We start from the raw sequence: 144,179 nt of genomic DNA, 5'->3' as shown, positions 1-144,179 counted from the left end.
CAATGTGCTTTGTTTCCAGCTGTCCATACTGCGGAGGCTTGCAGGAAAATTCTACAAAGGCCAACAGTTGGTCGAAGATTGCAGGATACATTATCTGCATACTTTCTGAGCCCACACATATAGCCTATACCAGAAGAAAATACAAAAGCTTAATATATATCTTGAGCTTCTGCATTCAAAAATCTGCACCAGTACAAGGAGCTCCTAAAGAAAATTTCCCATAGAAGACTATGCAAGAGTCATGCTGTATAAGAGGCAGTGTATAGTTCTAACAGTTTAAGGAAAGTAAGTTTTGTTGTTCTATTAAAGTAAATTAAGTGGCAAAGTACCTGGGCATATATAGTTTAGTAAATACAGCTATCTCATTTCGTCCCAGAAAATATATCTTTTCTTTACAAAGTCTGCTTTGACATAACAGCAAAACATAAGTCTTGTATAAGTCTTGTCTGTGGATCTCAGCCACATCTTTAAGTTCTACCTCAAGTAATATTTAAATCTTGGAAGTAATTCATACAAGGTTTTCATAAGTAGTTAAAATTGTGTCTTACAGAAAGGAACATAAATAAAATGAGAATGGTATGATTTTGGTATAGCTGAAACTCATAGTCTTGCTTTAAAATGGAAAACATTTCATGAAGGGTGTACTTAGAAGATGTCAGTGAAATATCATGCTGTCATAGGCTAATGATTTCCTGTTGCTATATAAATCCCAAGGCAATGTTAGGGCATTTATTTTCAAATTCAGATACAATGATTCTATGAAGTTACTCCAATTATTTTCTGTCATTTTAAACGTATTGCTTCTCCTCCCAAAGTCCCTCCTCTCAAAGCTTCAAGAAACAGTCTATTTATTGCTCCAGAAAAAGATCTTCTGCTTGTACTGTCATTCTTCTCTGGGGTGGAATCAACCTCTCCTTCCACTAACCACAGATCATCCATGATGAGTTGTGGCTGAACTCCAGGTGCCAACAGCTCCAAAGGTGTATGAGTGCAACCTCCATGCTGGGGCTGTGTCATGAGCTGTGGCAGTCAATGGGCTAGTAAATATCCTGGGTCTCAAACCATGAGGGGCCAACAGGGGCTGCAGGCAATGTCACCACTAGATCACCCTAAGACCTAGCTGCACCTTCAGGCAACCTACAATCTGCAGCAGAGCACTCTGAATCATCAATGGCCTTTCCCTTCTCAGCTTCCTGCAATTCAAAATGCATGTCTAATGCTCAAAAAGCTTAATCAACATCATGAACATAGTGCAGCGCTCCTAAAAAGCCATACTTCTTTTCTGGTGCTCAAGTTCAAGACTGTACTGAACTCTGAAAAGATGCTCTGATGCTAGATACTCACCTGTGTGGCAGAAGACTGACATGTTAATTGCTGATTTAAAAGTATTCAACACCCCATAAAACAATTGCAGCTGATCTGCTGCTGATCTAAAGTCCTTGCACTAAATTGTAACTGGTTAATGCAAGATTACATAACTATTAGGAGAAAGTACAAAAAATATTTTATATACCAACACAGAGATTAGAAAGGGAAAGAGAGCATCCACTAGTCCCTGGATAACTTTTGTATAGATGCAACTTACATCACCGACAGAAGACTATCCTAACATCTACAAGGGCAAAACTTCAAAATACATTTGCCATTCATTACACAGTCAGATTTTTTTTATTATTGTTATTAATTTCAGGATCAGTGGGAATTAAATTTCAGATGCTACTTTTTCTGCACTGGTGAACAAAAGCAATAACTACTTCCTATCTGAAGTTTGTGCACGAGTAGCTTCTTATTCTTAGTATTTTATAAAACACTTGTAAAATTTTTATTTTACACACAGAAGCATTTTCTATCCAGTCTACCAGGGTATTTTCAACTCTAAAAATTATCCATATAATATTAAAAAAAAAAGGATTAGCATCACTTAGTTTTGAAAATGAATCTAAATAGATTTGCCTTTCAAAGAGGTTTACGTTTCTGACTGACACCAGGTACCTTTTATCTAAGTGTATGAAAAACTCAAAAACAGTCTAAGAAAGCATGTGACAAAGGATGTTGAAAGTATCTTTAAGAGCTGCTTATAAACAAAGTTGTATTTACTGTATTAAGTGCACTTATTTACATACTTAAGTAAACAGACACATACAAATCAAAAAGTAATGGTCAGACAACAACAAAACACAAACAAACCCTGAAATAAAATACTCTGCAGATCATTGTTTGTTGTAAAAATGACGCAGTACTTTAGTTCCAAAAATTCATGCTTTAAAGCATTCTGGTACTAACCTTCACATTTTTTAATAGTTCCGATTGGTCTAACAACTCCCAGTGCAACTACTGTTATGGACTACTGGGGTTTTTTATAGCTCTCTGTAGCTAAGTTTCTACCATCTCTGTCGCTGTATGTAAATACAGCCTTGAGTTTACCACACTCATAGCTCAAGAGGTTTGCATCCATACTGCCTGCAGAGGCAGAAGTCAAATGTATCTGATCCCCAAGTACTTATCTGTGTTCCTCTGTCTGATGAGCCATCCGTATCACTGCAGAGTTGACCCAAAGTGAATGTAGGTAGGGAGTAAGAATATTCAGAGAATTTGGCCTTGAGAAGAGATTTTAGCTGAGCTACAATGATGAAGTAGGCACTTATACTACAGCAGTGAAAGACTAGAAAGCAAGTTCTATGAGGAATAAAAAGAAAATGGAGAACAAAACGAAGGGTGTAAAATGGGCTCAATAGATGGACACCTGAAAGGAGAACCACGGGTCCCTTCCAGTCCTATGTTGTTGAGTTGCAATGTCCTTTGCTAGTGCAATCACATCATAAAATCCCTTTATCAAACCAGTCAGGGGCTCAGTCTTAAAAATGTCAGGTTTTTTTCATGCAATTCCAACTGCAAAGTTGTTCCAGAATTTCTTAAAAAAAAAGAACGGACCCAAATCTTCCTGTATCAGAAAAGAACAGAACTTAATCTGATCCCACATACAAACACGTAAGAAACATTTCGTTTAAAAGAAGGCGGGAAATATTTACATACTCTTCTTTAACTGTTCCACTGGCTTCTGTGTGTACTTCTGAGAATACTAATTCATTTCAGAGGAAGAAGACACTGTGGCCTCCAGCAAAACCATCTGACAGATGGCCTTTGCTCTGCATCAGCACTAGCTGGCTGCCTTGTGATGTGAATTGTTCTGTGTTATATAGCAGAGACGAGTGGTCACGTGACTTCACAGAGCTTACTAATGTACAAATGTACTTTAACAAATTTTTTTAGTGACTTCAGTGCTGTTCTGTTAATAATATTATTATAGCTGGGGTGGGAGGTACATATAAATTGAGGTACCTAAGACTTCCTATGTAAATCTCTATTTGCAAAGGCTTGTAAATGCCCTGCTAACCATCGCAATTGGGAGAGGGGAAGGGAAGGATGTCTCCATTTCTCACGGGGAGTTACTGCTTTTGTTACTGTTTAAGAAAACTTCAGCTAAAACAGTTTAACATCTTGACAAGAACAAGAGTATAAAAATATGTGCAGTTTTTCCTCATGTTAAAAACTCTGGTAACCCCTGCTTTGAAAAGCGCCAATGCCTGAAGCCTTTGGGAGCTAAGAACATCTGGATAAGGAGACTGGCAAAGAAACAGAAAAATCTGATTAATATATGGAGTGATTAAGTGGAGAAAACAGGACTTGAGCAGGGCTGAGCTGCTGGAAAGGGTACAAAAGGGTAAAGTGTGACTGGAAAAGGATGAAAATGTTGTGGATAAGATTGGTGTTAAAACTTCATGTTATTTATATCCCCACGTACAAAACTGAGATTTAATAACAAATTCTAATCTTATACCTCTGTTCTAAAAATACATTCATGGATATTTGTTAAACCCATAAACTAAAAGAACGGCTGCAAGATAATGATTTTGCCTTGCTTGTGGGGTTTAAATAGGTATGAGATAAGTCAACCCACACCAGAGCAAAAAAGAAAACAAGATACCGAATTGCTGCTCATTTAATAGGGATCATGCATTCCATGAGTTAAATGAGGCAGGATCCTGTCTGGCGGGGGGAGAGGTAAGACTACATAGTTCAGCAAAGCAGTCGTAACATGAAAGCCCAAAGGGAATGAAGTCAAGTCACATATATAGATTTAATTCTGGCATTTCTAGAGTAGTTATTTGGGGGGTCTTAGGGTTTGGGTTTTTTAAAAAGTCATACTTAATACAAATACATGCTCTCATTCATTATCAGCTTTGCTTCTTTTCATAGACTCATAGAATTGTTTAGGTTGGAAGGGACCTTAAAGATCATCTAGTTCCAACCCCCCTGCCATGGGCAGGGACACCCTCCACTAGACCACATTGCCCAAAGCCCCATCCAACCTGGCCTTGAACACTTCCAGGGAGGGGGCATCCACAACCTCTCTGGGCAACCTGTTCCAGTGCCTCACCACCCTCACAGGGAAGAATTTCTTTCTTATATCTAATCTAAATCTACCCTTTTTTAGTTTAAAGCCATTATCCCTCATCCTATCACTACCTGTTCTTGTTAACAGTCCCTCTCCAGCTTCCTCGTAGGCCCCCTTTAGGTACTAGAAGGCTGCTACAAGGTGTCCCCGGAGCCTTCTCTTCTCCAGGCTGAACAACCCCAACTCTCTCAGCCTGTCCTCATAGGAGAGGTGCTCCAGCCCTCTGATCAGCTTTGTGACCCTCCTCTGGACTCACTCCAACAGATCTGTGTCCTTTTTATGTTGAGGACCCCCCAGAGCTGAACACGGTACTCCAGGTGGGGTCTCATAAGAGCAGAGCAGACGAGGAGAATCACCTCCCTCAATCTGTTGGCCACGCTTCTTTTGATGCAGCCCAGGACACGGTTGGCTTTCTGGACTGCAAGCGCACACTGCTCACTCATGTTGAGCTTCTCATCAAAAAACACCCCCAAGTCCTTCTCCTCAGGGCTGCTCTCACGCCATTCTCTGCCCAGCCTGTAGATGTGCTTAGGATTGCGCTGACCCATGTGCAGGATCTTGTACTTGGCCTTGTTGAACTTCATGAGGTTTGCAAAGGCCCACCTCTCAAGCCTGTCAGGATCCCTCTGGATGGCGTCCCTTCCCTCCAGAGTGTCAACCACTGTTTTGTAAATGAACAATTTTGCAAGGAGGTTTTTTACAACTCCAGAAAGAAGTTTTTCCTCTTTTTTTTTTTTTTAACTATCCAGTAAAAGGGCACCCAGATTTGTTGTTTACAGATTCACCTGCATGATGGGTGCTCTCTGAGGATGTGTTCTATAGTAAGAATTTCTCAAACACAGATGCAGCATTGTCCTTACATAATTGATTAACAAGAGGTAAGAATGTGGTCTGCACTCAAAGTTCTCATGATCACCATTCTTCTAGACTTCGTTTACATCATTACCTGGGCAACATAAGGAATACTGTTTGTGGGACTATTCCCCCAACTCCATGTACAGACCTCCATAACAGTGCAATAGTTTAATATTAGACAGACAAGTAAATAGCTACAAACAGAGCACCATACAAAGTATTTCTGCAATCAGGCAAAAAAAAAATTACACCATTCCTTTCAATGCAGAGCACCTGGGTTGCACCAGGAATGGAGATCTGATTGTTCTAAGACAGCACACTGTGCAATTACAAATAATTAAAAAATTAATGTTTAAGTCACCACACTATAGTTCTGAGAAGAAGAATTGAGACACAGCATAGCTTACCTTTCACCATGCATTTGAAGTCACATTCTTACCTTCTGTAAAACATCTAGAGCTGTAAGAACTGCTTCCTGTAAACTTGTCAAAACTGCTTCAGTGTAAGATGGAAGGATGAAAGGGGAAGCATCAGAACTGATTGGAACTGAAACAGCACCATGCAAAATGACACCCAGCTTGTGGAGATCATCCATGCTGAAACCAGTTTTGATGTGTTGGTAAAGAGCTGGGAATATTTGAATTAAAGCTGTAAGAAAAGGCTGGCTGGGAATGAAAGTCAATTTATCACAAGTAATTGGAGGCCTTGTACTTTCTGAACCAATCCTATACCAGCTGTTCCAGGCTGCCCACCAAAGATTCAAATCTTCAATCTCATCTGCTATTACAGGTGGTTCAGATCCACTGTATCTTCCTATTCTTTCTCCTATGGAGTCAGTTCTCATGAACGATCTGCCAAGACTGGTGGCAGTTGTTGTCCCTACCACCACAGGTACAGAAACATTGATAGCAGGTGGTGTGTCAGGCTTCTCCGAGTCTCGCACAGGAGAAACAATCTGTAAGATCTCCTGGAAGCTTTTCAGAGCAGCCAAGGAAACTTCATTATTTTTGCTGAGTGCTGCTGATTGGATGTGATCAAGAAGAACATCCCAGGCTTGGGAAAAGTCTCCTATTAAAAAAAAAAAAAAAGAGAGAGAAAAAAAAATAAACTTTGAACTGGCTTACTATTCCCCTTCCCACCCACCCTGTCTTTAAAAGGTTGTCCGTATACTTGTTACTCTAATGCAGAGAAATTTCATGAGGTTAGGTGATAGCTTGAATGACTTTCAGAATCTATCAGTTTAACCATAACAAGAAGGAATGTGACACAGAAACACGCAAATATGAAGAATGAAACAATATATCAATGTTTATGTCCAATTTGCTAGCCAAAAAAAAAAAAAAAAATCACATACCACATCCCATACCAGAAAAAGACATTTTCTTTATTCAGGATAATGAAACACATTTGTTCTTACACATACCAGACGCCTGTTGATTTCAAAAAGTGTTAAGCACACACAAGGAATTAAGGGTCAAATCTATAGTCATGCAATGCATTAATAAATAACTGATTTTAAAGTGTTCTGCTAATCGTACTGTGGAGAAAGATTTCATTTTTGGAGTTTGAGTTTTTCATTAAATTTAGCTTTAACATTCAACTGTCTATGTTACTAATTCCTGGGTTTGAATAATTAAAATAGCTCTGTAATGTTTTAAATTTTTATTCAGTTTTAACTCAAGTTTAACATAGTCTAAAATCTACTACATTTCTGCAAATGACCAATACTCTTGATAGCTATTAATATGTCAGTATCCATATCACAAATAAGCAAAATGCAATAAAACAGAACTTATTTCTAGTTATATATATTAATTACATACTATGGAATGGTGAAGGTATATTAATGTAATGGGGAATTTTCTTTGCAAACTATAAATTCCTTCTATCACATTTTTATTTTTGAAAGTAATGTATTTAAGTGGTTCTAGTTACCTAAACTAGGAAATGAAAAGCTGTTTTGAAATTATATCAGAATATCTCTGGTTTAGAAACCTAAACTGAAACAAAACAGGCATGAATGCTGAATGATATTATCTAGTTCAATACACTTACATTGTTCATTGTATGTAGTAGTATTTTACAATAGCTTGGCAAATGACCTAAAGTTTTTTTTCTATAACGAGTAAGTAAAAAAGAAATAGGGAAAAATCAGAGCCTGAGAAAAAGGAAGAGAAAGAAATAAAGATACAAAGGAGTTATAAAAGAACAATAAAAAAACCTTCAAAGTGGGAAAGGTAAGATTTTAGGGAAGAAGAAAAGGGGAACTCACTTCAGTTAGCTACATTAGGGACAACAGTAACATAACTCAAACTGAAATCTCTGTACAAGGCAAACAGTGGAGGAGTATCGTGAGGGGAGAAAGAGACTCAACTGAAAGAGTGGGTAATCTCAACATCTTTCACGTCATAACAAGTCCAATCTTTTCATTTAAAATTTCCCCTTCTTTTCTAAGTTATATACTTCACTGACTTTACAAGTGAGTGCTCTTTACATTGTAAGAGCACTGTTAAACTTGACACACTGATGCCACGGCAGAGTTCTAGGCAAGTGTTGCATAACCTTAGAAAGACAAGAGGAAAAATACGTTCTGACAACCAAAAGAACAGAAAAAAATATTATTGTTGTCAGGCTACTATCTATTAAAGCTATCTGGCACCCAGAATTGTGACTAGTGAGATTTACTCTCAAGTACCGTGATACAGAAGACGAACTTGGTAATTACAATTTTTGGCTCTAAGAGCATGAATTAAAAAGTCCATAATTTTCATCACATTTGGTATGAGACACAACAGAATGCAGTTTTAAGCCAAGGTTAAGATTGTTGCCCAGTACTTCAACTGAAAAAAATATACAAAAGCACAAAGCTTATTACTCTATCCTTCAATAACTTTAAACTATAAATTTTACCTAAAGGCTGCAGTAAGTATCTCCTGGTGTTAAATATTCTTGCAACTCCAGCCAGTGTTAATACCCATGTCTCAGCCCACTGTTTCTCAGCTGTATCCCTTGAATGATGGATGAGAATGTTGCCTCCTCCTGATTCAATCTTCTCTTTGTCAGCCGTGGTAGAAGATTCTCGAACCCTATCCAACAGGTGAAATAAAACCTGTAATAGTCAGAAAAGGAGGAAGAAAGTAACTTTTCAAATAACGTAGTTGCATTCATGGCAAAACAACAAAAAATAATAATTTTTCCATTATCCTTTCTGTCATTGTGTCACCCTGAGAATTCCCTTACTCTAAACAGTCTGTGCAGCAGCTTCACTTGAGAAGGGTGAAGAAACAGCACGATCAAAAACACTGAGAAGTGTTAGCACTAGCAGAATGCTAAACCCGATGGACCTCAGATATCTCACAGGTACAACAGGCAACAGACTCAACTACAGCCTAACTTTTTCCATAAGGTACAACCAACATGACTGTCATCTAGAACAGGACATTTGATGGATCCTCTCAAATGACAGTGCCAAAACAGAGTGCAAAGTAAAGCTCAATCTAGTATCAGGTCAATCCAATCACATGACCCTCAAACATCACCAGATTTTCACACAAAGGAGTCGTTCATCTTCACAGGAAGGGAGCAGACTTTATATACAACTCCTGAGTAAGAAAGAAATGATCGAGATACAAAAGTTACATTTCATAAGAGGCTTTAAAGGGCTTTAAAGGTTTTTATCAGACTTCTGCCATCCTATCTTATAAGTCTTAATAAACTAGTTAACTGATATTAAAGTAGCATGTCAACGGTTATCAAAATGTGAATGCAATTTAAAAAACCTTCAGTGGAAGCTTATACATCCTACCTTCCATATTACTGTGTGCCATGTTGAATGTTGCAATAAAGTTCCATGAGCACCAATAGTAGAAAACAATGTCTGCCCAGCACTCTTTCTAACTGCAGGTCGGGGATCCACGCACAGTTCTCCAAGTTTGGCATACAGACATAACCAAAGACAGTCAAATGGTGGTGCAGGATGAAAAGGTCTATTCAGCATCACTCCCTTTTCTTCTGCCTGTTTCTGCAACACTGCTTCTTCTTTGTTTAGCTCCTTTTCAATTATTTCACCTCTTTGGAAAAAATAGTCCGAAATATTCCACTACAAAATAAATCAGACATATGCTGTTGTACAATAAAAATATTACAATGCTCTTAATGATCATGAAATAAATTATTTCTCATTTTCACATTTAAAAGCATTTTGCAAAGTACGTGAAGATATTAATTTCCCTACACTAATGAAAGATGATCAGTACAGAAACACCGCAAGGTGCAGAAAGCATTTTTCTTAGCCTCAGCTTTTAGGCCTCAATTATACATGAAGTACTAGAAAGGGAAACAATGTATTACAAATAAGATACTGATGAACATGGTTACAATGTAACACTATTTCTTTACCTAACTCTGGAGTCATGCAGATTAAAGATAAATTGTGCTCTCTCAATTTACATATGATTCCAAGTAACAGCATGGGAGTTCAGTACAAACTCAAAAAATAGGTTTTGGCTTTCATTTGTAGACTTAACTACAGATTAATTTTCATTTATTTAAAAAAAAAAAAAAAAGAAGAAAAAAAGAAAAGAAAATGAAAGCCAGAAGCAGCATCACTGTAGGTTAATATAAAACTCACCAACAAACCAATTGAAGTTAAGCTAATATTTAGCTCTTGATTGTGAAGTCCGAAGCTTCCTGCAACTTCAACAACTATCTGTAGACAAGTACATGGCATTGTTGGAAGAAAGTCTGTCACAACCAACTGAAGACACTGGAATGCAGTCCGTATTAAGGACTCTCTTAAAAAAAAACAAAACAAAAAACAAGACACATGCACAGACTCATTTCAAATTTCTTCAAGAGCACAGGAATATAATAATATAATAGCTCAGGAGACAGAAGTATTTTTAAAAAATCCATTAAATGGTTTTAAGATTAATTTGCAGCATTTTAAATGTTTCAACTAGAGGGTTTTTTGAGATATTAAGTTGAAGCTTCAAATTCTGATGAAATATTTTAGTCCATGTTTACTAGTTAGTGAAGTTGAAGTTTAGACTCTCCAGTGGTCCTCAGCTAGTTTTATACAGTGAAGTCCACTTCTCTGCTCTAGAGTTCTAGGACTTGTTAGTTCAAATGTGTCAGCTAAAACATTCTAGAAGAGCCAGAACAGTCAAAACAAAGCTTAAGTTTAAGCATTACAATCTTCCAAAGGGTAAGCTGTTCTCAACAATTTCTCGTATCAGCAGTTATAAATTACTTAAAGTATGCCAAACAGGTGGGCAAAACGTATTTTTCTTTATTAGGGAAGATGCATGCTAACATAATGGTAGTCTTACCTGCTTCAATCCTATATTATGTTAGACAAAATCTTTTCAAAATATCTGCCATTAAATAGATCTTTAATAAATGCTTTGCCTTCAGAATTAAATTCTGAATACAAACATAAAATAAAAATGTATTAAGGAAAAGGTTTGTGAGACAGAGCTCTCAGAAGCAGCAAGGTCATCTATAAATAAAACCTTGTTTAGTGAGAAACAAAACAAAGGAATCAAAAGGAGTGGTGAAGTGTAGATAATACAAAATAGGGAAGCTGTATTTAACTACAGGTTTGCTTTTTTAAATGTTTAATGTACAAAAGGAAAAATTCTGAAAGGTTTGCAATACAGAAACTTAGTGTCCTTCAGAATATATAACCCAGGAAAAAATTCAGAATACAGCTATGTCAGTTACATATTTCAGAATCCTAAATAAAATAATAATTTTTTCAATTAATTCAAAATGAAAATCATAGGTGGGCCACTTCCACCACATCGTAACAGCCAACATGATATGGAAGCCAGAGGAATGCACAATAAATTTCATGTGGACAATAATGATGTAACTAATAATTCTCTAATACGAGGCACACTGCAGAGAAACATCCATCCTACTGTATCAGATCAAAGGATTTATCCTTGCTATACTCACAGAGGAAATGCTCACACGCTACTTTCTCCCCTATTCGTTACACAGGTCTATCAAGTGAAACACACCCCAAACTGCTGCAGTTCCCTCTCTACTACAAAGTTCCAGAGATTATGTGACCTTCAACGACTCTAAGAGAAGGGAAGGAGGCAGGAAATTATAGTTAGACTACACATTTTCAAGAGCTGAGTTAATGGGAAGGTACCCTCTCTTTCTAATCTTCACATGAGAGGCTGCTAGAACAAATTCACTTCTCAATTAATGTCCCACACTACTATGTGTTTGGAGAAGGGTTTCAAACTACTTCATGCAAGTGACAACAGCAATACAGCTCTTCAAAATGTAAAATTGTCCTTAATGTTACAGATGGCCACTAAAATGTAAATACAGACACAAGAAATTTAAGCTTAGCTCGAAAACTTACGGTCATATAGGACTTTATCTGTTCTTAAAATGAACAAGGGTACCGCATTGAAAAATTCTTCAAAGACAGACTTTCTTTTGGTTACAGGCTAGTGCCGTACAATCAAGAAATGACCGAAGTATCACTGGCTCTCAAAATAGCATCTTCTGTATTTATAGCAGCCTGGCAAGAAGCTCTCCTGGAAGGTAAATGGATTTCTGTCCTGGAATCCAGGACGTTCACTGACCAGAGGGAAGACACTTGCAAAGAAAGTCTCATGGTCAGTAAGTTTATATTTAAAATATGATAATAGTGCTCGCATCTTCTGCTCACAACTATAAGTGAGGCAAGAAATTCAGTTGTTTCACAAGGAAAAGGAGGCTTGCTTAATTTCTTTTCCTACTGTAGTTGATAGAATGTGGGCAAACAGTACTATGTAGTTGAAGAAAAGTAGACTATTCTATTATATATTCTGAAAGAAGGTTGCAGTGAGGTGGGTGTTGGTCTCTTCTCCCAAGTAACTAGCAATAGGACAAGAGGAAATGGCCTCAAGCTGCATCAGGGGATGTTTAGATTGGATATTAGGAAAAATTTCTTCCCTGAAAGAGCGGTCCAGCACTGGAACAGGCTGCCCAGAGAGGTGGTGGAGTCACCATCCCTGGAGGTGTTCAAAAAAACCACGCAGACATGGCACTTCAGGACATGGTTTAGTAGGCATGGTGGTGTTGGGTTGACAGTTGGACTTGATGATCTCAGAGGTCTTTTCCAACCTCAAAGATTCTATGATATGCTATGTAGGAGGAGATTAAGATATAATACAAGATCTTAGTAACATCTTGAGATCTCTGCCAGTGATGTTTGGGTTTGAGACGTAAAGACATCCAAAGACTGTCTTGAGAAGGAATCTGTGTTGTTTCTCATCCATCAACAACCACAGTGAAAATCAAAAAGCATGTAGGAACCACAGAACATACTGCACCATGTGTGGAAACAGCAGGTAACAAAGGAAGCATGGTTACCAAAAAGAGGATGCTCACAACCAAGAATGCCAACATCCTTGGGGACTTTGGTGAGTACTACTGCCAGACCAAGCAATACTAGTACAAAAGGCAAAATCCTTCAAGCATTTGAAGGGGCTTTAGGAGGTGTTCATATGGCCAGAAGACAGAAGCTAAGGCGGAGTGAAAGGAAAGATCAGAAGAATTCACCTTGGCGTGTATCAGAGTTATTTGATGACCTATCCTAGTGCTAGTCTTGACTACCACCAAAGAAAGAGTAACACGCTCTAAGCATGTGGGTATAGTTCTTGGTGCTTTCAGTTCCAGGGCCAGATATTCATTTCACTGCTCATTGCAGAAAAACTCCTTGTAACTTCACCTCTCACTTTCCCTTGTGGGCAAGAAGATCAGTCCAGTAATACTGCCCCTCTGTTGGCAACAGTCATGTGTGTTAGTCAATAACGGATTCACCCACAGCAAGTAAATAATCTTCCATCCTTGTGCTATCAGCAGCCATTTAGGGAGGAAGGCTTCAACAAAAACAGAGAGCGTTCAGAAGATGACACACACTAGAAACTACCCGAAGATTTAAGGAGAAAAAGAAACAGAGGAACTGTGAGCAACAGCTACATCATACAGAATTATCTGCAAGCACCAGAGATGTGTCCAGCAGATGGTTAAGATCAAATGAATTGGCACAAGGAGTACTCCTCAGGGTATACTGCATGCTGACCACAGGAGAGGGTAGAGGTCAATAATCTGGTCTTCCGAAAGATTAATTCAGTAAAATGAAAATGTGCTACAGGAAAAATTAAAAACTGTATATTTGTTGAATAAAATTGTTCATAAGCTAAAAATGAAAGTTATGGCTATTATCAAAGTGGTTATTAAAGTAAGAAAATAAAAGCAGAATTCTTTCTACTGTTCTTATTTTACATGATTTTAAAATTTTATTTCCACCACTTACCCCTGATCACTTCGAATTGCCCCCATGACTCCAAGCACCAATGGCCAACCAGGTCCTAAGCTGTCACCCTGACTTTGCAAAATCTGTAGCACACACTCCAACTGCTTGATCCTGATATCAGGATGACTAATGTTTGACAGTTCCTTTAGTGGATTCAGTAAAAGCAACTGCAATCTCTAGAAGTAAACAATAAAGCATATTAAGGATGCTAAATTTAATTGATTGTTATATATTATTATACATAATAAGTGAAAACATACAGTACCAATTGGATATTCATTAAATGAATTCAGTAACTCATGCATTAAATGCTCACATTCAGTGTCACAGTGGCCTTTCTAAAAACTGTTTATAAAAGATCTCAGCAGGAAATCTGATTTTTTTTCTTTTTTCCCCCCACCTGTTCTCCAGGTCCCTCAGGAAGTAGCTAGAGAATGCTGTCACAGTTGCATAAAAACCATCACGCAACTTTACACTCACCCAGCAGGGCTAGACTCAGCTTCCTACGAAAGAGACCTTGGAAAAAACTATCCATTGAATCTCAATAAAAATATTAGAATCTTTTATTAATTATGGATTTAATAGCTGTGATTTAGAAGGTTAGACAATTTCTTCTTTAGCTGACACCACATCACATATGTATTTCTAAACATTCTGGGATTACTGTACACTCATGAGGGTGATCCATAATTTGTTCTAACAGACATGATATGCCAGCATCACCACTTCTGCATGTGAAAAAGAAAGGAGGGTAGTTCATTAGAATGCACAAGGTGATTCTCAGTAGTTACATCTGAATGTTACAGCTGTAGGCTTTATAAACTCAATAGTAAAGTTGCTTATGAATGCCTCCTATTCATTGAACTGTAGAAGACTTCCTCTAGGGAAGATTTTGATTTCATGTTCATTTTCAGTTCCAAAAAAGGAGGAAAGCAGCTGCTCTTAAACTTACTTTACCTGATTTTGAGATAATGGAGGATCATGGCTGAATGTCAGTCCTGCTTTAATGAGAGAAGTTAAAGCTTCTGCTCCCCATTCTCTCATTCTGGAGTTTGGATGCTGACAGACCTGCAAATACAGCAATGTTTTGTTTAAAGTCACTTTTATTTAATCCAGATTTGAGTATATGTAATACAAAAAAATATATGGCTATTTTAATTATATTAGAATTTACATACAATATTATAATATTTTTTCAACAATACAATAAATCTCTGGATGATAAAATTAGGTTTAATAGTAAATAACTTTTTATCTTTTGGACAGACATACCTTCTGAAGAAGGAAGCGACAGGAAGCAGTGAAAGACACAGAAGGAAACATAATGAAAACCACAGCACTTCAAGCCAATACATTTCCCAAAATGAATACACTAACTGCTAATTCAGATAATGACCGATCAAAAAACACCAAACAACTCTTCAATGAATGCCTGAAACTCTCAGGTTTCATTTAGCCTTAAGCTACTATAAAATCCAAAGTTTCATCTTTCATGCACAGCTTTACATAACCAAGGGAGGAAGCATGACAGTAGCCAACACAGAAAGTGTCTGCTCTTCTGTATTCTCAAATACAAAAAAATAACTACATAGTGAATATAAAATAAGCCTTACACTCCATTATTTCAAAAACTTGACAAAACAGCGAACACTATTTCAAGCTTAAGTTTCAAATGCTTATCTTCATTTCTCTTCGTCTCCTAACTACCTAAACCTAATAATTTTGCTAATTTGGTTTTTTTAGAACAGAAAAATTAAAAACATTGTGCAACTCCATTGCATAGATATCTAGTATGAACTGTACTCCCATATCCAATATATTACCCTCAAACAAATAAAGTAAGTCTACAGTTTCATCAACCTCTACGTAATTATTTCCACCCACACTTCCAGCCCTAGCTCAGATGGTGTGAGAATCCAGAATCAAAGTCCAAGGCAGGATCATAAGTAATGCTGAAGGTTTGGGTTGGTGGACCATTCCCTTATCAGCCACTAGCCAAATCTACAAGGAGTACGATGCAGAAGAGCTAGCTTAACATTAAAAAATGCAGACAAGAAATAGATGCTCTCCTGAATTATTTATATTTTTGTTAACTCATTTTAAAAAAAAAGAGATCTTGAACTACTTTATGATGCTCTGAATCTGTTCCAGAGACAGGGAACGAATTCTTCCCTCAGGTTGTGTTTAATTGAATTTGCAGTTGGTGTTTTCTCCTTCCTTATTGTACCTTGACAACTTAGGTTTAAAAGGAAATAAGGCAGCACTTTAAAAGAAATCAAAATAGACTGTGTATTTCCTACAAAACAGTGACAAATACCCACAATGGGTAACAGACTGAAACAGACTCCTTACTAGAGGAAAACACAGAGTCTCAAGATGTGGATGGTGAACCTTACTCTACTGGAGGGGAAAAAAGAGACAATAAAGATATTTATGCTGTAAGTCTTTAAACCCCTAGGCATCCAAATTTCTTCTCCTAGATAAAAGATTATGTGGAGATGATCTCCATAAATAAGGTTAGAGCTGGCCAATCCTTAATACTATTTGAAATAATGCGCTGGTTCTAAGGAAGTGTCTGATATTTTCTGGAAAATGAGGAAGAAAAGCTTCCTCCTTTACCCACTTTAAAACTGAACCCTGTTCTTGCGTTTCACTCTTCTACAGATCTGTGTAGAGAATTAAAACTTTACAATTACAGTCCGTCACCTGTTTTTAGTTTCAAATTCAAAAGTTAAGACATTTTTCCTTGATGGAGCACATTTTTCATGTTGAAGTTAAAATACTTATGAAATTGAAGTAAGATGATGACACCTATTTTTATATTTGTACAGTATTCCCGTAAAGAGACCATTCAAAATGTTAGCTTAAACATTCTTAAAACCAACAAACCCTTTGTTAGTAAATCTAATGGCTTCAATCTATCTGGTAAGGATACAAAAACATAGCTTAAAATCTTCCTAGATATTTGCACTATGTGAATCCAAAGCGAAACCTGTTTGTATTACATTAATTATAACAAATACATGAAGTGTAACAACTTGATCACTTTAAACATTGCTGTATTTAAAATGTATAGAGACTGACAGCACGATAAAGACAAAGTCAATAAGAAATATTAAAATATTGGAATTTAAATATTTAAATTCAAATTATGATGTATTAAAGTTGCAAAACCAAAATGCATAAACAAGAACATGTAAATACAACTTAGATTATTTTTAAATTACACTTTAAAAGTGCATTTTCACAAGATCTTTATTAATACAAACTAAGTTCTAGTACAACTGATAAAAGCAATTAGTTACCTCCAGAAGATGACCCGTTAGAGGTCTCCAAAGAATCTCAATCCTGTGCATGTTGACTAGTCCTGTTTCCAGTAATTTTGCAACAGCAAAAAGCGATGGTTCCTTAATAAAATGGAATTTGAACACGTGACTTTGAGGTAACTCAGATAACGTCAGAGCCTTTTGCTACATTATGATTTATAAATTAAGGTGCAACTAATCTCATCAAAGTACTGTGTTTCGTAGGCTGTGAACGCTGTCACAAGTGCTTAGGTAGCACGGCTGGGAAGTTACCACAGCATCTGCAGTACTTCATGAGAAGCCACAAGGGGGTAGCAACAGCATACCATGAAGAATGCTTCTTTCATAATTTGTCATACAGTTTTCTCTAAGTTTGACAATAACCAGAACACTGATATTCCTTTCAAAACTCTCATTTTTATTTAGTCCTCCCTCTAATACGTTTTATAACGTATTTTACTAGCAAAATAGCTCTTTTCCCATCACAGCTTCTGAAGTTAAAATTATACATGAACAAGCAATACAAAATATTTAAGAATCCCCTTATGCTTTATCTTCCATCAGCTTCATAAATGCCCTGCACGAACACGATACACTTCCCATTCATCAAATGCGTACGCAAATATTTGTGATAAGCCTCTTTTCATTTTCTTCTTTTATTTTTTAAACCAACATATAGTCAAAATGACTGTTGCGCTGGAATTCTCTGTTCCCATTTCTGCTGATTTTTTATTCTCATTTTCAACTGATTTTAAACACAAATTTTGCTTACTTTAATTCATTCTCTGTTGCTGTAATTGTCAAATATTATAAAGCATATTTTCTATCATCATTAGCTCTAGTATAATAGATCAAGGAAAAACTTTCAGAAACTCTCCTCTGGAGACAACGATTAGGAGAATACATCTTCAATCTTATTCAATCACAGGGTCTTTAACCTTTCTGGGCTAAAGATTGTTTACTGAGGCTGACAGGAACGCTGTCACTCATTTTCTCAAGTAAATATGAATTATCAGGGGTTTTTTTAATATCTAGATCGTCAGGCATTTTCTGAAGTATATTATAAAAGAAAACGGAAATGAGAGTGAGGACCTCACAGAACATACTGCGCTGTTCAGAAATCTAACCTCTGAAATTACAAAGGCTTTTCCAAGTTTTATCCACCCACAATCCGATTAATAGAAACACATGACATTCCTTAGTTAACAATAAACACAAGAATGAGAATGTTCAGAGAATTCAGTAACCATACGAACCATTATAAATAAGACCTTCTCTGGTTCATTATTTTTTACTCTAGAGTATCAAATGTATTACTGTCTTAATATTAGAAATAGGTACCTTAAAGGATAAATGTACAAGTCTTCTGCCTGTTTCACAAAAACATCTAAAAAGAAAATAACCTTTTTATACCTTATTGTTTCCATAGGCCATATCCATGGCTTCCAGAGACAAGGAGCAAAGGGCATTTATTAAGTGATGTAAAGACACATCGTCAAGGTACCTGAAAAATAATAGCTATCAAAACACTGCCAAGTTTGATATACACACATTATTTTAATTATAAGATAAGGTTTCTTACTGTGAGCTTTCAAAAAGCCTTGAAAGTATGTTGGATATAACTGGCAGATCAGTCATAACTGCTGTAGTCAGAACCTTGAAAAAGAGACAGAAATGTGTCTTTATGGATTGCAATAGAAAATACTGCATAATCATTAACTGTAAAATGAAAAATCATGCTCACTGTGCTGGGCCCTTCTACAGCTCTTCCAGGTTTTAATGCACCTCCAACACCAGGCTTCAGTCCTAGAATCCACACAAGATGCTGAAATACAAAAGGATCATTTTCAGCAGAAAAACCTTTTCAGGCAGAGAGGAAACTAACATTGCACTCGAGTTAGCCAGCAGCCTTCCAGCCAAAGAGAATTCAAAACAAATGCTACAGTACTTAGTCAAGGCAATTCAAAGTTCACATAAAGACTCAAAACCAAATTATGGCAAAAAAAATAAGGCATAAATATTTCCTATTATACCTGAAGAGTAGCCAGGACGAGTTGCCACGATGTACCAAGAACGGCTCCATGGCAGTGAGCTAAGTTGAGCAATGTCCTCATACACTGGATATTTTTTGAAGTCAGCTAAAGAAAAACAAAACCAAAAAAACCCCAACCAAATGACCACACATTTTTTATTATTCTACAATAATAGTGTTTCTAGGAAACTTGCAATTTTTTACTAAATAGCTTAATATATTTAGTAAATTATTACTAAATAATAGTAATTATTATTTAGTTATAATTAATAAATAAATTAAAAACCATTAAAAACCCCAATTTGTTTTCACTGGTGCAATGTATCTTTTTTAGAGTAGCAGTTCAGTATCTCTCCTTCTTCTCTCAATCTTATCTTGCTGGGGTTGAATACAATTTGATCACTGCCCTCTCCCCCGAGTTTCACCTTATTATCAAAGACGTAAGTTCAAGTACTCCAGCTTTAAGTGCATCTGCTCCACAAAATCAAAGTCTATCTTTAAAAAACCCAGAAGTGAACCTTCAGACACAGGCACATGACAGAGCTAAGACCTAGGGTTTCTCAAACAGAATGAATGGGAGCTGCTGAGCTGAGTCAGATGAAAAACAAGGGTAAGTCTTCCTTACAGTTAGAGAAGTTTGCTGTCCATGGCTGTTCTAAATTAAAAGTTTAGGATAGTATTTCAGATAGACAGCATTCTTATGAATAACAGTTATCTGTTGCCCATTTTTGAGACACACTGAGATGCAGAAAGAAGCAGTTAGGTGGGATGCGATCATTTACAAGTTGTACTTACCATTACTGTTCCCTGTGGCTGAAGAGCTAAGGGTTGCCCTACTGCTACAACTTGCTGATGAGACTCGCTCGAGGGACTGATCATTTGAACATTCTGTCCCTGAATGGAATATGCTAGAGGAAAATTGAAAAAAAAAAAAAAATCCAAATTTAAAACCCAGTACTTGTAGTAGCAACCACCTTCTGACACACACACTCCTGAGAATTTTTTCACAGTACTAGCTTTAAGGCGGCCCACTTTGAGACCTTTAGTTACATTTAGATTATTATGTCATTGCCTTACAGAGTTAAAGGACCCAGCAATTACTCCCTCTAACTATTAGATACTGCTTGCAATATATTAATACATTTTATGTTGAGACTGATATATTTGTGCTAAGATACAAGCATTACACTATGTCTCAACTCAGTTATCTGTGGTAATTGTGTGAACAGTATCACTGTGTGCTACCATTGTACCAATGCACTCAGAAAATGAAGGTGTCATAAATGCTACGCCATGATGTTTTTCCAATATAGTACTTCAGGACACCATTTTCATAACTCATCTGTAAAAAGAAGAGTAACCTATTTACGATAATTTAAGTTCACAACTTATTTGCATAAAGATTCGTGCAGCTCAGTCATGCGTACTGCTCACAGACTTATGATCTAATAATACACTTAGCTTGTGGGCTGGAGTAAAGGTCCTGGTCCTTGTTCCCAGACTAAGGTATTTTTGGTTTATATTAAGAGGTCTAATGTTAGATCCATCTGCATATTTTCCAGGTAGCTGTGTTTCTTGGTACACAGTAATTAATTTTCAAAATTAGAAACAGAGTACACCCTCAACTGGCATATACCATGAATTACAACATTCTGTCAGGATGTGGGAAGCATCAATTCAATCCCTTGTAAACTGAACAGAGCCCAGAACTTACAACCTTCCATTTATGCAGTAAGTACTATCATCACTACACGGTTGTAGAAATGAATGTAGTACACCACAAATGCGGGATGTTCCAGCCAATTGCTAAGTATCTGAGTTGCCCAGAGCCCCTTTCAGAATCTGAATGCCTTAATTACATATCCAAACAGATCTTTAGGATGACATGCATATCTCCTTAGAATATGAACTTCTGATATATACTAAGCATTCAGAAAGCTTTAGGTTTACAGAATGTTGGTAGTTGCTAGAATGATACCTAGCAGATGCTGCAAGACTAACCAATTCTTGAAAGCAGGCAGTCTAGATTCTGCCTGAGGATTCTAAGTAAATTTAGTATAGCCAAACACTACAGTTGCATAACTTTGCAATTACCTCCTGAGAAAATTTGAGTTTAGAGTTATGGACAATACGTGGAACAAAATTAAACATTTTAACAATAAAGGAAAATCTATATACTTACATTTGCTGGACAGAGCTGCAGTTGTGCTGTTTAATACAGTAAGGGCATAGTGAGGGGGCAAGGATCCTTTGCAAATGGCAGTGATAAAGGCATCTCTTGATGTTACAAGACCCAGTCTTCCACAAAGTGCAGCCATTGTCAATTCTGCTTTTAGAATATTTTCAGTGGCAGCTTCATCAGTACTGAAAGAGTACACATAATTTAATAAGACGGCACAGAAGCAGGCAGCTAACCAAAACTGAAAACAATGAGAACATATACTTTAAAAACTGTCAAGACTATAAATACTGAAGAGCAAGCATAACCAATCAACAAAAATCTTCAGAACCGTTTCCTATAAAATTGGTCTTTAGTTCTGAATGACTTGGCAAAGGAGGCTATGAGGATATATTTAATGCTAATTTTAAAAAAAAAATGGTGTTTGATAACAAAAGACTCTTTGAAGGAGACAATTAAGTTACCAGAGTTATTATCTAGTAAATAGCTTTTCCACTTCAAAGACTACATTGTACTAACAAGTACTGAGACATTATTTAGTCTCTTATCAATGGTAATCAAGACACGAGTCGAATCACTTCGATGTGTTGAAACATTCAAAGTAAAAAGGAATAAAAATAATTTAAATGGCTTAAATGCAGCCCTTTGCAAATGCAATTAATTGTTCCATACACTAGTATGTTCAAGGTTTATGCTAGACTTTTGGAGACTTCTGTGTCATTTACTCTTAACAGATCCTTACTCAGTCTAGCCATCACTAACCCACAAACCTCTCTGCTTAGGTACTATGAACAGTGCACTCTTGTACAACTGTCAACTTAACCAGTATCAAAAGACAGTTAAAACAAGGCTGGGAATATCATCTATGAAAAAATCAAAAGAAACCAAAGACCAAATACCTTGCATCAAGTAGGAGGGATAAAGCAGCCAGAAGACCACACCAACAAGCATTCACCATTTCTTCCCAGACAGCTCTGCTAACTTGAAAGAAATACTATTGTTTATAGCAGAAACACATATTTTACTTAATAACTTTCAATTATATCTCAAACAAAATACTTGCTGCTGCATCTTTTAAAGTGTGTTTTTATACGTTAATTTACAGACGCACATAAACCTAAACACACTCACACCAGTACCATTTAAACAGTTGCTTTTAAAGTAACATTGCTAAAGTAAAAAATGTCACCAAGGCAATGCTGCTTCTAAATTACATTAAAAAAAAAAATCTAACAAAGGTGTGTATATAACTATTTTTTGTCTTTGTCTATAAAAGTAAACATTCAGAAGTGCATAAATGTGGGGCATCAGGTAAACAAGAAACTCACTGAAATTTTGCGGTGAAGGAAAAAACCTCTCTCCCCCCTGGCATTTATAATTCTCCACAATTTTTTTTTTTTTCATTAGTTTAGTAAGAAAACCCCACAGATCTAACAGACCTACACTCTGGCTGTCCCGTTCCCACACCTCGCTCCCCCGTGCCTCGCCCAGGTGCTCGGGCGGCGCTGCCTGCAGCACCACGGAGAGCGGCGCGGGCAGCGCTGGGGCCCAAGCCCTCTCCTCCCGCCTCCAGCCTCCGTCCCTGCCTCCGGACAGACTCCTGCACGGTCGTCTCCGCTTCCTGGTACACAACTCTGTATCACTCTCGAGACACAAGTCTTTCTGCTTTTAAAGAAGTTCTTCCCTAAATACTTCCATATTATTTTACATATCTCCATTAAAACATTCATCTTTGGGTCTTGTTACTAGAAATACATTTTTCTTTTATATATGGTTGTAACTGCCACATTTCTTGCAGTCAGGTTGTCTCTTGTGACCTTGGATCTCAGTGTTAAGCAGAATTAAGGACACAGGAAGGCAGAACAGTAGTTCTGGAGAACAGAATGCCTGTTATTTCTCCCTCAGATCCCGTGTACATACATGTACAACAGTGTTAACAGACCATAAGGAGACTATCGGTAAGGCGCTATATGACAGAAGCAGTACATCAAGTATTTTTTTTTTTTAAGAGACTACTACTGCTCTGTTACAAAAAAAAATCCGAAACTCCACTTTATTAGAAGTTTTTATATACGATTTAGAAACAACAAATTTAAGCAATAAAGCATGAACTATTTTAATCCTGCTTTATGTAAAACTGCTATATTTTATATAGTGTTTGCATTTTCAAATACCTAGTTCTTGCTCTGATTGGTCAGATGCAGACTGCAAGTCTTGCTGCTCTGAAGACTGTGCTGGTAATGAAGTTGTGTCTGTTGTGGTTTGACTGACTGTTTCTGCCTCTCCCAACTCTCCTTCGATCATGGTAGTGATACCACGGACAAGATCCAGTAAACAGTGAAATGCCACCGACATGGCGTAGCCTTCGGGAATCGTAGGTGGCTCTACTTTGTCCAGCATTTCCAAACTAAAAAATTCAAAGCATGACAACTAAGTGTGTAACAGTACCACTGTGATTGAAAACAATAATTAAAAAAACCAAGATTCCAAATAAAGTAAGTTACATACAAACAGGCCCCAAATATCATCCTTCAAGATTTATAGCAACTCAAGATAATAAACTTCTTAAGTCATTAAGAGTAAATGAGTCACTAAAAATAGCAAATGAAAGCGTACAAACCCAGAGTACAGTACTTAGATCTGCAAATAAATATTTTTTAAAAAATTAACACATATAAGCAAGTATCACTGAATGAATCAGTCTACTTTTATTACAATTTTACTTAAAACCACAGCAACCTATTCAGAAGAACACAAGTACATAGGAACAACAGAGGAAATAGGTCAGAAAGTCATGAATATAGTTATAACAAACTGAGAACAAGTCAGACGTTCCATTATTGTTATCTTTGAGTCCATATGACCGGAAAAGCCTGTCATAGCTAGGTAATATATGACTGAATATTCATAACCTACGTGCATATGTAAACCAAGTAAGTTATTTGTACAAAAAGGAAACGTCTACACGATTCACTGCTGAAAACCATGCAATTAAATCCTCACTGTGCTAGAACTGCAGCCTCATTGCCACTTTTCTTCATATTTTACCTTAACAACACATAAAGAACTGCTGAGTTACAAATCCAACAGGAAACAGATTGTAGCTGCCACAGCAGTGGAGTCTACACAAGGAGAGACAGCCTGTTACAAAAACTACCTGCTACCTCAGCAACCACTGTTTCATCATTTACTCTACAAACTACTCTTAAAAAATATAGGCATTCCAACTACAATATACCAAAGATACTTTTACACTGTAGTGTCACCGCTTTTTTCTGCACAAAGGATTTTCCTTCTCCCAAACGTGTAACGCTTCAGTTATCACCTCTAATTTCCTGAAGATGGCTGCCTTAGATATCTGGGGGCACAGGTAGTATAGATAAATCAAATGGTCAACATTCCACCATCTATCTACAAAATAAGTATGTGTATGTATATGGCTCTAATTAAAATTATTAAAGAGTTTTTGTTTAGTTACAACATACCTGTGAGGTAGAGGTCGTATACTCTTACTTTTGGAAAGCAAACTACTGAATAGACGGAGTGAGTTGTTACAGTTACATGGTCACAGCCCAAATGCTGAATAGTCTTTGTCTGTTCCTCTTAAAAATACCTACTTCCTCATGTAAAGAGGAAGACAAGGCATAGTGGTCTGCGAGGAGACAGGCCCACACTGGCAAAAAGACCTCTGCTGGCTCTGTTCACAATTCAAATCTCCAATTAAATCACTGTGTAAAAGTGTAAGATGTGGCCACAGTATGAAAATCTAATGGCAGCAGTAGGAGAGAATCCATGCTAGGATGTGACCCAAATCTGCAGTTACAGTATTTATGGTCCTTACATGCAGGGACTACAGATAAAAGTACAAGATAGGAGAAAAACTGCTGATAAGACATGCTAGCAACAATTCCGTAATCTTACACAGAAGAAAAAAAGAATGCAAAAACTACTCAGAGGAAATCATGGAGTCACTGGAGGGATCCAAAGGTAAGACAAGAAAGTTCAGAGCAGCACAGGAGACTGCTGATGGTGGCTGCAATGTTCTTGAGCCAGTTAAGAATAAAAGTAAGAAAGACGAAAAGGAAGAAAGCAGGAGGTTGTAGTAGCTGGCCAAAGTATGAACTAGCTTTCATCCACTTTTGTAAAAAATTTGCATTTCATGAGAAGAGTCAGGTAACCTAAAATAACATTCATGGCCACTGCCAGAACAAAAAGTCATATGTATATTAAAAGATTGAAAACTGAGGATAGATTTGTCCTTCTGTGTCTCAAAGACAGATAAAGAGTTTCTACCTTAAAAAAGTATTGAGATAGTGAAATCAGCAGATAGCTTCTGAGTATTAGTAGGCCAAAGTTTCATGGGCTGTACGAATAACGTTCAATTTGGAAGAGATTGGCTCTCAATGGTCATGACTGACATAGAAGAACTTCCACTACTTCAAAAGTAAAGTAATATTCACAGCTCTAAACCGAGAACATGATCTCCATTATACAAAGTCCTAACAAAATAATTGGTCATTCTAAGAAGTATTCACAGTTTAACCTTTGTATATAGGTCAATATATTGTTTGGAAAAACAACCTGGCCAATATCTACCACAATATCCTGTTCAATAAAAACTGTAAATACAGTAAAGCTGGTGTAAGAAAGCTGTTTTCCACTCCCACTGATGTCCCATTTGCTTAATGCCCCCCTAATGTTTGCCATTACATAACCTAGCAAAAGATATTCTAAAATTGTTATATTCTGTAGTGAGGCCTAAAAGTGAAGAATTAATACCGCAACAGTATGGTAGGAAAAAAATCCAACAGATGCTAAAGCCATAGGGGATATTTGGATCAGAATCCAGAGCATTTGGAAAAAATAGGGAAAAATCACACCACCTCATGGCACCAACTAAAAGAAAATCCATAATATACCTCAAGCCAGTGAAATTAAGACCTCAATATTCACTAATAAAAAAATCCTTAAATCATCAAGTTGGCAATAAAAGTATTTGTTATATACATTTCCAAAAAGATAGAGATACTTACTAGGTAGCTTTAGCACTGCCTTGTACTGTTACATTCAGGATAGGAATCCAAGTGCCTCTATACTCAAAGGCAGGTAATACAGTTGCACCTCCTCCCATTCCAAGCACTCCTGGGTTAGTTTGTGCTGAGCCAGTATTCCCCGATGCATTGCTTCCTATTCAGAAAAACAAAGTGATAAAATTAACCAATCTAGTCCTAGCGATCAGCAAACATCCTTTTTCTATATTTCATTGAGATATGTGGATTAATCCAAGATGCCCTGCTTGATAATAAAAACAAAACCACCAACACAAAAAGCTATTTTTGAGCTCCCTCTGCTGTCTAAAACACAATCCTATGTGCAAAGTAGTTTAAAAGGCACAGTTGATTGATGTCAACTGCCTTATTTTCAGTCAGAATAAAATGTTTGTGTGAAAGGTATAGCAGCATTTGTAACATTTTGTGAATGAACTAAACTTATACAGTCTCAATAAAACAATATATACTATAGTGAAGAGTCAGACAGATATTTTAAGGACTATTTGAATAGCTGCACCTAGAAGTCAGTAGCAGAAAAGAGATGTTAATCATTCCAATAACAACATCACAAACTTTAAAGATTTCAGAAATGCAAGAGCCACAAGAAGAAACTCAAAGAAAACTGCAACGTTTGAATCTGTTCTATTCCAAGGTAGAAAAAACCAAACCACATCAGGGTAGTGCTGACAACATGCCAACCAACAGCTAGGAGGGAACAAATTTTGGATCCAATTTAAGAAGCCAAAAAAAGCTGATAAAAGGACAAGGAATTCTGTATATATACAGTTCCTACATATAGAAGGAGGTCTATACTTACTACCAGTAGGTACAAGTTCAGACTCTCTCTGTACAGACAATGGGAGAGAAGGGCAGTCCCCAAGGAGGTTACTCACAGCACCCAATACATCAGTGTAACAACCACCATTTTGCTGTGCTTACTTTTTTTATATGCAGAGAGACTAAACTACTAACTTAGGCAATACGAATACACACAGAAGCCTACGTATACACTTTAACACAGGCAAGCTTAACAGATTGAAACAACAAAATCCTACTGGTAAACAGAAATGATTAGCCAAACACTGCCACAAAACACAGGTATGCTGGTGTCATTTTCTGTGATCCCACCAAGCAGTCAGACACATGCAACTATTTTTGTATCAACATAACTCCTTAAAGTGGTAAAAAGGCTTGCATTGCACCAGTTTAATAAAAGTGACGCAAAACGTAAGTAGTGGTAGATTCATCTTTCAACTTTTCCTATGAAACAGCCACCTTGTTGCAAAACTGAGGCTCAAAGCCAACTACAGGTGTGTAAGACAGCCTGCTACAACAGGACTATCATTATAATCAGAAGACTTAGTTCAAAAATTGCATTGACCTGCTCTTTGCATGTTAGACATGGACATAGGAGGAAAAGAGTCAGAAACACATGAGAAAGAGACAGGAGAAACACTCAGGCAGAAAGAAGTGAAAAGGTAAAGGAGAAAAACTGGAACAACAAGCCAAAGAAATAGTGACAGCACAAAGGGTATGACCCTACTGCAGGGCTGCTTCACATGACGGCAAAATTTAAGTTCTCAAGAGAATGAGTATGTTACAATGACTTCTCATATGTGTATGTTACATGATGAAAAGTGCTCTTCTGATTTACTCTCAGTGGATTAAACTAACCCAGAAATACTACTAACAGAAGTACTCCATCAGCTTCCGTGCAGAAAGCTATTGAGTAACAGCTACTGACACAAATTTCTTCACATTATCCAACCTAGAATTCAGACTTCATGACAGAACCCTGAGAGGTGTGAGTCTAAACCCAGATATTTTAATGTTTATTAATTTAATAGTAGATATGATAGATAATTATTATACTTTGTTTATCTGTTTATTATCACCTGGCCTCTGTTTCTGGAACCACGGGACAAAACAGAGAGCCTTAACTCAGATGTAAATATCTGCAAAGGCATTAACAGAAGGACCATTTCTTCTTACAGAAATAAAAATATACCTAGTGAAATGCCAAACCCCTGGCTGCAAGAAGAGACAATCAGATTTAGTTTCAGTAAGTGAATGTTTTCAAGCTTACAGAAAAAGCAAAGATGATCTGTAAAACACAGATCTTTCTTGCTACCTCTTGGCTTCCTCAATCCAGTTTTGTCCCTGAACATCCAGAAGAACTAGCTATTACATCCCAGGAAGAAGCAAACACACACTGTCTTACTACTTCAACTGCACACTGCCATAAATGACATCTTGCACAAGGAGAAAGAAATCAGACAAATTTGTTATAGTCAGAAATTAGAAATAATTTCCTCAGAATTTCCCTCAGAAAAGTTGTGACACAAGAAGCTTGGTCACTGTAGAAGCCCATACAAATGCAGGAGCACTGCTCTGCTGACTGCAGGCTACGTCTTCCCCATAATACAGGTAGATAAAAATCACCTGTTGTACCAAACCTGAAAACACCAGTTTGTCTCAAGTTAGCTTTTCACCTCAATGAACACGGAAGTACAGAACTGTACCAAGCCAAATGCACATACTGAATCAAATGAGAATTTATTATTACAAAAAAATGCTGGAAAATTAAAATGATAGTAAAGACAAGGCTTTACCAGTTTGGTTTGGTGTTGCTGATGCGTTCCCTGTACTTGGTACAAGAAACAGCGATTGGATGAAGGACCCCAGTGCATTCACAATATCACGGAAAACTTTAGTGGAATGTTGCTTCATATCATACGATTGACAAAAGGACCTGGAAAGTATTTTATAAAATACAATGAGTATTTGACAAATTAGGGACTAAAAGTATATTTTAACAGCAACTTCCCATTCCCTCCAAACTGTAGACTAAAAGCAAATATTTTAACTGCAAATATTGAGCTAAATAGTAATACTTAGTTTCAGGTAAATACTCCTTTGACACTGGTGAGGCAGAGAGGGTTTGGAATACTCAAATAACCATAATTGAGCCCTTCCTGGATAATAAGCATTGCCTAATGCTTTACAAAAAATTATATTGAGAAGTTTATTGCATTTAAGTTTCTACAGATTTACAATGTTTTAGGAAGTATTTTCCACCAGAGAAAAATAAAAAGATTTCTTAAATTTTTTGTAAAAGTGAAATTCAATATATTTAATACCTTAAAAGCTGAGGCTGCACACAAAGCCTGTGAATAGATTCTACCGCAACAGCTCTTAGCCACTGTGGTTTGTCTGCATCCAGAAACTTAACCAGCAATGACAGAAAGATTTCACATTCTGTTACCTGAAAGATACAGTTTATAGCCATTAAACCAAAAGAAAAAGCCTCCTACAAAATTTTTTCTCCAAAACACTTTTGTTTCATCTTAGGAGTCCTATCCCAGCAAGTTTTGCACATGATCTAAAAAACCCCTTTAACAAGCATTTACGCAAAATTATATAAAAATCATACCTCATAATCATAACATTTTGCCAAGTTAACATCACATATACAATTGCACTGAAGGAGTTAAATTCCTCACAAACATTGCATTAAAGTTCTTACATGAAAACAATCTTTTTTAGCAAATATCTAAAATTCAGAAGATACGAACAGCTGAATGTGTGGTTTTTTTATGCACATTCTGTCAACAGCTTTAGCAACACAAGTCAAAAGCCTCTTAGCAAATATTAACAAGGCACAGCAATCAACATTATCTAAAGACAGGCAAACAACATAAGAAGATCAAAAGGTTCCCAAAACCTTAACTGAAAGGCAGTGAAGTACAGAAAAGACAACAGCTAATCAACTCTGAGAATTTATACCAGCCCATGTTTAATAAAATCATACATGCAGAACACATGTAAACACAAATACACATTAAGAGGAAAAGAATATTTAGACTTTTCTTCCCTTGGTATGCGTCAACAATTCCCAAGAACTATTAATGCTATTACTGACCACAGTACTGGCATATTAAAGATACGAAACCAGAATTGCGTAAAGAAAATTTGAAGATATTCTTACCAGCAAACGGTAAAACTGCTTAATCAAAACAGAAACTACCCTCAGCAAACGCATACAGATGGGGAAGTATGGTTTTTCCACTGGTGCTGGGGAAGATGACGTGCTGGAACCTTGCCTGAATTTGATATTTGGGGAGAAGAGCTTTATAACAAGAGGGCATACCCTTTCTTTAAGAAGAAAACTGAATTCCTGATGCTGAAAAAGAAAACAGAACAAATTATATGCAGGTATTCTTTAATTGCTACCAGTAGCTCTGATTATGCTTCTTATTTACATCTACTGTTATGATCAACCACTCTTAAGTCACGTAAATCTTGGTATAAATTACACGCTCAGGAAATGAAAAGGAAGAACAGCAGACAGCATTGCAAAGATGCCAAAAAGCATGACAAAATGACATGGTCAGGTTCATACCATGCACCCTCCTTCTTGTATTTTGCAAATTGAAATAAGCTGCTAATACATCATTTATTGTATATTTGGTTTTTTTAATTTAGCTATTGTCTGCTAAAATGTGTTACTGTAGGAAACGATGCATTTATATGCAGTAGATCTGCACAATTCATAGTCATGATTCTTGCTGCTTTGCGAGTGGGTTGAGGTTAATGTTTTCATAGAAATAACAATGCCACAGACTAAGTTACAGAGCTGTCACAAATCATGCAAGATAAGAAAATGCATCTTTGGAGAAGATATAAATGGCAAAACAAAAAGTGAAACAGAATACAACACGCTCTACAATATTCACAAACACAAATAAAGTGCGTGGGAATAGGAAAAAAGTGGGCAAAAAGCACACAGCACTTTCCTGTCATAAAAACCCAACACGTAAAAGCTGCAAGTCCTTTTGAAAAGTAGTACTCATGCTAAATTAAAGAGAAGTTAGTGAAGTGTAAATTTTACTACTCATGTGAACAAGTGTCTTCCTCTTTTCCCTCCAAGAACTACTTACTTGTAAAAAGACTTGTGGAAAGTCATTGAGGACTGACTCAAGAAGTTCAAGGCCAAATGTCCGTGTCATTTCTGTCATACCCACGAGCCAGTAGGGAGCATCAGCATTAACTAACTGACAAAGATCCTTAAAAAGAAATACAGTAATATTTACATTCTCTGCCCAGTCCTGTACCAGCATAAGTTTTCTGAGTCTACAAGATCTACACTCTCTCCCTCTTTTGTAGTGAGTAATTTTCAAATTTCAACATAATTTTTCCTCAAATACTTCTTTTACCTGAATTATTAAAAGCAAAAAATTTTTAAAAAGAAATGTTAAACTTTGCTGGTATCCTTGTAGCAATTGTGTTCAATCCTGCCCTCAAAAATACCTCAAGACCAGTGAACTTGCTAAGTCAAGAAGATTTTTAATGGTGTGATGAATTAAACTACTACTTTTTATTATATACTTGACTTTAATATACAATACCAAGCACAAGAAGCAAGTCTCAACTATAGTAGCAGTGTTTGGCTCAAGGAAAAAAGAATCTTGAACTCAATGCAGACATGCATGCTTAGCTATTATTTAAGATTTATAGAAAAACATTTTCCTTGCCCACTTTGCCTTCATTTTCCAATCATCCCCCTGGGATACAGCATATCATTGCCAATTACAACAAATGCGCATAAGAAAGTCCAAGGCTCTGGTTAAGGACCCTGTCAATATGCCAACAGCAAATTTTTGAAATTTCTTAGAGAGATGTAGAAACAGCCAATCATAACTGAAAATGTACAAATATATGCTCCCCAACTACCTGAAAAAGCATGTATGCATCTTTAGCACATGGCTTCAGTGTACTGACAGATCTTCTGTTACTGTTTCCTTGAACTGCAACTGGCTGGTCAATAGTATCTGTGTAAAAACAAAAACCAGTTTTGTAAACAAAGGAACTGTTCAAAATCAGTATGCGTTAAGTGTTCTTACAAAAATATTCTAGGAAAATGGCCAGGTAATACTTCTGCAATTTTTACGTCTACAGAAATAAACATTAAACTGAATACCAAAGATCATCACTACAAAGCACTTCTTTCCAATAAATGTTCTCTTCAAAACTACTACTGCCATGTATTTCACACTCAGTAATCTAAGTTACCTTCACCTTAAATGACACCCTCACCTCATATTCCTTTGCAATACCAACCTGAAGACCAGTTCTCACAGCTTGAAAAAAAATAATCTAAGTTTTATATATTGCTGGACTGACTTGGACTGACACAAAGGCTAAAGATTTAATCTCCTTTGAATCAAGTAAATATATAAAAGACAGTAAAAATTAATAACGTCTGTAATTTTTTTTGTACTGTTTATAGACTTTTTACTACTTCTTTATCTGAAAAAAGATAAACGTTTGATGGGTGTCCAAAAAACAGGTTAAAACAAGCAGAGGAAGAAGTATGCCCACCTTTGTATCGTTCATCTTCAGCAACCACTCTCTCAAATACAACAGTAACTACCTGCCGCACTGTAGCTGCCGCAGTGTTATTTGTGATGTTATCTTTTGTAAAGTGCAATCGAAAACAAAGTACAATTGCCTGAAAGGGAAAAAAGAAAAAAAAAATCACCTTACAACAATATATTTTCATCTTTTAGCTAAGAGTCAAGATAGCTGATTGAGGAATGCTTTCCACTATAGTTTGTCAAAAGGTTGCCTGAAAAAAAATTGGTGTAACCATTTTAAATTTGAAGAACCAGAGTAAATTTTATGGATTACCCTAGCCACAAACCTCTTTCGTAATCCTCCCTAAAGGTAATCTAGAAGTGTTATTAACTGAAGACATTATGATATGCCAATAAAACTACAATCATCATACAGAGACTACACAGTAATCAACCACAGAAAACAATTTGTATGAATATTAATGTCAAAAGGGCATTAGGATTATATGGTTAATCACAGAAAAGTCAGGGAACTCCAAAGCTAAAATGCCATTCCTCTCTTACATAAAATTACAATGCCTTTACAACCATGTTGCCTTAACTGCTATTATTCCTCTCTAAGGTGTGTATTTTAATGTGTCATTGTGCTGGCAGTGACCTGAATACTGTTTCCCATTGGATTTCATATTACCTCTAACACATAATTTAATACTTACTTATTTTATAATCAATTTTGAAAATTAACATCTGTATGTGTAGTGAAACCTGTATTTCTTGTTCTTTTGTCCTTATTCAGTGTTCTTGCACTTGTGTGAACCTCAACCACACCCAATCACAGTGCTACATGCTCTAAGCCATACAAGATTCAGAATTTTCTTTTGCTTCTTTTTCTTGTAAATGATTTGTGGACCCTGCTCAGGTGGTATCCCCATGTTAGTTTGAAGTTTTACAACACAATCATAACACCTCTGGACTTTCAGAAGACACTGCATACTCTCTGGATAAATCTAACAGCAATGCCTGTATTAAGGGGCTTTTCAAGATGGTTTACCAGTAAGTAATTTAAAACAGTCAAGCTGAAATATGAATATGCAATATATGTCTGGCTTAAACTGATCTTCTCTAAGAATGTTTCAACATGGGGGGAAAACCTCAAATTTCAGATATTTGTCAAAAAAATCTTGGGGGGCAAAAAAACCCCAAACAAACCATTGCACCATTTTACCCATGCCAAGTAATGCTTTTTTTTTGCTCAACTGAGAAACTTTAGTAATTTCAGGCCTTGGACAACACTAAGAAATTTTACAGGATATTATTCTGTCAGAAAAGTTTTTTTTCTTACCCCTGTCAGAGCCTGCCCAAATTTGACTATACATTTCTAAAGGTACTAGATATTAATGTGCACTACAGAAATTGTCAGAAGTACAGCAATTAGATTCTCAAGTAATTGTATTAAATGAGTAAGCTTCTAGATCAGGATACAAGACAGGAGAAAAACATGCTGGGAAAGACCTTCCCTACATGTCTGACACTGCTGCGCCCACACACTCTTGTGGCTAGTGTCCAAAAGGAGAAAATTTCTAGGCATTAGAAAGATGAACAAATAAATGATGTTGGAAAATGTGTTTGAAAGACACACACAAAAAAGTGAAATAGGATGTAGATACCAAGAACCTAAAAACAAGGGGGGGGGGGGGGCGCAGGGGGGAGAAGAGAGAGAGAGGGTATATGGAGGCAAAGGAAGAAGAATAAATGAGGGAAGTGATGAGAAGCTGAGATATGATCTGTAGAAGGGAAAGGTACAGTGGACTTCAACAGCAACTGTCATCTTCCAGAGCCTACTAGATTCAAACCTGATAAAACGACAACATTGCAGGTTGTTAAAGAACATCTGCTACCCAGTTAATGACTGACAATCCCACTTTGGAAAGTAATTCCATTTTCTTCAAAAATCATGCTTCTGCCCAAGAACATCGCACCTCATTTGGAAAATGAGTGTTATTTGCAACAAAAGAAACAAGAGAGTGCTGAAGAGTTTTTGACATAATTTGACTACTCAAGGCAAAAAAGAACCTACTGACAAACTGTTCAATCCTTAGCAAGTTTCTATTCTGCCATTTATAGGTTTTATAATTTTTCCATTATCCCCCTGCCTTCAGCAGTCCTTTAACTTAGCTTTGTTTTCCTTTCATGTTTTTCCTTTCCTTGGTTAAGTACATTAATAATGATTTTAATACCCATGCATTTAACCAGCTAGGAAGTTATTTCCTTAAAAGCAGAAGCAAAGAAAAACTGAAAACCTTCTCCCAGAAAAGAAGGCCTTCAAAAATATTCTTCAATTCTATTCTCGCTCTCTCTTAAAACAAAACAAACAAACAAAGAATGATTTGTTTAAAAACAAAAAATCATTCTTAAAGAGAAAAAATTCTAAGGTGTAATCTAGAAAAGGAACTTTAAACAGAACTTCGTAACTCATGGATGAGTAAACAATGTTGCTCCTTCAAAAAGAATTATCTTGTAGTTTAAGATTAAAATGGATTGGAATCCTTATTTTTTGTCTTAGATGAAACATAATATCCACAATGGTACATGTTTAAATTTATGCCATAAAGTTATTTCAGTTCTGACTAAAAGACAGTACTTGAACTGCTTCTGAAAGAGATTTAAGGCAGGGGGGCAGGCAGCTTCTTCTAATACTTGCTTTATTAGCAACAGCTTACACTGCACTATGTGCTCTGATTTCAGATCAAAAACACACATACCATGAATTTAGCAGATGAGAAGGACAGGCATTAGCCCAGTGTTTTAATTTAAAGTTCCCATTAAGTCAGAAATGTATTCTTGTGGAGGAATTAAAAAAACAGATCCAAAAGGAAGCTAAAAGAAATACTCTTTTCAGAGTCTAGATATAAAGACACAATAGAATCAAAAAACCCTCCCTCCTCTTACATTATTTCCAAATGCTTCATATGTAAAATTTCTCCCTGCTTTTCCTCTTGGATATTTTAAGTACTATAGTTGACACTAACAAATTCTTACCTTGGACAGTGCATCATCATGCACAACTGTATTGGTTGTTAAAAGTACAAGAACTGTCTGGAGCAATTTAAGTTCTTCAAGACTATTTTCCATCAGTTGCCAAAGCATATTAATAATGTTTCCTGCTGCAGCCTACAAAGAAATATTTTTTGCCAACAATTAAGATGTTTTCACACTGGTATATCATGTGTACACATGTAAAAATAGCACTCTTATAAATGCTTATCATAACTGAATTTGCCTGTTTGTCTATACGTTAGGACTACATTGAGAACATAAAGCCAATTTCATTGTCACCAGCTTCCCAAAATACTTTTTAAGAATTGACGGCAGAAATCTCTTACTGTGTAGTCCAACTTAAAATGCGTACTTCATTTTCTACTTGGAAAAATAGAAGAGACAGTACAAAGACATTTTACCCTCAAAATTTATTCAAAACCAGTGCAATTTTACATTATGCAAGCACAACTGAAGGTATATTTTAACAGCATTATTTTCACCAGCTTCTTAACACACTATATACGCAGTACCATAATATATCACGATATTTATAGTTGCAGGAAATGTGCATCCATCTTATCTCATTTTTAAAAGTAACATGTAACAAAAACATTATATATTATGTTATCACACAGAGTAAATTTTGTGGATGCAACCTTACGAATTATATTTATCAAGGACCATTACATGTTCTGTTCCAGTGGTATAAGAACGCAAACTAAATGAGCTAGTTTGAATTTTAATTTCTTTCTAGAAGTTACTAACGTTTCCTCACCTCTTTTTTTTCTTTTTCTTTTTTACGGTCAAAAAGGTTTTCTTTTAAATTACATCTTTTTAAAAACAAGTACGAGTGAAATATTCTGCAGACTATGCTCATTGTAATACAAACAGCCTCCTAAATAAGGCATTCACCTTCAGTTTGAAGCCTGTGTTTCTCTCACTGAAACATTTATATATTTATAAAAAAGATAGATCTTACCTCTGAAACAACTTCATGGGACATGAGCCTCTGTATGGCTGCTAGACACAGCTGAGTGATCTTTGGTTCCTTTGTTCCACAACCCATTAGAAAAGGCTGAACTACCTCTGAGCTGTTCTCTTTCAATGCTTTCAAAGAGAGATACGGAAGCAGTCAATGTTTAATACTTTGAAGAATATAACGCAAAATTTGCTAAATCATACCTATTAACAAAAAGCAATCTCCAGTCTTGAAAATTTGGGATTTACTCTTGCACCACAGGGAAAAGCCAGGTGAAGATGGTCACTGGGCTGAAACAACTCACTTCCACAATTACCCTGGCTGAGGCTCAAATCCCAAGCATCTTCTCCCTTACACACTCCAGTGTATTTCTCTTTCCAAATCCAAAAATGTCCACTTTGAGTCCATTTGGTTAGTAAGAAGCTGCAAGGCTCTGCCCACCCCAGAGCTCTCTCTGGCCTTGCGGCGGTGACCAGCCTCAGGCTGGTCGCCTTCTCCTGCTCTGCTTCACCTCAGCACCCAAGTCAAAAGCAACACAAAGCATTGCGCAAAGAGACAGATCAAAGCACACCAAACGAAGGGGAATAGCAAAATGCCATCGACAAAACAGGTGGAGAAAGAGACAGGATTATTTCTATCCCAGGTATGTACACCTGGCTGCGAATTTTTCAACCAGTGTTTTAGTGAGAAAGGCCAGCTTCTGAAAATGAAGCCTTGTCAGGTGAAAAGACAAGTTTCATGAACTTTTTTTTTTTTAATTTTATGAAATTTATCTCAGATTTCTAGAATTAATTTTATGGGGAAAAACTTTTTAAAATGTCAGTGTGAAATGCTGTATTTCCAGTGAAGATTTTTCTCCTTTAAAAAAAAAAATATTTCTGAAAGATGAACAGAAAGCATGACTCAGACCAATGACTGCTTTTCTGTTTCTGTGTTTGGCTGTTAGTTCATGCAAACTTTTAAAATTTTAGCTGCTCATCACCATTTCAGATATTAAACATTTCCACACAGTTGAAAGTTCATTTTGTGTGTTCTTACAGTGGATGTCATCCACCATGTTTTAGTCTATGTGTAATAAGAGAAATGTGTTCATGAAGAAGTTTTACACACATTTTTAGAGCACAGATCTTACCACAAACAAACAAAAGATATATTCTCACATAAAAATGCAAACATGATCAATTCTATTTCTTCTTTTGAGCAATTTGAAGTTTGGCTCTCAAGAGAGATTATTATTAAGTATCACTACAACTGATTTGGAAAAAAAAACCCCAAACATCAAGGTAAAGGGCTACAAAAATATATTTTAGTGATGTTTTTAAACTGAAGCACTAGCATATAACTAACAAGTTTCTATGAAAATAACAGGCTAGTATAAATTATAGATGCCAACTTTCTATAAGGTAATAGTTCTTACAGGGTGATATATACTGTCCATAGTTTCATCAGCCTCTTCAGAGCCAGTACAGGCTCTGTGCCCAGTTGACAGAGGCTAACCTTGCACCAAATCCCCAATAAAAAACAATTAACATGTCAGCATAAATGTGAATGAATACATAGGTTCACTGCCTGTTTAACAATCTGCTTTGATTTCAACAGGTGTTTTAACTACAACGCAAATAAACCTGCTTTTAAAATACACAGCAAAACCATATCCACCAATACCATTCGCTTATAAAATACTCCCATGATTTTCAGATTAAAAACAAAACACTGACTACTTCATCAAAAACATAAGTTTGTTCCCAATTAAGGCTTGTAATTTAGGCATCTAATTGTCAGTGTCTCTACATGTGAGCTAGATGTCTAAGCTGCCTTTATAGTCTATGAAAACCTACAACGCATGGCTGACAGAGCCTAGAGAGCTTACTCTAACACGGGTACAAATGCTTCTTCACTCATATAAGTTTCTGAATTGCCACCAAATTCTAACCATGAAGCAGAAAGAAGAAAGCAAAATTTTTAAAAAAAGATACCTCAAAACATTTATCCTTAACATAAGACTCATGATAACGTTCTGAATGGCAAAAATGGCATGTGAGTTAATAAATAAGACAAAGAAAAATTTATACTTTTTACAGTATTTTTCCTATAATCCATTGAAAACAATAATGTCACAACAGGATCTATACAAAGATTTTTACTTTATGAAGCTTAAAAATTAACGTTTCGTAAATCTGGTTTGGTACCAATCATTATATTAGCTTCAGTCTTAAAATACACAAATATTTTCTTATATCCAGGTCTGCTTCCATTTTGCTACCAAAATTATGTAAGAATACATTAAAAAAGAAATCTATCGTAATATACCACATCAAGAAAGAAGTTTTGGGAAAGTAAAACTTACTCCTCCATTCCATCAGCAAGATTATAATGCTAATTTAAAAAAAAAAAAAACCTTCTAAAACAAAAGCATGAATTGCACATCTCAGAGCCATGTGGAAATAAGTTCTCACATTTATCTCTTGTGATATAAAGCACAAGTTGACTTCTCTTTTGGAATGACTTAAATCCTCATAAATAAATGATAAAGCTTGTACAGACTGCCAAGAATGAAGACTTTGAAACTGCTCAACTTAACTTTTCCAAGAGAGAGAAAGAAAGAGTTAGATCAATGACCTCAGAGTTCTGGCAAGTTAAACACCTCTCACCAGACATATTACCTCTGTGTATTCGTCATTTTAAGATTGCGTCTATTTTCCTTATAATCAGACACAGTGTAATGCTTCAAGAAAGCATCAGGTCAGCTTACTCAAACCAATCTGATACAGTTGCTCTATTCTAGTGAAATGACAGTTTACATCAAAATATAAAGAAAAAATCATATCCTGATGAAAATATTTATTTGGGTAACTAGAATGTCTAGTAGATGTTCCTAAATCATCTAGCAGTCAAATAGTATCTACTTCGCTAGATTTCACAGTTACAGTAGCCTTTTGCAGCTTTATTATTCCTAAAGTATACATACTATCTTCCTGCGAAAAGTTTAAATAGCAGGTAGGAGACAACAGAGATCTTGACACTAACTTATCTACAAGATTAGGCTACAACTGATACCTCAGAAAATACAAGAGTCCACAAAGAATTGGAACTGTTTACTGGCATTATGTTTAATCTGTGAAACGTTAGCATAACGTGCAGGCAAAGTATATGTTCCCCTCTGTTCCGCAGTTTCTTACTGTGAAAAGAGTTATTATCCTATCAGCAACGATTAACTAATCAAAATAACTTCTATGACCTGCTCCTTTTCCAAACCTCGTAACAACAAATCTGTACAGGTTTTTTGATGAACGAAATAAATACTAACTACATTCTAGCTTACACCTTCCAAAGGAAAAGTATTTACAAATTTGACCAACTACCAGAAAGCATTCCCTCAAAAAGACAAAAGTAAAGACTGCCTATCCATCCCCAAAATCAATGATCTTTCACACCTCTTCACTTTGAAATTAAGATTAAAAAGCAAAGAATTTTCAGGATTACAAACTAGCTTTCTAAAATACAAAGTTCTTTACACAGTAATATGCCAAAGAATGTCGACAGCTTCCCAAATGGCTAACTTGAGATTTCTCTTATTCATTTGCATATTTTGATGCATAGCTGACATTACCTGGCATAGTTTCCCCACTTATGTCAGCATTCATGACAGCAGTAAAAACAAAAAATAAACAAATAAAAAAGAGGCATTAAAGTGAAATATTGAAGGGTAGGACTGCTACTTCAAATAATTCTAGGAAATGCCTCCTTACCAATATCTGATTTGCATACCTCAAAACAAGAAATAGTTATACATGTATTTCATTTGGACCTTTCAAATAATTCAGCATTTTAAGGATTTTGACTACAGCTGGGGTAGACACATATTAATACAGGGGCGTTCAAATCTTGCCAAAGGCTTTACCAGCAATTGGCAAGAAGCCATCAATTTACACACTATTTAATAAAACTTAAGAAAGTCAGACATACTGTTTTAAGCACTTACAAAGCTGCAACTCACAAGCTATCTCCTGTCCCTCAAGGCAATGGTACATCTTAAGTTGAATGACCTTGTCTCAGATTAAGACGGAATTTTGCCTGCCAGGTACAAGTCTCCAAAGGCTAGACTCTCATACTAAACACACAGATGAGGATGATACTGCAGAACTCCACACAGAGCCCTCAACAACAGCCATGGTGAATGCAGATAGCGAATAAGATATTGAGAATTTGGAGCCTAAGCATTTCATCCTATTTTTCTAAGTGGATGGTTACAGAGACACAACTGAAAATGGAGACCTTCCTCAGCATCAGTATAGCACTAACATGAAAAAGTAGTATCAAAAAAAATTCTCATGCTACTGGATTTTTTGCTAGGTGCCAAAAAGTAAAGCATTGTTAATATAGCACACACTAAAAGACATGTAGGATTATTACACGTATCCAAGACATTTTTGACATTTTGATCTGTAACTCAAGGGTTTTTTTCCCCACTGCATTGCAAATAATTACCTGCCAAAATATCAGTGTTCCGCGCAGCTATTGTCTTCACTTTTATTATTCCTGATTCAGCAGCCTGTAAGAGAAAGAAAATAACTAGTTTAGACGACATTTCGTACATCAATATCTGGAAAGACACAAGGATACCTGTAATAAATAAAAATATATAGTCTCAGGGCAAAAAGGTTTTTGTAGTGTTTTCATTAAGCAGATCTAATGCAGAAGTGAATTCTCCGTAGCTTCTGGAATTCCTCTCCAGAATTCCACAGGAAGGACTATATTCCGTGGTTCAGAACTTTTAGAAAACACAATTCTTATTATAGTACTTTTCTGCTTATGAACGCTGGAGAAAAATCTCCAGTAAACATAAGAACTGGTAAGTAGTCTGCACAGCTTCAAACTGTGAAACAACTACCACAACATATAATCCGTCACATTCATCAGATTGAAATACTGAACAAACCGAGAATATCAGTAATTATATTAATGTTTAATATTTAATACTTAAGCAATGACATCCAGTTAACAAACTGGATGTGGTACACAAACTTGAATATTATCACTGTTCTTCCAGCTGCATAGCAGTATTTTCTGTTTGAAAGCTAACTTTTACTAAGAATGAGTACCTGAATGAATGCGATTTTCCCATAGATTTTGTATCCCGAATTCCCTATACAAATTATCCGAGGGCAGTACCATGAAGATGCCTTCCTGTCAAAGCTCTCCTGAGATGCCATACAATCCACACCAATGCTTCCTCTCCTTTCCCAGCCAGTATGACCTGACAGACCAAGAGCATCCTCCTCTCCCTCATGTGCCCATTCTGCGGGATCTGGGGCTGCAGACCTGCAGGTGGGGGGGAAGCATGTGCACAGACTGCCTGGATGCCAACCAGGTGCTGCTGAGCTGAGCAGCCCACTGAGGAAGAAGATCACAGAATGGTTTGGGTTGGAAGGGACCTCAAAGATCATCTAGTTCCAACCCTCCTGCTGCGGGCAGGGACACTCTGCACTAGACCAGGTTGCCCAAAGCCCCATCCAACCTGGCCTTGAACACTTCCAGGGAGGGGGCATCCACAACCTCTCTGGGCAACCTGTTCCAGTGCCTCACCACCCTCACAGTCAAGAATTTCTTCCTAACATCTAATCTAAAGCTACCCTCTTTTAGTTTAAACCCATTACCCCTTGTCCTGTCACTACACTCCCTGATGAACAGTGCCTCCCCATCTTTCCTGTAGGCCCCTTCAGGTACTGGAAGGCAGCAATTAGATCTTCCCAGAGCCTCTTCTTCTCCAGGCTGAACATCCCCAACTCTCTCGGCATGTCTTCATAGGAGAGGTGCTCCAGCCCTCTGATCATCTTCATGGCCCTCCCCTGGACTTGCTCCAACAGCTACATGTCCTTCTTATGTTGGGGGCCACACATCTGCAAGGCAGTATTGTTCACAAACACTTCCCAGCATAAATCATTGAAGTCGTGTTCTCTAATGAAATCAAGCCAAAAAGAAAATACAACGTCGAGGCTTTGCCTTTCAAAATTATGATTTCTGACAAGTTTTTGTGTACAAAGCACAAAAATACATTGCAAATGGTGTCCTTCCATTTTTAATTCCATTAATATGGATAAACCTCTGGAAACAATTAAAGAAATCACATTCGATCCACTGTGCGCTAAAGTAAATTGAACAGTTTTTCCAAAAAGACAGAACAGAAATTGCTGGAAAATACTGTTCTGCCAAATTTGAAAGTGCATTTCCCCTTTTATTTCATCATTGTATTTCTGCCTACTTCCCACACTAAACATTTCCATTTTTCCTCTGATACTACTTTTTAAAGAAGTGCGACATCACTATATAAAGTGGATTAGAGAAGCAGACAGGCTGTGGCAGCAGAAATATGAAAGCGACAGTACATGAAGTTCTACCAAGTAGTAACATTCCCCCTTCATCAAAACACTACTCCAACAAGATTTCCCAGAAAGTCAGGTTAAGATGACAGTATAAATTCATAATCAAGTATTTCAATTAAGAGTTGATATACATATTTCTCAAAACAGCTAAATTACAAATGTGGAACTGAAATTTTCAACTTATTTTTTAATTTCCCAAAACAACACAGAAAGACTAAATGCTGACTTAAGATAATTGAAGATTTGTGAAACTCTGAAGAATTATTTCAGCTTTGCTGAACATAGTGTTTCTACTTTAAAAATATAAACAGAATAATATCCATGGTGCCTGAACATACAACATGCTCAAATGAGCACAAAGCGACATGCAAATATATCTTTTGCATAATTAAAATGAGGTGTGCCAAATGCAGTTCTCATTAATTACATTAACTTAATGCGTTGAATTGTCTTAAGTTTTAAGTCAAACCCCGTTCTTCTTCAGTTATAAACTGTCAGCTAATTAGGGGGGGTCTTGCCACAACAAATTGTTTGTATTAATCAATATGAAGGATTTGTCACAGTCCAACTTCAATTATCTTCAAACTAAACCTCATCACATCTACTGGCAATCGATTTCTTTCTTGCCAAGAATGACAAACTCACCCTGAATCAAAGAAATATTAAGCCTGCCCACATGCATGACATTAGCAAACACCACGCTCTCTGCATGAAGAAGGAAAAAAGTTTCCAACATAAAATCTCCCAGTTAGTTGTTTCCATGCTAGTTTTATATAAAATAGCATATATTTTTTTAAAAACTAAGGTAAAGCAAACCAACAGCTATTAGACTTTTTACCACCACTCTGAATAAAACAGTGTTCCTCCATGAGATATGGGAAGTTCTATTATTATCTGCATTATGCTTTGGTTTCTATTTAGAATCCCAATTCAAAATGTTTACAATTAAAAACTAATTACACTGTACACATCCTACCAAAAAAAAACCCCAACAATACTCCACTATATATATATATATATAAAAAAAAATCACATATTAACATTTACAAAAAATTACCTCAGTTGATCACAAATAACCCGTAGAAAATAATGAGACTATAAACAGTTATCTGGCTATTCTGTATAAAAGTGTATTTGGATTGCATTGATTTAACTTGGCAAGTTAGAAGAGATATTAATAGATTTTAAGTTTAGACATTTACAGAAATTACTACAGCACTCTCCAGAACAATACCCCATTAGAAAAGGATCTTATCAAAACACTGGTCAAGGAGATGGCCAGCATCATACTGCATATGTAAGTAACGTTATCAGTTTCCCTTAGCACCACAGTTAATAGTAGTCTAATGAACAAGTTATCTCTTTAAGTTTAAAAAGAAGCAAATACACATAATTCCTGTAACACAACAAAGCTCAAGTGTACCTGAAACCTTCAGTCAACTAGATTTCCCATTCTGCTACTTTAATAACTGTGAAATGAACTGAAATAAAATGTCTCAAACACACACTTGCCATTATTGGGGTTTGTTTCGTGTTTCTCTTGAAGCAACTACAGCACCCAGTCTGGGAAAGGGAAATATTGATGAAGAACAGAAAATGTCTCTCAGTGACACCACATACTCAAGGCAATCTCTTCTGGATACTTTGATTTGCCTTTAATCAGTCAGCCAGTAATCTCACAGAAAAATTCAACAGGACCCTCTGGGCTCAAACACTTGCCCCATCATCTTTCTGCTTCCTTGGAACTCACCAACTATTTTCTGATTACATGGAAATCACCCTTCACAGAAATCCAAGCAAAGCAAATGGAGAATTTATGTACAAAAAAAATGAAAACACACATAGTGCCGTTGCAAGTAAACTGAAAAGAAGCCTAGGCATAGTATCTGCCTCCTGGCCTCAAAGTTCCTCTCCCACGGTACAGTCTGACAACAACATTCACAGCTCCCCAAGAACCTCACCATAAAGCTACCTTAGAGACAGAGGCTCTCTGCACAAGACAGACCCGGAGGTGGAAATTTGTAGAGACTTTCAAACCCAGCTTTAAGTGTTTCTCAGATGCAAAACTCTTCCCCTCCTCATGGATTTCTCAGTCCTTAGTTCAAACAGGGAAGAACTTCAGCTCTCCTGTCATCAGATGTGCTGTGCACATCTTCCAAATTTTTGGAAATTTTAAACCTTCTGTAGGGCCAAAAGCACCAACCAGGTAACGGAGACAAGTAATTTCTGCTCAGACACTCAGCAAGCAAAGACTTAACCCATCCTCAAACAGAATCAACATCTTCCAACATCCAGGTAACATTCAAGAGCTAAATTTCTCCACATTAAATATGTGCACACAGATTACAAAGATCTGTAACTCATAAATAGCATATAGAGGTATTAGGATAACTGGGGTATGCAATTCTACTAGCTACTGTTTGGAAATATGTAAAGGCAAGCCACCCACAGCAGCAGCAGAGCAGTAAATGCATCTGAAAGGCACCAGTTCCTCAAATCTGTCTTTCAGGGACACTGTGAAAGCTCTCAAATCCAACTGCAGTGGATGAGTCCACGTTACCAAAAGATACCACTATAGGTAACTCCATGATGATGATGATGCTACCTGGCAGCCCAAGAATGGCCACAAGGAATAACAGCATGGTATATGCTTGAGCACATAACTGTGTAATTACTTAGTGGTTTACTTCTCACAGGCAAAGGCCTCATGGAAGCCCTACTGCAATGTGACAATGCATATGGACAGGCAAGCAAGGCACCAGAGGGTCAGCTGAGATGGGATCCGACAGCACATCAGTTGCTCCACAGTAATCCCTACGGACTTGCCCTTACTCTGGGGTAAATGTGAAAGAGCTCCCCTTCTTTCATGGAAAAATAAAAACAGTTAACTTTTCATAATGGAAAGATTACACAAAATTCTAATCTTGAATCTCACTCTCTTACCAGTGACCCTTTTCAGAAAGTGAAAACAACATCCACTGGCTCTACTGTATAAGCCATTTTCAAAAGTTTTAAAAAAAGTTTGAAAAAAGATTAACTTGATGATCTTCAAAGAAACTGGTATCTCATAATTAGGACCAGAAGTAACCACCTTTTTAAAAAAAAAAACCAAACAAAAATTATATACACACATAGAGATATTTAACGTAACAAGGAGGCACGTGCTAATTTCTACTAAGGCTTGATCTAACTTTAGACATAGTTTTGTATTAACTCCTACATGTGATAGTATGGTTACCAAAAAGTAATAAGATAAAGAATTTCCACCACTAATGCTTTGAATGACCATTTGTGTTTCAATTGTATGCTCAGAGCAAATTACTACCTCCAGAGATGCCAAAATTGCTGCAAGGTTTACAGCTCTTACTACACAATCTTTTGATTTCTCTCTTCTAAAAAGAAAAACATTCAGAAATGCTTTCAAGAATGATGGTCTGTGTTGGTATTTACATTACATTGTTTGCCAACCTTTTACTAAGTTGGATAAGAATAATCTATGGCCACTTCCACATCTATTACGTGAAATAGACAGCAATTTTTTTCTATTCATCATTATCTGCCCTTCCAACTGGAACACTAATCCTATATCCAATAGTTTAGATAAGAGATCCTCCTGTCGAAAGTAGTTTCACTTCATTGTTATTCGCGCTTGCTTTGCAAAAGCACATTCTGGACCATTACTGTACTGCTAAACTATTATTTGGAGGAGGACACACTCACAAAAAAGCCCCACGCTAAATCAGCCTCATGAAAGCACTCGAGTATACCACATTTGTGTGAAAAAACACTGTACTTGCCTTCTGTATTTTTATCTTCCTCCCCAGGAGTACAATCTCTACTCAGACCCTTCTCTCTTATATGTGCTCATTCTACCCGTGATTTAAACTGGTGAAATGACAGTTCCGATCTGAGAGCACTGTGCACTCACAGAGATTTATTATATCAGATGATTTAATGTATTTGGATCAGAGCTTGCTCACATTCTACTGGCTTGGAGCAAAGCCCACCAGCAGTCTCGGGGAATGGAGTACTACATGTTGTAAAGGCAGACACAGGGAGTACATGAATCAAGTACTTAAGTCAACTGGACACATAGAAACCCATCCACCCAAGGGCCAATATCATTGAAAGTACACCCTCTATCAGGGTCACAGTGATTGGGGAAGGTTATTGGTAACTGGCGAGAGGAAAACATCACATGCACCTCAAGGGAGGCCATGGAAGAACATTCAGGGCACTACAGGCCAGTCAGCTTCATGTCACTCCCTGTAAAGGTTATGGAACAAATCCTCCTGGAAGCCATTTCTAGGCACATGCAGGACAAGATGACGACTAGGAACAGCCAACATGAACTTAGCACGAGCCTCACCAACCCGACTGCCTTCTACAATGAGATGATGAGCTCTGTGGGTAGGGGGAGAGCATTACATACTTTATACCTTGACTATAGCAAAGCCTTTGATCTCATCTCCAATCATATCCTTGCAGTCAAATTGGTGAGATATGGCCAAGTGGACAGCAAAGTAGGTGTAAGATTGGCCAAAAGGGTCATTACAAATGGTATAAAGTCCAGCTGGTAACCAGTTACTAGTGGTGCTCCTCAAGGATGGATACTGGGGCTAATACCAATTAACATCTTTATTAGCAGCCTAGATAAAGGCATAGAGTCTGTGGACAAATATAAAATTCAGGGTACTGTTCAATACTGGGGGGGGTGCATGCAGCACTGTATTCAAAGGAACACATAAGCTGAGAAATGGGCTGCTACGAACCTCATGAAGTTCAACAAAGACCGCTGCAAAGTCCAGCCCCAAGCACCAGTAAAGCTGGGGGCTGGCTTTGCAGTAAATGACCTGGGGCCCTTACAACAAAGGTGGCCAACTGCATGCTGGCCTGTACTAGCAAGAACATAGGCAGCAGGTTGAGGGAAGGGAGTCCTTCTCTCTCTTTGGCTCTTGTGGGACTGCTGCTGGAGTAATATGAGGAGTTTTAACCTCCCTAGTGCGAGAAGGACATTGACATGATGGACCAAGTTCACTGGAGGTCTACCAAGACAGCTGGGGGATGGACAACAATAGATAAGGAGATGCTGTGAGAGCTGCACTTGTTCAGCCTGAAGAAAACTAAAGGGAGGGCTTGTTAACATCCACAGCTTCCTAAAGAGAGGCTGCAGTCAACACAAAGCAATTTGCAATTACTGTTCAGATGGGTGCTCCATCCTGGATATATGTACAAGTAGAGAAAGAAAGCAAGCAACACTGAAAGCAATAATGCTCCTTTCAAATCACTTCATATTCTACAATTCCTGCACAAGTTTCTCACTGTAATTTTACTTCCACAGAACCTTTGCAATCATGGTAAAATAGTATTAATTTTCCTATAAATTAAAAATTGTATTTTGGTAAACCACGTTCACTATAACCAAACCTTCAATATAAAACCAGCTACAGTTTTCCAATTTTTTAAGTTTGGAATATGTGATTTACATGAATTGTTGAACAGCCTGGGTTGTTGCTTTTTTTTTTAAATCAATAAATTAATATATTCGCTGGTTTTGTTTGTATTGCCTTTATTTAGCATATAAAGATAAGAAATTGCCAACAGATCATCAGTCTATATTTACATACAAAGTACCTTCTTCAGCTGTTCACACTTTACCTGAGACAGAAGCAAAATTACTCTGGTTTATTCTGCATCATGATCTACTTGTGCTCGGTGAAGGAAAGCAATAGTGTACCTTTCTGATCCCAACAACAGACACAACGACAGCTGAAGATACTAAACTAATTCCTGCTAGACTTGACTCTGGCACCATCCTTGAACATTCTCAATTACCAGAGCTCCAGTGCTTTGAGAGAAAAATAAAAGCATTAACTGATTTTATTATCCACTTTCTCTACCAATTCAAGATTTATGATATTGCAGGTTTTGGTTTTTTAAAAAACACACAACCTCATTCATTTCCAGCTTTAGTGTAACTATATTAGTTGCCCTCATATTAAAAGTGCTCTTTCACTTGACAGGAGTGACTACTCCTCTGATCCATTAATCTTCTGAAATTGTCAGTTTGCAGTATCAAGCAGCCAATTCAGAATCCTGAAGGTTAATCGTCAATAATGCCAGGAGAGGTGCCAGTGTTATCTAAATTGCTTCAGAGCTTTTGCCTCTGGAGGTACCTCACCTGATGTTAATGTGGAGGTAAAGATAATGAAATACAAATATTTAATATCAGGAATTTTCATTTGACAATCAAAATATTACACCTCAGCTGGAAAAACCATCACATATAAATTAACAGAACAAGTCAGAATGAATAACATAAAACAACTCATTACTGAACAGCACTGATGTAGACAAAGAAGAAAAGCTAACCAAGACTTGATACAGAAGAAACAAAGCCAATTAGCAACAAATTCTTAAGTTATACTTCTCTGCCACAATCAGAGAAAAAACAGGGTACATCCTGATTCTATATCACTATTCTATATTACTATTATATACATAGTGTATGGATATCTTGAGATCCAATATCTACCATTAATAGGTTTCTGAGTGATCCGTCAAATACAACATAACTGATTATAAATCACTGAAATACAGCACTTGAATTTTCATGACATGTTTGTCACAACAATCATCATTCTACATTAAAAGAAAAAGCCAACACCCTGTTTCAGAGCTTTAGGAGATTTACACTTGAAGTTGAAACTAACTTCGCCTTCAGCTTGTTGATCAGAACAGATGGGACCAGGAAACTCCTGAAGCTTTGCCACAAATACTATATTCAGAGTCACCCAGTCAGAGACAGCAACGCCTGTTTGCCTGGCACCTGGTAAAAAGAAACAACAGACAACAGTTTGGGCACTACTTGAGAACTGGAGTCACCAAGAATTTCTAACTTCTGTTACAGGTTTCCTGTATAACCTTCAGGAAGCCATAGGAGGTAGATGAAGATTCAATCAAAGATTAAGATGCACAAATATTTAGACTCCCGTTACAATGGAGATTTAGTCTCTACTGAATGCTCCTTAATTCTTAAAGGCACTCCTTAAGCTAATTCAGCTGACCCACTAGCAGGGCCTCAATACAGAGGTCTAAGCTTAGACCTCTGTATCTGAGACAACTACATGCAGACAGCAGAAGACTCCATGCTCTTCTGGACCAGCTGCTGGAAGCCAAGGAAGAAACATTAATGTATCTCAAGTGGCAAAGACACCTATGTGTGGGTGACAGCCTAAATCCATCCCCGGGCTACAATATCCTCTGAATAGCTATTTGGCCTATTGACAGTGTTTCTATAACAAACCAAGCCTGCACAATCAATGACACCCAAAGTCAGGCACCTTAATCCTGCACTGAAGTCTAACTTAAAATGTTTACAGATAGACTGAGATACAGAAAGTTTTATTCATTTTTTTCTTCATTCATTAAATTGCAAAGTATTACACGATGGAGAAATTGGGTGTATATGCATGATGTGAATAATTTTTGAACACCTAACATTTCTTATCAAAGACTAAAATGATGACATGAAATTTAGAATTTATTATAAATCTTGAAGCTTAGAACAGATAAAAATAACAGTACACTTTTAAAAATATAATTTTTAAAACAATACTACAGTACACAGATCAATATTGAATTAAAAAACACTGCAAAATTAATGGATTCCAAACATGAAGCTAGCAGACGTGGCAATTGGTAGAGAACAGGAATTACAAAAGGAACTGTAGGAAATATTAGGGATCACCTGTTTCAAGTTACCAGCTTAGCTACAGGCTAGCAACTAAAGAATGCTACAGAATAATCTCCAGTCACATGCACAAAACACATGCTTAAGTGCAAGCTGAGTAATTATGGCAATATCCATTTTACAGAGCACAGTTTCTACATTTCAAAAGAACCTTCAAATTATTAGTTACGTGAATATCCATTAAAGAGAACCAAAAACTCTGTAGTGTTTGCATCCTTCTGAACTAACGCTGTGAGGACCTGAAAATTAACCAACATGGAAAGTTCAGTGCAGGTTAAGTTCCCTGTAGGCTACAGTACTGGAATTATTCAATTCATTTCAATCAAAAATAAAGCAGAAAACCCCAAAACTTGATTACTCCTACAGAAAATGGTCTACATGCAAAGGGTTGTTCTTTAACAGGTCCATTTGGCTCATCTTTTTACTGCAAGAGTAGCACAAACACACAGCCCTCAGAAATCATTGAATGCTAGCAATAAATACATCAAGCAACTCAAATGCCCAAATCACAAGGCATTTCAGCACGTCATTTTCTTTCTTAGCCTTCTCCAATTTGTGTACTGCATCACATTCAACAGATTCTCTGAAACATTGTTACTGTTACAGAACAAACAGCTAACATTCACACTTCTTTTAAACTGTTCCTTCCAGTTGCATTAGGAATCCTAATGATCACTTCAACATTGTAAACCTAATTAACTAATCTGTATCTTTTTAACATACGTTTAATTTGTACAATACATCCTCATATTTTGTTTCTACGAAACAGCAGCTACTCAGTGACATCAGAGAGGTTCCCTAAAAGGACAAGCTTCCCAACTAGCTTTTTGGCATTAGCCCTAAGATGCGTTCAGGATCAGCATATCATTCCAAAATGAGAATGATTTAACCCAGGGGATAAAACTGTCAGGTACGTCACTCAGTGCAGACAGCAGTGGACTCTGAAGAAGAAAAGTATGAGTAAAACCTCTGTTCACAGAACACAACAGACAGCCCCTCAGAAAGGGCAAATACTGTCTCCTGGCTCAGCTAGCCCACATCACTTCTACTGTAATTCAATAATTTAAAGTTTGCTTTATCCAGAAGTCACTCAAATCTGGATTCTTTAACTTTTGCCCAAAGAATTTTATAAGAATACTTGCCTGCAAGTAGAGTTACTTATAAAAGAAGGCAAATAAGATTGCAAAATCAGATTCTATTATTTTTCCTAGATACAGCAAATTAATTTACAATACTGGTTCAAAAATATGTCTGTATGCCAAAGGCATACACAACTCAATAAATAGTTAAACAAAAGCAATGCCGCTGTTTCAAACAAAGGTCTGGAAAAGAAACAGTACAGAGAGGCTATCAAAAGCTGTCTTTCAGGAATCTCAAGAGAACACTTCAACTGACCAAGATATTCAAAACTAAAGCTGTGCTACTCTTCCAGGTTGAGGCAAAAAGAATGCTATTCCTTTTCCAGCCCTACAATTCCAAATTACCGCAGCAGCAAACACCCTAAACCACACAGAGACCTACAATCCATTACCCAACTGCTAAACAGAGGGCGCGCCCCGTCCCACAACTGGTCTAAGCCAGGCCAAGCTGATCCTGCCACGGGAGGACACAGTCCCTGCCCACCCCAACCCCGCCAGCACTCTCCCTTCCCCTCTCCCACGAGCATGCCTGCAACTGTGCAGGAAGCTGGATAAGAGTTATTCTTTTTAATGTGTTTTTTCAAGCTCATTTTGTTTTTACAGCTATTTAAAAAAATAAAGAGAAAAAACCTGAGTCAATGTAGAAACTACAAGCCTAATAGAAAGCCGATCCTTGGACTAGATCTGTGTAAACAACAAGGAGTTATATCTGACTGAAATTCAGGCTGAGAACAACTTTCTGGGTATGCTTATTTTCCCTTTTAACTCGATTATTTCTGCTAAATACTTATATTTTTCCCCTTTTATTTCTAAGGTTTCTTACACAGTGAAGTTATCAAACCAAATCAGATGCAGCTTACAAAACAGTATTTCGATTCAGTAATCAGAAACAGCAGGTAACCTACTTAGCACACTAAACTATTTTCAATTTTGTGATAAGACAAAATTCTTACTCCACTTCAGTAAAGAGAGCACTGCCAGCTTCCCACACACCCAGCACAGGATATCCAAACTCCAGACACTAGCAGGTTAGGATAATCTATAAAGCTTTACGCGTGTGCCACACAATTCTGTCCAGAGTTGGAAGTTAAGCATTGCAATGCTCTAATACAGAGCAAACTTTAGGCCCCATCGTATTAAAAACAAAGGTTTAATGGCCAAGTGGTATAATTTTCTAGCAGAAACGTCAGACTCCGTAAGATAATATGAGCATAACTTATACTGGTACCAAAGACTGCTTCATCCTCTGTAATTTCAAGCTCGACTGTTTAATTTAGGCTTGCCCTGAGAGCTTCTACCACATCCCTGGTTGGTTTCTATTTTTTATAACTGGGAAATGTAAATATATTGTGAAAATAAGAATATATGTTTCAGCAATGTCATTATTTTGTACATCTGCCAATATAAACAGATTGGGCATATCACAGACATAACCACCAAATCATTCTTTGGTCATAGTATACAGCTTTCATGCTTAGTATATTTCTGTAGTCAGTGCTGATTTGAGGAATATCACACAGGATTTATCCATCTACCCAACAGAAACAGTCAAAAACACCTAGCAACAACAGACATGGGCCTGAAGTCTAATAGCAACTGGTATTCCCCACACCCTTAAGAAAAATAAGTCTAGCACATTAGTTAATCCCCAAACATCGTCAGCAACACAACTTCAAAACCACAGATTGTGCAGCTCCCATTCTCAATGTATTAAGCAGCACCATCTAGGAAAATTCTACTCGGGTATTATTTGTCACATGGAGCAAAGACAAGGTGTGGATTGCTTTGAGGACAACAATACATTCTGTTATTTCTTAGTTAAAAGCCCTCTCTAACGAAGGGGAAGGAAGTTTGCCACATATTTGTGTCATAAGTTTAACATTGGGAGAAACTCAGTAATTTCAATGTTTCTTAACAGATTATTAAAGAGTCCACAAAAACCTCAGAATCCACTGTTGTAAGTGACTGGACTTACAACTACATGATTTCCACATAAATGTGACCTATGAAGAAAACTTTAGAGACTCAGAAGTAATAGAAAATTATGAGATGAAAGTGCTTAAAACAGTGAAGAGTTCAAGTTCCATTTTCAGTAAGGGTTTAAGACCTTACTTCCAGTTCCTAACTGAGGATAAGGTCTAAATCCCACAGTCTGTGGGATACCCCAGACAGCTGTCCCCTTTTCTGCTGCATCCCCCCTCCCCCCCAAAAAAACCAACTCCAATAAAGCACTTCAGTTGCATCATCTACCTGCTTGTTCAAAGAATCATTTAATATTGTTTTGGTCTCTCTGTACCTAATCAATATGGCATTAGTTTGTAATAACATATTGCATTAGACAGATCCTTAAAATCTAAAACCCTATTTAATTTTTAAAAAAAGGCTCTATTTTTCTGATCATACCACTTTCTAACTCCTTACAATATTGATTAAAAAAAGGATTTGCTCAAATTAGTCACTTGAGCAACAAGTAGAATTGAGAACTACACTACTACTTTTATCAGCAGCATACCTATCAGCTAAATTAATTTTGCAGATTTTTAACAGTATTAATATTAAAATAATTTAAAAAACAGAATAGACAAAACATTTTAGAAATGGCTGGCAATAACAAATAGCTGTGAGCAAAATTTTAGATTATGCTAGAAACTGAAAAGTTTATTAGAAGCCATTTGCCTTCACAAAGTACCTATCAAATCTAATAACTGTGATACAGCTTACAACTATTAATTTTGGACTAGGAATTTTTCAATAGCTTTATCACAGTATGATAAGTTTATTAAGTGACACGGAAGCATACACATTAGCTGCAAGATAAACTCATAAATTCCACTGCATGTGGTTGTGATGACAATAGTTACACTATTACACAAGTGAAAAAAAGTGAGATTTTAAGTAGTAGGAATGTTTTTAAAAGTCTATGTTTAAACGTGGTTTAAAAAGCTGGTGCTGTTCCAAATCAGTAAGAAGAACATGCCATTCCCCCAATCACTAGCCAAATCCAATCATCATGATCAGACCAAACACCTGTGATGAAAATATCTGTTTAGCAGTTGAAATCTGACTGAAAATGACACTTGTTTCCTTTAAAACTAGAACAACAGGGAAAAAAAGGCTTCCTGAAGTGAGGAAGTAAGATTGTTTCCTGTGACTGTATCATACATCCTACTTTAGGACTGCTTGCACCTCAGACCTCTTCTGCAAGAGTCCACAACTCACAACAGAAAAAGTCCCATCTCTCTTTAAACACCTCCCAGTGCTACTCCACAAACCTACCCAAACTCCAGACAACTGTGAAAAACTTCAAGTGTTTTTAATGAAGTTATGCAAATTGCTGTCGAGATGTAAAAGGAAACAACACAAAAGTCATACTTACACAAGAATATGATAAACATGCTGAAGACGTATCAAGAATTGCATATGCAGTGGTTTCGCTAACCTTCAGCATGGCAAATGGAATGAAACAGTACCAAAAATACTAGCTTAAGAATTACGCTGCTCATCTCCTTTATAGGAGAAAGTAAACATTAACACAGTGGGGAAACTTGTTCACAGACTAACTTACTCAGACTCATGCAGTAATACTCAGGAGAAAGTGGAAGCAGCACCCCCGCCTCCCTCCAAAAGACACACAGATTTCTGTTCAACTGACCACAACTTTTTCTTATTTACATATGACTGCACACAATTTCTCAGAACTGATCACAACTTTCTCTTGTTTTTCTGTGACCACACACAATTTCTGAAACACACCGGCATTCCTCTGAAACCTATAATCGTATATAACATGCCCTGCTACAGCATGATGCTTCACGCCTTTCAAAACACACACAGTCATTAGCTGCAATTCATCTGTTAAAGTGTACAATAGTTCACACAGCATTAAACATGCTATCACTTAACTGGAAATAAAGTCATATTACATATGTCACTCCTTTCTTCCCAACTGACAGTCTTTTCCGTATTTTCGCAGGTACTTTTTCAGTTGCGCAACTTAATCTAAATTAATATATTTTTCCCTCCCACTATAGCATAATTATTTTTTTAAAAGGCAAGTGATGAAATTACTCATAGGGAAAAAGTTAAACTATGTAAACACATTAGATAAACACAAAGTTAAAATGTATATTTCAAATTAGAGATAAATTTCCCTTCAGTTTATCTGGCTCATCAAGATTCCTAAAGTCTAAAGCTGCAAGCATAGTAAACTGAGGTTTGAAAAATAAAACATGCAATCTTACTGACATACATTTACTAACGGAGTTGTTAAAAAAGGGAGAAAAAAGTCACTTAAACTTCTTGTCTCCCAAGCCTCCTCGGTTGTAACCACACATTGGAAAGCCACGTAACCCCAAAATGACAGAGCTCGCTAGCGATGACCAGCGATCCACACGGTTAATACCGGCAGACGCAGATGTGCAACAGTGAGTGGCAAGTCGCGTACGCCGACTCGGAGCCACGCACGCTTCGGACGGCGTGGGCATTCGTTGCACGGGTAAGGCCCCGCACCGCAGCCCCGGCCGTGTCCCGGCGGGGCCGAGCACGGCCCCCACCGGCGGGGCTGCCCCTCCTCGCCGGCCGGCCAGCCGCCACCGAAGCACTCGCAGCCCGCCAGGCACCGGCTAGGTGCCTGTCCGCCGGTGCGCCCAAACCCTCACTACCGAGCCCCCCTCGGGCGCGTTCCGTGAGGAGATACCGAGACAGCCAAGCCAAACTTTGTCTCTTCCCTCGGGAGGGCGCCAGGGGCGAAGCGGGGCTGCCCCCATTTTGCCCCTGTCAAGAGATGAGCTATCTCCCCAAGCCCACTCCCCGAAGTGAACTAGCCCGGCCCACGTCCCCTGCTTCCATAGCGTATTAAAAAACAACAACCCACAAAGACGACAGGCAAAGCCACGTCTCGGCACAGACAGCGCTCGGCAACCCGCAGCCATGAAGGACGGACCTCACCGGGAACGGCACCGGACTGAGGGCGTGGGGGTACCGGCACCCTCCGCTCCGGCCGGGCCCCACAACGAGGGAGGCCCCTCCGGAGTGGCGCCCGCCGCCCGGCCCGGCTCGGCTCAGCTCAGCCCACTCCTCACCTCCTTGACGGGGGGAAATTTTTTCCGGCACTCCAGGCTCAGGCCCCGCAGGTCTCCCTGCATGTTTTCCAGCAGCTTCTTCACGGCTTCGGGGCTGCTGGTCCCGGACATGGCGCCGCCGGGCTGGCCCCGGACCGGCCGCTGTTCCGAGCGGGCAGGGGCAGCGCCTCTCACTCCGCGGCCCCGGTCGACACGTCTACGCCCGACACCGGAACCCGTCAGCCGCGGCCCCTTCCTCTCCCCCGCACCACCGCCGCCGCCGTCCACGGCCCCCCCCCAGCTCCCACAATCCCGGGCGCCGCCAGCGCCGCGCGTCAGGCCGCTTCCGCACACACGGCCCGGGGGCGGGGAGAGCGGCGGCCCGCCGAGAGGCGGCACCCGGCCCGGCCTGCCGAGCCCGACTCGGGCTGCGGCGGGGTCCCGTCCTCAGCCTGTGGGGCTTCGGCAACCAGCTCCCCGCCGGGCGGCCGGAGGAGTCCTGTCTCGCCGAGTCTGGCTCTCAGGGGCAGGTCGGCGCTGGATGCTTAAAAAAACCCACAAAAAGCGAGGCAGACTCTTATGTTTTCCTTGTGAATCGTGAAGTGTTTGCTTTCTCCTGCAGGAGCGAAGGTTTGTGCCCTTCGCGACCCGCGAGTGTGTGCACCCAGCTGTGCGTGGGTCTCTGCAGGCGAAGCCAGCGTGCATCCTCCGCTGAGGATGGAAGATAAACCCCGGCTGGGCAACAACGGGGGGACGGCACCGGCCTTGTCACCAGCAGCTGCGCAGCAGTGGCCCTCCGAAATCCGAAAGCTTTCCGACCAGCTGGGTTTAACCCGTTTCTTCAAAAGCAGGCAAGCGAACAAACCAGCGTGAGATCTTTGGCCAGATTCTGCCAGTTGTGGCAATGCTCCCTTGCCGAACCTCAGCCACAGCTGAACGCTGCCAGGGAGCTTCCTCCTGCAGGACACCATGCATCACCCAACAGTTAACCTTCCACGAAGGTTTTGGTCTCTGTTGCAATAGTTGTTTCTCCATATTCTGTTTGCTGTAAATCCTGCGCTGTGGCGGCTGCCTACCTCTGGTGCGGTGTGGTTCCATTGCCCTTCCATAAACCCAACGAGCTGGAAAACAGTCTTGAGTTTCTACAGTCTGTAGTTTTTAAACTTGGGAATCTTGAAAAAAATTATGAAGAATCAGAACAGAGAATAAATTTTTACTGCCTTAATATTTAAAATATTTTTATTTTAAATAATGGCTTTCCTTCAGACTTTCCTGAAAGCCTTCAGTGTTACTCAAAGAATGTTCTAAGATTTCTTTTTCTTTTTTTTTTTTTTTTTTTTGCATGTGTCTTGTAATGAAAAAGGAAAAAGAACCTCTCATAAATTTGAGCGTCCCTACTTGTATGTTGGGGTTCATTTACTGTGAAATATATTGCAAATCATGTAGTAAACAGGCTCCCACTGGCACAACGTTGTACACTGTACCTGTAGACATAAATCTTTAGGTGTGCTTTATGAGGCAAAAAATGCAGGATTGCTTTCTGAGTAATTTATTATTTTAAGATCTTTATTTTTACATAATTTTCAAATTACTGGCTGCTAACTTGACAGAACTGGATAAATGGATGTGAGTTTTAAAAACTGCGTGTAATACCGGCACAACTGAATTAGGTGGTCAAACTTTATGTGCCTTCAGTCAAGGAATTAAGACTCAACCCTTGTGTTGAGTAAAATCAAACATGATTCTGTCACATTGTTACGCTTTCAAAATGCATTGGTCCTTATGTTCTCAAAAGCTTTGATTTTTATACACTTACTTTAAAAAAAAAAAAAACCCCAACAAAAACCAAAATGCAAGACTGTTATCTTCAGTAGAACTATTTACATGCTTAACCAGTAAGCATTTTCCTAGGGCTTTCCCATCTACGTGCTTCCATTCTGGGTTTCAATCCGGATGGCAATTCACAGACCAGTCCAAATACCTTCATATGAAACATGGATGATTTGCTAGGACAATGAGTCAATTAATTATTGACTATGCATAAGTATTTCTTAGGTAAGCTTTAATGATTTACTTCCTTTTTGTTGTTTGGACGTTTCCACCTCTTTACTGTACATGGTGAGCTGTGGGCATACTGGCATTCCTGGAAGCTCCTTGTCTGCTTAATAAAATGATTGAAATGTCTTGTGGAATGAGGGTCAGTAAACTGATTTATAATACTGCCTTTCTTGTGAAAAGGGAGCAAATATTTTGGGTAGAATATGTCTGAATGTGACATCTTGAGTTAAAGCATCCCACTGTCGTTATCCCTGTAGTCAAAATGAGGAAGAGGAGGAAAACTGTCACATGGCCATATTTCCCTCTTGACACCTGTGAGACAAGTAAGAAGAATTTAGATTAATCACATTTAAACCCAGCAAATTTGTAGGTATTAGATTGTATGTGCAGGCTCATTTCCTGCAAATCTTACTGTTTTTAACCAAACAAGAATACTGTAAACATTCAGTTGGGGGGTGGGGAGACTGCTCTTACATTGTGAATGCTTGATAAGTTAATTTATATGAAAGACAGATGATGTTTTCTTTAATCTAAACCATTACACTACATTTGTCCGCCCTTCCTCGTAGAATAATGCCACCTTCTGAAGTAAAAGTACTGAGGGAATAGATGATTACAGCATTTGAATAAAATTGTCAACTTGTTGCTGTATGATTTTTTTGTTAAGGATTGTGTAAAAAATTGTAAAAATATTTAAGAATGGCAGTGATAAATATTTTGGAATATAAACTATTATACTTCTTAGGAAGAAATGTTTTATGTATTGTTTGCTCCTGTTGTAGTTTATACTATTTGTGTGAAATGATGGTTTCTTGAAGAAAAAGCAGATTGTTTCATTATGTTAATTATTTTTATCGTATTAGCTTGTACGTGCTGATTATCCGTCTTTTTTTATTCCAGGTGTGTAGTGGCATAGAACTGGGAGCATGCCTCAGGCTTTCTGTATTTGTAACAGCTTGATAGCAACCCTGCCACCTCTATTAAGTGTTACATATAATTTTTTTTAAAGCTGTTTCTGGCTGACTTTTCACCCTTTTCCCTAATTTCAGTTTGCTCAGTGCTCTGTTCTGTAGATCAGGAAAAAAAGGACCGAATGCCACTCCTCTCATAAGCAAAAAATATTAACAGTCTTGATTCTTAAAATCATTTTCTCTTCTTATTACATTATAGAATCTTAGATTTATTAGTCTGCTGAGATGCATGAAAAGAAATTTTACTGGAGCTCTTTAGTTGTCTATCACGATGCCCAGCGTTCAGCTTTCAGTCATCCATTGTCCTCTCTGCAAAATAACAGCACCCTTCTTTAACTGTCAGACAAAATTGGACATAAGATTGTAATAGTACCCAAGTCATGGGCCTGGAATGCAAAATTAATCTTAGAATATTGTAACAATGTATTCTGGGCCATTTCATCTGCTACTAAAATTGAGATTATTATAACTTTTTAGTATCCCATATTTTCTGTTTATACATTGTGATGCTTTTTGAACGAAGTGGAGCACTTGTGAATTTGGTGAGACCTGCTGTCAGGATCTTGGGAAATTTGGTATAAAATTACTTTAATAAGCAACATTTCTACTAATTAAAAGGGTTTTTTTAGATCAAGTGCAGTCGCTGGTATATCTTACTCTGGCCATTCTCTGATACTTAAATCTCAATGACTTAGTTTAAAAATTGTTCTATCTGCATGCTTCACTTTTTATTATTTATATTTATCATATGTATCTTTTTAACTACCAGCTTTGAGAGTTGTTCTGCTCAGCATTGCCCCCCAAATACAGCAAGATTGCTCATGGGTTTGGAAGTGAATCATACAAGCGGTTGCAGAATTGAAAACTCTTTCAGATCTGCTGAATACCAGAATTGGGAACTGCACAGGTGTGTGAATCTCAGGCACATCTCTTAAACACAAGATAATCTTTCTCACTGTTTTATGTATGCCTTTTGTAAATGCAGAAGATTTATTAGTTAAGCTAAACCAGAGCAGTTAAAGTATTTAAACTAGCCAGAATTCTTTTAAGTGACACTGATTTGATGCTATATTTTCAAGTCAGAAAGTGGAGCAGTGTATGTGGACATGTCTGAGGGCACATTTTTGACTAACTAGCTAAAAATGCTAGTTAGCTGTTAACCTAAGTTTGTGTTGCACTGCAATTATTATATTGTTTGCTTTGTTATTAAATTATGTTATTTTGTGATGGGCAGTGGGTGATTGAAATCGTTCCCTGTAGCTTTATGGCCCTAATTACCAACAAAAATGCTCATGAGACCTATTGTGATTCATTAAATTACCTCTTGGAACCAGTGTTCATGTTCATTCCAAATGATGAGCATCAATCCTTTTGATTAGATTAAACACGGGACAATGCTTGGCTGTATTAATTTCAGGTGTTTACTCCTTGTTGTAGTCCATCCTGATAGATGTATGCAGATGCAGGCTTCAAATATGAGAACAGGGGTGTGTCGCCGTGTTATGCAGAGGCAAAATGATCAGATTTCACTGTGGCAATGAATTGGTTTCATGGTGATGGGAAGAATCATGGCTTTTCCTGAGTTTGCTTTGCTAACGTTCTTGTATGCTTTTGTGACTGATATGAATCTACACATAGTTACAGTACTAACCAATGTTCAGGTTATGAAATACCATCAATTGTGTGGTCAAGTAAAGCTGTTTGCAGACATATCTGGTGGTTTTTTGTGCTGCAGAGTTAAGAGTCATGATGGAGAAAATTTTGCCTCATAGTAGATTGAACATAGATACTGATATCAAAAGGCAAAGTTAAATTTTAAATTAGAAGAGAGCGAGAGGTGGGTTAATACCAAATACTTCCTGTAGTCCTTTGTAAAAACCTATGCATTGTATTGGTCTGTGTAAGCACAAAGAAGCCCTACACGCATATTTTACTGTGTCAACACTTCAAAAGCTCTTTCTTAAATTACAGACACAAGGAATGGGGCAAGACAGTATTTCTGTGGTGGCCACAAATGGGTTAAAAGCAGAAGTAATAACCTTCTCTCTAGAACCTCGTATTCTTTTTTTATGGAATAGAAGCGAAGGCCTTGTTCCTTTAGAATGTGGCTGTATGAGGAATTTACATCTACCAGCAGACTGATAAATACTTTGTTTCCCAGTGTGAACTCCTCCTGAATTTAGCCCGTGTTCCTTTCTGCAGAAGTGTGAGCATGTATTTACATGTTAGTACACAATTTGTTTGTGTATTTGCAGTTAGTACACATTTTATTTTGCTTAGTCAACTAAAAAAGTAATCCCAGCTGCTGTCTGTCAGTGAATCGTCCTCTTTGTCATTAGCAAACTATCAGTGATTATGTCACATTATCTTTCAGGTCACTGACAAAAATGTGGAGTAGCAATGCCCAAAATGTGAGACCTATGGCATGTATTAGATACTCGGCAATGATTCCCTGTTGAGTTACGGTACAATCACTGGAGGGCCTACACACAAATCTCTCAAGCAGAGAGCTTCCATGCCTCTTGTGTAACCAGCCAGCAAAGCTGTTCCTCCAATTTTTCCTGCTTGAATCTTGTCCAAACAGATTCTCAAAACAGTGGGGGTTTTTTTCACATTGCCCTTTTGAGTACCAGTAATTGAATTAGCCGAACCTGTTAACATCTTTTCTGAGAAAGAGCTGCTGTCCACCGCTCGAATTAATTTATTGCTGTCTTAGAGCTAGCAGTGTAACAACAGACACAGATACATGATATTCGCAAAATCTTACCAGCAGCTCCCGTACCCTTCGTACTTAAAACTGAGCGTGAGTCAGGACAGATTAAATAACTTTTCCAGCTTGCACAGGAAGTATGTGGCTGGCCAGGGAAATAAACCTTACTCTGTGTGTTAAACTGAACCTGTCTTTCATTCCCTTACACAATAAATAGTATTTATTAGATAACGGAATTACTATCTATTCAGGCAGCACCTGTGATTTTTCCCTGCATGGAGTGTAATGCACTGCATTTGTGATAATGGTTTTTTCCCTGCCAAGTGTAGGAAATACTAAAGCCATGATGGAGATTTTACTTGACAGCTGTTTACATTGAAACCCCCCCCACGCTGACCGTCCCTGCCACCATCCTAACAATGAGCCCAGCCTGAGGTCATGGGCAGATGGTGAAGAAACTTCAGCCATGTTGCACTTCTGATCAGAATACACAGCAATCTTCATGTCCATTATTAGGAATTTTGGTTTAGAAATAAAGGCATAGATGTGTTGAAGCAAAGTAATTGTGAGTCTAGGCAGTGGTGTTTGATCCAGAGATCTTGCAGTGGCTGGTGGATCAGCTGCGCTCTCAGGAGAACTCTGTTCCCGGGTATCTCCTCCTGACTGCAGGATGTGTAATGTAAAAATGCCCATCAAGAACGTCAGAAATATGTGTTGTACTGCAGTCTGTTTATTTTCTGCTCTCTCATCTATTTGCCAAAAACCTTCCAACATCTTTTTAATCATTTTTATCTCTTCTTCAGTTTGTATGAAAACTACAGAAATATTTCCAGTCACCTAGTAGCCTACAGAAAATCTACTAATCACAAAGCAACACCAGAGAGGAGAAGGGTGTTCCACTGTATAAAAATAATTCATTTTGGCTGCTGCAGCAGAGAGCAGAAGCTGCTGGATGCTTTCCCCAGGCTCTGGTGAATCCCTCTTTAAAATAATTGTTCCAGATTGCAGCCCTGGGGCTGCTGAGCGATACTATTACTACAGGAGAGTTTCCATCCACTGAATAGATGTTAGGTCCTTTGCCTTAGGGGTGGCCTCTGTATACACAGCCAGCATTGCAGTAACATCTATAAAATACAGAAAATATCTATAAAAATAGATATACTCACTATACTCACATAAGTAGCATGGAGGCCAGTGCACTACTTAGGTATTCTTCTTTTCTCACACTGCCACGGCTACACTGCCGGCACAACCAACTTAATTTGTAGCTAACTCAGACCGGTCTAGAAAAGACTCAGTATAGCCATGTACTTCTGAGAGCCTCCAGCACAACTCTTGTCAAAGATAACTGAAGTGTGACCACTCAGTTATTTTACAGGCAATTCTTTCTATAAACCATAAGGATTAGAGATTTCTTATGGAAGAGATCTCGATGAAGAGCTCTTTGGTATAGAGACCTTGATTTACCTTACATGATGCGCTCGTCTTTGCTGCTTTCTGAAGATTATAGACCCCTTTTTATTTCATTCAAAGGACATTGCCCTTGATATAAATATTTGTATGGCTGCATGTGTGGCTGTGTTTATAAGCGGCAGTCTGAATGAAATGTTGTTACTCAGGTTGAGTCAAAATAGATAAACAGAATGAACACACTTCTCAGGGAATTTGAAAGATGTCCAGAGAAATCCAATCGTAAAGAGCCAAATGCTTTCCTTTGTAGTAAAATGACTACACAGCTCCCCTCCACTTGTGAATATATATTCCCAATATAGCAGGGCTATTCCATAGTATATATCTACATCCTGGGTCATGTGTAAGCAGGTATGTCCATATCCAAGGATGTATGCCTGTGGCAATTTCATGGATATTACTGGCATTAGGGGAGCATTTCCAGATGATGTATTTCATCTTTCCCAAATGGGGGCCCCCTTGGAATCCACTCCCAGGGCACAGTGGATGAGCTTGTCTGTCTCCTCACACGGGTGCGTGGATGCGCCTTTGGCTGACTGCTGGCTGGAGCATAGGAAATTCCAGGTCTGAACACTGGCTGTTCCAGCTGAGAGCTGAGCCCTGGAGCTACTGAATGGATCATTAAGTGGGATGTGAGACTTGTTCAGCCAGTCGGAGACCTTATTTTCCTTTGGCCGCGTGGTCATCAGTAGATTCCTATGGCTGTTTACTTCTAGGGGCCTTACTTCCCTGCTCCAGTCTTAACTAACAAAACCATGCCACGATCTAAGAAGATTTGATAAGCAATTTAATTATAAAATTACCAGTTAACATGTATGAAGTATTGACAAATTCTTTACCAAAGGGCTGTGTTCTTGCCCAGCTCAGCCACACTTCGGTTTGGGCGATACAAATGTCTGGTGGGCTCGAATGTCTTACTCTGTTGGAGGCAAGATCATAGAAAGCCAGGACCAGCCTTACCGACAGAGTTACAGGAGGGTTTCAGAGAACTTAACACCTCATTTTTTTTCCCCTTCAGGACATTTGGAGCCCTCCTTTGTAAACGTGTTCCGCAAAATTATTAACGCAGCTCCCGCTCTCAAGACATTATCCAATACTTGGACACATAAACTGCAGTTTTCCAGGTAATGACTAGGTGAGGACTCATGTCAAAAAATAGTATGACCCTTCTATTACTGTCTTATTTCACAATGTCCTCAGAATATGCTAGAATCACCTCTAGATTGTTTCCTTTCTAGTTGTTTTCTGTATCTTTCACTAAGAAGTTAAATCCATTGCTAGAAACCAATTTTTTTTTCTTTCCCAACAAGGCAACCCACATCTATCAAAGATTTTAATTCTTAGTTGCCTGTTAGTGACTTTTGCAGTATTTGATTTTTTTTAATCATAGGACTCTGCTTTTTGTTAGAATGTATTTGAAATCCTCTATCACCTCTTCATTAGTACCCTACAGCTACTTTCTCATTACATTCATCTTTTCTATTCATGCGGTATGGGCTTTTCCATACTCCTGCCCTCATCTTAGCTGTGATTCATCACTTTTACATATATTCACAATTCTGTACAATTTCTCCCTCTTTGCCATGAGTTCTTTTGCTTTTGTCTCCTACTCACATCATTGGATTACTTGATAAGTTTGTTCTGGAATGGAGTATGGAAATTTGAATCTTCAATCTGGTTTCTTTCCTTTTATTTTTAACCGCACATTTGTTCACAGAAGTTTTGGGAAGATTGTTTTTGGTTAAATAAATTAAGTTGGTATGTCTATGTGGGCTTTTTATTTCAAGGAAAGATTATAATGTCTGTCAAATTCTAATAATGTTGTCAAATGCTACAGGGAAAATGGGGACGTTATAATCCATCACACTTGATATTAAGGGAGCCATTTACATCATAAAAACTGAGCTTTCTAAATGACAATCTCAGACTGAGCATGATGTTAACCAAACGGAAATCCAAAGGTTAGAGAGAGAGGATAACCAAATGCCAAATACCAAACATAGTAAGTAGTTCTACAAATGTTTCCGATTTATCTCTTAATCTTTGCCATTTTTTCTGAAAAATATTACAGAAATGTCTACGGCTACATTTCCTGAACACAACTTCTAAGGTATTATTTCCTATACCAAAAATCAACATGTACATTTAATTTCCTCCAATTGTGTAAAAATAAATTAATTCAACAATTCAGGATATTTTATGAAGAAAGTTCTATTGTCTTCATCCCATCAGTTGATTGTGATTATTGTGTATTATAGGCATCAGAAATTTGAATATTATTATTATGCTTCATCAAAACATTTCCATTGGCTTTATTGCCCAACTGTAGTTCATTAATCTAAAATGTTTACAGCAATTTTTAAATTGAAAATTTGGAAAACAAACAAAAAATTAGTATATACTTATTTTATTTTACAGTAAACCCCCGAAACGTTCCCATATTGTCAGAGGCAAGAAACGCACTGGTGGCAGAGCATTTTTTAAAGTAAAAGATATGAAAATCAAACTGCTGTTGTCAACAGTCCTAGTACACTTTTGAAAAAGGTGTGTGAATCTAGGTCTCAGCTCTACAAGTTGTAGTTAGGATCCATGTCATAGATGGCAAAGTTATTCAGGACATCAGTCTCACCAAATAAATAAGTTATTCAGACACTGCATTAATTCATTGAGCAGCTATTACGTAATGCAAAATTAGTCAACATGACTAATATGTTTTATTTAATTTGGCAAATGCAACTATAGGGTAGCAATGCTGCATAACTTGTATTGACCTGTTCCCTTGCAGCTGAATTACATTGGGGTTTATGGAAGCTGCTGTTTCCCCACTGGAATGGGGGGTGCAGAACTCAAATGAGATCCAAATACCTTTTCCTCTTGCTCTGCTCATTGCCCAAGGAAACCAGTCCTGTACGAGCAGTCCTAGACTCTGTATTTCGTACCACTGGGAGACATACATCTGAGTTGGCAGTAAGGATGTTCTTTGTATTTGCTTTTAAGAGGTACAGATGATACAGAGTTAGTAATTACTGTCCCTTCTGTTTGCAGACTTTCTCCTCAGCTGAGAGACATGCTCACATTCACAGAACACCCACGGCACAGTATGTATCTTATAACATTGACAGATGTTGAAAACAAGCAGAGCTCATCTGAATTCTTTCCAGACACCCTTCATTGTGTTCTGGAAGATGACTTTGTGCCCCCAGAGCCAGCTGCAGACCTCATTTCAATTGCACGATGTGTAGGTTTTAATTTTCATTTTTTGAGGAACATTCTTCAACAGGAACATGTCTGAGCCAGTCATTGTGCTTTAACAGAAAGCATCATGGAAAGGCAGGGATGCTCTTCCTGCATCACAACGAAAGAAGGAAAAGGGAGATGTGTGTTTCAGTTTAGGTGGTAACCAGGGGGAAGAGTCACTTTGAGGAAACAACAATAAATTGAAGAGGTTGTTTGGACAGGACTTGATGTGGCTTCACGTGTTTGATTTAAGTCAGTAGCAATGGTGCAGGAAGGGGAGAAAGATCATACTGTTTTCTACCCTGAAACAAGAGCATAGCATGAGTTTTATTCCCGTATTAGCAAATTCTTAAAATGCTAGTTAGTGAAGGCCTTCCCTTAAACCACGCTGAGCTCAGAGGAAATACAGATTCAGGCCTCCATTCAAAACTTTTAAGTGATTTTGGTCTGAAGAGTCAGGAACATTCCTCTGAACAGAACAGGCCATTTACAGATCCACAGATCTCAAAGCAGAAGCAGATGGCTCAGACCAAGTCTCCATCCTGGCAGGGCAAGGGCCATGGCACCTCCCGGCTGCCTCCCTCCTTAGCCCAGGGAAGTCGTCCAGCCCCCACCACTTGCCTCTGCTAGTTGTTCCACTGGTATTTTCCTTCTCCTTGTTAAAAAGTAATTGCATAAAAGACTCCCACACTTACCCATTTTCAGATTGTCAGGTTTCAGTTTTGAACCATTAGTTCTTTCAAAGTTCCTCTCCACTCTGATACCCCCCCTGCATGCAGTTATTTCCCCCCCTCCGTAAGGTACCGTACGTAAATTAAGGCACCTTTGAGTAGTCTTTCCAATAAAACACTTCTTGACGTCTGCAGATTTATTTACTTTGGGGTTGTAACCTTTTTTTCTATAATGTCTCCCAGGTTACAATCTGAACTTTTAAAAGGTAGTAACTCAAATGACGAAGCTGGTCAGAGGGCTGGAGCACCTCTCCTGTGAGGACAGGCTGAGAGAGTTGGGGATGTTCAGCCTGGAGAAGAGAAGGCTCCAGGGAGATCTAATTGCGTCTTACCAGTACCTGAAGGGGCCTACAGGAAAGATGGTGAGGGACTGTTTATCAGGGAGTGTAGTGACAGGACAAGGGGTAATGGGTTTAAGCTGAAGGAGGGTCGATTTAGATTAGATGTTAGAAAGAAATTCTTTACTGTTAGAGTGGTGAGGTACTGGAACAGGTTGCCCAGAGAGGTTGTGGATGCCCCATCCCTGGAAGTGTTTAAGACCAGGTTGGATGAGGCTTTGGGCAATGTGGTCTAGTGGAGGGTGTCCCTGCCCATGGCAGGGGGGTTGGAACTCGATGATCTTTGAGGTCCCTTCCAACCCAAACCATTCTATGATTCTGTGATTCTGAATGGTGTTATTTTGCCAGGATCCTTACCACAGACCTAGGAAGATTAACTTAACTTTTTATTTCTGCTTATGCATCTAAGGACAAGTTTTTATTCCAATGTTTCCCACTGGGAGCTCATGGTGAATCACTTGTCCACCACAGCTGCACAGGATTTAGGGGTACTTGCAACTTTCTGGCATAAAACCCACCTTATATAGAATCACAGAATGGTTAGGGTTGGAAGGGACCTCAAAGATCATCTAGTTCCAACCCCCCTGCTGTGGGCAGGGACATCCTCCACTAGACCACGTTGCCCAAAGCCTCATCATATAGCTATGATCTGAATATTTTATATACTGAATAAAAACATTAATTTAAGACCAAGCACTGCCAACGTCTCCAATAATGCCCCTATTCCTAATGTAAACTATTTTGAGATTGTTGGTCAGCTCCTAATCTTGGTACGGGGTGATACTGCGTAACACTCATGTTTTGCCAAGAGTAATATGATACTTAACGTGATAATTAACTGCCAAGCACTTGACTAATTCTAGATGCACCTATATTATAATCTTTATAAATTCTCTTTTTTCAATTAAAAAAAACCATAACAAAATAATGATAAAACCCACCAAAATAACAAACAACAAAACTTACGTTTCATAAAACTATGCTGACTAGTGTGACTTGAGTCCTATATCAGCTTTTGCATTATTTGGCCCAGGATGACTGTTACTGCTACCTAGCATATAGTAACCCAGTTCATTCCCTAGTTAAGGGGATAATTGGTCATAAATTTGTCACATGTGGACTCTTCTGCGGTTTCCGTGCTATTCCAAGATTTAATTTCAGTAAGACAGTTCTCTCTGGCTGCCTCAGGAGCACACGGTGCTGGTAAAGCATGCAATGTTAGAACTAAGAAAGTGAAACTAGTTTCATAATTTGTTTACCCCCCCCCCCCAAGGAAAAAGGACTAAAAAATCTGAAGAACGCAATTTGCCTGCAGATTCAGAATATGCTTATTCTATCAAATTTAGCTTTCATATTTATTGTGTTTTACTACATTTATAGTGATTTTGTCAAAGAAACTAGTACTTAGAAACAATGAGAAACCATACCCTGAAATTACAGAGTCTGACATCAAAGAAGGAGGCATAATTTTTTGAAGAAAACTGGTGGGTTTGCCAATTAATTAATTCTTTGCTTGTCATACTGACTTCCCCTTAAAGATTTCAAAACACTTAAAAAAATACATTGCACTCTGTAACAGCACAAACTTGCTGGGAAAGCTGGAAGGAGTTGTGGCCTTCCCATTAGCAACTAGCTGTAGAGGGAGGAGATGTTCCTACATCATCTGCCAGGGTAATATCTGACAGCTTTTCTCGTCTGTAGTCTCAGCTGTAAGTTGCAAACTCCACTTCAGTGTGCCAGGAAAGCAGGTAGGACTTTAAGTGGATGATAGAAGAGATCAGGGAACTGATCTGCATGGAAACATCCAGAATGTTGTCTGAAGCCAACTAAAAGAAAAGGTCCTGGGCAGCATCTCTTCACCTCTCCCTCCCTCCCAGCCAGGCTTTCCATGACACATTGCTGTCATGAAAATCAGAGTGACTGGGAATTGCGAGCTGTCTTCTGCCTCCCACTCTGTTTGGTTGCTGTGACTCTCACATTAACAAGGTTAATTCTATCTTACCATTTTAGGGTTTATGCTGATACTTATAGCCATCAAAAAGCGTGCTGTCATGCAATTGAAAAAAGAAAGCGTACTGTAGATTTTTATCAGCCATGATTCATAAAGAGAGATGCTAGGACCCTCTTTCTGCTCCGTAAAATGACTAGTTGAGTGACAATAACTTTTGATAGACATCATGAAGAATAATATGCTTTCTGTAGTTTTCATTTTAAGCATGTCCACACTGGATGAATTATTATATCTTATGTGTGAATACGTAACAGTTTTACGCAACTTACAGCTTGGCTGAATTCCCAGAAACCTTTGAGACAGTCATATTGAAACATTATTGATTTTTAGATCTGATTAGGAAGCTTACAAACTTAAGTGCGTGTAATCTTGGAAGCCAAATTACAACAAAAAAATTAGAAGCTATGTAATTTTTTCCTATTTTTTCTCATGTTCCAAGAATTTCCAAATTTTAGCCTGGACATGTTAGAAAAGGTCTCGGAACAAAGAGACCTCGTTCAATTTCTGCCTTCTCTCCCAAATTATGAAAGTGGTGTTCCGGAGAAGTCTTACTGGGAACAGGCTGCAAAAGTAAGTTTTGAATCCGATAACATTGTTCCAAGAAGAAACTTATTAAAAAACCACCAAGAAACGAACTTGGTCAGGAATTTTGCTCATTTTGCTTTTTGAGATTCCTTGTTTTCTGTTAATATACTGAATTATCACTAAACAAATGTAGATTGTCTAAACATTCTCATCAGTCTCAATTTCAGACAAGACACAGATTCCGCTAGGTTAACTAAATGTTACTTTGATCAATACCCTTTCAAACTCTGGATGACCCAACAATTAGTAGGTAAGTACATTCCTTCAAATCCAACATCCCATATATATGTGTGTGTGCATATGTATATATATATGCATTTTCAAAGGAAGAGTCAAGTGCATTAGGAGACCAAGGTATCGGATATTAAAGCTCCAAAGTGAGGCTTTGGCAAGTCAAACCAGATCCTTTGCTCCTTCATGATTTTTCCAGGCAAGTTCTAGGCTAACATGACATGGAAAGACCAAGGGGAGTATGAATGTAGAGGGGCTCTTTCTGTATGATATTCGCTTCTCCAGGATTACTACTTTAACTCCACAGATAAATCTTATCTCTCAAGTGCTCTGATTAAAATAAGCAAGTTCAACTCACAAGCTGTTTCATACATAGCTTTGTATTGAGTAATGGTATTCCACACCTAAATACAAAGTTTTAAGCCAAAAGATTGTATCATTTTTTCCCCCACCATGTCGGTTTGTCTAACCTTAAATATATTGCCTCATTTCACCAATCATCTGAGTTAGTTTCTTCCCATTTGATTAATTGTTGCTACAGTATTACTTTTAAAACAAACAATAGGTTTTTACGACAATAAACATTTTTGCAGCCTTATAAATATTTTTAGAGCCAGACAATGACAGGAGAGAATCCCTTTTATATATACTATCTTCTGGAAATGCTATTAATTTTTTTCTGTGTTGGTCATTAAATAGCCATTTTGTAACTGATAATATAAGTCTTAGACAAAGACTAGCCATTACACAAACACTGTGGGAAAAGAATTTGTAAGAAAATGGAAGACTAAATAAGGCCTTGAATAGCTTTATTGAAATCTGTATAAATAAACATGCGCATTTCAAATGTAAACCCAAGTGAACTCAAGTGCAGACAAAATTTTAACCTCTGTCATGCAGGAGGTTAGTTTACATTTAAAAAAAACAAAATCTCAAAGCAGCTTTAAAATACCAGGATGAAACACCAGTTTTAATATCAAGGTATAAAGCAAAGCCATGTCCAACATACCTCATTTATATCCTGGTCAAATGCAATTTTTTAAACTTTTTAATGCTAACATAAATAAATAATTTACCAAAATGTGCACTCACAGAGTGAACTTTTATTTACAATACACAATTTATAACCTATTGTATTTGATTAGTTCAAGTGAAGAACATCATACTTTTTGCTTTTTGCTTTTTTAAATTATTTGAACAGTGGGACACAAAGCAATTCTCCAGGTAGTAGATATGTGAAGTGTGCCCCTGCACTTAAGAGCCCCTCTCAAAGGCAGTATTGTATACAAACCAACAATACATTCTTCCAACTAGATCAAAGGGAAAACAGCAAATTAAAAAAAAAAAAAAGTTTCAAACTGTCACACTTATTTTGGCATCCTGGACCCCTGAACATCGTTAACTAAAATCCAATTCAAAGTTTGTATGCCTTATATACTGTACAGGTTCTGACTCGAACATGCAAAAGCCAATTCTCTTACAATGAGTTACCTTTTCAGATATGCTGTAAGGCTATGGTGAATTCCATCAGAAATACACAAAGAAAATTAACAGGCCTACCTTTAAAGTCATTTTGTTCATTAACAATTTAAAGGCAGGTTATATTGAAAAAACTCTCATCTAAGCCCAATACACAGTCATTACTATGGATACAGAATGCTAATAACTCTGACCCTATTACAGAGTAGTTTGCAAGCTGTCAAACTACGAAAACTGGGGAGAGAGAACTTACAGCACAATTTTAAATTTTGGACTGACATCAGATTAAAATTATGCATGTCTTATAAGCAAGATAACAGGAATTATGTCTGCAGAGTAGATTCCAACAAGCAACAAAGGATACTTACATTTAATTGAAAAACTTTTTGTTAATGCAGCATGAAATCCAGAACCTGTTCCACGGCAGCGGTAAGATGAACATAATATTCTGGATGCTCAACTATATCACAAAAGGTTAAAACACCTTTTCAAGCTATTTCTTCTATTGTGATTGAATTAAAAAAAAATAATTAGGGAGAAACAAAAATTTGCTGTTTCAAGAAAACTACTGCTTATATATTTATGACATTTTTACTTGTAGTCTGTGTGACAGCCTAAGGAACATGTATATATTCATCCAGAAACTAGACTTGGCAGTAGTATTCTTGCAGTACTAAGAAAATAAACGTCAGAAGTCCACAGATTTAACATTTTAGTTATTAACTCACATCCAAAACAAAAGAAAACATAATCCATCAGAACAGCAGCAGAAAACTTAAAAGGGGTTTATTTGTGATTTCCTATATATAGCTTGTGAATACAAGACTGTAAATGCATTAGAGACAATTTCTGTTTAAGTTTTTATTGTTTCACTTCAAGTACTGCACATGTTAAAATGTAATAAAGATTTACATTCTGTTATCTGAAATTCCCCATCTCAGATTTTTATTCTTAATTTGGTGGGCAATTTCACTCTTTCAATAGATCCCCAGTAAGAAAGTCTCTTTTATGGCTTCTAGTTTTTCCATTAGTTAGTGTGCATACAATTTTCATTTTCTATATCGTTATCATTTTCATTGCTGTCTTCATCACTTTCTAGTGGGATGCCTGTGGCAGCTGAAGCACCTTGTTTAGTTTCCCTGTCAAGAGGGAAAAAGCCAGTTCCACTGATTGTGTCCTGCCTCTGGTAGAAGAGCACATATGCTGCTTTGGACTGTAAAAGAGAAAAGTGGAATATGCTCATGAGGCTCCAGACAAAACATTTACAATCCAAATTATCAATTTAATTTTCTTCTTTTTGCTTCCAAGTCTGTAAGGTAAAATTACAAAGAAATCCAAAGCTTTCGTATCAGTCATTTTTGCATGTTGGAACAAACCGTTTTTGGTTTGCGCTGTCCTTTGAAAGAACACAAATTATTACCTACAAATTTACTGCAAGGTTCATGATTTACTCTTCATTTTTCATCCCTCAAGAAGAAAACATCATCAACAGTCCCAATTTTAGAAACACAAAAGGTACTTGCCACTATTTGGTCCTCACATGCAGTGGACACACTACTGTCATCAAAGTAGTACCATTTTCCATCGTCCTTATTTTTTGCAAAAGCAGTATCTAGGACAAAAAAGTACAATGTCTAAGGGCTTTGTATCTTCATAGATGTAATACAATCAGTTGCTAGAGTCTGTTACTGCCAAATACTTGACATTTAACTAACCAAAACCTATTATCACCATTAGACTAGAACTTTCACACTTTTTTTTTTTTTTAGGCAAGAAAAGCTTAACCAATAATGTTCCCCTTCTAAAGAGAATGTATAGTGAGAAAGGACAGTCAAAATAAAATTCCTCAGTCACTTTTTCATTTTTCTCTCTTCTTTCAAGGACATGCACAATGTACAAAAATACAGACAAGTAAGACAAAATCAGCTGTCGGAGTACAGTAGCTCTTATGGAGCTCTTACGTTTTCTCTTTTCACAATATGCATAGCTAGAAGTATAAAAGAATCTGCAGTTATCCTTGAAAGCTCATTCATATAGATTTTTGTGTTAGAATACTTGTGAAAGCATTTCAAGGTAATGAAAAAAATTGTCCCTCGACCATTAAAAAAATACCATTAATTCAAAGTGATCAGTACTTAAATCAAAATAAACACAGAAAGAAAGCTGACATGTAGAATGATATTTGAAATCAACTTACAATGCCCTCCTCCCATTCCTCCATAGTGGTTGGAGACAGCAATCAAGTTGTAGCGGCAAGGCCCTGCATTGGGATTAATAAGGAACTCTGACATGTCCAAGTCACTGTTTAACAAAAAACAAAACACACACACACATAAAAAAAAAAAACAACCAAAAGAAGGTCATGTTAATAATATTCTTAACCATTTCACATTTTGGTGGTCTTTCAGCCCTTTATATTCCCCACCAAAACCACACACACCAGACTACACTGACAGTGCATCTCTTTCACTCTGTGAGGAGCGGAACAGGAACCAGTATCTTAGCCAAAACTACTGATAGAGTTCTTCCATAGTTATCTACTGCTATTATTTTTCCAGGTTCATACTTTTCACCTACAAGCATTTTGTCATCAGCGTTTACTGGATCCACGCATGGAAGCTGAGAACAAAACCATTATACATAATTGCTGGATTAAATGTTGCCTTAGTCATGCCAACTTTAACACTTCCAGCACCAAAATATTTAGGTTTCTTACTTTATTGGAAAGTCAACCAATGTATCCAACTTGTCCCTCATATATCTGCTGTAGGAAAAGCGCTTTAGATGAACTACCAGTACGGGGGGCAGTGACCACAAGTCTAACTTCTTGGTAGCTTGCTGATGTTCTTTACAGTTTGGACAATACCTAAAAGAAAAAAAAAATCAATTTTAAATAACTGCAGTCTGAATGCATGTTAAAATACATTACCATAGAGAAAATAACATAGGAGAAACTGAATGAGCAAAAGCTGAAACATACACACATCTTCTGTTCCAGCTTCTGTTACCAATGCCATTGATATCCCTTCCAGTTTAAAATGTGAGGTGCTAGTGTGCAAGTGTGCTCATGGTGAAGCTCAACAGCATTTTAAACACAAAAGTTGCACCCCCAATAAAGGATTCTCATCTCCTATAGTAGTCCCTGTATCTTTAGTTAAAACACAGCTTTCTCGTATTTTATACAAAAAGTTGAAAGCCATAAATAACAGACAACTGTGGTTCTCGAAAGTTTTAATTTCCAAATTCATCCATCTTCCACCCACCACTAAAACCAGGTAACAGTGACTACGGAACTTGAAAAAACTCCTCACTAAAAAAACCTGCCTCCTTAGTAAGCAAGTACTAAACAGGCTGTGACTTATAAATTTCTGTTCCCTGCAATGCATACTTGAATCTTTCAAGAACTAAGGCCTAAGGAGGAAGGTAAGTAATGCATGGAAATAACTCTTCTGTGAAGTGGTCTACCCATATTCTACATTTTGCTATGTAACAAGTAAAAATCTAGGGGGGGGGGGGGGGGGGGGGGGGGGGGGGGTGGGAAAGAGATGAGCTTTAATTAAAAAAGGCTGCACAAGTGTCTTTACATAGCAACTTCAGATAAAGACAAGAAATTAGGAGAACTGTAAGGGCAGGCTCAAACTGAAGAACTATTCCTAGCACTGGACTAGGGATGATGAGCTCTTGTAGATTAGACCTGTGAAGACCTGACACATGAAGAAAGAATGTGACTAATGACCTCTGGTGAGAAGTATCTAGTAGCAACTGCTTGACTTTAGCAGTAGTTGTATTTGGCAGTTTAAATACTCTGCTTAAAATGTGCTGCAAAAATGGAAGCACTTCAGCGTACTTGAGTTATATGGTATCTCAAATAGTCTATCCAGTGTTGTATAATCCAGGCAACCCAGAAAAAAATGAGAATTTCTAAGTCAGCCCCCTCCCCTGCCAAAATAATGGCGGATCTCTGGTGACAAAGTTTGGAAGTCTCCAAAACTTCTAAGTATCCACAAAAGAAAAAGTGCAGACCCTCTTTTCAAACTTAATTCTGAGCTTCAGATGTTGATGAAGGATTCTTATCTGCTAGAAAATTCCTGGAGAAGAAGGACCTTATGGGAATACCCTGTAATTGCGAATATTGAGACATGATTCTAAATCGGAATTTGGAAGAACCATGAATCAGAATCAAAGTCTCTGCCAAAATCTTAATGGTTGGAACATGAATTTGAGAGGTTCTACTGACTACAAACATCCTCCCATCCCACAAACCTGTTGTTTAAGCACATTCCTATTTCATCTATCAATGTAATGCAAGTTACGTATTTGATGAAAAAAACCTTCGGTATGCACCAACCTTTCTCATCTCAGAAAGTGTTTAAATCACTGCATTGAATTTGGCACAGTATTATTCATTCACTGTGGATCACAGTTCACAGACCAGAATATCTTATGGATCCACCCTTCCTCCTAATTCTGAATGCACTGTCTCCCACACAAACATAAATTGTTACCATATACAGAAGGTTTAGTTAAGCAATGGATCAAAATAGAAAACATTTTGAGAATTTTCAACTACGCTTGAAATTACAAGCTTCAAAATACCATTAAGAAATCAATTAGGTAACTCTGTTAATGGTGAAGTGTGGTTTTGATTACATTTTGAGAAATACACCATAGAACATAACAACTTTAATTTTTTGTCCTTACCATGGGTCTTCAGCACCTAGTTTTTCCTTTGTTGTGAACAGCTCAATGCAATCTTTTAATTTCACAAAGGGCTTTTTAGGAGGTTTATATTCCACACTGTCATGTTTTTCAAAATCCTAAAGAGAAGTATTTCTTGAGTTAAGAGAACAAATGAAACAAAACTCATTTTAGTGATGTCGTCTTACTATAAACAGTAACTACAAAGCTCCTATATATGGAAAAACTGATCAGAAACCATTCAAGTGAAAAGTTTTCACAGCTTCAGATTTACCTCCAAATTAGTAAGCCTCAGATTTGCCAATCACTTAGATGAATAAATTAAGTTTATTTATGACAACATATTACCAATAATGTGAAAAAAAGATATACTAGCTTCTCCTTTTGAAGACTTACAATCTCTTATGTCACATGAATGAAGTTGTATTTTTGACTTTTAAGTTTCATTAGTGCTGGAAACGGGAGCAACATAAACAGCTTACCTCTGCTGCACTATCATCAAAATATCTCTTCTTCAATTCAGGATCCCAATCCAAAGCAAGGAAGGATCTTTCTAAGATTAAAAACATGTTTTCTCTTAATATTATTTCTCACTTTAGATGAAATTGAATTAACTTTGGGCAAACACTCTTCAAAATCAATGAAACAATGCTAGCATGAATTTAAGATGAAGAATTGAAGCACACACAATTTCTGCATTTCTAAGGGTTAATTACAATAACAAATTAATTATTTATACATAATTTACTATTGGAAAAAGAATATATCAAATAGCACACAGAGAGAATGAAACATTATTCTATGGAAGTGGAGTCAGAAAAAACTATCAGAATCAAATGTTGCCCAACCTCTTCCCTATGACTTACCGTCAAGCCTAGGTTGCCTATCATCAAATCTAATGTGCCTGGTATCATCTTTGATGTAGTTTATGTCAGTATTGCCTAAATTATTGAACTGGAATGTAAACAATCGCTTTTTGTGTCCCGTGAGTGGTTGACCTTTGCAAGTATCCTCAGTACATAATCCATTTTCAGAGTCATTGTCACCTCCCACTGAGTCTTCTGACTGGCTGTTTTCATTCTCCGAAGGAAGTTCCTGATCCTGGCTGGATTCATCATCTTGTTCATCTGTTTCCATTTCACCTGACACAATTGGAAGAATAAGGAGGAAGAAATGAAGTAGAATAACAATAATTGAATGACAATACATAATTAACTTCAGTTTCAAATTGAACACAATACACTAAACAAGTTTAGATATTCCACAGTCTTACTTGGAGACCCTTCTTCATGTATTCCATTTGGGCCATTACCATTGATACCATGGTCCTTACAGCAATGTAGGGATCCTTCAGTGTCTTCACTTTCAGTACATGTTTTTACGTATCGGCTAAATATAACAAATGAAAGCTACAGTTAGAATCAATGGATTTTTAAATATTTACATTGTTCAAGCCAGATAATCAAATGGTTACAGCAAATCCTTTCTAGTGTACTGTATTCCTACACCCCTTTCTGACCTATTCAGAATTAATAGTTTTATTGCCCAACATGTCTGTATCTACATCTGAAATTCTGCTTGCCTATGATCCCACGTTTTTGGCAGTTACTTGATTTTGTACAACTTTATTCTTTGTATTAGTCTCTGTTTATCCAGAAATCACTTCTTATCTGTTCATTAACCGTATTTTTTTTATTTAAACACAAAAAAATATATGGGTTTCCTTACAGAGAAAGTTACATCAACAAAAAATGAAGCATAAATTTAAATTGGAGGTTATATGATTCTAATTTCTGCCACATAACAACACTTATTCCAGTCTAGTTTCAGAAAGTGTCTACCATGTAATTTTACAACATAAATTAGTATATAAACTTGTATAGTAGATACAGGAGGTATAACCATAGCAGAATAATTGGCAAAACATTTCCATTTTACCAAGCCCTAACAGACAGCTGTGTATACAGCAGAATTAATTCCCCTAAACTGACAATGCAGATTGACTCTCTGCTGTATTCTCAAGTGATTTTTGGATGAGGTCATGCTAACAACAACAAAAAAATCTAATTACAATCCATGCTAGTTCACATCTCAAGTGGCTAAAATTTTAGATTTAATATATTTAACAGAAAGCAAATAAAAAGACAAAGTACTCAAATCTAATCAGTTTGTTAAGAATGCATGTAAAAATAAGTGCCTACTGATTTCAACTATTAGCATTATTCATAACAAATGTGTTTTTCTTTAAACATTAACCTTACCACATTCTTAGCAGCAACAGGTTATACAGTTTATCTTCAGTATTGTTTCTAGGCACTGCTATGAGAAAAGGTTGACCAAACAGTGAAGAACCACTATGGCTGTAGCTAGTGTGCCTGCACTTTTCCCTTAAACAAACAGGAATTATAACTTGTTCTGTATCTTCTGTTCTATTGATAGCAATTTCAAATCTAAAAGAAAAACAATCAGAAATACAAAAGACAACTGTCATTTAAAAGGCTACAAAAGGGGAAAAATTAAAAAATAGTAAACCCCCCCCAAGATTGGTCTTTATCTTATGTCTAGGTTTTAATCTTTTGCAAATAACTAATCAAACTGCAAAGAGCCATGAAGCACATTATCTGTACTTACACATAAATGTCATCACGTTCCATAATACTACTTAGATTTTCATCCATGCCAAATATCCTATGGAACCTGTGATTGTATATATCAGTAACAATCATCTGAAAAGAAAATGGGAGTATACACATCATTAAATCAGGTTAATAGTTGTTTGAAATGTTCATTGTGCTTCATGTAAGAAATTACTCTTACCTTATCTGCAGCAACACCAGACAAAGCTGACAATGCTGTGCAAAGATCCAATATATTTCCAATTTTGGGAACAACTACTTTGTACTAGAAAAAATAAAATGTCACTTTAATTTCTTAAGAGAACAAATACGCACCAGAATAAAATCAAACAACTTCTCACATGTTCAGCATACTTCACGTATTTCTTTCAGATTCTTGAACTTAAGATGCAAAGTATGTAAATCAATTGACATAAATTCCGAAAGCTGCTGAAAACGTAGTAGTTACCTTCACAACTTTACTCATAAAACCACGCACGCTTCGAATCCTATACTTACTAGTTTACATAATACTACTTTATTTTGTGATGTTATTTTACTTTCTTCATAAGAAGACTAACAGCACCAATTACTTCCATTTACATTTCAACAGCACCTACTTATTGAAGCATTGAAATAGTATGCATGCTATTGACTAGATTCTTGAATTTGGAATACAACACAAGTTGTTTTTAAAGTATTACTGGGGAAAAAAGCAATGGCAGGCAATAAAGACTGAATTCTAATTTCACATGCAGAGAGAGAACCTGATGATTAACAGTCAAAGAAAAATCTCTCTGTGGCTTCCCTTAGTGCAGTACACCTGCAGTTTGTAATGAAATTCCACACACAACTCTTACCTGTTATTTGCATAGTAAATAAAGACAGGATTAATTAGAAATAAGGTATTACAACTTTGTAATTAATTGCCAAGTACAGCATGTGTTTGTTATCTCCTTAAGTCTTACAGTTATCTAGACTCACAAAAGCTCTACTGAACTCGTACTCTTCCCAAACTCTATTCATTCCTGCATAACCATCTCACATGCCGTACAGGGTCATCTTCAACTACTGTGTGCCCCTTGTGCAAACCTGTTCTCACAAATAATTAAATTTCTAGCAGGCTCATCTCCCACTAGTTAATACATGTCCCTTTATCTTTGACTTGCCTAACTCATATTGCCTTTGAGAATGCTCCCTTTCCCCCCACTTTCCTTCTTATAGTATTCTGACTTCAGGAGTTAAAGCCTTTTTGTAAGTCTGCCTAACTGCCTGTGACTTATTTATTTCCTCGCTTATCCCATAAGGTACAGCTAGAAACATTTCATCATGATTTTGTTACCATAACTTATGCACATTGTTTTGTGCCATTCTAAGGTGTATAATACCATCCTTCCTAAAAAAGGCAAGAGAGATACTCTTTACAAAGAAATCTCATCTGAAATTTTTTCTTTTGACTATGAAGTGATAGCACAGAAGAATTCAGGACTACCTACTATATTTAGTCATGGGTTTTTTTGCACCACTTATTACCAATATTTGCCTTTTGAGGCTAAGAAGCTCAGGAATTAAATCTGGATTAAATGTATAAATATTTTTTTTATAACCATACAAGTTCATTATAGCAACACTAAAATAAAATATGAGGACAGCATACATTTTAAAGATTAAGAAGCCTTATTAACAGAACCACAAAGAAATTACCAATATCTTCCTTGAAACTGGTAGAAATATAAAAAGGTATGTATAGTCTTCCTTAGGCTTTTAAGTGGGATTTCAGAACACATATCAGAAAACTAAAGCTTGTTGGATTTGCTAATTGTACTTCTAAATTTAAAAATGTAAATGAACTCAGGTTCATTGTTAATGCCACATGAATCAGGAGTTTTGTACGTAAACTAAGAAGCTTACCTGCATAGGCTTTGCAAGTGGATCCATTCTAACTAAATAAACTTCCAAAGTTCGTTCTTTTTTCATGGGTAACGGAAGTGTCAAGTAACAAAAGGGATCAAAGGTTACAGATATCTTAGCACATTCAGGACAAACTAGAGTGGATTTAAAAAGGCCATGAAATATATCTACAATGATGGAATCATTTCTTTTTAAATGGTTCTCCCAGGCTTCTTCAGCAACCACCTGTAATTAAAGCATGACCTGGGTTATGACAAAGTAGTAGGAAATGAATAGTGAGAATTATTAGTAAGAGTACTTGATAGAACATTCTCAGTTACCACCTAAACATAGAAATCTCACTCCAAAGGACCCTGTAAGATATGTTACTATTCTCAGGATCACAGGTTAAAAGATGTATGCTTTTCCCAGGACAGAGATTCTGCCAGTGGTATTACATAGTCTGAGAGAGACTTCAAGTGCCTTGGGGCAAGACAAAAGCAAATAAAACTATGACTTCCATCTGAAGTAACTCATACTCGTAACAAAAGAAATTATCTATATGCTTGTAGCCCACTGCTAGAAGAGTTTCCCTAACGTGACAGTATGGGAGAGAGACAGAACACTGCATACTGTAGATATAAGAATAAAAGAACAACAGAATGGAAATTGTTTTTCCAACTGAACGCAACATTGCATTGAATAAAAAGGTCTTCAGCAAAGCCTTAACACACACCCCACACCTCCCCCAATTACCTTCCAAATAAACAGAAATTTACACAGGTACTTGAACAAGATCTCCATTTTAAGGTCTTGGCTTATTTTCTGAAATCTCTTCCAGAAAAAGCAACACTTGATCAGTGTCCCAATCTTTCAGTGCACAATCACGTAGAAGTATCTTGCAACGCATAGCCTTGACTAAAATGAAGATCAACACCAAAACCACTACCTTGTCTGGTCTCCCATCTGCATCCTTTAACTGAATGTAAGGCTTTTTCCTAATTCGATTCAAATCCTCATGTAATCCATCCAAGAGAAAAGCCAGTAGCTCTTGACAATCTTGTTGCTGATAACCAGAAAATTGTGGTGCAAATCGTCCCACTTGTGTCTAAAAAACCAAACCAGCAAATACTTTTGGTACCTTAATTGTTATACAGAATAGATACTTCCGAGATGCTACAGCAGAAAGCTGAAAAGGTAAAACCTATAAAGTTAAAAAAGATAAGCTTTTCAATAGAGACAGGAAGCCAGAACTAATTCTCAAAGACCACAGCACAAGAACAGTTGTGCTTACAGAACTTATTTAAACATACATCCAAGTGTTTTAAATGAATGGACTGCATTCTGATGAATATTATTTCATATTCTTATTCTTGCATAGTTCCATAAGTTTTAAACTTAAACTACAAACCCAAAACTGACAACATATATTTGGGTTAAATTCCCTACTTACCTTAAATGCTCTTGGGGTTACATAGCTGTATTTTCCTGACCACATTTGCTTGATAAGCTCTGCATAAGATTTTGCTATTTCACCTCGCATTCCTAAAGGATTGTCAAAATTCAGCTCTTCTTGGTATTTATCATTGAGGAAATATTCTGTAAGAGGAGGTGTGTTGCTCAGACACTGTAAACAGAAACACAGAATTTTTAGAACAGTGATTTGAATTAGTTCTAAACAAAGAATGTTTCAACTTTGTTAAAGTAGCCATGGACAATACTTTAAACTGTAATGCCTAGTGCCTGCAAGACTCTGGGGGGGAAGTCTTTGCCAAGAAACAAATAATGGTTTTAAACCAAGACTGGCTACAGCTATCATTACAAATTATGTACAGATAATATTTTTCAGAAGCGTTACGTAAGAAATTATTAGACATTGTAGTCCAGCCAACCACTGTGTGACAGCACAATTTGTATTGAGGTTCAAAACAAACAAAAGAAGGTGGTTCTTCATACACAAACAGTAGCTTTATGAAACTCCTTGCTGAAAGTTGTTATAGATGCACAAAGTTTACAGGGCCTGAAAGAGAGGCTGCATACATGCTTCAAAGAGAGAGCCAATAGGGATTATTAAATCAAATTACACCACATTCAGAACAACATCTGAGCAGAAAATAGTTGAAAACAGAGAGGGGTTTTTTGGGGTTTTTTTTTGCAGGGGTGGAAGGGAAGGTGAGGATGCTTGCCCTGTTCCTTCTCTTCCTAGGCATTTGCTTATGGATGCTGTTGAAAATAGCAATCTATGCCAGATGGACCAGACCTTGAATCAGAATTGGTACAGCCCTTCCTATGTTCTTTTAAATTTTGTGACGCTGTTTAGAGCTGAAATTAGTTCAAGGAAAGCAAGGGCCTTGGTTTAGACTGAGAGAATGATTTATCCTCTGTACCAGTTTGCCTCTTCTGTCAGCACTTAGTGACAGCAGGATGTAATCACTGAAGCATGATTTAGGAAATTTTGCATGAATTTTAGGAAACCAGTTTGAATTTGTGTGCTACTCCTCACACTCCTTTAAACAAAAACTTCCATCACTCTGAAATGATCCCCATGCCATGCCTTAAAATATAGATTTAGCAAAGTTTCTTCATTGCATATTATAAGGTTTTCTGCATTCTTTCCTCTATTAAAGATTCCAAGAAAGGTCAAATATTTCATCAGTCTCATCTGCCTCTCTGCAAACTAGGGGAAGAACAAAAATTTTACCTCCACATACACTACTGCATAAGATGCAACAATTGAGACTAGAAGAATTACAATTCTATCAAGCGGGGCAAAAAAAGTTATTGTTACTTCCACTTATTATACCTGTGTAATATAACAAAGCAAACCCAGTCATATTCAGTAGAGAGCTGAGTTTCATGCCCATATCACACTCCTTCCTTTCTCTACCTCCTCCACCTCCTCACCTTCAGGAGTTGTCAACACTGCAAAAAAATCCTGGTATTACAGGCCCTTTTGGACACTGAGGATTGAAGAAAGCTCACTTTTCACTTGCTACTACTTTTATTCCTAGTAGTGGTGATCCCAAGCCCCACCTACCTCACAGATCTGTGTTGTCAGTTCTGAACTGATCCATGCAGCTAAAAGCAGAAACACCTGGTCTCTCAAATCCATACAGAAGTGGTCAATCAGGGTTTTCGAAAGATTATTTTTAGCATCAGCCTACGTGAATGGATGGACTACCAAGTTCTATCACACTAAACTAACCATAAATAAAACTACACTTTAGGTAATATTGCATGTTCAATCTGAGTGATGTGACAAATTCTACTGCCCAAAGAAGTCCTGCCCCTTCTCTGCTGATTCTCATCTGACTGCACAATAAACATATTCATCTCACTAACCTGTCAAAAACCTATTTTTTCTCCTCACTTTTCTTCTGGGTTATTTTTGGGCTGGTTTAGGATATCAAATCCGTTCAGCTTAGTGTGAGGAATGTCCAGAAAAAGGTACTAAATGCAAACATAGTAAATTTTCTATGGGTTCTTAGTCAAGCACTACACAATGTGCTGACAGTGTGTTGTTTCACCAAAACCCTAAAAAAAATGTATTTATTTATTTATTTTTAGTTTTTACCCCATAGATTAGTTTTGTCACTTTCTCAGAATATTAATTTATATTTGTCAGGAACATTACTACAGATAATCTCCCTTTTTCCTTGTAACAATTTCCACATAAGATGACACTGATGGCAGTACTGGAATGCACAAGTATCTATCTGAACACAGCAATTTCTGAGATATAGAGCTGACATCTTTTCTAAAATATCAAAGGCCACAACCTTGAAAAGAGTAGCTGCTAAAGGAACTAATGCAGTTGGCCACATACCCACTGATCTTTTCAACATAACTGACAAAGCTAAATAATTACAAACATGTTTCCTCCTTGAAAAGGCCAACAACGGAGAACTATTTAAGATCATAATTAAAGGAAAAAAAAGATCCAGAAGCCAATTTGAAAGGAAGCTCACATGCCTATTTTCTCATGATGTGATATGTTGCAGGTTATCAAGGAAGCCTTATGGAAAGCATCAATAAAAAACCAAAAACCAATGAACTATTAGAACCAAGACAATCTACCAGACAGCAAAGTCACAGATTTATGTGCCCTGTTCAACCTAGTGGTTTTGTTGGGGTTTTTTTGTTTGTTTTAAAACACAGACATCGGTAAACTAACAAGTATACCAACAGATGAAACCAAAAAAGCTAAACAAATACAGTAAAACTACAGAAAAATATTTGTGAACTAAAGAGATAGCAGAATGGTACTTCATTGCAGGTATTCCACAAGTATTCCACAAAACTTCTATAAAGTGCTCAGTCTCTAAACCCAAACTGGTCGTTTAGCTAAATGATCATGGGAAAAGATGGAACACAATGTAGAAAACTCCAAGACCAACTGTGAAACAACAAACTGCAGAAGAAAAGGACAGGTCTTCAGCATGACAGAGGTTAACATTGAAATTATATTCCATGTTACATATTATTACTTGGAAAAAAAGGGGGAAAAAAAAAAGGATTTTTCTGTAGCAGAACAATCTGTGGATAGCAACTATTTATCAAGGGATCATAATGAACCTCCAAGAAAATTAGACAAACAATGCAACTGGATGAAACAAAGCTTCACACAATTTGTGCATCAACTGTATTATGCAACACTGCATGCATTGTTGATGTACATCCACATGCATACAAACACCATGGAAGAATTCTAAACTACTGAGTCAAAAATCACCTGTAAAGACAGATATAGTCTACTGTTTAGAGAGCACAGCTGTAACTAGTAGGGTGTGGGAGACATTAAGATGCACAGGAAAATGAACAATAAATAATCTTTATTTTTAGTGCCTTATATATATGTATCTCTCAATGCTGTAGCCTCACTGGAATATTGTAATTCAAATACCAGACTATGATCTTGTTAACAAGTCCATCTGTCCAATGAAACCTTCATATAAGTGGAAAAATAATAATAAAAATAGTCATGTTATACTTGTCTAAATCCATATAATTTAAGTATGGGAAAACTCTGATAAAAGAGTTTGCAAGGAGTCTGATTGTTTAATTGATAAAAAGAAAATAAAACGAGTGAAGAAAGAGGGCCACCAAGACAGTCAGTGGCCCGGGAGCACTTGCCCCGTGAGAAAAGGCTTAAGCATCGGGGTTTGTTCAGCCTGCAGAGAAGAGTGTTACAGGGAAACCCAATAGCGGCCTTCTGGTACCTACAGGGAAGTTAAGGAGAAGATGAAACCAGGCTCTTTGCAGTGGTGCACAGTGGGAGGACAAGAAACAATTGGCATAAGTTGAAACAAGAGAGGTTAAGGATATAAGGAAACAAGTTTTCACTGTAAGAAGAGTCAAGCAGTGGAACCGAGAAGCTGTGCAGCCTTCGAGGAGGTTTTCAAGACCCAATTGGATAAACCTCTGGACAACCTGGTCTGACCTCAGAGCTGACCTTCCTTAGAGCAGAAGTTTCCAGTTTCACTAGAAAACTCCTGAAGTTCCTTCTAACCCAAATTATCCTATGATGCTAAAGTAATGAGAAAACATTTATTCACATCCCATAAGGGATATTACATGGAAATAATGATAAAAATAAAATTTCAAAGCAAACATCATTACCTATTATGCTAGTGAACTGGAGAAATGAGAAGCAGACAATAAGATCATGAAATTGAGCTAACAATTGAGGGTTCCTGTAAGTATCATGGTTCTTCAGCTGTCCTATTTAATAACAATTTTATGCAAGGGACATTGAAATTTCCTATTTCAGCCTTCTACTAAAAGACCAAGAGCTGACGGACTGAAAGAAAGATCCAAGTAATAGGAGAAAAAGTAAATTACTTTATACCTGTCTATCCTACTTTTGTCTGAAGCACTTAGTGTCAGACACGGTAAGGAGCACTCAGCTAATACACCCCTTAAACCAAACTCCAACGAAACAGAGCACTAAACCCTTACTCATTTCAGGTTTTGGTGAAGAGATGTTACGTTTTGTCTGGATAAATTCATAGCCACAAATAATTAGAGGGAATGTTAATCAGCTTTTTGAAGAAAGAAAACTGCTGAAATACCCCATTGCAAAGCTTTCAATAGCTTTCAATAGCTGTTGTTCAAAGGTCAAGTATATATATATTCACACTGATGGAAAAAACAAAAAAAAATTAAAATGTGAGGGGAAAAAAGCATTTTTAATTAAAACATTTACTTTCATTCTTCTCCTATTTTTGAATTACAAAATGAAAACTTTGTGAACTCTCAGATTTTCACTACAAAAAGAAAAAAAACAAAAACATTTCCCACAGAGCTCTAATCACTAGTATGCCACCAATAGGGCAAAGCAATACTTAGGTAACATCCACAGGTGGCAGCACAGCAATGCTCGAGGAGATTCATAGTTTTCTAATTTTTTTCAGCTTAGAATACAGTCATGTACATGAGTGAATGTGAATAAAACATCTACTTGCCAAATGCTTTTTTTTTTTAATATGGGTTCAAGCATTCATAATAATATATTTTCATAAAGTCCACAAGCTCCCTATTGTCCTTCCTGTTTTATTTAATGCTCAGATCTGCAAAAGCATTTAGGCCTTAATAATAAAATAATAATCAAGCCTTAGGTGTTAGCACTGAAGTAAGTTAGATACATAAAACAGGCCTTCAAAAGAATCTGAAAAATCTACAAAAAAGGTTCAATGCAACCAAAATATGAAATAATATTGAATTATTGCTTTTTTTTAATAAGAAACAGTTATAAGACAACAGCACTTGGGAGAAATACAATGGTATCTTAACCTTCCTGACCTTACTCCTACTCAGCTTGCAGTTGTTTGTGGTACCACAGAGGATCTTACCCATCTCTTCACCATCTTTCCTCTAGTGGTCTTGAGCTTTGTTAACACTGAAAGCCCCTACTTGGAAAAGCAAAGGTCTCTTTACAATAATCATTAGAAGCATGAAGGGGCAAGTTTAATCTTACCTATAGATGAACTTTCACCTATATTAATGAACTTGCAACAAAATTTAAGACACTGCCAGGATTATCATATATCTATCTGGTATGGTTACAGGGCAAAAATCTTCAGACAAGTTTATCAGACTCTGGAGAGCAAGAAAAAACTGTCCCTCTTTTTCAAGGAACACTGATAACAGTTCGATGCAAACCATCTTCACTGTACACGACATGAGAGCAAAGAGAAGCTGTCTGAGAAACGAAGTGGTTTCTGAAGCAGAAATGACTCTTATATGAACACTAAGGGGCCTCAATGCTGTCTGGGAAGGATGAATATCTGAGAAAACTGGTAATCAGCAGGAGAGTGGATAAACTAAGCTCTGCTTCTGTTGAAGGAAGCTACATTAATTACACTCAGCAGTGACTGAATGGAAGGGATCAAAGCAGATCTTTTGGAATAGAACATGAATGGAATTGGAAACTATTTCAGAGTTCAAAACTCTACAGTAAGCTATTTTGTTTAAAGAAAAACACATTTATCCTGACAAACCCTGTGTTGACATAAATGTGAAGGAAGACACCTTAAGGTAAATAAGCTAGAGTAGGTAACCAAAGCAAATCAGAGAATGACAGAATAGTTGAAGTTGGAAGGCACCTCTGGAGATGGTCTAGCTCAGTCCCCTGCTCAAAGAAGGGACACCTAGAGCAGGTTGCTTGGGACTGTGCCCAGTCAGGTTTTGAGCATCTCCAAGGATGCAGGCTCCACAGCCTCCCAGGAAAAACTATTCCACTGTTTGACAACCCTCACTGTAAAACAGAATTTCTTATGTTTAGACAGACTTGCCTGTGCTTCAGTTTGTGCCCATAGCCTCTTCTCCTTTCAATGGGCACCACTGAGAAGGGTTTTGCTCCATCATCTTCTTCATTCCTTCCCATTGGGTATTTCTACACATTGATAAGATGGCTCTGGAGCCTTCTCTTCTCCAGGCTGAACAGTCCCAGCTCTCTCAGCCTCTCCACGTAGGTGAGATGCTGCAATCCCTTCATCACCTTTGTGGCCTCTGACTGACCTCGCTCCAGTATATCCCTGTCTCTCGGGTACCGGGGAGCCCAGAAGTGAAGCCAGCACTCCAGGGGTGCCTCGCCAGCGCCGAGTGGAGGAGAAGGATCACCTCCCTTGACCTGCTGGCAATGCTTTGCCCACTGCAGCCCAGGAGGCTGTTGGCTGCCTTGTCCACAAGGACACATTGCTGGCTCACGCTCAGCTTTTTGTCCAGCAGAACTCCAGGTGCCTCTCTGCCAAGCTGCTTTCCATCTGGTCGCCCGTCCTGCCACACCCCAGTGTGTACTGGTGCTTGGGGTTATTCCTCCTCTCGTGCAGGCCTTTGCATTTCCTTTGCTTGAACTTCATGAGGTTCCTGTCTGCCCATTTCTCCAGCCTGCTGAGGTCCCTCTCAATGGCAGTACACTCATCTGGTATATCGGTCCCTCCTTCCAGATTCGTGTCATCTCTACTCTTGCTGAGGGTGCACTCAGCCCCATCATCCAGTTCAAAGCCTAGAGCATCCAATATTCCCAAGCAGAATACTCTAGTCTGCCATGCACATACTATCTGGCCCATCCCTTTGTTGCTTCCAAGATTACACAAGATCAACTGCGTTCAAGAGTGCTTTGGCCAGAGGTACTGCACCTCTAGCCAGAATAATTCAGTGTTACTCTGGGAACAGTAGGAGGTAAAATTAATGACAAATTAGTGCAGTGAAATGTATGCTTTCAGTGTAATTGGAAAAAAAAGTAGAAGTTAAGTGATAGCAAGAGGAAGAGGACAGTAGAACTGACACTCTGCGAGACCTTAATGTGTTAAAAACATGTCATACTTTCACTAAAAAGCACTTTCATGGATTTCTTAGATAACATTAAACTCCGAACAATACTTTGGGAGATATAGTAGGTGGAACTGAAAGATACTTTACACTTCCTTGCTAAGAAAGCTGCCAAATAATGCATTTGAAAAAACACACCATCAAGGACATACTAAAGGGATCATGCCAAACTAAAAGCTGTACTGCTCAATAAACACCTACTTGTCTGATTCAGGGCACTGTCTTGTGAATCAGCAAAATTGTATTTACTAATTTACACTACAGTTACTCAGAACTTATTTGAACACTTGATTCCCTAGATATAACTGAAAAGCAATGAAGTCAAAGCTGACATGATTTAGAACGGAGACCTCAGAGTTAAATCCAGTTAATGGGATACTGATGTGAACTGTAATAAGGTTGTTAAGCTTTATAAGAATCCTAAAGGCAATAACCCATGCTTATAATTCTCATCTAAAAGGTTTTAAATCTACATATATGCAAATTAATGTATACCAGTTTACCAAGTAATCAAAGTTATCCTTGTTTTTAATCAGTCTAGCCTGACGAACAGTGCAGCATCATAAAAAAAAATTTCACTATGTGCTAAGACCATTTTTTAAATTCAACTTTTAAAAGACAATTCTGGTTCACACACTAGACAGAAAATACATTTTTTTTCTTTACAATAGCATAATGACGCAATTCAGTAATTAAGAGAGGTTACATATAGCACTTTTATTTAGAACGGACGCTGCAAAATGTGTCCCCCTCCCTCTTTCAGTTTAGCCATCTTTCGTGCACTATGCTAAAAAAAAAAATTTAATTACTTCCTGCACTGTTCAACTTCTCTTCAAGTATCCTCATGAAAACATTTTTAGAAACATGAATAAACTGAGCTTTATGGATGCCTTATATAAATAAGTATGGAATAACCCCATACACCACTGCAGGCTGGGGGCTGCCTGGCTAGAAAGCAGCTTTGCGTAAGATGACCCAGCGGGTCATGACTGGGGAAATGTGGAAGAGCCAGCAGTGCATCCCCGTGGGAAAGGTGGCCAATTGCAAGCTGGCTGTATTAGCCATAGTAGCCAGAGGCAAAGGTAAGCAGGGCGTCCCCTCTATTTGGCACTTTGTGAGACTGCTGCTGGAGCACTGTCCCATTTAGGGCTCCCCAGTGTAAGAAAGAGTGGAGGGGGGCCACCAACGTGATTAGGGGGCTGGAGAACAACATGCAAGGAAAAGTTGAGAGCTGTATACATTTGTTCCATGTGAAGATGACAAGACTAAAGGGGGAGCTTGTGGGGGTCTGCAGCTACCTAATGGGAGGCTAGAGAGAAGCGGAGCCAGACTCTTCTAGGAAGCATGCAGTGACAGACCAGTGTAATGGACACAAACAGGAGGTGGGATCCATGATCATTCTGGGGTCCCTGTGAACCCAAATTATTCTAGAAAATCTGCACAGACTATGAAATTCTAGAATATGTCTTCTTTTGAACAAATTTCAACAACTTCATAAACTTAGCTTATAAATGTATCTGAAACGACTTTTTTCCTGAACAGGCTAAAGAAGGAATTCAACATTATTATTTTTTTTAATTTTGCCCAAAGAAATCACAAACATAAGTTGGGAACCCTAGTGATGACAAAGGAGGAGATTAACTCTGAAGTATGCTTGGTTAAGATCTAGTATCTTTATACTCAGCAGGAAAAAAATGTGAACAAGAACTTAAATACACTTTAGAGATTTTTGACATAAGACTATTTGATGACAAAACATGAGTTCCAGAACTAAACAAATTCAAATTAAACTACTACTTCTTTCTGATCATTAATTAATCTACCACTGCAGCTTCCACTTAGGAGTTGGGTTTTTTTTGTCTTGGTAAGAGTAATACTAGGTATACTAGTACTTCTCTTGCAATCATAGCAAAGAAGCAAGCTGTTACATTCCTGTAAAATATCTCATCCATGAGCTACATTCAAAGGTTCCCTGCACATTAAGCACATGATAATTAGTTAGAAATGAGGGCCCACTAAGCCACCAGTCATCTACTTTCTAACACTTCAGCACTACAATCTGTACTCAAGTGCATTTCAAAAGGAAAAAGTATTTTTTGTGACATGCATGCATGGCAATCATTACAAAAAGCAAAGAATCCCACTTAAGGGTTCACTCATGTCAATTCTCTTTCTGACATTGCAAAAACAGGGGAAACAAGGAATGAAGCTATGTAAATCCACTTTTCTAGTAAAAACTTCCTCACTTTTAATGCTATCCTGCTACTTAATGAAGTCTCTTAATATTAGTTTCCAAAGGTGACAAAATGTAACAAAATACCTTTCCAAACAATAAGACAAGCTCACCTCATTCTAAAGTACGTACCTGAATTGCTGAATTCATGAAACATGTATTCCCCAAGTTACTCAGGCCACACAGGCCTGGCTGCTCATTGTGTCTTCCTGGCTCTGAATAATCATAATTCTTATAAGCAGTATATGATGGGAGACAATAGTTTGAATTTTTCACACTGTAAAAAAACAAAACATCTTTCACAATGTAAACGTACTCTATAGTACTTTAATACATACAAGTACTTTATAAACTTAAATGATTAAAAATGTTAAAGTAACTTCTGTGAACAAGAAAGGATTTAAAAGAAGTATTTAACTTCGGTAATAACATTACTTTCAATTTAAAAGTCACCTGTGCAAACAACCAAAATCTCATGTACTGCAATAACTGTAATTGTATCCCTACCCCTTTGCGATAGGAGTAGCTTCACAGCTTACTCTATTCTTCATTGCTCCATCAAATTTAATACACCCAGACTTTAGACACCACCAGCAGCAATCAATCATTTACGTCCCTTTTGCATCCTGCTACTGCAAGAGTGAGGTCGGTGGGAATGGGAACGCAGAGTTACAGGTGAAAGCTGAGATTTCCAAGGCCACTGTGGCATAGCCGCCTCACTGCATCAGAGAGTCTATTTATAGCTTCCCTGCTAGGACAGCACAATCCAGCATGCAAATGCAGGAAAGCCTTGAGAGGTAAAAGAATGCGCAAAATGCCTTGTAATAACTTCATTATAAATCTCTATGATGCATCTGTTTGGAGAAACTGGAGAAGACTGAAATAGGTAAAATGGCAAGATTTAAAGCAATTTGTTTCCAGATGAAGTCATGCAGATACTAAATATATAATAACCCTCAAAACAGTAAAGTAAGCATATCCAAGAACACTAGGAAGGGAAAAGAATCTTGTAAGAGGATGCTCTGTAATATTACAGATACTAGAAAAAACAACCAACCAGAAAAGTTAAACTCTTTCTTAAACTATTTCAGGCACTGATCATAATGAAATCTGTGTGATAGTAGCTTTGGCTAAAGTTCAAAAGTATTTCTGCAGTCACTTAGCATTATTCACATTAGAAGCAACTTGGACAAAAATTTGAAAGTCAATCGTTAAGAATGACAAGCAAAAATATGCAGTGCAAAAAGTCAATCCCAAAAACCCCTTGAGATTTATAATTATAAAAGTCTGAGGATTCAAGTGCCCAATAGCACACTCCAGCCATTATTCCTGAACAGTACCACAGACTTTAAATCCAACTGAATTCCAACTGTTCCCTCAGTGCACAATTGCTCACTTTTCATGAGTAACAGTTGCTTTGTTTCAATCACAAGAGTTACTGAAAATTTCAAACAGAAGGGGAAAAAAATTTGTCCCTCTTCCGATGGCCTCAGGAATCTGTAGTTTATAGCTCCGCTGTTCATAAAGCTGTTGTTCTCAAACTTTTACATCTGATCATTTCAATCCAATAGGTGACTTTCCTATCAGTCCTTCCCTTTTCCATACACACGCATTTTCTCTGCTCTCTGGCTTGCCCCCAAACTAGCTAAGTGGCATTGTGTTTACTGGTCATTTTCCATGAAAAATCCCTGTAAAGTTAGTTTAGCCTGTTCAGCTTAATCCTACCTTAAATGCTTCACCCTAGTTTACACAAGATACTTGTGGGGCCCACATATCCTTCAAGCTTGCTTCTGTGGTCGACCCTTCCCTATCATTAGTTCCTGGTTCATGCATGCATAAGAGATCCCCAGAGAAAATCACCTTCCCTCTCCTTTGCAGCTGCAGTCCAGCTACTGCAATCAACCCTGGTTCCCTTAAGCTGGCAAGCCTTAGTACTCCCAGGAAGAAAAGGCACAAGGTTGCCACTGGTGCTAGTGTAACTTCCACAATACAACCAACCCACTGACCCAGCCCAGCAGTGCACAGCAGCAATAGAAATGCACATGTACAGGGTATACAATAAGCTTCTACTTTCAGCCCTGCTTGCTTCCTACTGTTTTCCTCACCTGATTCAGAGATTACACTTTTCTCATGGTTAATAGAAGAGAAATATCTTTTGGAAATTTAGGACAGTAGGGGTAATAAACAGACTGAATGTACTTTTCCTGGGAATTTTCACTCCTTTTTCCTTCTCTGCAGCCTTCCCTCCTTCATGACCTGCCACCTTAGGAGGGACACTAGAAATGTAATTGGTGTCTTTTGGCTATAGTGCATTCACGTCAAAGATTTCCTCAAATTACTTGAGTAACATCTTGATAATTTAATTCAAGATAATTGTAATGCAGATAGATCCTCAGTGTTGGTTTGCTCTAAGGGACAAACTGTCAGAATTTATTTCTCAAAAGGGAAAGCCATTTCTGAGCTCTTTCATCTTCCATACCAGCCCACAGAAATACATTTGAGGGCTTTAGAGAATATGGTTACCACACTCATCCTGTGACTCAGGCCTATTCATATATTTCTCTTTCAGGGTTCTGTGGTAATTTATCAAAAAATAACCAGCAAAATACTGTGCCTACTATGTGCAGGAGACTAGGAGATGTCTCTTTACAGCTTTATCAGTCTGCAAACTTCATTTTTTTATTTTTATTTAACTTACATTGTGCCTCTGCTTTTCATGCTTTTGAGACTGGACAAAAAATAAAGTATTATTAACAGTCAGTTGTAAATGGCCAACAATAGAAAGCGAGTAAAGATGCAAGGCAAGTCTACATAAACTTCATTCAAACAGAAATGCCCTAGAAAAAGTAACTTGTGATAGCATGTCCCCAACCTCCATCTGTTTTTCCCACAAAACCTTCAGAAAGTTGCCTTTAATGAAGGAACAATGCATGGAAAAGCAGAGGGGTAGTATTGGAATGTGGTGGTCAAGTAAGGGCAACAACAGAAACACCACACTGATGGCTCTTAGAAAAAATTGCTGCTCAAAGTAAGGCAAGGCTTGAAAAAATGAAACCATCTTCAGATCCTTGAACAGCTAAACAGAGTTCTTGAAGTAGTGAAAATGGTAAAGGGAGGTTTCCGAACGAGATTTTATTATCTGTAAATCTATACATTTTGAGTTGCATATGCCATATTTGAAACAAGTTTTATGTACTGTCTGTATCCTGCCTTTGAACCTCAAAGCAGCTTTCAGATGATGAAGAACCCAGAGCACTCATTGTGTAGTTGGAGCTCTGGGAAGCTGGATTTCAAGAGAGAAGTTTGGAAAAGCATTGCTAGCTTTGGAAAGGACACAATTTGACAGTGGAGTGCCATATACCAACAATAGGTATAGCAAAGGGAATTTGAGTTGCAAGAATGAGCCCAGGAAATTAGAAGTTTGTAACACTTACTGAGCTCTGTAATATTTCAACCACTTTAACACACTGCCAATGTGTTTTTGTGACCAGCCACTTTAACAAACCCTTAATGGGGTTCCATCAATTTTTAGAGATGCCTGAAGCAGCAGGAGAGACCCATGTCACTACGCAAAGACTACCGTCTTTGTTATTGTTCATGATCATGGTCTGGAAAGCAAAAGTTAATATTATAATCTATTTAAATAAAGTTAAAAAAAATCACCTTCCTCATAATATTTGCCTATGTGTCAAATGCAACATGAAGAAACTGTTCCTACAGGTGATGTAATTTACATTTATACTTCTTCAAATAAGCATATTGAAATATACCAAGCATGTGAACAAAGCTACCAGCTGTTCATCTTCTGACAAGCTGACACTACTGAATGATGAAGCAAGTAATTTTAGGAGCCTGAAACGATGGTTACAAATGAAGAAAACAAAACAACTTTTCACTTAATTCCCCAAAAGCAAAATCCCTGTTCAACTGTTTTTAATCCCCTCCCCACATAATTTAAAAAATACCAAGTGACATGAAAGGTATTGCTTTATAACAGCAATAAACAGAAATTCCAGTAAGACCTAAATGATGCGTGTGTCTCCCTGCTCTTCTGAATCCACTAACACATATTATGCTAATCCTCCTATGTTATTCTTTCAACAAGATCACCTGTAAAGGCAAAAGAACATCAATGATCAATTATTTGGAATCCTTCATTCCATCAAATGCAAACTCACAATTACAGAAACGAAGGCTTTGGACCTGATAAAATTTGCACAAGCTATTTCCATTATTTAATGTATGACTAGCTCAGCACACAATTAAGTATTTACCAATTTGAGGCTTACTATTACTCAGAACACTGGATTAGATAAGTATTACAGAAACGTGTACCATATAAAGAAACATGATACTTTTCAGAGTTTTAATCTATTTTGTACTCCATAGCCAAGCTGTAATAATTGCAAACACAGGCTTGCAACGACTAGCATTTATGACTATTACTACACGCAACCTGTTGTTTGCTTTTTCTGCCTTACAAATCAGCTTTGTCAGCTAAAATTATCTTCAAAACAAATGTCGGTATTTCTTTTAGAGTCACAGCCACTCACGTCCATATGGAGGTGCCAATGGATCCTGGAAAGCCGCAAATGTATAATTTTGCTATTGCACTAACGATAACGTGCAATGTAAGAGGCAGTAAGGCAGAAACATGAAAATAAATTCCAGGCAAAGCTGACATTAAGTCATTAATTAAGGAAGTAATGAAAAGAAGATAGCATTAATTAATGGAAAAGAAGTGCTTTCTTAGACAAGGAGATATTTGTGAGAAGAGCAGAACATAGGAAGAAACTGATCTTAACCCAGAATGATGTAATACAATTAAATACAGAGATCTATCTTTCCATTTACCTTTTCAAGCCCAAAATTCTTAGTGCAACCTATGTGCTTTAAAGTACATAGTGTATTAATGGAATGACTTCTCTATCACTGAACTAGTTCATCTTGAACACGTATTCTGACAGAAGTGCTGCTAAAGATTCTCATGTACTATATATATATTGCAGTGAATTATAAATTTGTGGGTTTTAAATATTTATTTTAAACTCATCATAATTGGTTCATTGTTGTAAGGAAAACCATATACTTCTGCACTGAACATCTGCCTTATATAACATCCAGATATACACTGGTTTGAGTTACAAGAGAAAAATAGCTGGTATTTCATAACACTATAAAGAACATGTACCTACTATCTGATTTACAAACATTTAAATTATAATTAAGGCACTTCAATGGACCAATTCCTTATCAAATCTGAATTTTATATCACTTCCTTTTAAACACATATTTCTGTTGAAAATCCTGAAATTAAAACAAAACAAAAAACAAAGAAAAAACAACCCCAGAATTTTACCTTAAGTTCTAAAAGCTCCCATTTTGGCTCCAAAATAAACCAAGAAATAAAAATAAAATTGGCTAAAGCAAGTGAAGAAACTATCTTTAAAAGCTGCAAGAGCTGGCAACAGGTTTCATAAGTACTTCCTAAAAATAACTACAGCATCACTAGGGAGAAGCTAACATTAAAAAACAGAAGAGGAAAAAAAAAAGAAGGAAAAAAAATTAGAAAAAGAAGACAGCCTTCCTGGCTTGATTTAAAATGGTAGCTCCCTAGGAAAAAGTAACTGTTAAGCTTTGGTTTTGGCATTACAACTGTCTTTTGCATAAGCAATGGGGGAAGGAGAGATTAGTTCTCAGCTGGAGGCTCAGCTCTGGTCAAGTAATTTTTCACACAATCATAGAGACAATATACTTTTTATTTACTACACATTCACACACAGAGTACAATAGACTGCAGTTAAATACATGGATTTCAACTGTTTAACAGTGAGAGTTGGGGCTACTCACAATTGGTAGAAGCACAAGTGACACTTCACCCCTTAGGAAAAATCACTTCTGATAAATGCAGTATTTAACTGGAAGATATTGTATAAGATATTTAATATTTATGTCACCTTTTTAATATTTAACATCTTCATGTTTGATCACAAAATGCATGTTTGGAAATGTATTTTAAATTTGAATGAATTTTAAGAATAAGCCTCTTCAATTTCCCCCAGCTTGCATTAAAGATGAGTGCTCTCTGGTTTCAAGCATTTGAAAGATGCTCCATTATCTGTTAAAGTGAAATAATCCCATGTTTTTCTATATTCACCAACTTTTTTTTTACAGTTGTGTACAACAAAAAAAGATTACACACAAAGTTGGCCACTGGAATATGAAAGCTCTTCTTTTAGAGTTTTATCACATTCTTTATTAAACTTCTGTTTTGGAATATAAAGGAGAAAACCCTTAGAAGTGAGAAGCCTCTTTTACTAAGCCTCTGCTCATTGCAATATTCAAGCAAACCTATCAGACTGATTCCTCTCAAATCTTCTAGCACTAAGATACAGAAGTTAAGCTACTGATAACTAATCAACGGCTATAATCACTATGACAGCCATTACAGCTAAAACAATTCAGCTGTAGTGGTCTCAAATCAACATGTGATATCACATATGCTGCTATAACACCGTATCATCAATAAATAAAGGAAAACCTGACGACCATAAATGTTAGTAGTTTATACTTTTTTATTGTCCATCTAAATTCAGGCAGGATAATAACAACAACAATGTCTTTTTAGCATGACAAACTCTAAATGAAGTCTTTATATATTTTCTTAAAATGCTCAACATTCTTTTTAGTCTATATTCTACTGAGGACTAAGAATTACCAAACATCTTTAACTGCGCTTCATTTCCTGTTATCATGCTTTACCAATACCTACACTATGAAATAGTGACCAGTAACAATTCACAATACAAATATTGCAAAACAAATCAAAATCCTTAAGCTAGGAGTTATAAAACATCCAACTTTGTTTATGTCACACTGGGGTGATTAAATTAAATAATGTTTTAAGGTATATTGCTTACTTTCTGTTGTTCATGTTGTTATAATTATTTGATAGAGATGGAGAGATCTTTGGTAAAGTTGAAAAATTGGATGCACCTGGGGACCTTTAAAAATATGAAAATGATAAATTAGATAAAAACGCTGAGATATTAAAAAATATGAAAGAAAGCTAACAAATGAACAATGCATATAAACAAGCATGGAAAAGAAATATTTTTTTAAAAAGTGGGCAAAGCACTAAAAATACCCAGGACATGCAGCCCTCAGAATCCATCTTTTAAAACTTAAAATGCTTCACAGTACTTTAAACTTGCATATCATGTTGACGAAATAAAGTTATTAAAAACAAAAAGCAAATAAATTACCAAAAAAAAATCACAGGCCACTGTGCTAGAAATTGCTTTCAGTTTATAGCATGACTATAGATATTTTGATGTTCTAAAACCTTGAATGTAAAGTTTCTAACATGGAAATTTTATAATTTTTTCATTTAACCATAAATGGATGTTGAGACAAGATACCAAAACAATGAAGATACATACTTTAAACTTAGTTTAATAGCAGCACAAAACCATTTAATTAAAATTCTTATGAATATTGTTAAAAACATTCCAAGATATTATGCACAATACTAAATAACCTTTAAACTCCATTTTTTTGCCAAAAGTAATAGTATTGTAACTCATCCTTACTGTTTAGGACTATTTTTAAATTTAAGAATACTGATCATTTTAATCACAAAGACCCTCTGAACGCAATAATTAAATACAACATACAACTACCTTGCAGTGTATTTTTCTGATCAAATCTTACAGATAACCATTGAAAAAGCTGTGAATACTCAAAGGATTTTTAGGCACCTTCATGTTTTTGTGAGGCCTATGCAATTCCAACTGGTTTGCAAAAAGCTCCAGCTGTCACTGGAAAGCTTTGAAATACATTTCACAATATTAAAAGAAGAAATTCTGCATGTTCAGGATTTTTTAAGCACTTTTCAAGAACTAAACTCTGCAAGGAATTTTCCCAAGTATATTTTCACGTTTATTTTCAATTTTTTATTAATAAACTTTTTCCAAAAGAACTTATCTATCACGATATGAATAAAATGTTATTTAATTTTTATTCTGACCAACATTCATAAAGCTTTCCCGTAGATTTCCTTTATCAATCTAAATCCTCTTCTTTTAACATTATCTTCAAAGAAATAAAATACACAGAGTGTGTCCACGAGAAAGAGATAAAATTGAAGTCAATTTAACCCTAAAGTCAAAAGTTAAATTATGCCCACTCTTACCTGTAATTATTTTAGAAGAAGCTATTTGAAATGAGTCATTTTGAACTGAAATTGAAGTTTTTAAAAGAAATTTGAAGTTTTTATGTAATTTAAACCAAATTCAAATGGAATAGTTTTAAATTTAAAAACTCAGTGTATAATTGTTGTCTAAAAAATTAAAAGAAACCAGAATAAGCTACATAAATAAAGGTTTGGTTCCCACTGAAAACTAAAAACAAGTTAATTTGTTTCTTAGAGAAGACGACAATCAGTAGTTTTACTCTTTGACAGTATTTGCTATCAAATACAAAGTGATAATAACAGGTAAAACAGTAAGTGATTCCTACTACTCTGATGTGAGCAGCCTTTCTGTTTGCTTACAGCTGCTTTCATTGCCAAGTCCTGTGTATGGAGAATAGAACTCATTCACAGCTCTTATAGCTTTTAATACATTTCAATACTTGTGGGAAAGCTTCGTAACAACATTGGCAGAAATCCTCCCCCATAATTTAAAGCAAAATAGATCAAAACAAGGATAATAAAAACCCCTGAAAACACAGTAAATGCTAATGCTGAATGTTTTACTGTACTTCAGTTCTGCCTTTAAAACTGTACAAAAAGAATGACCAAAAGTATCTACTCATAAAACAACTGCAATGACTTAGGAATCTCCTAAGACAAAATGAGAAATCAAACGTGCAACTAAAACTCAACTATGTTTTAAATACAAGGTTCTAAGACAAAGCACTTTTAGTAGCATACTGCAAAAGGACAAATTCTTTTAGTAGTATATGAACTTCAGTATGGATTAATGTTACTGTGGTGTCTGTTAAAACACCACAGAAAGATGTCTTAAGAATACAGTTACTTGCTTGACAAAAATAATCAATTTTAAACTCTAGTTGTAAAGAAACCAATAATCAGTAAATGGCCCTGTTTCTCACATGCAGAACAGTAAACCACATTCTCAGCATAGCTGGAAAAACATCAGGAACTACGTAAAAGGTAACTTTGAAAGGTAACTTCATGATCTAACAAACAAAACCCAAAAAATTATTTCGTATGGTTTAGCATTTTAACAGTCCAGCAAAAGACAGGTTAAAAAAAACACCTTTACTGTAGTCCAATGCCAAACCAGATGATAACTCACATTAGATACTGACTTCCCTACACACTTCATTAACCCTATGGTTAAACTGTGCTATACTGTTGATAACTATGGGAGTTAAACTAGAAACATAAATATGGGCACCAGCAAAACCAACTGCAACCAGAAAAACTTTTCCTCCAATAATCCGTGGGCATCTGCTATAGATTGCCTGAACAGGATACAAAAGAACAGACAAGGCTTCTTCAGGCAGCTGGAAGAAGCCTAACATTCACAGGCCCTAGTCCTTACAGGGGACTTTAACCATTGTGATACCTGCTGGTGGGACAACACAGCAGGGCACAAGCAATCCAGAAAGGTTCTGGAGAGCACTGATGACAACTTCCTGACACAGGTGATTGAGAAGCCAAAAGGAGAGGTGCTTGGCTGAATTTGATACTTACAAACAAGGAGGAACTAGTTGAGGATGTGAAGGTTGGGGCCTTGGCTGTAATGACCATAAATGGTAAAATTCAGGATCCCAAGAGAAAGCAGTAACACAACCCTGGACTTTCCGAGAGTAGACTTTAGCCTTTTCAGGGATCTGCTTGGAAGAGTCCTATGGGATACAGCCGTGGAGAGAAGAGAGCTGGTTGATATTCACGGACCATCTCCTCTAAGCTCAAAAATGGTCCATCCTGACAAGTAGAAAAATCAAGCAAAGGCAGCAGGAAGCCTGCATGGATGAACAAGGAGCTGACCCAACTCAAACATGAAGAGCAAGTATCTGCATGAAAGCAGTGGCAGATAATCCAGGAGTAACACAGACATACTGTGCAATTGGGCAGGGATAAGGTCAGGAAAACCAAAGCCTACCTGGTGCTAAATCTGGCAGGTGATGTGAAGGGCAACGAGAAAGATTCTACAAATACTCAAACAGTAAAAGGCAGACTAAGGAAAACATGGGACACTGCTAAATGGGGCAGGGGCCCTGGTAACAAAGGACACTGAAAAGGCTGAGGTACTCAATGCTTTCTTTAGCCTGTCAGTCTCTACCAGTAAGACCAGTTTTGAGGAATACCATGCACCTGAAACCAAAATCTGCAGCACGGCTGACTTATTCTCAGTGGAATACAACTAGGTCAGGGAGCACCTAAACATACTGGAGATACATAAGACCATGGGGGCCTGATGGGATGCACCAACTGCTGAAGGAGTTGGTTGACGTCACTATGATGGCACTCTTGTTTATTTTTGAGAGGTCCTGGGAGAGCTTCCTGAATATTGGAAGAGAATAAATGGCACTCAAATCTTCAAGAAGGCAAGAGAGAAGATCTGGGGAACTACAGGCAAGTCTGCCTCATCTCAATCCCAAAGATGGTGATGGAGCAAGTAATCCTGTAAAGCACTTCCAGACATATAAAGGACAAGAAGGTGACAAGAACTAGTCAGCATGGATTTATGAAATGGAAATGTTGCTTAACCAGCCTGATAGCCTTCTACAATGAGATTGCTAGCTCAGCAGATAAGGGGCGGTGCAATGGATGTTGTTTATCTCAACTTCAGTAAGCCTTTTGACACTGTCTCCTGTAACATCTTCATAGACAAGCAGATGAAGCATGGGTTACATATGTGTACAGTGAAATGAATTGAAAAATCAGCTGAATGCTTGGGTCCAGATGACTTTGACCAGTGGTGCAAAGTCCAGTTGGAGGCCAGTTACTAGTGGTATACTCCAGGGGTCAATACTAGATTTCTATGGTCTCTAACGTCTTTATTAATGACCAGAACATTGAGACAGAATGCACCCTCAGCAAGATTAGAGATGACACAAAACTGGGAGGAGGGGTGATACACTAGATGGGTGTGCTGCCATTCAGATGGACCTTGACAAGCTGGAAAATACCCAAAGGGAAAGGATGAAGAAGATGGACTAAGACCCTTCACAGTGGTGCCCACTGAAAGGAGAAAAGGCCATAGGTATAAATTGATGTAAAAAAATTCCATCTGAACATAAGATCACGTTCACAAAAAAAAAACCAACCCAAAAACACCCTTTTTTTTTTCTCTCTCCAGTCAGTGTGGTCGAAAACTGGAACAGGTTGACCTGCTATGAGTAGGAGGACTGGATGAGATTATCTGGAGTGGTCCTTCCATCGTCAAGGACTCTGATTCTGTGAAGATGTTATAATCAGGCTAACATACAATTTAGCATTTTAAAGGAAGCTTCACTACATTTAATTTACTTCAGTTTATACTAGGCTCTTCTTACAAAACCCAACTAATTCAGTTAATCATACTTCATTGGGGGGGTGTGCATGAAAGGTTGATATTTTAACATTCAGCTATCAAAAAAAAAAGTAACGTTCAGGGCATGCATTTGTTAAGAGTTTCTCAACTCTGCATTAACTGATATTAATGAACATGTTTGTTAAACTAACTTGAAAATGTCTGTTGTACATTACCAATGTTTGATGTTTACCCACAGGGACTCTAGACACATAGTTACCCCAGTCTAACAAGTTATTATGCATCAGCAAACAGCAGTCCAGCTCTTGAGTGGCAGACAAGCTGACAGCTCTTGCTTTTACAATGTAAGACATCAGAATAAGTCCCTAGTTAGCTCTATTCTCCACAATTATCTTTCTTACAGCAGTCAGTAGAAAGGCACACCTGTCTGCACATCAACTGCCTCAGGGAAAACCCCAGATTTTAAATCTCTTTATTAAAGATGATACTTTTCATTTCAGTAAACACACACAGTTTTTCTTTTGAAGACTCATGGATTTTTTTTTCCTAAAAAACTTGGATACACAAGCATTAAATTATTTCAAAAAGGACAGCTAAGCCTCTTCTATTATTTTTTTTTCCTCTTAAAAACATTATGGGATCCAGCTCAGAAACAAAAAAAGAATCAAGTAGGAGCCTTTAAAAAATATATTCCTTTTTATATCCGAAAATTGTTAAAGTTAACAGCTGAGCATCTGTAAATTATGCAAAGTAGCCAGCTATTTTATTAGGATGATATATTCCACAATGAAGTCTAAAAAAACCAGATGAGAACAAAATCTGTTTATACACACAGATGCACATTAATAGATGAAGTAAAAAAATCTTAGTTTTTTTACCACATAAAAACCATTTTTGAAGAACATGATGGATCAATAAATTTAACACTTATGTCTTCTAAGAAAACAGCAAACAATACTTTTCTAAAATTAGAAGGAAATATGTTTCTAGTTAATAGCTTCTTTGTATGTTTCTCTAACTTGCTTTTATATTTGCACATAAACAGGTAACAACTTCTTAACAGAAAACTAATAGAAACCTTGTTCTGGCTACTCCTTTGGTAATTCATGGAACTTCAGAAGTTAAGCTCCTTCGTTTTCCTTGCTTCAAGTTTTATAATCCCAGATTGGATGAAAGGTTTTAAATGTTGTATAGTTTTTCTTGAACACAAGCAATTTGATATTGTAGTACAGTTGCTTAAGTTACTTGAACTACAACCTTAGATTTCTTTATATCTTAGTTTAAAACATCCTCTTGATGATAATAAACCATTCAAATAGGGTTGGTTGGTTGTTTTTCTGCCTGTGAAATCACGTCCCGCAGAAGGATACAGATATGAATTAAAAAAAAAAATTGTCTGCACACAGATCACAAGTCATTCAAGGACTGGGATCAGCAGCAACTAAGCTACCAAAGCAACTGTGATCTCCATGTTGGGATGAGTTTGTAACATGTATGACATCAAGGAGACAGTTATTCACAGAAAAGTTAGTACAACAAAATTTTCTGCTGAACTGCCCATTAATGCTGAGTAATATCTATTTTGGGAGCAGATGACAGTGAAGACATTGCAGCAGAAGTCACTATGAGCTCCCTAGAAAGTTTCACAGAAGCCAAGCTTCCTGAACAAGAAACATACCAGTAGCTGATATAAACAAAACCTCTCAAAGAGCCAAAAATCCAGCTATTCTTAAGCCTCACTGACCTTGTGCACATTTTAAGAATGTACACCACATTCAGACAAAAAAAAAGCAAACAGCAAAACAAAAAACAAACAAACATACCAAAAAACCACAAGCATTTTAAGCAGTATTAAAATACCAGCTATCATTCATCTCTAGTGGGGTTTTTACAGTGGATGTTGCAATTACTTCCAAAACTAAGTAAATTCAGAAGTTAGAACAACAGCACACATAAAAGAAATCCAAACACTGAAAAGCTTGGACATAGACCTGAAATTCTAAGTTGCACAGCAGGGTCTCTGCTCCTATATAAAAAGTATCTCAAACTTGAAATAATTTCTTCCTAGTTTCTTCAGAAGAAGAGATAATTATGATGATAATAAATCTTTTTACCTGTACTGATTCATTATATCTTTAAAAGAAACAGAATTACCATTTTCAAAAGAGTTCCTTCCTATACTGAGCTGAGGTCCCAATCTGGCCATTTCAAAGTAAATATATTCTTTTCTTGCAGTAGAAAAAGATGCTCACACCTTTAACATATTTCTCATAAAAAATTGCCAACGTTCATCACCTGCAGTAGGAATAAAGAACAACTGCCAAAAGAAGCAATCAATACAAAGATTGCTGTTATGCTTCCACTAACAAGAAAGAGGCAGGGAAAACGTGCAGAACATCTTCCTATCTCTCATCTTCAACCGTCACAACATAGGTTGTGCTGGCATTGAGAGGGACCTCAGCAGGCTGGAGAAATGGACAGACAGGAACCTCATGAAGTTCAAGCAAAGGAAATGCAAAGGCCTGCACGAGGGGAGGAATAACCCCAAGCACCAGTACACACTGGGGTGTGGCAGGACGGGCGACCAGATGGAAAGCAGCTTGGCAGAGAGGCACCTGGAGTTCTGCTGGACAAAAAGCTGAGCGTGAGCCAGCAATGTGTCCTTGTGGACAAGGCAGCCAACAGCCTCCTGGGCTGCAGTGGGCAAAGCATTGCCAGCAGGTCAAGGGAGGTGATCCTTCTCCTCCACTCGGCGCTGGCGAGGCACCCCTGGAGTGCTGGCTTCACTTCTGGGCTCCCCAGTACCCGAGAGACAGGGATATACTGGAGCGAGGTCAGTCAGAGGCCACAAAGGTGATGAAGGGATTGCAGCATCTCACCTACGTGGAGAGGCTGAGAGAGCTGGGACTGTTCAGCCTGGAGAAGAGAAGGCTCCAGAGCCATCTTATCAATGTGTAGAAATACCCAATGGGAAGGAATGAAGAAGATGATGGAGCAAAACCCTTCTCAGTGGTGCCCATTGAAAGGAGAAGAGGCTATGGGCACAAACTGAAGCACAGGCAAGTCTGTCTAAACATAAGAAATTCTGTTTTACAGTGAGGGTTGTCAAACAGTGGAATAGTTTTTCCTGGGAGGCTGTGGAGCCTGCATCCTTGGAGATGCTCAAAACCTGACTGGGCACAGTCCCAAGCAACCTGCTCTAGGTGTCCCTTCTTTGAGCAGGGGACTGAGCTAGACCATCTCCAGAGGTGCCTTCCAACTTCAACTATTCTCTTATTCTGTGAAAAGCTTAGCTGATGTTCTGAAATGATCCTGCCCTTTTCAAGCATTATAAACCTTTCATACTTTCCAATACTCTATTTTTTTCATCTTTTTAAATATGGCATTTTATTCCCTGGCCTCAGAATTCATGTTTACAATTTGTACTCTTCTAAAACCAGCACTACGAAGAGGTAGTCTCAGCAGGAACTGTTGAGAGAACAATGCGTGGCCAATGACAGGACTGTAGAAAGATGTCTGGATGCATGCTATTTGTGATGACAAACCAATACTCCTAATGCATCTCACACAGAAGACTCAAAAGCAAGTATTTAATATTTCTACCCCTTTAAACATTCATTAAATTTTTCATAAAGTTTTAAACAGATGTAAAAACCTGTCCCCATTACTGCTTGTTGATAGCTCCTGTGTGAATCCGCTAAATTTTGCAAACCTTCCACTATTACAAAGCATTTGAATACCAAATTTCAATCAATCATTCTGATAGCTGCCAAACCTCAAAAACATACCCCAGCTTCACAGTAAAACGATTCATCCTCATTTGCTGGTTTACTTATAGCCTCCTCTGACACGAGTATTCTCAATTATCATTTTACTTGCCCCCAGATCAAACATTTTCCAGGAGATACTCTTTAATTTATATACTGCTCCTGAATGCCTTCCATAAAGTGGAATCGAAATTTGGCAGAATAAAAGCAGGTACCATCACCAAGAATATCTTCCTACCAAAACTTCCAAAAGAATCCGTGACATTGAGTTATCTAAATTCTTTTAACCTTCAAAATCTACATTTAAAATGTGACTCAGAATTTACCTTTTGACTAGATGCTTTTTGAGGTCAGAGATTAAACTTCAAGTTTTTTGCATTCCATTCTTTCTGCTGCTCTGCCTTCTCAATTCTTTGTGTCATAATATCTTGCTAAGCAAGATTATACTGTTCAAACTAAGCTTAAACTGAACTCAGACTTCCTTAAGCAACTTAATAGAAGCTAGTGCTCCTAATAAAAGTGCTTGAGATAAAACACTAAAGATAATCTTTGTCCTTCAAATGATAAGCAATGATACTATAAAAATGTTTTAAAACAACAGTGAACCTCAATTACAGAATGCAGAATATCAAAAGGAATAAAAAGAAACTTAAAAGAATTTTTTATGAAAGATATGCTCAAGAACCAGCCAAAGGGAAAAAACACAACTATTTGTAAGGCTGAGATCATGTTAGTTTACTAGTAACTAGTTCCAACTGTTCTTCAAAATCAACAGAACATGATTTAGATTCTGGAAAGAATTTTAAAAAAAAGTTTATCCATCTAAATAAGAAAACCCACACTCAAGTCTTTCTATTCACTTGCCATTATCAAGGTGCTGTTGATAATGGCAGCCGAAGAAAAGTAACATCATACTCTTAATTGATGACAGCACAACAAAGAACAAAATCAACATGCTGCTAATGCACACTGCCATTTAAATAGTGTTTATGTGTAAATATTGTGCTGTGGAGAGAAAAGGACAAACTATCCATGAAAACATTTACATATAAGAAAAATACTTATGAAATACATATATCTATGTTCACCTCACAGATATGCTATGCTTTGAAACTGAAATCTAAATAAAATCCGCTACGTTTTACAGTTTTCAACTATGGATTTTTTTCTCTGTTTTAAAGCAGGATAACATATATCACTGGCTGAAATCAACAAAACTAAGCAACGTTTATGTAGGAATTCACCTTTATTATGTCACATTCTGCAATGTGCAGCACTTTTAACAAATACACTATTCAGCATATTTTCAGCTAAAATATCTGAAGGCCAATTTTCAAAATAAAATGCCACTTTTAAAAACAAGGGGTTTTTAAAAGCAAAATAACATGTGAAAATAGTTTATAGTAAAAAAACATGACTTAAATTCACAACTTACTTAGGAGTTGAAGGACCTCTTGGCCATGTTCCATCCTCATTCTTCTGTTCTATCACCAGTACCTACCATAAAAAGTATAATAGGAAAAATGAAATAAAAATATCAGTAGATTGCTTTCTGTTCAACTTTTTAAATGGATCTGCTGACATGTGATTGAGACAGAAGAGACTGATGTTTAAGTTACTATTCCCTGAGGTTCAAGAATATTCCATTCAATTACACTGTACCTTCCTCTTGCTCTCTTCACTTTTTTCTCCCCACATCTTAATTCGTGCAACTTTGGGCAAGCCACTTAATATTTCTAAGCCTCAACAATCCATGGATAAAATAGTAAGACCTTACCTCTCAAAGAGGTCAGAAGATGACCTGCAATGTCTAAACAGCATCTATGAATCTATAGAAGTTACATGTTTATACAACGGCCCTATTAAGGAAGGGATATTCCCAAAGTAATTTTGCCTCACACACAACACAGATCAGTAGGAAAAAAATCCCAGACCCAGTTAATCTAATACCAATTTTCCAATGGGTCAGTTGGCTAACGAAATTAATTTCATTCAAGTTGTTATTGGTACAAAAGGGAGTACAGAACACTCAGTCCTAAACACAGGCATCAAGTGCTATTTGAAACGCTTGTGGGTATTTGAGATATCTGCCCTATGCTGGCAGATATGACACAGGACCTACTAAAAGCTCATGCCTTTCCGGACTGACAGCCGGGATAGCCAGATCATTTGAAATGGCAACTAGACTCCAATATTTAAACTGAATCTAACTCAATTTCCAATGCAACTAATGCTACATAACTGTACACTGATGTTTCAGGATGCTAATTAACTGCCTTGCTATGCTCGTGTGTGTCCCCACAGTGACATACATTCACATATGTATTTATGCCCTAAACCTTATACATAAATCATGCTGCTTGAAGATGTAATCATATTTTCAGTCTGAATACACTAAGGCGTGACATTGAAAACTAGCTTTGTATCATGACCAGCTTTTTATATGGAAAAGAGTAGTCTGCTATCTTTGGTCGTGAATGCTGCAAGACACATTCTGCCATATTTCCTTCCATGGGCTCTCAGAGACTACTAAATAAAAGGAAGATTAGATTTCAATGGAACCTCTAAAGGCTCACTTCAGAAACCAACTCATAAATTCAAAACATTACTCAATCACATATATAGTTTAGAATTACACCATAAAAAATAACTATTAGGTTAGACAGACTGTAATAGTCAGAATAACTATTATTAGATTAGGAGGCTCAGCAAGAAAAACAACCTTATATGTCAGCAAGTGCAAATGACCAAACACACATGGCCTACCAAAACATTTAGCATTTTCAGAAACCATGGTTAACCTCAGTTTTGAACAATATTTGTTTTGCTGAAAGTACAGATGTCACCTAGACATCTTTTTATGGCTATATTAGACCATGCTTGCTTCATAGTTAATGTTTCACTGGGATAGAGGCAATTTGCAAGTTACATCTTTGATGCTAATCTTTTATGGGAGATGTGGGCTCTTCCAGCAGGATGTCTGCATTTTTAAAATTACCTGTGTGAGGGTTTAAGTGCGTGCAGCAAAAAGCTAAAGGGTACAGTAGTTCAAGTTGTTATTTTGGTGCACTGAAGCCATAAAAGAAAACTGAAGTACAGCATAAATACTGCTGGTAAGTAGGTTAGAGTCAAATATTTCAAGGTAAAAGGAAATACTTGAATATAATCTCGCCTACAATTACTGCCATCAAATCTCATCCATTCATATCTGTAGCACGACAGCATGAACTACAGCTGTTGAAAAAATATCCAACTATTTAGAGACTAAAGAATCAATATAATATTCTGAAGAGTTATTCTAATGATGAAATTGTTCAATCAGTTCACATTTACATTTGTGTAGCTTAACATTCAGTATTAGTTCTTTATATTCATCTGGAAAGATAAAAAATTATCTTGTAAAAATCCTCCCATAAAGGCGTTTTAAAGTGATGATACAGTCTCATGCTAAAGCAGGTTTTCAAGCTCTTTTGTCTCTGTAGTTCTTATCTGAAATCTTTTAATTTTTTCTTAATTTCTTTCTGAAATCTGGACAGTGGAATTTGAGTAGAAGACATTATTCTTTTAAAATACCTAAAAAGTTCTTGAAATTTTGGGTTTCATTATAGGAACATATTCCAGATCCTAGGAATTTATTTTATTTCAGGTTTTACCAAATTGAAGTCAGCAATGTTATGTTCATTTACTTTTAATTAACCAGGAAAGTTAAAGTTAAATTCATCTTTAATCCTGAAAACACACTCAAAGGCTACTTTTATTTTGATTAATTTGTTTATAAAATCCTCTATCCCTAACACAATCTGTTAGGAGGCAATTTTCCTTTAAAAAGAAGGAAAATCCATTGATTGCAGCTACATTTTCATGAGCAAAAAGTAAATATATTAAAAAAAGAAATTATATTACACTTTACCTGTCCCTGGTATAAACCAGCATCCTGTATGGTACTGTCTGGTTTATTCAAAGGTTCAAAAGTATTACTCATGTATTTGTTCCACAATCTAGTCTCTTTTTCACTTGGAATATTGAAGATCTTTCTTATCTCTTTTTCAATTGTATCTGTGTTGAAAGGGAGAGAACACAAGTTTAGCATTTCACTACACAAACTGTATAAGGCAGAATAAAGCATCAAAATCAACTACTCTCCTCTTATATTCAAAATATCAATGAAACTGTAGAAATAACCATGCAACTACATCATGTTGTAGGACAAGCAGGAAGTTGCTAGTTCGTTTGCCTTTAAAATGGAAACAGTCAGAAGACTATTTTATTCCCTCCTGAATCTCTTAGCAAAACAGACCAAATAAAGACAAGTTGATAAATAAGAAATGACAGGAGGTACGTAGGTACCCATCTACTAATTTCTCAGAGTGTAGTAACACAGGAGTATGGGCGGGTAGGGAATGATTAGAAATGGGACTGGCAGCAAAACCACGTGCAGGCAGTGCAAGTCATTCTATTCCGCTCCCTATATCAATCCCTTTTTGGTTTTCACTCCTCTACTACCCATATCCCTGTGCAATTAACACAAACCACAACATACACGCATCAGGTTTAATTTACAGGCTCACAGAAATTAAAGACTACTCTGAACTGAAGCGCATAAATTTATTTTAAAAGGATGATGAAAGATTTTACATCCTTGAAAGATTTAACATAAAAAGGTCTACCAGGTCTTATTCTACCTGAAAGAAATATAATCAGTGTTACATAATTTCAAGGTAGTATAATTATTGTCTACAGCTGAAATTTAAGAAGTTCATCACTAACTCCATTCTCCTTATGTAAAAGTAGCATTTATTAAAGAGCTCTTTAATTTGAATATGTACAGTGCCATACAGTAGCAACCTCACTTAGATGTTTTGTTTAACTGGTACACTCATAAAGCCCCACGGCAGCCAAGTCCCTGTTTCATAACAGAGAAAACAAAACAGGAGTCAAGAAATGTACAGTTTATTCCTGATGACCACTGAAAACACAGCTATGAAAATGGGCACAGTGAGCTCTTTCAGAGACATTCCCCTGAAGTCTCTGGATAAAACACCAGTGTTTCAGCTCTTCTAGCACTCCCCTTGCTCCCCTTTTACTTAAGATTATTATTTTCTCTTCCACTATGTTAAATATGAAAAGTCAAAATGAGATCTGAAGCTTAAAAGTACCTAGTAAAAATCTGGCCGTTGGCTTGTGAAATGCATGACCACTGGCCTAGATAATATTTGTAGATATTATAGGCAACTGAATACAATTTCCTTCTATACTAGTTAACACACATTTTAGTATGAAAGCAAGTGTTAGACTGGATCATCTGTTCCTGTAATGGAGATGATATGTAGGCAAGGTAGGTGCTATAAACAAGGCATGAGGCTGTTACTTCATTTGTTGACTTTTTAAAAAATATCATGTGCTGTCTGAATCAATCTTCAACCAATGATTTCAAATAACTATATTTGAATGTAAGAATGAATCTAGTCAGCAACAATCTTAAAAAAAAAAAATCAGGATTTATCAATGGCTTTCACTAGCAGAATTTACAAAAGATAATTTTTCATTATCTTATTAATACTATGACAATGCATTATTTGAGCTTGCAGCTTGTATTCTTCGCAAGTACTAAGTTAACATTTATTATGTTAATTTTTAATATATTCCAGCTTCACTAACAGAACTGTTATGAGACAGGAAGCATCAATCCTATCAGATGACTGCACATTATGTCCAAGATTCTGGGAAGAGCATGTTCCACTTGACTGTTATGCTAATTTTGAGACTCTGAAACCAAGATTCTTTTACATACTCCCACGAACGTAACAAAGGCACACTTTATAATTCTTCCCACTGCCCCCAGCAGGTATCACTGAGGTACTGGCTTATGATCTAAAGTGAAAGTGCCTGTTCCAGTATAAATGAAAAGATTACATCAAAATAGGTATGGTCTGAGGCATATTGTGTACACGGTTCTCCTCTAGTAGTGTTACACACATCCCATGTATGAGATGATTAGTACTAGGATGATGTCTACAAGAGACAGGAAGAACTGCCCTTTAAAGATGCCTCTCACTCCAGCAGCTATACAGCCACAATTTGAGATAGTTCAATTTGAGAGGTCTGGATCCCATATAGGATATATCCTATATCATTAAAAAATCAGATCGCCCCTCCTCCTCCAAAAAAACCCCTGCATGATTTAAGTACTATTTTGCAAGACTGCATGGAAGAGTTTTTATGAGCTGCTGGAGAAGTTCAGTGGATTCTAATACAAGTACACCCTGGCTCCTAAAGGCTAGTGCTATCACAAATATTGGCTAAAGGAAACTGTAGTAAGATTAGCAGTTAATCTGTACTATGAAACAGTAACCCCAGCTTCCTAAAGAAGAGAAAGATGAATCAAAACCATCTGCCAAGATAATTTACTAGCAAAAGTCTAAAAGTCCATTCAATTCAGAGCCACTGGTATAATCTTCCACAAAGTTTATCAGGTCAGTTTTGGAATTGTTTTATGGCACTGCAGACACAACCTGACGCCTATTTGTCCATAACAGAGGCTACAGACAGTCCTTCTGTCATTTTGTGGTTTGTAAATCTCTTGAATAAAGGTAGAAAAGGCCTACACATTAGCTGATGACTTAGTTTTATCATACTTTCATATGATTAAGACTCCTGAATGATCATTAACTCATTTTCAGTCAGAAGCCCTGATGCTCTCTAGGATCAGCAACAATAACTAGACTGAAACGCTGCCTGAACTACATCTATTGCTTAGCTCTTTTTCTTTGGAGAATTAAAAAGCCATCCCACCAAAAAGATACAGTTATCAATTAGTCTCAAAGTTAATATGCATTGCCTCCAAGGCGAGAGTCCTGAATTGTAGGAGATTCCCAAGAAGATCCAGATAACACATCAGCTATATCCAGTATCACCCCAAGAAAATGATCAGCCAGTTCCCGAGCCGTGCTCCCTCCTAGTCAACTCCCCCTTATATACTGAGCATGATGTCATATGGTATGGAATATCCCTTTGGTCAGTTTGGGTCAGCTGTCCTGTGTCCCCCTCCCAGCTTCCTGAGCATCCCCCCACCTTCTCATTGTCAGGCCAGTATAAGAAGCTGAAATGTCCTTGACTACTAGGCAACAACTAAAATATTCCTGTGATATCAACATTATTCTCATCCTAAATCCAAAACACAGCACTGTATTGGCTGCTGGGAAGAAAATTAACTCTATCCCTGCCAAAACCACAACAGAAGGATAATGTTAAATTGTTTTTTCTAAGTTTCTGTGTTTGCTTAGAGAATAATGATGTACATCTTCCCAAGTTAAAGCAGATCTCAAAAAGGCCAATTAGCATGCAACACTGAAACCTTGTGTCATGGACAAATTTCTTAATTTTCAAGTTTTTATTCTGATACAAGCAGATGATTACTTGTTTAACTTTAATCCTTAAGTTTAAAGATGTAAAACAATTCTAGTTTTGAAGCAAGCAATCTGCAAAGAATTAAATGTTAGCAAGTACAAGTCATTATCCATAATGTAAAGAGAAGAAAAACCTGAAAAAACTACATTGTTGTTAAAGCATGTAAACAAAGAGTAATGGCTGGGCGTAAAGTGCCAATGGCATAAAGCACAAGTCTAACTGCACAAATATAGCTGATTGATTGAAAAACTCAGATACATATGCACAAATACACCAAAAATTGAGTTTATATGATCAATAATATCTTTGCATATGTTCTGATTGTTATTTTCAGAGACAAATATATTATTGAAATATGGTTTCAAACAATGATGCAATGCTCAAAGAGCAGGCAAAATAACTACAAATAAAGATAAGTTGAAGGTTTAATACAGAACCCAGTTACTGTAACAGATTGTGCCTGGCCTGCCACTTTGCAGTGCCCAAGGAATACTGCCTTTGTGGGTCACCTTTAGCCATTAATTTATAAATTCAGCTCATTCTTGTGTTTTCTAATATATCATTCTCTTTATATATACATACTTAAAAGTGTTGGCTAATGAAAGACATCAATGAAAACACATGAAAAAATGTATTTCTTACATACCAAAAGCCAAGAAAAAGTATTATGGAATCCAATAAAGATTAATGAAAAACATCACACACTTCACTTCCTGAAAAGTGCAAACCTCTAGAGTTAACACAGATGCCTAGACAATAAAATGCACACTTTAAAAAAAAAAAAAAACCCTAAATATTCCAACTGCTTTAACTTTTAATTTTGACCTCAACAAGACTGGTCCCATCCTTTTTAGTGGTTACAATACCCATCCATCCTTTTACCTAGAGACTTACTTATTCACAACTTGCTACCAAGTACTATTTAAATGAGTAACAATCATATACTTTTAAAAACAGTTGTACATACCTATTGTATCAGCTTTACTAAATCTTCGTGTGACAACATTGTTCATATTTCCATTTTCACAAAGCTTTAATTCTGTTAGATATACTTCTACTTTGCAGTGCTTTACAAACATACCCTGTTCAACGACCTGAAAAATAGATTGGGATCAAGTATCAGTCCAAATATGTTTTCATATACACACTTCAGAACATTTCTGAGAACTCTTCAAGAAACTGAAGTTCAGGGAATTTAAGACACTTAATAAATGCCAAAAAATTAGAACTAAAATTTTCCTATAACTTTTTAGAAATACAGTAAACTAAGAAGTAATTTTTCTTCCATGATGATGATGTCTTACCTGTGTATAACACCACCACCATGACTTTCAAAGTGTTAAGTACAGTGGAAATCACAAATATGCACACTTAACCAAAAGATATTTGATCAAAAGATAAAAATCACCAAAACTTATTTTTATTTCAAAATACATTTGTTGTATGCTACTTCCTCAAAACATGAAGAACTAGTTTTCACAATTAAAGAATACTTACTGAAACCAGAATATGCAGTAATAAAATCTGGATAACACATTTTTAAATAAAATCTACAAATCTTCCACTTATAATCCAATAATGAATACATCCATTTGAAATTTCACCTACCCATTACAGTTTATTATATGTTCACTTTTGTAACACCTATTACAAAATAGTTAAGTATACAGGATTTTTTTAAAATAAAAGTAAAATGTAGAAAAAAATATCCAGGGTCACCTCTTAAATGTTTTTCCCTTTGATCTTCCAAAGTGTAACTGCAGTACTTAGTCATGTAGACTGTTCCAAAAATAACCATTGGCCTGATATGTGATACATCTGACAAATACGGTAAAAAAAAAAAAAAAAGCCACCAGCTAATTGCTAGGAGAGATCTGCTATCTGCTGTACAAATATAACTTGTATGCAGTGCCACAGAAAAAAATAAATTAGTGAATGATTTCATTGCTGTTCAGTAGTTTGCCTCAGCTTTAATGTCTGCCAACCATAACATTTAAATAAAAACACATCTTAATTTGAGTGGTTTAGTAGGTTTTTTTCAGCTACTAGAGTAACAATAGTTGCAGTAAACAAAACTGTACAGTATGGCTAAGACATTTGTGAGAAATAAATTGACGCTGTAGTGGTAGTAGTACCACATCCTATTGCATAAAGTCATATTGTTATTTGACATGGATCAAGTACAACATTGTATCAATTTAAAATTTGGATCCACATTTCAAAAAAGTTGATATAACACAGAGGATGAAAGAAAAGTATCATCCCACCTCTATGAAAATACATTAAGGCAGACAGAAGAAAGAATCATGAACAAATGACAAAAGCATCAGAAAGAAAAGTTCTGAACTGGAATACGCATCTCAGAGGATAGCTACTGTTCATATTGGCAGAAAATAATGAAGCTATGCCAGTTTATCTGGCCACTCATAACACTCCATGTATTTTTCCAGTTAGTTCCTTCCAAGTAGAAGGCAAGTTACTCCAATTTCACTTCTCTCTCCTTCCATTTTCCCCCCAAAAGTGAAAAATTACAGAACTTTTACTTTACCATGATGATGGAAGAGCATTCAGTTTGCTGAAATCCACCTTCAGGAAAAACAGTAACAAGTTGATAACAGATATATCTTTAAAGAAGGAGAGCCATTTTAATGGATTTCAGCTCTTACAGAACTAGAGAAAGAGACATTCCAGGGATGTCTCTTTAAAAAAAGATCTCTTTTATTGTATTAAAGAGAATGTTAAAAAAACTCCAACAAACTACTTCTATTGCTGACCAAATGAATCTTGAAGATACAAAATTTCGTCTATAGCTAAATCCAGCATTTGTTTGAAGGGAGTGCACTTCAAGTAAGCGACCAGCATGCAGGTAGTTAGACCATACTCATATCATAGGAGGAAAAAAAAAAGTTATATTGCATCAGAAGTTATATCAAACTAAATTGTAATCATAATATTCTTTCAGTGGTTTTTCAGGAATTAAAATAAAGATCCCTGTAACTGAAAGAATATGCCATAATGGTCAACTTAGAAATGGCAAACACACCAAAATGTACTTAAGTAATTCAGTCCACTGAGGATGCAACTGTGATCACTAATCTGAAAATCTTAAGAAATAACACAAACAGAAAAGATTGTATGATCAATAAACTGGTAAAATGTAATATCACCTTAATAATAAGGATGGTATGTGCTGGAGCAAACAAAAATTAACTTAAAAATTAACATTTTTTGTGCATCTCATACTGACGGAGGGCCACAGTATTCACCATACCATGGACTACTACTTGTGTTGAGGTAAGCTTTTTGTTTGAAGAAAAAACCCCTTAGCAAGCTGCTGAACACAGAGGACTGTGCTTATCAGAAAAGGAACTACCAATTACTCTGCCAACGTTAACATTATTAGAGCTAGGCTTTTCACTAATATAGTCAATACAGGTTTAGGGTTTTATACTTAATTACAAAATCATTTGCATTAATACACTTAAAAGCTTCTAAAGCAAGTTTTTACTGAAATATTAGTTTTACTTCCCCCCCGCCATCCCCCCCCCCCCAATAGTATATTCTTTGCATCCTCGGTTCTCAATATTAGAAACTTAAGCCTCTAAAATCTGAATAAAAATTAGATATCTATAAGCAACTAAAGCAGGAGTTGTCTATATGACTATCACAGGCCAGGACTTACAATCTTCTAATAAATTCCTGTGCAACTCCTGCATATTTGCAGGACTATATCTGAATCATATTTATCCCAGTAGCTAATTTAAGAATACCTTGCGTGCTATTGGCTCTTGACCTTCCATCAGTGTGTACCAGCTAACTAGCCTATTCCAGCCTTCAGTTGGCAAAAGGATGTAGTCCAGCTCATCAATGAGATGTTCCTTGAGAGACTGAGAATCACCATCTAAAAAAGAGAAAGATATTTTACTTGAATACTGTAATTCTGTTACTTAAGGTTTTAATGTAACATTTTTCAGAAGATATTTTGCTTGCTATTTATATGAGTCACAGTTATGTCATCAGTATTATGGTGTTCAAAGCAAAACTCTTTTAAAACTATTTAGGCAAGCTATCCAGTTCATGAATAGCACACCTATTACAGGTAGTATTCTTACACTCAGGAACCCAAGTGGTAACTCCATATCCTCTTGCAATCGTAAGTGCCTAACTTGTTATCACACACCATCATAGCCTTCAGAGAAATCACTCCATTTCTCCACCCACTTTGTACATACTCCCGCACCCCCATGGATACTTCCATTTCATGCTACAGTTGCATCCTCCACTGAAAATGCAGGAATGGGTAGTTACAGTAGATCCAAGACAAAGTTGGAAGTCATTCACTCCGTGTCAGACTGGGAAAACAACATGGCACAACCCTCCTACTTAAATGATCCTATGTGCTCTGGAAATACGGTCCCTACAAAATTCTTCACAGGGACAGCAAGATGCAGCACTTGTACGCAAGCACAAATACAACTTGGCAACCTCTCTACATAAGCAGCGTGCTTTTAGCTTTGGTTCAAACCTTATTACAATAGTAAGATAGCAGCTATCCTATATGTATAAGAGATGATTCCAAATCTGAGCCACTGTGAGCCTCAGACTATTAGGGCAGCTGTCTTTCCAGCTGGAAGTACCCAACTACAGACCAGCAAGCATCCTTCTGTACAGAGGGAGATCAAACATGGAAGCCCACACATTCAGCTCCAAAGAATGAACCAAGGTGACAAACTTAATGAAGTATGAAAATAAATAGACCATGTATGAAGAATAAATAGACTGTAATAAAAATAGTCTATTTATTTTCATTGTCCTATGTGAATGAACTGCAGAATCACACGCCGTGCAATTAAAACTGAGCGTAAAAGTAACCTTAAATAATCTCAAACTGCTTCAAGTATTGGCCTTCCTCTAGGATTTTTTTTTTTAAGTAATACTTCTAAGCAAAACTTTCTGCAAGGACAAAAATAAGTGCATGCTATGCGCATATGAAAAACGCTAAGGTCCTCTCATTTGATCACATTTCTGTACTTCTCTTGTTTCTCCTTCGCACAGATTTGCAAACACAGCATAATGTGACTTCAATTAAAAAAAACCAACAAGAAATTATCCTGACAATTAAAACAGGCACACTTAAAAATTAAAACTCCTTTAATAATAAAAACTATTTTTTTTTTTTTTTGGTATAAGAATTTAACAAAACATATTTCAACATGACCTCTTCTGTAGGAGGGCAACACTACTGAGGACATTTAAGAAATGTTTAAGAGACGTGTTCACTTCCTGGTGGGAAGAGTAAACAAAATTCAGCTTACCAAGACTAGAAATCTCCCTATTTTACCTGCAATTGCTACACCTTCAGTTGGTTTAAAGGGTTTGTGATTTTTAAGGGAAAATACTGGGGAAAAGGCAATGCTTTTTTCTTTAATCACTCAAATAGTGAAAATATGGACAAAGAAGGATACACAGCTTTCTTCTGCTCCGATTATCACTGGTGCTGACTCCTTTCCTTCTTCAGCTAAGTACCTTGATGTCTGAGCAAAACATGGGAGATGCATATTGTTCTCAGTTTATGTATTTTAAATTTTCAATATGTTACTACCATTAGCTGCTCAGAGAGCTACCACTTCCATAACACGTAATCTGTGCAGTTTAGAGATGACTTCAAGCCATCAAGAAGGTATAATATGGTTTGCATGCGTTTCTCTGACAAAAATTGTCAATGTGGGAAGAGCTAAACAAAAAAAATCCCTAACAACAACAAAACCCCCAAGATACGGCCAGGTAAGTGTTAGAATTACGAAGTTATTTTAGAAAAGGGGGTAATCAAGTTCAGAAATAGCTGAAGTATTTGTTGCAATTTTAGCAAGAAAAAACACAAGGGCAACAGAAGGCCTCAAAATGGAAGAGAACCTCAGACTTTGGATTATGCTTTGGGAACCACAGTATATAAATTTCTCAAATGAAAACTAAAATGGAATTTCACATGAACACCTCAATGAACATACAGGTAAATAAAAATTCAGTTCTTCATGGAGATAAATATAATGTGCCCTAATAAACGAGACTTCAATCAATTCACCTGTTTAAAAGGTACTTTCCTTTTTTCCCCCTCAGTCTGTTTCATTCTATCTGTAAAAGTAACAATTTTCAAGACTCAAATTTTGGTTCAAAACTGTCTTGATTGATTAGGAAAAAATCTACATGCAAGAACTATACCCAAAACACACTTGTTGAAACAATTCACGACTTGCACTATCAATTCTTACGTGACCCACTCACTACTATGCATATGGTGGTTCCATTACAACAGGGAGCAAGGTGTGGGGAAAAATCCATAAACACATCTTCAGGTCCACGTATCTCTTTAAAAAGCTCATACTGTACTTCTGCACTGATCTGATATTGCTACAGGAGTGTATAGTGAGCAGATATAATTTAGATTCCATTCTTTCTAAAACCCCCAATAATTTTTCTAGTATAATATTTTTAGAACCTTATTGCATCAAAGAAGTCCCCTGACTCTGACGACTCGGTTCCTCATATGCAACACTGTTTTCTATGATAAACAATCAGCTATTCTAAATGACTACTTCCTTGTGCTTGCTTTTTGCTAATCTAAAGTTGACCATGTATCTCTTGTTCTGAAGACTGCATATGTGCATTCCACTACATACAACAACATTTTTGCATATGTTGAGATTAACTGAAATCTCTGCCTGTTACTTTTCACTGCTCTCATTTCATTGAAATATTCTGGAAATAAAGGACCAACATTTAAGTAACAGAAGTACAACGTATTGCTTCAGTTTCCTGGAATCAGTCTTTCTCAAATTTAGTAATAGCTGTCCTTAACATTGCATTACACTGCAAATATCTGAGAAAGCATGCCCATTTTAGACTATTTTGTGTTTTTTAAATCAGGAGCAAATTTTCAGACTTAACACTTAAGAGCAGCAGTATGGGAGCAACTAGTGCATACTACGTGCCAAAGACAGGACTAAACCCCAAGCATTTTCAGGTTTAATTTATGCTACATAGGAAGCCTCAAACAGAGGATTGCCGCTTTGCAGCAGGTGAAGACAGCTACTGTTTGCTGAGCACTAATGCCCTTAATTTTAAAACGGCCTTCACACAGGAATAGTAGATGTCAGACAGTAATTGGATGCATGGTATCACTGCTAATACAGAGACATAGTTTTAGAACCATGAATGAGCAAAAAGTGAGTTTATAAACCCCAATGCTGTGTTTATTTTGAAAGGGGTTTTGACAGTGTCAAAACAGTAGTAAGAATATAGGTTTTTCAGGAGGTTTTAGCAAAATGGCTAACAGCTAACCCCAAAACAGCTTCACATCCACAGTAACTTCAAATGTATGTGAACATGTATGCAGATTAAGTTATAAATAATACAGATCAACTAACAGAGTGCTTTGCACATCTAGAAATCACCATTTTTTTCAAAATGGGTAGACACAGAAGAGAGAATGAGCTGATGCTGCCTCACCGAGGACTAAAAGATCTTGTTACATCCGATTTGAACTGAAAAGTATCACCTGAACATGCCTGCCTCACTGCAAGATTTACTATGAGAATGTACAAAAGATCTGGATCCTCACACTTCAGAGGACAAAACACTTCACTCACCTGGAGCAAAAAGACCTTTAAGTTTGTGGATGGAAGAGAACATATAGATGCATATGATAATACAGCACCTTCTTCAAAGGCACTGATTCTAGACAGTGTCAGACATGCACACTCATTCACACTGACAACTAGCGCAACAAGTCCTATGAAAGAGGCAATCATATCATCTTTAACATTTAACTTGTAAAATAAGGAAATATTCATTACAGTTGAGAAGTTCTGAATTAATAAAGTCAGAGTTCAACATAAACCCCATGAAGTTGTAAAAAATTTGTATTACTATGTGCAAACAAATTATGCAATACTATTACATTACCTGTAATTACATTACCTGTAATTCGTATCCACTAGATTTTGCAGATTAAATGGTAATGGCTCTAATGGTATATCTATGCTGGACATTAAATATAGAATTTGACCTAAAGACTAAAATATCTGAGAAAGTATTCTCAGATCTGTGGCCACAAATCTGACTACTGTTCAGCCAAAGTCCGTCAGACCTGAGTAATTTTAACAGTGACAGAATTTGACCACACTTAGAAAACCATATAGAATTAGGAAATTATCCTCTATCTTTCACAGGACTTTGTATTATCACTAAACTGCATAATACCTTTTCTTCAATTGTTCCAGTGTCAAAATAAGGGCTTGGGGCTCATTTACAAAAAGATATTTTAGAGTTCAACTTAAAAAAAAGTTATTTTAAATCAACCAATTTAGTTAAGCTAAAAAAGAAAATGAACTTAGCGACCTCAGGCTAGCTATTCGTCAACTTGACTAAATTTCGACTCCCAAGGTATCCCAAAAGATCATTATAAACCAGTAATTTGTACATTATTCAATACTCTGTTACCATTGCAAAGAAGTTCCAGTAATTTTATTTATAAAAATTGTAATTTGTTAAGGAAATCTATTCTAGCTCCCCTGTCACGTTCTGAAAACAAACAAACAAAAAGTTTCACCTTCACACATGCTGAGATTCATTTATACTGTCAACTACAAAAGATGAACAATCTGTGACAAATTTGCACTAAATATTAGTATTGTCTTATTACACAACCAGAAGCAGTTACCTTTGAGAAGTCCAGAATTATCAATAGGACCAGGGTACACATTCTGATCTCCCATCTGGTATTTGTCCCAGCTGTCAAAACCAACATATTTTTTCCACTGTTTGAACCAGCGACTATCCACTAGATACCTTAAATGTAAGAAGACATACAAGTTAATTAATGCAATGCTACTACTTCCTACAGTACCAATTAATTCATGTTAACACACTCATATCATCAGCCTTGCAAAGCAGAGAATGTTTTTTTGTCTGGTCTGCTAACCATTATCAGCATCTCGTACCAAGAAGGACTTTATTGTGGGCAATTAAAGATCCCACTAATCACAGTTTTAAAAAAAAACACATTTCCCTCTTTAGCATGAAATATCATCAGCTTTAATTCTTGTTCTTAATTTGTGAATTCAGGAGATTCAAGTTAAATCTTTATAATTAGGCAGTCCTTTAAAAATTGAGAGATAACTTATATTAAAATATTTTTTTTTTTCCTGCTGGAGTTTTATTTATAACATTCATATGCAAGTTGAACAACTTTAGAACTCTGATGTCCCGTCAAGAACCAGAAAGTCTAAGTGTTTTCTTCCTTTGAGTCAGCGTCAACACATACAGTAAGTGTTCTGCTTTTGAGGCAGTACTAGATGTTCCTCCTACACATAGTTATCAACTTCACACTTCCATGTGAAGGGATATCTCTAAACTCAGCTCCACAGTATTTCTACCCAGATTAAACTGTTGCCAGTCTGGCTTTTACGAAGTCCAGTGATACCTATATTTTATATCTCTTTGTCCAGAATTTCTTTAAGATTAAAATATCAAATTTGTTCAGTGATCCTCAGATTTTTTTTTTAAAAGACACCACCTTCATTATGTCTCTTTCATAAAAGTATCCATCTCCTTCTGTCTGGTCTATACTAACCTTTGTGCTACTACCCTAGTACCTGTCAGAACACAGAATCATTGAACGGTTTGGGTGGGAAAGGACCTCAAAGATCATCTAGTTCCAGCCGCCTCTGCCATGGGCAGGGACACCCTCCACTAGACCAGGTTGCCCAAAGCCCCATCCAATCTGGCCTTAAACACTTCCAGGGAGGGGGCATCCACAACCTCTCTGGGCAACCTGTTCCAGTTCCTCACCACCCTCAACTATCAGACATTGCTATCAGGATGAACCACCAGGTCAAACTAAAGATCATAGGTAATCCTCATCCTTTTCTCCAGTATTTGACTATCGAACTCTTATTTGTAGCATACCAATAATATGCTATTGAATCTTTAAGAGATCTCAAAACTTCCTGGTGATTCAAACACTAGCCTACTAATACATATAGCTTTATTAGGCAATCATTCGGTAGGAGTTACTCATAAACACCATGGAAAAACACAGAACAAAAACATTAACATCCACCACTCTCCTAACCATAGTACAAAAACATTGCTTGAGTATACACTTTACTGAATAGGTTTAAAAAACCACCTTAGTAGGGCCTTAATTCGTGCTTCTAAATGATGTAACTACAACAGGAATTAACAAACCTAAGACAGGCAGTCTTGACTTACTACTTCTTCTCAAGTCCAGTTTTTCTCTCTAATACACATAGATCAAGGCTGGACTCAGCCTCCAGAAATACTGCTAGTAAACCTCTGGTGAAGAAGGAATTACTAATGAGTAGTACTCAGTAAGTGAGATCCTTTGTGGGAAATTTATCAGATTCTCTTCTCAATAAGCCTCAATTTTTCAGTTTCTACAGAATGTACTCTTAAGTGTGTGAATCTATAGGTAAAAGACCTTTGGAAAGTAAGAGGAAGAAGGCATTAGAAAGCTGTACATAAGACCACCACAGGATTTTACATGCTTACTTCCCTGACATTCTTTCAAAAGCATCAAAGACTGAGGTATCAAAGGCAACTTTACAACATCTATGACGACAGCATCCTAATTCACATGGTAAACAGTCTTGATTCAAAATATGATTACATCAACAGTAATAATGAGTCTGTGAACAAATTACTCCTAGCCTTTGCTTGTAACTACCCTGAGCAAACATAAACAGCAAAGGCAGAGCTGTATCTCAACTGCTATAGACACAGTTCTGCCAGTGTAAGAACTGTGGTTAGGGACCAAGTTTCTCCCTTACTGCAACAATGCCAGCTCTACTCCACCATGTACCTTGACCATCTCACAGTATAACACTTGGTCTCATATCTATGCTACTATCGTAACCTGTTACTACTGCTGAAGTGTCATCAATTACAATGAGATGTCATCTCTTCTGAAATCATCCTTGAACTTGCAACACACAATGTCTTTCTGAAATTTCAAACGCTTAATAAAGCGGTCAGAAAACAGCCTCAAACTGCTTTTTGAACCAAAATCACATATTTAAAAAAAATTAGTTTTAAACACTATTAACGAAATGCGTATGAAAAGTATTTTGCTGCAACAATGTCCTTTTCTACTCTTACCAAACTCAGAAACAAACAGTGACTTAACAGAAATTATTAAATTGGTAACTAAACAGTGCTGGGTCAGGCTACTTTAGAATGATTCAATAATGTAAAAGTTTTGTGGCAGAATTCCCTTGACAAGTTTCGTTTAGAACATGTTTAAAATGTAATAGGAAACAAGATTGGACAAGGCTAAGCTGCATTAAAGATGGTGAAATTTGGCCTAACAATAAAAAGATAAAAATGCAAGCTATTACATGCATAAACAGATTTAAACGTTATTCATGCTGAAAATAAGGTAAAACTTATCTAGTTCAAATCTGAGTAAGTTCCAGTCCCACACACATTTCACACTTCAAAAATCAAACTCATTCAGTTAGTATGCACTGATTTCTTGACCACTTTCCATCGTCTATTCTGTTCAGTGAAGTTGTAAGAACTATCTAACAAAGCAATGAGCTTCTCAAAATAATTCAGACCTTTGTGTACAGAAAACCTCATTTTGCAGCACAAGAAAGTATCCAAGTAAAGTTTTACTGTCTTATGTAGAAGCCTTTTCTGAACTTAACTTTTCAGGTTCTCCTCACACAGTAGCAGATTCGGCCATCACTGCAGCAAAACCTATGAAACCACAAACCTCAAATTGTTGCAAAATAAAATGAGAAACAACTTCAACCATCAAAAATTATCAGCTTGCCACATTCGTTTATTACCCAGAAATGGGAGGGGGCAAGAGAACACAGCAGACAGAAGCCTACAATAGGCAATTTAGCCTATTTAATTTAAAGATCTCATGAGTAAGAATTTAAGAATTCAGTGAGCACCACAAAGATAGTCTGCTCGAAAATTAAGAAAGAAAAATCAGATCTCTATAAATGAATTTTCACCAAACAATAATTAACTGTTGCAATTAAATGAGTGTTATTTTCTGTTTCCTGGAAGAAAAAACAGATACTAGACTCTACCATGGAAGTTTGAATTGGTACGACCACATTAAATGGAATGACTTTATTCCACACAGTGCATATATATCTGGATATAGTCTGATATTAAAGATAATTTTTCCTTTACCCTGAGTCTGCCAGAACAAGCCTGATGTTACTATAATTGAATCATTGGCATTTCTGTCTTTTTCTTTTTAAAGTACAAGTAGCAGCAGTTCTCACATTTGCAAAAATCCAGTTCTTTCACTCTGGCTGTACAAATCCCAATTCCTTTTACAACAGACTCTTAATATTTGACTCATTTTTCTTTAATAAATGGAAAAAGGAATATCGACTTTGATTAATCTGACATGCCCTTGCCTTTTGCTTTATACACAAAGTTTTCAGTCTTATGAACACACTCAAGGCCAACAGCATTCTCACCTTTCTCTTCTGCTGTGGCCATCCAGCACTACACCCTAACAGCCATAACGGTGCATGGTTATGAATGTAGTCACCCTCAGGTGTCCATTCTACCACCAAACCTGACAGCCTTGCCCCCCACTCCATCCCATGGCCTCTACTTTCTTGATCTAAATTTGAATGAACTATGAATCTTAAAGAAGGAAAATTGTAATTTTACACAGAAGGGAAAATATCATATAAGCAAAGTGCCCATTGTTTTAATTAATGTTTAACAAATTACTGCTCCTGTAGAACCATAATACTTTTCAAATGCTTTGTGCTGAATGTCTGATCATACACCAGTAACACAGTGATTAACAGAAAATTTTGATAATTGGACTTAACAGTGCAAGAAAACTTGGGGTCTACTGTTCTAGATTTTAAATGTGCACCATTACCTATTTCAACACTTCATCAATTTTATTCTTCCATGTCCAATTAATTTTGCCACCAACCAAATTTTGGTCTGCAATGTCTCTTCACAGTTCTCCCTAACTGAAAAGTTGTAACATTTCTGTTTCCCAATACAAAGTGCAAAAAATTACATTACTTCTCTTAATTTAGGAATTTGTACTTAAATGTTCAAGTAATAGATTAATAGTTCTAGCATAAAAAAGATGAAAGGTCACCTATAAATCATGCAAGTATGTAAGTGTGATAAGAACTAAACAGCACAGTCAAGTTCCTTCCCTGGAAAGAAAATGCTGAAGGAAAAGCAAACCTTAAAAAAAATTCACGTGGGACTCTCTGAGCAAAGTCTGTTCTGCCGTACAATGGAGAAAAGCAGAACGAAGAATGCATGAACACCAAAAATTCGAAGGCTACACAAATTACTTTGTCTTTATTATCTCCTCCTTTCCTGTTTTCTCACTGAAATTCGCTAAGTAGTACTTTGTTAGACTGGTGTATTTCAGATATATCTGGACAAAGCTGTAAGGAACAATTAAAAAAGAAGCTAAATGGGTAAGAAAGCTGGGTCTGTTTAGCTGGGAGAAGACTAAGAGGGGATCTCATCAACACTTATAAATATCTAAAGGGTTGGTGTCAAGAGGATGAGGCCAGACTCTTTTCAGTGGTGCCCAGTGACAGGGCAAGGGGCAATGGGCACAAACTGGAACACAGGAAGTTCTACCTGAAGATGAGAAAAAACTTCTTCACTTTGAGGGTGACCGAGCACTGGAACAGGCTGCCCAGAGAGGTTGTGGAGTCTTCTCCTCTGGAGATACTCAAAACCTGCCTGGACACAATCCTGTGCAACGTGCTGCAGGTGATCCTGCTTTAGCAGGGGGGTTGGACCAGATGATCTCCAGAGGTCCCTTCCAACCCCTACCATTCTGTGATTCTAGGTGCAAAACACTATTCTAAGATTGAAATCTGCAACTGTAAAAGAATAAGTTAATATCTGTAAAGCATAATTAAAAAGGATTACTTTCAAACAAATATGAGCCTACATGCATTTTTTTGCAAGATGCTTTCTACTGAAGATTCATGAAAAGACTGAAAAGCGAAGATCATGAAATCTGTGTGTACTCAAGGGCAAAGCTTAATACTTCGGTTAACACTGCTTGTAATACGAAACAGTATATATCTATCTCTGTGTACTCATTTTTAAAAAGAGTGAACCAGGAGGATAATTTTTTTAGGATAAGGAGTAAATGGGCCATTGCTAGTTCTCAGGATTTCTCACAGATCACATCATACTCTAATAATCGAACCTGAAACAAAAGTATTATACATTCGATACAGCACTATATATACATACATTACCAGAGCCTAGTGAACTAGCTGCTGACCACAGATTATAGCTTAGAAAGTACCATCTTACTATCCCAATATTCAGTTCTTAATATCCTTTATAAACAAAAGTAAGCAGGATACCTACGTAAGTCTGGTAATGAATTTATTTTCTGTTTAGAGGTAACTGCTTTTAATTGACTCAGCATCTACCAACATTGTTTAGCCTTCTTAAAGAAGTACGGAGTCTTTATTCTCAGACAGATATTCTTAAGGGGAAACTCAGCAGACTAGTTTACCACAATGTTGAGGTAACATGCGCTACATGCAAAAGAAGGATTTAGTGAATTTATATAGCCAAGAAAAAAAAGAAATTACAGATACAGATTTTGAAAAATGCTAACAGGCACTGTAGTTGTGAATTCTTACAGTGAATTACTGATTATGTGTTTGTATGTACATACATATGCTCATGTATATATCTGCTTTATACATATTAGGCATTTTAATGAGCATTCTGCTACTTTTACGTCAATAGAAATTGGATACAAGTGAGAGAAGTTATTTTGAATTACTATGGAATACAATCACAGTAACTGTAATCTTACCCCTTTACAAGAACTTGTTCTTAATCAATAGATGAAATACTGCTTTTCCAATAGGATTAGGGAAAATGGAAATTTGCATTCAAATGCCATACACTTCCCTCATCCTTACGCAAGAAGGATATACCATGTTAAAGATTATGCTGAAAAAATATGCAATTACACCATGCTCAGCTTAGGGGATCAATCTGCTAAAGCACTTGAAGTACGTAGCTAAAATCCAAAGTTCTTAGCATTAAGGGGAAAAGTAAAATTCAGAAATGTATAGAGTATAGCTTTTGATCCTACAGACACATTCAGTATAGCATTCTCACCAAGATCAACAAGACTACTCATCTACACAAAACAGAGAAGGCAAACTGTAAGAAGGCAACTTAATCTATATTTTCATCAATGTTGTAATATCCATGGTACAATCAACCACCTGAAAACTAAGTATTAGCTATGAGGGACATTCAGTAATTTAAGAAGAAAATACATACCTCAAGTAAACAGAACTACATCTGCTAAAACCTCATTTCTTAAATAATATTTGATCACTTTTTAGATCATGTTTTAAGGGAAAATTATTAAAAACTTGTAGCATGCACTTGAGACCAAATACGCTTCACTCAATATGTGTTGTCCCAGATACAAAAATAGCATATCATGCATTAGTAAAACAGAGACATAAAATGTCTGTACATTAAACTTGGTACAATGTTTTGCTTTTATTTTTGTTACTATTACCTAATACAGGAAGGAGTTCCAACTCGGTCTAATGTTACAATAAATTTTTGAACTGTGGACCTGACTGAGAAAGCTACCCCAGGACACCTTAGCAAAGTTAAAATATATGGCCTATCCATTTTTTTAAAACCATGATTAAGAAATGTTTGTTATTTAACTCTGATGGAATCAAGGTTTCACTCAGGCAGGAAACACAAATTTTGCTCTCTATCATCGGTCAAGTTAGTGAGCAGGATAACCAGCTTATGAAAATTATACTCAAAAATTATATTTTACATATTAATAATATTGGAAATATTTGTATGGTTTAATTAGTTTTAGGTGTTTTCTCTTAGTTGTATTATATATCCTTAAAAAGATCCAAATTTTCTTTGAGCAAGTAGAATCCAAACACTATAAAACATGTTCGTGAACACGTTCCCAGTTCAAGTCTGGCCTACTTCAGTACTCAGTGTTTACTTCTGCGTGGAGCTTCAGATCACTTCACAGGATATAACTGCTCTCATCTATAAAATGTTTCTTGCCTGTCTGAAGCAGATTATAACATACAAGGGACAACTTACACTCTCAAGTCCCCTGAAATGCCAGATATGGAATAAAACATGAGGAAATTGAATGAAGCTGCACCACGTGAAGTTCAGATTGGACATTAGGAAAAGGTTCTTCACTGTGAGGTTGGTGGGTCATTGGAACAGGCTCCCCAGGGAAGTAGTCATGGCACCAAGCCTGTCAGAGTTCAAGGAGCATCCAGACGATGCTCTAAGTCACATGGTTTAGCTTTAGGTAGTCCTGCAAGGAGCAGACTCCATGATCTTTATGGGTCCCTCCCAACTTGAGATATTCCATGATTCCATGAAAACCTCATATCCCTCCAGAGCACAAGAGGAGCTTATGTAACCAAGGTCTAGGCTACCTTTGCAGAGGTGCAACTATCAAAGTTTGCAGAATATCTTCAGAACATTCTATAACAGCGGAATTTGTTCTGATGACAAAGACATGGAAACCCATGCAATGACAAGTGGAAAAAATAATAGATTACTAAAGTGTATGTTCTCCCTTTGATAAACAACAGGTTTTGATATCATATGGATTCAGTGTTATCACTGCACAGGATGAAATAAAAGATGAAATTCTAAACCTTGCAAATATAAACTCCAACAACATACTCCTTACAGTAGCTGAAGACAAAAAGCCTTATTTGAAGTCTGAGGGAGCTTACAGATTGCATTTGCTCATCTTCCAATCTCAATTCAGTCTAGTGTGAGTCCGCTGATCACGCAAAGGGGTTGAAAAATAGAATTATAATGTTCCTGGATATCTTCTGATTTTACGTGTCACTTCATTTCCTCAAGAAGCACTAACTGCTGGTCATACCTAGCTCATTCCATACAGAAGCTATTTGCCAATACTATATTCACATTCAGCCATAACTTTTCTTTAAATAATTCTTTCATTAGAACAATTTCTAGCAAAACAGCACAATGTTTAACTTTTCAACCTACTTTCCTCTTCCTATTTTCCTACGCTCAAGTTGTTTTCAAAGTGTAGAATTCTTTTGACTTTAAACTATCTTCAGTTAATATTATTTTCTTGTAAAAGCATATATTCCTCAAACCTATATAAAAACATGTGATCTTTCACTTCATTCTCACAGTTAGAAGCAAAAAAGCTTTGTTTAGAAATATTGTAAACCAACATTTAAAAGTTAGTCATAGCTATTTTAAACATGCTTTAGCTGAAGACACTAAACAGACTAAATCTACCTTTAAGATGAGTTTACATCAGTTATTCCAACCTCATAGAGCCTCTACAGACAACAACACTGAGAAAACAGTTCACTGCAGGTGTTGTTATTCTTTGGGTCCCATTGAAGTGGGATGAAATGGTGATTATTTCTGGCATTTACAAAGGACTGCTCATCTCTGTGATTAAGGGCCATTAGTTTGGTTCCTGGTTGTGTTCTCATCAATTACTGGACTTAGAGTTTCCCCAATATAATCCAAAAATTACGGAGTACTTATTTTATTAACTTTGCCAATATAGGCATACTAGCAACAAATATTTTGGTCCTTTTACTCCTACACAAAATAAATATTAAAACACAATTACTAGTTGATGACCATGCTTATATCTAAATATATGGTCATATTGGGTCAGTCAAATTACCAACAAAAGACTGTATCCTTTTGAATGATGAAGTGTAGAGAATTAGGGCAGCCCAAAATGGGATTACTTATAGCCTCTGCATGTTCACTTACAAGAACAAAAGAATGAAGCTATCACAACACTTGTAAATGCACCTTCATTTCTTAAACAAAAATTCAACAAATAATAAAAATCAATAATAAATTTATACAAGTTTTAAAATTTTGCAGCTGCGTGACCATATATGGATGTTGTTCACCCAACAAAAGAAAATAATACTACTAGCAGAAAAGTTGCTAATTGATTTCTAAAATCCTTTCATGGTTTGTAACTTTTTCATGTAATTTAACTTCACCTGTGGTTTACTGCACATTTTCATTTAATAAGCCTTATTAACACAGTATCAATGTCACAGAAGTACAATGGCATTCATTTTTTACCTTAACACTCAAGTTGATAGAAAAATATCTGAACAGTATGACTATGATCTTGGTATTTCCCATGGCCGTCAAGAGTATTCTGAATGCATTCCTCAGTTATATATACACAGAATTAAACAATATGTAACCTAGATTTATTTATATTGACTGATAGGTCAGCCCTTCGACTTCAAAATCAAACCAGTTAACTTTAATACGCAATAAAGACACTTCACAGAGACACACTCATTCCATCACTGTGTACTGCTGGGACATCGTATTTTCTGAACACAAGCTATTTCACTTTTAACAGCAAAACTGTGCAAATTGTCCAGAGAGATAGGTGAAAATTTTTTTTTACCCTCCTCACTGTGCATGAGTACAGATTAAGCAATACTGAGGACAAAGTGGAACAACTGTGTTGCTGAAAGCAAATTAGGACTCCTGTTTAAAGGCACAGCACCCAATTTTTGTTCTTGCACAACTGCAACTGTAAAAATAAGAAAGGTAAGAATGGGTTTGCACCTGTATTTCTACCCCAATTAGGACAGCCAAATTTGCTTGACTAAGTACATTCATGATTAATAGATGCCTTTAAAATTAAACTTCCTTTCAGAATTAACAAGTTCTTGAAAGTCAATATGATGATAATTATTCTACTCTATCACATATAAATCAAAAGAGCATTTTATTAAAAATGTAGGTAAATCCACACAAAAAAAAATCCAGGGGTCAGACAGAGAAAAAAAATATTGCTCGGCTCCCATTTTTAAGAAATCTTAGTCTAAATATTTCACATCCTTCTTCAGAAATAAAAGCTTTGTTCAACTAAATGCACCAAGATAATTTCAAAACAACTATTCAGTCAAATTCTCCCTACAGCCCCCTATGCTTAGTTCCCCCAACATGCTGCAACAGGCTGAGAAGCACTTCACACATACCACCAAGAGGCTGACCAAAAAGCCTGATTCAGCCAAAATTAATGGACTGCTTTTTTATGTTAAAATTTCAGTGTGAACATTATATTAACAACTATCTAAGTATTTTGAATACTCTTGCAAATTTTCCATTTAAGAAAGATCTTTTTTTAATGAAAATTCTTAACTCCTAAATCAATGTTTGACTTCCAATTTTCAGGCAAAAGCCTGACACAAACATGATTCTGAGTTTAACATGCTCTCACCATGCCTAATCAATTAACAGAAGAAAATTGCACCTACACATTTCCATTGCAAGTATTCTCCCAGAAGAATTTAAGCCAGAACGTTTTGTATACCGTCATAAACTGTTGGTGAAGTGCTGTAGACCATTCCACATGAAAGCTGCAGAGGGACTGTTTACAAGGGCATGGAGTGACAGGACAAGGGGTAATAAAGCTGAAGAAGGGTGGATTTAGATTAGATGTTAGGAAGAAATTCTTGACTGTGAGGGTGGTGAGGCACTGGAACAGGTCACCCAGAGAAGCTGTGGAGGCCCCCTCCCTGGCAGTGTTCAAGGCCAGGCTGGATGGGGCTTTGGGCAACGTGGTCTAGTGGAGGGTGTCCCTGCCCATGGCAGGGGGGTTGGAACTAGATGATCTTTAAGGCCATTCTATGATTCTATGCAGTGAGACAAATCTAACATAAAACAACTTCAACCACAAGGCTTTGAAGTAAAATATCAGCAACTTAAACCTCATTTGAGACAAAAAGCAGCCAATTCTCAATTCTATCCTTGGACCACTGACACAGTGTTCCTTGTTTCTCATTATATGAAGCCATCGGAACAGTTCAGGATATTATTCCAAATGTTACAGAGGTGCAGGTCCGTAACATCTCATCATGCTCTCAGCAAAATCAAGTAAAATCTTCCATTACTGTTTAATCTAGATTCTGTTCATGTACAGCACAATGATGGATGATTAAACGTGGAAAACACTGAGAAGACCACAGTGTAAAATACTATTAAAGCTAAGCACTTCAGCATCAAGGTTATCACCAATGACGGGCACTGCAGGGTTTTCAAGTAGGGCTATATATGCCTGTTCATCAAGATTCATGAGTTTTCATTGTAACCAGAATTAAAATGCTTCTACATTTTTGGTGGGGAAATCTTTAAATACACTTCTGGAGGGGAAATCCTTTAAGGGTAAACTTTTCATATCTACTGGTCATTCCCTGGGAAGGATTTTTACCCCACTTAAATTCTTACTTATTCTCTTCAATGACTGAGTTTTACAATTAAACAGGCAATAAAATTCTCACAGTGCAAAAAATTAGAATATTTTCTTCACCTTCCAAGAAATGTACTCTTATAGATAACAACAGTACTCCCTCTGGACTCACCAGAACTTCAGAAGTGATGTGTATCAGAGACACATCTGAAAGAACTCAAAAGAGACTACTGCCATAGTTTTCAGAATTTGCAAGTCATAAAAATCAGGAACAGATTAAGAATCTATCTCTGTAAAGTCATGACTGGCACCAAAATTCATTGGCTAGCAGGGATGGAAATCAACATCTTCCTTGTGGTCTAATCCTGACTAGCTTCAGTTAGTATTCTGACACTTCAGATAATGTCTTGTATGTTTATCTGCTAGTCTAAAAATCCTTATCCTAAAAGACATCTTCTTATGTATTTCAGGAAAGGACTCAATATTCTATCAAAACAGACAAAGGCTCTTAAAGCTCTTCTCTGAAAGGCAAGGCTTCCGCCTTCTCTATTAAATTTTGAGATTTTTGAACTCATTCCAAATGAACACCTTCTGTGACATGTGGACACTAGAACTGAACAGTATGAATGGTTTCACTAACATATTACTGTATACAGTACATTTTTGTACTGCTACTCAGTATTCCCTATTCAAACATCTAAACTCCTCATGATAGTTATTTGTCCACTGTAACAGCCTTATTCTTTTCCAAGTTACTCCTTTTAAAAATACAAATGACATATATATTCTCATCTGCTCACAAATTGCTATGGCAAGCAATAGATGAAAGAAGCACAGTGGGGAAATTCTGAGACAGAGAGAAAAATTGGTGAAATTGACTGCTAAGGCAGTGCTGTTAGCCATTATTAGTCACTACTACCCACTATAAGTGAACCATTTATATGCAGGTGATACTTAAATGCGAGAAGCATGGTCCCACATTCTAGACCACAGAGGGTCAATGTGCATAAGAGGTAGCAAAGTAAAGAGTATGAAAGCATTTCTAATGTCTTATTTAAGTAACTGAGACAACATCTCTGACTAAGAGAGCCACAGAAGAACAGGAACTACAGGGAAAGCAGGGCTGAAAGTGGTCTAAAGGCAAAGGCAAGAAATTATACCTCAATATGGTAGGAAATTAGAGATATTCACACAAGAAGTAGTTACACACAAGAATTTACAGAGTCTTCATCACCTCTTTAAGAAAACTGTTCCAAGATCAATAACTTTCAGTATTGAAAACTGCACCTCAGTGACACTGTAAAAACAGAAAAACTTGGCAAGGTTCTCAAAAATACCACTGCAGCTACAAAGGCATTAAATAACATCATCAAGACCAGTTGGTCATGCAAATTATACAGTGGCTAAAAAAAATGGATGAACATCAACAGCTCTTCAATTTCTGAGTGTAGATACAGGAAGACACCGATTGAGTTCAAATTTGTCTGTAGCTGTAACAACCAATATTTTTTGTCTTTCTAAATGAGAGGTTAAAATACCCACAAACAATAAAAATTCTCCTCCTTTGCCAAGCATCATATAATTTCAAAATACCGAGAAGTAATCATATCAGACCCTAAAACTGTGAGATATACAAAGAAATACAGCATTTCTTCTCTTTCAAAACAGAACTCTAGGTCTTTCAACCACAGAACCTGAAGGTCCTTTGGATAACACTGCAAGACAACAGACATATATAATTCAGGTTTCATGGAATGACAGTGTGTTTTTTATGCTGAATTCCCTAATAAAAGTAGTCAACATTATTTAAAACAAATGATAAACAAAGGAGGTTCTTCTTGGAAAAGTTTAATTTTGATATTTATTTAACGTGTGTTTAGAAAAATAAGATAAATTGACAGATGGAAGAATCCTCAATCTCTCCTAGTTTAATAATTTAATTTATTAACTGCCCATAAAAGAATGCAAAAAAAGACCATGGGGACAAAGTAGCCCAAAATCTTGTCCCTGAGGGCTAAGCAGTCAAAAGCCACTGTCCATTGTCTGTTCACTGAAGCAATATATTTTAACCTATACTATTCCCAAGATACTCTTAAAAACATCCAATTAAACAAATTCTACAGCTTACTAAACTGCCTGTTCAAATGTTTCCTGATTCTACCAATTCTTTTCCAATATCTAACTCTAAAAATGTTGCATTTCAAGTCAGTTTCATTTCCTTCTCTCTGCAGTGCACATGAAGAACTAATAAAGAAATTCAATGCAGTCTTTATAGATACTACAAGACTTGCCTCTCTTTCGCCCTATTCTTTAGTTCCTTTTTTGAGAAAACCCCCAAAGCTTTATACTTTCCTTATATAGTTTATTGTTCTCTACACTCTAAGTTCTTGGACAAGACTTTCAGTATAAGCCAGTAATTTTAAAAGGACTGTATTTTACTGCTTTAAAGCTCAAATAGAACAAACTGATATGGCACTGCTCACATTTTTTCAGCATTATTTACTACTGAATGAATGAAAATTGTAATTCTGAATCATGATTTAGAGCACTTAACTGTTCTGTTTCCTTGCTGATGTCCCAAAAGATCAAAAAGCTATTGACAAAATACCTCTGAAAAAAAGCATTTGGACTAAACATACCCCTTAATTTGTGAAGTTAAATGCACAGCTCTAAGTATTAATCCTATGAATGCATATGCATACACATTAATGTAGCTAGATTTAATAGTTCATGAGTCAAAGTTAATAGGACTTTGCCATAGCTTATTCAGTCTTAAACCACTTGTTTAAGATCAGTGTCATAATCACAGCTAGATACATTTATTTTCAGAGAACGTTTAGAAGCTTTTTCCACTTAACTGATTTTTTCATGTTAAAATACTTAATGTACTAAAAAAAATACAGTGAACTTACTGGTTTAGTCATGATATAAACTTGTCATAAAGTTACTTTCATTTTGAATAATAGTAACTGTTTGAGATATTTTTTTGGTACCTGGAAAGTACCCAACTGAACCATAAAAAAAAAATTTAAAAACTTAGAAGATTACAAGCCTGAGCACCCTTTTACTACCACTGGTCATTTTCAACACTAGCATGTGGATTGATTTCCTTTTTCTACTTGCTTATACTTCTTCAGTTTAAGAGCAGTCTGTTCATATGCCAAAACTGAACATATACTCAGCAGTATTTGAATAATGCATCAGAATATATGCTTCTGACACATGCTGCAGTATCAACACTGTTAAATATAGTCTTTTATAGAACTGGAACAGTGAGTGATGACAGCTGAAATGAGGTGGGCAAGCTCTACTTTTGTGTATTCATACTTAAATTTTCAGTAAGTTAATGCTTCAGCTTTTGTCTTTTGGTGACAGTTTCACACAGGAAGAGATGAAGAGGTTGAGTGGTGGAAAAAGTGTCAGTTCCTTTTTCTTTTTCCCTCTTCTAAAAAAAAGTCCCGTTTCCTAGCCTCAAAGAATTACAACTACAGAAGCTCAATTAACAAATACATGCTAGAAAGAGATGTTTATTTAACCTAATTCTTGTCAACCATGGATTATTCCATTGACAAGCTGTATGGCATACTAAGAAATAGTTCCTGACTGACGAGGAAAAAATATTTTTTTCAACGTTTCTTGTGGAATAGGTATCATAGGGGCCTGTTTGCATCCTCGGGGGCCGTTTCTTAGGCAGTTAACACGTTCACAATCAAAATAAAATTTAAACTTAAGGTTTATCACAGCCTCGGACAGGCTTCAGGACACCCCACCCAGGGTATAGACATAATTTCTGACAACTTGAAGGTGATGCCAGGGCCGTTTCCTCCTTTCAGCGTGGATACTGGAAGAAAAGCCTGGGAACGGAGCTCTGCTCCCCCGCCTCAGTACTTCTCCCCGAGAGGCGAAACAAGGTCCCCGCGGCCTCCGGGCCCCTCGTTGTGCGGGGCCGTCATCCGGCTCCGCGCCCCGCCTGTCACGCCGGTCCCTCCCCTCCCCCCCCCCGCCGCTCGCCGCCCGGCAGGGAGCTGACCTCGGTGCCTGCCCCCGCCGGGCGCCTCAGCGGCGCGGCCCTGCCAACCGCCAAGAGCCCAGGCCAAGCCGAGCACCCGCTGCACCGAGGCGCCCGTTCCCCTCCTGACAGGCGCTGAGGGACCCGGACGGCGGGAAAGGGGGATAGCGGTGCTGCCTCCCTGCCCCTGTCACCCGCTTTTCCCTCCCCACTCCTCCCGGCAGCCCCAGGCGAACGCGGGGGGGCCGAGCCGCTCCCAGGAGCGGGGGCGGGGGGCTGAGGGAAAAGAGGTCGGTCCCTCCGCAGCCAAGCGACACCGGGGGCGGAGGGAGCCGCCCGCGCCGATCAGCCCGAGCCCCCCCGCCCCTCCCTCACCAGGTGTCGCCCTTGCGGAGGGCGGTTTTGAGCAGCGCCGCGATGTCCGTGCGCTGGGTCTCCAGATCCGCCGCGCCTCCCTCCGCCATCTTCTCCCCCCGGCAGCAGCAGCGGCGGCGGCGGCAGCGGCAGCAGGGGCAGGAGCGGGCCGCGCTGCATGCTGGGAGTGACGCCGGCCGGGAGACGCCCTCGTCCCCCTCCCTTCCCAGAATCCGCAGGGCGGGGACCGAGGGGGACCTGGCGAAGCGCCGTGGTGCGGCGCCCCCTTGCGGCCAGGAGGCCTTTCGACTCACTACCCGGAACGGACGCGCAGCGCCAGCTGGGGTACGGCGGGGGGCCGCCCCCCCCGAGCCCCCACCGGGGGGAAGAGGCGGCCCCCTCCGCCGAGTGGGGGCAACGGCGCAGCGGGACCGTGGGACGGTGTCCCGGCACGGGTCGTCGTGCAGGGTGGTGCCTCGGAGAGTGGCTGGGCAAGGGGTGCGGGTGCCGGCCGCGGCTCAGGCGCGTTGTGCTGCAGCGCCGGCAGAGTGGCGGCCTCCTGCCCGGGTGGGCGCTGCGGGGTTACCTCAGGTGGCTTGGCCGGGCCGCCCTGAGGCCTGCGCTGCGGTGCGAGCGCTGCCGGTGACACACGGTGTGCCGGCCTCAAACCCACTTGGGCGGGCATGCCCGGGCCGTGGGCGCCGGGCTGCTGCAGCTCTGCGGCCTGGCGGCTGCCTGCCTCGGCATCCCCGGCCTTCCCGTCCCGTCCCGTCCCGTCCCGGCTTGGGTCATGTCTTGTGAGAGCGTGGTTCAAAGTGTGTCAGAAAGAGGTGATCGTATTTATAGAATAAGGAGCTATGTCCTTTGTGACGCTCTCTTCGGTGTTTTAATTTAAGCGTGTGCATAATTGGATGCTGTATGCCTTGCTAACAAATGAGTGGTTTGGATTCCCATAATTCGCTTAATGATATAGTCTGTATTATTGTGCAAATACTGCTGGGAATTTAAATAGGCTGTGTGACTTGCATTAACTTCCCCAGACCTTTGCAGAAACCAATGGGTAATTTGTTGTGTTTGTTCCAGTCACTCTTATCTGAACCTTGTACAAACAGTGCAACCTGTCATTTGGCATTTCACAAAAAAAAAAAAAAAAAAAGTCCATGTGTTACATTAACAGCGTTCTCTCTGTCTTCACACTTGTATATTGGTGTCATAAAATCAAAACTGTAGAGCAATTTTGGAGTGCAGGGTGGGAAATGCTGATTACAAACATCTGAAAACAAAGTTTGTTCTTGTAGATCTAGCTGATGTATCTATAACGTGTGCAATTGTATAGCTAGCCCCCTTCCTCCAGCCAAGTCATTATAGCATGCTGAATTGTATGACTAACACTAGAAATGTATTGTAGGTTGCCAGTCATATATTATAAGCTATCAGGCATTATTAGCTAATTAGAACTTACAAGCTAGTAGCATGTTATAAATAGTACTAAAGATTGCTCTTTAGGTATACACAGAGCAAAAAGGAGAATGGACTTCAGGCTCTTATGCAGCCATGGTAGTCCAAAGCTAGGTAAATATTTTGCCAGGATTATCACTAAATGATGTTGAAATAGAGGCAAAATCAGTATTTGTGGCTGGAAAGGGAGTATGAAAGTCATATTGAATGTGTAAGTAAAACTGAAGAGCTCAGAGGAACTGGTGGTGACATTCATGGCTTCTCTAAGAGCTGGAATATGAAATTCCAGGAGGAGAGTCAAGCAAGTTAAAGATATGTTATATGGAGAGTTACATTGAGAGCTGTGGATCTAATGGCTACATTTAATGAGAGAAGAGAAAGCTGAACGGGACAACAAGAAGAAGGTTTCCAGCCGTTTGAAGAATAAGTTTCTGTATTAGAATCTCAGAGTCTGGAAAAAAGAACTGTGACACCTCCCCACCCCCTGCACACCAGGTCTTGACAAATAAGGACAGTGTTTTAAACCCTGAAAGTTATCTGTGTGCCAAACTTAAATTTTTACAAAAATGATATTTTTGTGGAAATTTGGGGAAAAATATTTCTCGATCCACTATGCTGGCAAACAGCTTCATTGTTCAGCAGCCTGTAGTAGGACCATCAGCAGTTTACTTTGCCAAAACATTCACCTGGAGCCACCCATGCCACTACTGTTTGGGTCACATAACTGCAGTTACTAGGCGAAAGATCTCCTATTCCTGAATTCAGTCTATTCATGATATAGAATTGGATACTAGACAAGTATTAGGTTCTGCAAATACTAGACAGAAAAGCGTATAACATGCCATCTGAAGCAGCGCTTTGTTTAAGAATTGCAAAGGAGGGGCAAGAGTAACTTAAGTGTCTTTCTGGGACTGACAGTGCTTCATAAGAAGCAATTGTGCCTTTCGTAGTAGAACAGTATCCTAAGCTTGAGAAAACCTTTCCTCTACACAAAATTCTTGGAAAATGCCATTTAGTGTTAAATATGTATTTTTAAAAAAGCTTTCTGAGCTAGCAAGGAATTGTTTCCAAGTACCTCTATCATAGGCAGTACCTGAGGATCTTCAGATTTTAAACTACCTGGCAAACAGAAGCAGTGCTGGAAACACTGGTGAATGACCTACCCTCTCTGATGAAAACCAAGCATTTGTAACATACATTTACATCTTACTGCTTTTGTTAGAATTGAATGCAGGATATTGTAAAGCTAGCTGAGGTGGCAGGCTTTCCAGTAATCGTTGGGCCGCCATCCTTACCTTACGTCTTTGCTATTGGATGAGTTTTTATAAACGTTTTTTGTGGTTCTAAACATTGATCCTAAAAAAGGATGCAATTAATACAGCGTATAGCAGCTCAGACATTCAGCAAATGGGCTGCAGATAACAAACTGTGTACACTGATGATTCTATTGATTCCCAATACAACATAAAGTTTAAGCTCTCAGTTCTTGTTTTCAAGTCAATTAGTGGACTTGGCTAAAGAAATTTAAAATACAACTTCATTTTCTGGGATATGAGAAGCTCTGCTTCTCTGTGGTGGAAACTTGTGTACACAATAAATTCTGTAGAAAAGACAGACAAGTGTAAGTCTCAGTTATGGGTACTATAGAAAAATTCACTTCAGCACTTTTAATTTTCTTCCTAAACCTTCTACACCACGTTTGTGAATTTATGGAGGGGGGGAAAAATAGCACTTCCCCACTTCCCTTTCCCACTGGTCTGGCAAGCACTCGGGTATATGTTGGGTTTAAAGGTGCTGGTGGTGGCTGTGTGAATTTCGTTTTTAGTTTGGAGCTGTGTCAGACACAGAGCCAGACATATCAGAATGGGTATGGTAAATGTGCATTTTACATGCAGCATTCACACATACAGTCAGGAAAGCAGGTAATTTCACTTTTGGTTGAGAAATCTGATGGGAACTAATTTAGAGTGAATTTCACTAGCTTATTGTGTTTTTACAAATTTAAAGTGGAGCAAAAGGTCAATTACCAGTGCCACCACCGCTGATTTTGTTCCATATCCTACTTTTTTGGATGTATGGGAGTTTGTTGTTTTAAAATAATGATAGAATTGTAAGCCTCTTTGAAACAGTTGAATAGCAAAAGCAAGAAAGCAGAAATAACAGTGGACTAAAGTTATAAAATGGCAAGGTAAAGCAGGGCTTCTGTAAGGCAAATACGAGGGAAGAACTTAGGAAGAAAAATTCAAACTAAACGAAGATGGGGGAATGCAAGGAAGCATGGGATGAATGATGGACAGAAGCAGCTAAGAATATCCATTTTTTTAAAGAGAGAAAGAAATA

The 144,179-nt window shown here is 37.3% G+C and overlaps 2 protein-coding genes and 1 long non-coding RNA gene across 13 annotated transcripts in view; 1 reads left to right on the top strand and 2 right to left on the bottom strand.

Annotated features, from left to right (window-relative positions):
- Positions 1–57,235, bottom strand: part of MON2 (MON2 regulator of endosome-to-Golgi trafficking) — an 82,991-nt gene extending 25,756 nt beyond the window's left edge. For all 5 annotated transcript variants that reach the window (XM_075745384.1, XM_075745360.1, XM_075745368.1 and 2 more), the window contains exons 1-27: positions 56,935–57,235; positions 41,067–41,130; positions 36,579–36,706; positions 35,600–35,731; positions 32,586–32,715; positions 31,938–32,035; positions 31,145–31,270; positions 30,193–30,387; positions 29,345–29,469; positions 28,817–28,956; positions 26,187–26,340; positions 23,328–23,560; positions 22,053–22,134; positions 21,157–21,338; positions 19,770–19,882; positions 18,976–19,080; positions 18,687–18,767; positions 18,525–18,598; positions 18,356–18,446; positions 16,943–17,044; positions 14,595–14,705; positions 13,638–13,813; positions 9,942–10,104; positions 9,117–9,410; positions 8,222–8,420; positions 5,751–6,379; positions 1–124 (exon numbers count right to left, since the gene is read on the bottom strand). The exon at positions 1–124 is cut by the window's left edge and continues 20 nt beyond it. In XM_075745384.1, the coding sequence (XP_075601499.1) occupies positions 1–124; positions 5,751–6,379; positions 8,222–8,420; positions 9,117–9,410; positions 9,942–10,104; positions 13,638–13,813; positions 14,595–14,705; positions 16,943–17,044; positions 18,356–18,446; positions 18,525–18,598; positions 18,687–18,767; positions 18,976–19,080; positions 19,770–19,882; positions 21,157–21,338; positions 22,053–22,134; positions 23,328–23,560; positions 26,187–26,340; positions 28,817–28,956; positions 29,345–29,469; positions 30,193–30,387; positions 31,145–31,270; positions 31,938–32,035; positions 32,586–32,715; positions 35,600–35,731; positions 36,579–36,706; positions 41,067–41,130; positions 56,935–57,045 (4,162 nt within the window). In that variant the 5' untranslated portion in view covers positions 57,046–57,235. The remainder of the gene's footprint in view (positions 125–5,750; positions 6,380–8,221; positions 8,421–9,116; positions 9,411–9,941; positions 10,105–13,637; positions 13,814–14,594; positions 14,706–16,942; positions 17,045–18,355; positions 18,447–18,524; positions 18,599–18,686; positions 18,768–18,975; positions 19,081–19,769; positions 19,883–21,156; positions 21,339–22,052; positions 22,135–23,327; positions 23,561–26,186; positions 26,341–28,816; positions 28,957–29,344; positions 29,470–30,192; positions 30,388–31,144; positions 31,271–31,937; positions 32,036–32,585; positions 32,716–35,599; positions 35,732–36,578; positions 36,707–41,066; positions 41,131–56,934) is intronic.
- LOC142600513 (uncharacterized) lies at positions 57,234–60,576 on the top strand. The gene is made up of 2 exons (XR_012834045.1): positions 57,234–57,443; positions 57,536–60,576. It is a non-coding gene; the product is annotated as an uncharacterized LOC142600513 (long non-coding RNA).
- Positions 60,577–72,047: 11,471 nt separating this feature from the next.
- On the bottom strand, positions 72,048–140,604 carry USP15 (ubiquitin specific peptidase 15). 7 transcript variants are annotated; one of them, XR_012834009.1, is made up of 22 exons: positions 140,403–140,570; positions 124,406–124,533; positions 119,457–119,587; positions 116,654–116,780; positions 112,190–112,335; positions 109,715–109,776; positions 99,923–100,006; positions 93,135–93,279; positions 83,391–83,564; positions 82,887–83,045; positions 81,959–82,183; positions 80,250–80,333; positions 80,064–80,158; positions 79,694–79,882; positions 78,706–78,821; positions 78,299–78,574; positions 77,915–77,985; positions 77,436–77,567; positions 75,451–75,600; positions 74,932–75,035; positions 74,258–74,346; positions 72,048–73,947 (listed from the first exon to the last, which is right to left on the bottom strand). XR_012834009.1 is itself a non-coding variant. In XM_075745312.1 (22 exons), exons 1-22 carry the CDS (start codon positions 140,489–140,491, stop codon positions 73,762–73,764), a joined length of 2,946 nt encoding a protein of 981 aa, XP_075601427.1. In that variant the 5' UTR covers positions 140,492–140,604; the 3' UTR covers positions 72,048–73,761. The 7 variants fall into 7 exon arrangements, 5 of the variants coding, with proteins under 5 accessions (XP_075601427.1, XP_075601436.1, XP_075601449.1 ...); XM_075745312.1 differs by having other exon boundaries at positions 77,436–77,551; positions 140,403–140,604; XR_012834010.1 differs by having other exon boundaries at positions 73,504–73,947; positions 77,436–77,551; positions 80,250–81,677; positions 81,770–82,183.
- Positions 140,605–144,179: the final 3,575 nt, after the last annotated feature.

This window comes from Balearica regulorum, chromosome 1, assembly GCF_011004875.1.
Source record: "Balearica regulorum gibbericeps isolate bBalReg1 chromosome 1, bBalReg1.pri, whole genome shotgun sequence".
NCBI lineage: Eukaryota > Metazoa > Chordata > Aves > Gruiformes > Gruidae > Balearica > Balearica regulorum.
Note: the sequence above shows the minus strand (reverse complement) of the source record. Positions and strands in the feature narration are given on the sequence as shown.

Coding starts and splice junctions, on each gene's coding strand:
- USP15 (XM_075745312.1), bottom strand. CDS start 140,491: ATGGCGGAGGGAGGCGCGGCGGATCTGGAGACCCAGCGCACGGACATC. Junction 119,588..124,405: donor TAATTCTGGACTTCTCAAAG/GTAACTGCTTCT, acceptor TCTCTTTTTTAG/ATGGTGATTCTCAGTCTCTC. Junction 73,948..74,257: donor CATGTGAGGACCAAATAGTG/GCAAGTACCTTT, acceptor TCTCTTTTACAG/TCCAAAGCAGCATATGTGCT.